This window comes from Nothobranchius furzeri, chromosome 15 (genome assembly GCF_043380555.1).
Source record: "Nothobranchius furzeri strain GRZ-AD chromosome 15, NfurGRZ-RIMD1, whole genome shotgun sequence".
Lineage (NCBI taxonomy): Eukaryota > Metazoa > Chordata > Actinopteri > Cyprinodontiformes > Nothobranchiidae > Nothobranchius > Nothobranchius furzeri.
In genome coordinates, this window is record NC_091755.1 from 26,485,785 (window position 1) to 26,626,504 (window position 140,720).

The following is a 140,720-nucleotide window of genomic DNA, read 5'->3' on the forward strand; positions in this document are numbered from 1 at the left end:
TGCAGTGATGCAAGCATTAAGAAATAAGATAAGATGAGATGAGATGAGACTTTATTAATCCCACAGTGGGGACATTTTTTGCGTTACCACAGCTCAGACAGATAGCAAAGGAATAAAAAAGTGAACAAGAATGCAAAAATAAAGAGTACAAGACACCATATACAACAGTGGTTCCTATGTAGCCACACACAGTAAACTTTATGGATAGGGGGTTGTGAAAAATTATCGAAGTAATAATACCACTCACGTCTGCAGCAGCACGGGGTAGCAGTAGCTCAGGTGGTAGAGCGGGTTGCCTCATGATTAGAGGGTCATGGGTTCGATTCCAGCTCCCGCCAGGGGTATCCTGCTGTTGAGTCCTTGGGCAAGACACTTCACCCAACTTGCCTGCGTTAGAGGTGGTCAGAGGGGCTGACGGCGCCAAATGGCACCCTCGCCTCTGTCAGACCTCCCCAGGGCGGCTGTGGCTACAAGTAGCTTACCATCACTAGCAGTGTGTGAATGTGAGAGTGTGTGAAAGCGTCTTTGGGTGTCTAGAAAAGCGCTATAGTTCAATGTTTTATTATTATTATACATAAAAAATATTAGCTGTTCTGCTACAACAACTTTTAACTGTCCTGACTTGTGCAGAGGGTGATGTGGGTTGTTAATGATGGATGTGAGCTTAGCCAACATCCTCCTCTCACCCACAACCATCACCGACTCCAGAGGGCATCCCATTGCAGAACTAGACTTCTGCACCAGTTTGTCAATCCTGCTCCTGTCCCTTTCTGTACACCCACTCCCCCAACAGGCCACTGCATTGAAAAGGGCAGATGCTACCACCAAATCATAAAAAGTCCTCAACAGCGTCCTGCATACACTGAAGGACCTCAGTCTCCTCAGTGGTTTTTTGTGGTGAAGAGAGAACTAAGCAGATAGGCGAAGCGCTTGATTTACCAGTCGATCTACGTTCCTACCCTCAGCTATGGTCACAAGCTTTGGGTAGTGACCAAGAGAAAGAGATAGCAGATACAAGAGGCCAAAATGAGTTTTCTCTATAGGGTGGCTGTGCTCTCCCTTAGAGATAGGGTGAGAAACTCAGTCATCTTGGAGGGGCTCGGAGTCGAACCACTGCTCCTCCACCTTTAGAGGACCCATTTGAGGTGGCTCCTGCATCTAGTTAGGATGCCTCCTGGATGCCTCCCTGATGAAGTTTTCCAGGCAAGTCCAACTGGGAGGAGACCTAAGAAAGACCCAGGACACACTGGAGGGATATGTCCCTCATTTGGCCAGGGAATGCCTTGGGATTCCCCCAGAGGAGCTGGCCCAAGTGGCTGGAAAGTTGGAAGTCTGGGCCTCTCTGCTTAGGCTACTGCCCCCACGACTCAAGCCTGGATAAGAGGATGGTGATAGATGGTTGGGTAAGGGTTAGGATTGTACCTAAAATGCATGTAGCTAATAGTACGGTCATTTGGAGACATTCTCGCGAAGATCCGTCTGGTGAGATCTGCTCTTATTTGTGTTGGCCCTGTTTTTTCTGTTGCTTTCTTACTTTGCAAAAGACAAAATGGGAAAAGATCTTCATCATTACTGAATAACACTAACTAAAAGGGATAATACGGTTTTCATATGTGGTGTTTTTGCTCCTTTTTACAATAATTTTAAACATTTTACTTTTTTATTGATGAAATTGGTTGTTATTGACCCCATTGGGCTCAAGTCTTGAACTACAGACAGCATGGCTTAATAAGCATTTGGACAGAAACCTCAGAGTTCTGAATGGGAGAATCTTTTGTTTTAGAAAAACACAGAACAAGGTTAAGATATTATTTTTTGAGTTGTGAGTATCTCCATCAATTGTCAGCTGGGTTTCAACACAAAGCATCTGTTTGGCACTGCTTATTATCTGTTGCTTGACTGATTGTTGACTAACTCAGACAGCAGTAGGAGGAGGTAGAGCAGGTTGTCCAGTAGTCAGAAGGTTGCAGGTTCAATCCTGGCTCCCACCAGAGAATGCTGCTGTTGTGTCCTTGGGCAAGACACTTAACCCGCCTTGCCTGCTGGTGGTGGTCGGAGAGGCCTGTGGCGCCAGTGCTCGACAGACCTCCCCAGGGCAGCTATGGCTACATCGTAGCTCATCCCCACCAGCGTGTGAATGGGTGAATCACTGATTGTGTTGTAAAGAACCTTGGGGGGTTGTTGAACCCTGAGAAGGTGCTACACAAATACAGGCCATGAATCCACCATCTTGACTTTTCAAAGAGCTCCTCTGTGCTCAGCGCTCTGTGATCATAGCAGCTGATGTCCATCTTAAAAACTAAGTTCTCAGTTAGATGGCAAATAGACAACTCTCATGAAACCTTGGAGAGATGTTTTCATGTCAGTCAGAAAAATCCCCCTCCTTGTTCTCAGGCTCTGTAATCTCTCCAGTTTGGCTCTCAGCTGCAGACGCAGCTGGAAGATCTCACATCAGTAGTCACACACAGAGAAAAGCTCCTCTTTCTTATTTTTAGTTAGTTACTGTGATTGAAGAGCTGCACCATCTGTTGCAGTAACATACTAGAGTTTGTTAAAGAAAACTGGTCATGACAACTTTTGCACGAGTGCCAAATATTTTACTTGTCGTGTTTTCAGTCAGCCTTTAATTAGGCTTCATCCTCAAAGCTTAAACTCTGCACAGTTGTGTTTATTTTTAGGTGTTTGAAAATGTTTATTGCCTGAATCTTGGGAGAGGTGCTTAAAGTCTTTGTGTTCCTTTATTGAGCGTTTTATTGTAGGGCTGACCTCGGGTCACAGAGTTCCCCTCTGGTGAGAGGAAGTGAGCCACAATTCTGCAAAAGAAAATATGACATGAAAACCCATTTAGCTTCTTTTGGTTTAGCTGCTTCTGCAAGTTCTTTAAACACAGAAGGCTTTATCACGAGCTGTGTTGGTTCGACAGTGAGAATGAAAAGTTGCACATATTTTTTTTTTACCATTAATTAAGGTAATTGTTATGCAACGATAGTCATCTGTGGATTAAAAGATTACTGGAACCAGTGTGCAAAAGCCACTCCACTCTACTGCAGAGGGAGCGCATTGTAATCTTTTGTAAGAAGCTCAAAGTAACTTTATTTTGAAAGAGTATCTAAGGTTGCAGACTGGACGCTAAGCTCAAAAGTCACATGCAAGATGAGAAAACCTGAATGCATGCCGTATTAGTGTTAAGATGTTTCATGCTGTCTGTTAAATTTTGTATTAACATCACAATAAACATCTGACAAAAGAACAAATTTGACTCTTGCATCAAGTCAGTTTATTCCAAACTTACATGCAAACACTTTTTTTTGTGTTTTACGTCATGAAGGTGCAAAGCCAGAGCTCTCCAAGTCCTTTGCTTAGTCTGAAACAATCCCAGAAATATTTCATTTTTCAAGTAAGCATGATCTAAATAAAACATGTGTCAGATAAGAGTATAAATAGAATGTATATAATATAAATGTTTGTTGTGATAGCATTTCAGTGCAAGTATGGGTGTTATTTTAGTAAATAGGTCAATTCATACAAAGAGTTTCAAGCATTTTTCAGTGGAAGTTAGATTATGAGATTCACCACAATAATCTTATGAATGTGTACAAATCTGATAATAAAAATCTACGGATCTTTTTTTCCCTGAGAAATATTCAGTGCAGGTGGTTTCTCTTATATCGATCTGTAAACAATCACGAGGTCCGACATTTCTGGTTTTCACATAAAACTACATAAAAAACAAAACCCAGAAAACAGCTGCAGACGGAGAACTTGCGTATTCATAACAGGAAGTAGTTTCACCACGAGAAAGAAAAACATGCAGAGAAATTACTTTTTCAGCACATCTCAGCAAAATGTTTTGGAAAATTGCAGGAAAATAAGATTTGGTAGATGCTACATATTGTAAAGAGAAATGTTAGATAGCAAAATAAAAAGTATATGTTCTTTAGTGCAACTTTAGCGCTGGAAAGTGTTTAAACTCAACCAACAATCAGTTAGTAACAGAAAATAAAAACATGGCGTGTCTATTTCGTCTGCTTATCGTCACATTAATTCATTTTCTGAAGGCAATTGAGCACAAAAGTCACATACAGTATAGATTATTGGTACATTTGAAGTCAAATGATGACATGCTACCATCTGCTGTTCATCATTCTCATGAAAATAACAGATTTTCAGATGAGAATATCATCGCAGGTTTTCAATCAGCAGGAGACAGACAGGGAACATCCACCAAATGCTGGTATTGTTCAGAATCCATAACACGTTCTGTAAATCCACAGTTTTCATCCTGAAATGGTAAAATATACATTCAAACGTCTAATTCAAGTCCTTTCACTTGTGTCATTCTGAAGACAAGGTTAACATCCAAGCGTGTTTTTTAGTAGTCGCTTGTTTTGCAATTACTTCCTGTTTCATCAGCATTGATCATGTAAACCCTTCATGTCTGTTCTGTGGCAAACAACCAGCCGTCTTACTTCTTGGACCCTTTAGATTCTTTCTGCTTGTCCTTTTCCATATCCTGCCTTTTCTTTTCCCTCTTTTTCTCTGCTTTGGCCTCCTTATACTTCCAAACGGGAGGCTCCAGGTAGCCCTTTTGCCTTTTCTTCTTTTTCTCCTTCTTTGGTGTGGGCTCCCTAGATTTTGTCACTTCAATCTTAGGAATGCAGCCGGAAGGAAAGATGCTGTTCCTGTGAGCCATGCTGCGGGGGATGAAGCTTCTCGCTCCTCCTGACAGTATGCTCTCCCTGCGCTCCGAGTCCTTGCAGCAGGAGGTCAGAGAGACAGAGGTGGCTGATAATGCAGTGGGAGAAGCTGAGGTGACGGAGCCGTTGCTGTGGGACACGCTGCTCTCCTCCAGCTCCCTGGTGCTGTGCTTCTCAAGCAGTTCTGGGATGGCAAACCGGCGTTTGCCCATCTCCGGAGGACTTGTGGGACAAAGTGGGCGGGATCCAGTAGCTACCAGAGGGCTGTGGATGCTTGTGGTTATCCGAACCATATGGTCCATAACTCCATTGTCTTGGGGGTCCTGTGGGAATCTGAAAGTGAGGCTTTCTTTTAAGCGCTGCCTCAGCTTCTGACCGGATGTTCTTGGAGCGGTGGCCTTCTCCACCAGCTGCTTCAGTTCAGGCCACTCAGGTTTATAGCTTTCACAGAACTGCTTGGCAACAGGATGAGCCTGCAGGCGCCGGATTCTGGTCAGAGTTTCAAACCTTCCAGTCCTAAGGACCCAGTCCTTGAGACCCCTGCCTTGGACAAGGTCTACTGCATGCATGTCTGCACCTGCACATTAAAAAAGACGAGAAAAAGTAGTTAAAGTACAGGATGCTTTCAAATCTGATCAGCTTGGTGTAACACCACCACCATGTGGCTGGCTTTGGGGAACAAGAAACTGACGTTTGGCTCAAATCTTTCATTTGATTTGTTGCCATTAGCCATTTTCATGTAACATTAATAGTGAAATAGTTAGAATGTGGATATAAATTGTACCATTCTAAATGTGTCCATCTAATCCCTGCAGGCCTGAGAAGGTTCAGATTAGTTCACAGATCAGGTGTCCTGGCTTACCCTGCATGTCACGTTGACTCAACGGGTTTTTGTTTACGCATCCTTTATAGTGAAATGCACCTTTTCATTTTCATCTCATCAGTAAATAAACTCTGTGCAGAATTATCTCATCAAGTCTGGGTTAAGGTCATAAGGTCGGATATCTAAACTCACCGTGCATCAACAGGGCCGACACACACTCATCTCGGCCCTGCAGGCCTGCCTTGATCAGGGCTGTGAAGCCACGAGGGTCCCGGACCTCCGTGTCCACACCACGATAGTAGTTAAGAAGATAGTTAAGAATCGAAATAAAGCCTGAATTGGAAAAAAATGTTAATAATCTCAAGCTAATTTGATTTTAGGTGGTGCATGCATTTCCTGACCCACCAGCCTGTGCAGCGATCATGAGGGCGGTGTTTCCATCGTTGTCTTGGTGATTTATGTCAATTAGTGGACATCGGTGAAGGAGGTTGACGATGTCCACAAAGCCTTTGGTCACAGCCACCATCAGCCCATTCTAAATCGACACAAGTCAGATATACATTACACTCCAGAAATGCACAACCATAATTCAATTATTCTCACCTTGCCATTGATGTCCAGCTCCATGGCCTCCTCTTTCGTGACGCCTCTCTCCATAATGCTGCTGAGAGCTGTGGGGTCATTCCTCACACAGGCCTCATACAGGGTTTTAGCTGGCTCTGTACACCTCCAGTCACTTTCATATGCAGGAAAAACCGAGTCATCAGAAAATATACTGTCAGAGTCGGAATCGTCCAAGAGGTTGTCTGAGTCCTCCGATGGGCCAGCACCCAGGTGGGGGTCTTCACCTGCAGTTGCCATCAGAACCCCTTCAGTCAGGGATCAAAAATACCAAACTGCTGCACAGTGCCCACATCTTAAAGAGAAAAAAAAACACACATCATGTCTTACTCTTATTTTACCTTCAAGCATGTTGCATTCAATTAGATGTGTGCAACGTTATGATGTAACTACAGTAAAGGTGTTAAAAGCAAATAATAAAGCTCCATTTCAAATTAAAATAAAAAATAAAAAAAATCAAGAAGCTTAAGAGGTTTAACTGTGGCAGAAAAAAATCTTTTTCTTTTTCTTCTGATAAAATTTACAAACATAATCTTTCATTTCATTTTCATTTGAACCCTAACCCTGTAAAAACACACCGTAGTGTTGCTATGAAGGATGCATACTTGTGCACATTTCTCAGGAGAGCATTTTAACCCTCTGGAGGCAGGCGTTGCAGATTTGCAACGTTAAAACCTACCTACCTGGTGACTCCACATATGTATTTCATGAGCATTTTTTAACTCAGAAGTACCCCTGAAGGACTTAGTTGTTCGTCCTTTTATCAAAACTTATTTTGAGCCTGAGTGGGTTAAGACTCACACTTGCTGTGTTAAATAGATCTGTTGACCTGAAGATACTGCATGATGGCTAAAGAGGATGATGAGCTTTACCTCACCTTAGCCCATCCCATCAGAGTGGTTGATCTCAAGTCTCTGATTTACACAATGAACACAGGCAACATTCAAAACACACCTGCTTGTTTTCAGCCGTTTGCAGAACACAGACAGAAAATATACCAAAACATAAGTGTCAGAAGGAAGGATGCAGAATGTTGTGGACCTGAGGAAAGTCAGTGGGCTGAAATAATTTGAATAAAGATGGAAGGATGGAAGGATGGAAATGGGATTTAGAAAGGCAACATTGAGCTGGAAGCAACGGGTGGCCAGTTTACAAGCAGCATCAGTGAAGCAGGGTTGTGTTGGAGATTTGTAAGATGTAAAGGAAAAATCAGCATCAAAAATGAATATGGGGTATTGCTGCAAACAACAACTTTTATGCATTTTGCAAAACTTATTTCCATTGAATCAACATTGCAGCTGAAGAAAATAACACTAAAATGGATTTTGATCAGTTTCACACAAAGTTTCTATTAAAATAGAACTATTTGATGCACCTTTTTGCTTTTCTTTCATATCTGTGTTATCGGTGAGGAGTAAAATCATGAAAATGTTTCCAGTCTCCTTCTGCCACCATGACACTTCCTGCTGAGCAACACCTTGCAATCTGGCCTCTTCCTCTGAATCCTAAACACGAGCTGCTTCTGTGGCATTTTAAATGTCAGGATGAAATATAAGAACCCAAAGTGATGAAACACAACCTGATCTTTATGAAAAACAGAGAAAGTCAAGGTCTCACCCTATAAAATCCAGTTGGATTGGATGGTTTTCTTCTTGTTTTTTCTTGGGTGTCAAACCATCTTCTCATGTCGTCCTCTTCTCTTCCTGCACAGTGTGTTTCAGGTTAAGTTCCCCCAAACTGATTCCAGCTCTATATCCATCCCCCCTCCCTTCATTTTTCTTACTGGCCACTTAGAGGTTGCCTCATCAGCCAGGTCCCAACATAGATTCTGTTGTCCTAAGTAAGGCAGCATGCTCTCACCCTCTCATCCTGATTACTGAAGATTTAAGGATTAAGAGAGACGAACAGGCAGCAGCCAACCTTGCTCCCCTGCTCTCAGCTTGTTGGGTTTTCTGCTCTCATTCACTCGTCTCCTTGGCTCTCTCAGAATCTGCCCATCTGTCATGTGAGAGAAAACCTCTCGACGTCCAGAAAAAAACTAAAAAAGAGAGAAAAGTGTTGTGACTGAATCATTAAGGCTATGGCTTCCAAAACTGTATTGCTGCTGAAGACCCCCTGCCTGAATAATTCCAGAGCTTCTTTGTGAAAAGGAGACAGAGTCAGGGGCCCATGGAAATCCACCGGCTGGGACAACAAACTCACCCTGTTGTTGCTCTTCTAGCCAGAGGGCTACAGTGATAATTGCTCCCATAGCAGGTTTGACTCACACACACACATAGACACACACAGACATGGAAAAGCAGGGACATAAACATTCGAGTCAGTGAAAACAGATGCAGCAGAAAAGAACAAGTGATTTGCAGAAATCAAATCAAGGCAAGTTTTCCAATCGGGTCAGCTTTATAATTCTGAACTGCAGGTTTAGTACAAATGAAGCTACTTCTTTGAGTTGTAATTTATTATAACTTTGCTGTTTTTAAATGTAGGGGAATAAATTATATGAAAATCAGTCGTAACCCTTAGGGTTAAATAGCCTATGTTCTATTTGCGTACAGGAAAATCATGTTAACTCGTTTATTCTTAGCAGCACTGACTTAGTTCCTTTGTGGCAAATGGTCACATAAAAAGATTAACCCTCATTTTGAACTGGAATGAGGTTGAAAGTAGACTGCTTGTGCTTTTAACAGTTATGCAACTGCTGGGCTCTGTTAGGGTGGCGCTGACTGCCTCCTGCTGATCAAACTGGGAAATGCTGCACTTGAACATGAGGTGTTGTGATGCAAAACGCTCACATAGCTCACAAACAACAGAATATAATAGTAAATAGTCAAATCTGAATGTGTAGCATAACAGCTAAATATGAAAGAATCAAATCTAAATGCTAAGCTTACGTCTTATTGCTGGAATCCGAATGTAAGTGTGACCGTTTTAAACAAAAATTTGTTTTAATAATGTTGTAATCTAATCAGATACCCGAGCCACCTCAACTGGCTACTCCCGATGTGGAGGAGCAGCGGGTCTACTCCGAGCCCCTCCTAGATGGCCGAGCTTCCCATCCTGTCTCTAAGGGAGAGCCCAGAAATCCTGTGGAGAAAACTCATATCAGCCGTTTGTATCCGTGATCTTGTTCTTTCGGTCACTACCCAAAGCTTGTGGCCATAGGTGAGGGTAGGAACATAGATCAACCGGTAAATCGAGAGCTTCACTTTCTGTCTCAGCTCTCTCTTCACCACGACAGACCGGTACAACGCCTGCATCACTGCAGATGCAGCACCAAGCCATCTATCGGTCTCCCGCTCCATCCTTTCCTCACTTGTGAACAAGACACTGAGATACTTAAACTCCTCCACTTGAGGCAGGACCTCATTCCTGACCTGGAGAAGGCTTTCTACCATCTCCCGACTCAAGACCACGGTCTCGGATTTAGAGGAGTTGATTCTCATCCCAGTTGCTTCACACTTGGCTGTGAACCGCTCCAGCGTTCTGATGAAGCCAACATCTGCAAAAAGCAAAGACCTGATCCTCTGGCCACCAAAATTACTTCTCATTACCTTACAATTGGTGCCTCATAATTTCCTTAGCTATAATAGTAAATACAAACACATTTAAAGACTCTCTGATCCTTTAAGATGTTTAAAAGTTCAGAAAAACATTAGTGGCTTCATTTTTTTGAATCCCATAGAAAGCTGTGGGTAATTTCTGAACAAAGTCTGAGTGAGAGCAGATCCATGGCACGGCTCTAACCCGACCCATCAATCACGGGGGGATGATCTATGTTTAGACACAAGAGCTTAGCGAAATACAGGAAGAGTGGAAGAGGCACGTCTGAGGGGCAAAGATTGTAACTCGTGGGACCAAAACAAAAATGGAGCTGACAGGAAGTAACACAAAGGAAGAGGAAGTCCGTGTGGCACAGGAGGGTGGAGTGGTGATTGATTGTTTTGGATGTTTTTACTCTTTAGCACAATAATGCCCAATCAGGTGAGGCCAGCAGCCTTTCTGTTTCTGCACCGCTCAGAAGAAAACCACTAAGATCTGATGGATGATTATGAGTGTGAGAACATTTTGTTCTGTTTCCCACCTTGTGATAGCAGTCAGAATTTCCTTTTAGGGTCTGAGTTATTTTTCTCTTTTTACTTTAAATTCCTCACAGGGATGTTCACTCATCGCTGCAAAAGGTTGTCCATCTTCTCCCCAGACACCCTGGTACCCAGCAGAAGTCAGCTGTGGAGCTAAAGAACTTGGAAAGAGGCTCAGGACCAAGCGAGCTAAGTTTAGCCGGCTTAGTGACTGATTGTAAAGACAGACATGTGCTCTGCTAATATTAGACTGTTGGCACTCTCTCCGGGGCCGGCCTTAGCAGCACATTGCTCCGACTCTGTGAGCTATATCATTTTCATCTCCGTGGTTGAAGGCAGATTCCTTCATGCTACCTGTCTGAAAGCATCCAAAGGCCTGCAGAAATCAGGTGAATGACAGGAAGCAGGAAGGAAACAGAGATTAATGTGTTAAAGCTAGAGATTTGGGCTGATGTGTTGAAGGGCGTGACATTAGGAAGTGGAAATTTCTTTTGTTTGTGTTTTCAATCAGGGTGACTGAAAAAGATCTGAATAAATGAAAAAGTTAAACAGACCTTGAACTCCTGAAACAATAAAAAGCAGCTTTATTTTTTTGGTACAGACATCTGGAGGCTTAAAGCCCCAAAACGGTTCGATGTGCAAACCAGGGAGTGAAGCAGATTCCATCCTTTTATAAAGACAATCGACCGATAGGTGTGCTCCACCTGTAACCCTCCATCACCCTGAAACATCACAAGAGCAGTGACCTACTAGTCTCTGACCACTGTTTCAGGCCCAAGAACAAAGTAATAACAGCCTGAATGTAACAGAAACTGGTTTATTTGACTATTTGACAAACTCTATGAATTAAGGCATTAAAGTGCCTCAAACACTAATTCCAGGGATGATGTGAAAATGTAGGCCAATATTGATATCCGATATTAATATTGCTGTTATATCTGATAACCTATAATTATGCCATTAAATTAATTTAAATAGGGATATTAGAAAAAAACGATGTGTTCAGATATTGGACCGATATATAAAAGTCCAATGTCCAAACATTTGCTTTGTTTTGTTTTGTGGTGCGATTCAAAGTGTGACTGCTTGGTGGCAGCAGTTTTTACCACCTTCATTCTGACAAAACAACCAGATCTGTGATACAGTCGCTCTGGATGTCTTTTAAAAGCGTTTGACCCGAGTTTTCCAATTAGGTTCAGTCTGAAACATTACCAATATTGTCAGACATTTAGTATTGCATTATATCATATCCTCTCAGATATATATTATATCACCAGATTCCAGAGGTGTGGACTCGAGTCACATGACTTGAACTGGAGTCAGGCTCGAGTCATTATTTTAATGACCTCTGACTTGAACTGATAAAATTTAGAAAGACTTACAACTTGACTCGGAATTGAACGTCAATGACTTGCGACTTGAATCGACTTGCATCTGTTGACTTGATGATGACTTGAGCATATTTGATATTTTAGCACAAAAGTGGAACGACATGGACAAAAATCATCAATCATTCTTGGTTCTTGTACTGCTAAATGCAGCAGCACTTTGTTTATAATCAGTTTCAGTTTCTGAAACTGGGGGTGGGGGGTGATACAGAAATGGAAACAAGATGGAAAAAAAAGGTTGTTAAACTTGGCCCAGTTTTACTTATTGGACTGATACAGATATGTTAAAAAAGGGCTAACATCGGCCGATACCGACATGCCTTATTGATTCTAATTACAGCAGAAAAATTTCAAGTTGGTAAAATACAGAAGGGATCTGATTTTTTCAAGCGTTTGTGGTAATTTAAATATTTTCCCTAAAACTCATTAGAAATTGCAGTGTCTGCTGACTACTTGCTCTTTTATTAAAAACATGCTTCTATGAAAAACTCAGATTGCTGCCTGAACTATTAATAGTGTGCTCACTTAGCGCCTAAATACCATAGTTAGAATATGAATACTTATTGATATTCCAAACAGAATTCACAAATAGCATTAGCAACTCTTGGATGTAACAATGAGCAAGGCAGCTAACGATTTAACCTGTGACATTTGTGCTGTTGCTCATGTTTTTATGTTTGGTTGGACCTAAACAAATTATGCTATTGTTTTTTAATTTGTTTTTGGAGGGATTTGACCAATTCTTCAGAAAAAAATAATCAAAGGTAAATTAAAACATCAAGAAAATGACAGAGAATCAAAAGATCGCAGAAAAATAAAACTTTTTTTTAACCTTCTAGGCTCTCACACAGAAAACACAGTCACCTTTGGCCCAGAGTCCAACATGACCAAAACAGGACAAAGAGAGCATCTCAGTCTGCATACAGCTCAGCAATGCTTAAAAACTCAACCACATTGCTCAAAAAGTAAAAAAAAAAAAAAAAAGAAGATAATCCTAAAATGTGCTAATCTATTGCACAGATTCACAAAACCATCCAACTAAAGAAAATCCTCAGAGATTACAGCTAAATAAAAGACAAGAACTCTCATGCATGGGCTTCTATAAAAGCCTTATATGAAGCAAACACAAAATAATCATTTTTAAGAGGACAAAAAGAACAGATTTCTGTCTGGGGAAATCGCCCTCAGATGTACGACACATGGGGAAAAGTCTGGGATGTTTTGGATTAGTACTTTAAAAGAATTGGACCAACGAAAGTTTCAAACATGTCTGGATTTAGTTGAATAAAATCAACATTCAGTTTCAAATACCACTTTGATTCTGTCCAGCTGCTTCATGCAGTCACATGAAGCTCCACCACCTTTCACCCCAAATTTTTGTCTTTAAGTTTCACACTGAATCAAATACATAAAATATACTTTACTTGTACTTGCACTACCAACACTTTATAATGGGGATGGTGTGCTGCTGACTTCTACTTGGAATGTTGTGGATTGGTAGTGACCTCCTCAATTCCACCGGTGCGTCTTCCAGTAGGAAGCAGAGTCTGGTGACTTTGGGTTGGGCTTTCCAATCTCTAGTGCCTGAGATGGTCAAAAAGTTCCTCGGTGGCAAGGCTCCGATGGTGGATGAGATCCGCCCAGAGTTCCTTAACCTCTACTGCACACTGGAAGTGTCAGCGGTGCGGACCGGCAGCGGAACGTCACTCATTCAAACAGAATCTATTATGGTCTACGGAGAGTCAAAAACCAGACGCAACGTGACAATTTTCAGATGCGTCCCAGAAGTGGCATATTGCTAGCCTAGTGAACTAGACCAAATTCTTGCTTTGCAAACAATGGTCTAGGCATGCTCCATTGGAACCTCAGCAGGTCCTACCAGGACTCTGGCTAGCCAATCACAGCTCTCTAGAGGGGTTTCAAACACATAAAGAGCTGTGATTGGTCCATAATGGTGGGCCAATCATAGTGCTCTATCTGCTTAGTGAACAAATCACAGAGCTTTATCCGCTTTGTGGGCCAATCAGGGCACTCTACATGCCTGGTGGGTGGGATGATGCAACAGAGTGAAACAAGAGTATGTCACATTCTTTGTCTTGTGGAATGCGGAGATCATTTGAAAGACAACGGTAGAACCCGCCCCACAACCGAGAGCCGTCAATGAAGCATGGCCAGACTAAATAATACATTTATTTAGTCAGGCTTGCCAGGCTAGCACAGTGCGCCATGCTGCTAATAGAGCCGCTTCTGGGATGCGTCAATGTACACAGTTAACATAGGGCTAGACAGGCAGTCACACATGGTTTCAGTGTAAAATCCCCAATACTTTTCAAAATAAAAGTACAGTAGCGATGCAGTTTCATATGTACGAAGCTTACATGTGACCCAATGACTTATTTACTCCCTTGCATCATTCCAGAAGTGCAGTGGTGTGTTTTTCATGGCTTTAATCCTGGTGGTGGAGAGGAACAACATAATGGAGAAGGTGTTCGTCCACATCCCTTGGAAGGTTGGTCTGCATTGCCGGCAGTAAATAGGGCTCTGCTTTTTGCAGACGATGTGGTCCTGTTGGCTTTATTACGTCCCCGGCTCTCTAGGAGAGATGAGGAGGGGAGTAATCAAAGTAGTATGTGGGTGAAATAATAATCAACGTGCTGTCACTTAAAAAACAAAGAATTTTATTACAAAACACGGGATATTTACAAAGAACCTAAAAACAATACTATATACAAAACTGAAGGAGCAATATTCAAAAAGGAGATAACGTAAAGCACCAACCCAGAAGGGGATGGGGATAAACAACCGAGAAAATCTAATTTTATACAAAAAGGGGAGATCCTAAATTCCAAGTCAAAATGCCGGTCCGAAGTTAAATAGCCAAACGGTCTAATTCTAAATCCAACTTTCAAAACAAGTCCAAATACCAAAGTCTACCAAGAAAACAAGCTGTACCAACAGCGAACGAGGAGAAGCGAATAATACAAACTCTGCCGAGTCTATACTACCCTTGGACCTTCTCCAAGACTGAGGGAGGAGAGCAGCTTTTAACAGCTGCTCCCTGATTACTAGCATTACAGACACCTGGTACACGGGAGACAGGCGAGGCAAAGGCCACTGAGGCCATCTTGTGGCTGAAAAGGGACACGGCACGTAACAGCTTCATCAGACCGTGATATTTGGCTCTCACTGGAGCATATTTGACAACAAACAATGAAGTCAAAGGATATTTCCTTCTTTTTGGTTTCATGGCGAATTACAAAACCAAACCGTGACCTTTGAAGTCTCGAGGGATCTTGTGATCGAGTGAGTCAAACGAGGAGCACGGCAGAGAAGCTGCTTCACTGCTGAGACTCTCCCAGTGTGCATTGGAGTGCTGCAATTGTTGCAAGTAAACCGTTCTGCTGCTGTTCCACACCACTGATGCTTCCAGTGTGCAGCCGGGGCCAGGTTTTGGATGTTGTAGGGTTGTGTCTACTGATGCGGCTCAGCAATATTGCGTGGACATCAGTGGCAATTCTACTGGACTGGCAGACTGGGGTGGTGGGCCCCCTATTTATAAAGGGGGTCTGCAGAGTGTGTTCCAACTACAGGGGGATCACACTCCTAAGCCTCCCTGGTAAAGTCTATCAAGGGGTTCTGGAGAGGAGGGTCCATCAGATAGTCAAACCTCAAATTTTGGAGGAAAATTGTGGTTCTCATCCTGGCCGTGGAACATTGGACCAGCTCTATATCCTTAGGGGGGTCCTGGAGGGAGCGTGTGAGTTCGCCCAACCAATCTACATGTGATTTGTGGATTTTGAAAAGGTGTTCGATCACATCCCTAGGGGAGTTCTGTGGGGTGTACTCCAAGAGTATGGGGTACCAGGCCCCTTGACACAAGCTGCTAGGTCCCTGTATGATCGGTGTTAGAGTTTGGTCTGCATCGCCGGCAGTAAGTCGGGCTTGTTTCCGGTGAGAGTTGGAGTACGTCAAAGCTGCCTTTCATCACTGATTCTGTTCATAACTTTTATGGACAGAATTTCTAGGCACAGCCAAGGTGGTGAGGGGATCCGTTTTGGTGGCCTGAGGATCGGGTCTCTGCTTTTTGCAGATGATGTGGTCCTGTTGGCTTCATCAGACTGTGATATTTGGCTCTCACTGGAGCGATTTGCAGCCGAGTGTTAAGCAGCTGGGATGAGAATCAGCTTCTCTAAATCTGAGACCATGGTCTTGAGTTGGAAAAGGGTAGAATGCCTTCTCCAGGTCAGGTATGAGGAGTTTATTCACGAGGAAGGGAAAGACGGAGCATGAGATTGACAGACAGATTGGTGCTGCGTCTGCAGTGATGCAGGCATTGTACCGATCTGTCGTGGTGAAGAGAGAGCTGAGCCGCAAGGCGAAGCTCTTGATTTACCAGTTGATCTTCGTTCCAACCCTCACCTAAGGTCATGAGCTTTGGGTAGTGGCCAAAAGAATGAGAGCACGGATGCAAGTGACCAAAATGAGTTTCTCTGAAGGGTAGCTGGGCTCTCCCTTAGAAATAAGGTGAGAAGTTTGGTCATTTGGGAGGGGCTCGGAGTAGATCTGCTGCTCCTCCACATCAGGAGCCATTCGAGGTGGCTTGGGCATCTAGTTAAAATGTCTCCAGGACACCTCCCTGGTGAGGTTTTCTGGTCACATTCAACCGGGAGAAGACCTAAAGGAAGACCCAGGACACGCTGGAGGGACTATGTCTATCGACTGGCCAGGGAATGCCTTAGGATTCCCCTGGGTTGGCCCAAGTGGTCACTGGGATTTTCATGTAGGCTGAACATGAAAACAGTCTCCTACACCTATCTCCTGCGTTAACTTCTGATAGAACATAGACTGTGAAATTCTAGGATTTGAAAATCCTCACAGATCTATGTCACACTGTCACTTAACATTCATGGACTCACTTATCTTGACTCACAATGGGGAAGGCTGTTGTTAGGTTAGCATCCAGGAAACAGCTGACAACGCCCCAACTAGTAGAAGCTAACCATTAGCATTAGCAACTCCACCACACAGCAGAACCCCTTCAGGCTTATGTTTTTTTGGGAGATAAAACATCAATATTGCAAAGCAAACTGAGTCAGTGATAGAGTCTTGTTGCTGTTAGCAAATCAGAGGTGAGATGTCCACACATCAGGAAATAAGACTCCAAATCCTTCCGTCTGAAGCTCGGCTCTAATGTGCGTCACTTATAGTTCCTGAAGAAGGTGCCGAGTACGACTTACAAGACATTAATTCCTACTATAGACCATTACAAATGTATTGATTAAATAAGTGATCCACAACTTTAAAGTCATGGTTGGATCACAGTCTCTTTCTGCAGTACAAATGCTGCAAACCTTCCAATTCTCTTGAGTGGTCAGATTTCTCTTGTGATCGTTCAGCATTTTGTTGTGAGTGGAATTGGTGACTTTCTCCCAAACAGTTAAGCTTTGTGCACTCTGTGTTCATACCTTATTTGGGGCTGCCCTTCCTGCTCAAGAGTTCACACACTCCATGTGTCAGTGCCTGGGACTCGGGCACAGATGAGAGTCTGGAGAGTGTAGGGTGACATAGTTCAGGAAATAAAAGGAAAAACAGGATGGAAAGATAAAGGACTGATTGAGTCAGTGTGAGTTTGGAAAGGAGGATCAGTTTGTAAAGGGAAGAGAAAAGACAGTAAGAGAGGGAATGATGAATGGTGGTGAAGTTTATTCTTTGTTAACCAATGAAGAATGAGATAGAGGGATTTCAGGGAGGGTGATGTTCTGAGTCACTACTCTTGTTTTCTACAGTTGGAGAAGACAGCAGAAGACCAGCTTCAAAGGAAAAAAATCCTTAAGATGTGGGATGATGAAGAAGAAGAGGAGATGAGAATCTGAAATGAACTCCTGAAACACTTTACCAGCAGCACAAAGGCAACATTCTCCAGACAGCCAAGAAGACGCTCACCTGTCTGGACTGGGAGAAGAACAAGGCAGACTCAAGCCCTCCTCTTCCTGGATCCGTGTTTTCCTATGCATTAAGTTTCAGAGCAGAACGAGGTGAGCTCAGATCGACGCTGCAGTCAGCTGCAAATCTGAGTTTCCTTTCAGAGAGGATGAAGGCTGTGCAGAAGAACCAGGGACACACCGACCAGATGTTGGGAGCCATGGCTGACGTTCTCACTTCCGTGGCAATGCCCAATCAACAGTGGGTAAGCGTTGTGGATCTGTTTGTTTGTTTTCTGTCTGTTTACAGGAAATAATCATTTTACAAACTCCAAAAGGGAGGCTACACATATGGAAGTGTTTTTCTGAGCTTTGCAGAGAAAGGCATGCTTTATCTCCGGCCCCAACACATTCTAACTAACAGCATGTCAAAAACAAACGCTTGGTCAGCCACCCTCCCCGTCAGACCCCTGATGCCAAAAGTGCCCTTTTTCGTCACTTATGTGCGAAAAGGGGTCTTTCCCTTTTCTGATTGCAGATCCCAATGCAGCGTAAAACTGACGCGATGGGATGTCCGCAGCCAGGGCACCAAACAAGCTCATTGTACCTCACCCTGACCGTATCCTCTTGTTATTTAACCTTCCCCTCTCCCTTATGCTAACCTTAACCATCTTGCTAGCTAACATGTTAGTGATGTGTCGGTCGCTCTAAAAGCCGGCTCTATGAAGTGAACGGAGGGAGCCGCCTTGTCATCGGTCGGGTTTGGACCGAGGCAACGCGAGGGGGAGGTTTCAACTACCACGGTGGAGGTTAAAAGTAGAGGATATTTGTAACCTCCCCCTCGCCAGATGGTATGTTCTAACGTTCCCCTTGGGCGGCAAATACAAAAATTCACAGTCAGAATGCATGGGAAACAAACGCTTGATCACAGTGAGACCCCCAAATTCCACTACCTCCGCTCCGCTGCGCTCCGCTCCGACATGAACGCCGGAGCAAAATCGGTCCTGTTGTAGTCAATCAGAGCAATTCCACTACTGCGGCCGTGCTCCGGCAGTGCGGCGCCGTGCGCCGCCCTCTATTCCAGCGTCCGGCAAAAATAGAATCGATCCTATTTTTGCCGGACGCCGGAGCACCTCCGCAGTAAATGGACAGAAATCACAAACGCCCAACAGGAAAAGGAGCAAGCACAACTTCCGTTTTTCACAATAAATCGATAAACAAAAGGCGTTTTTTGTTTCATATACACAGGTTTAACAACTTTTAACAACTATCAATGGCGGCTGAAGTTTAAATGCACAAAAGTAAGCCATAAATACAGTTTCCACTATCAAAGTAGTCACACTTTGTTGATCCAAACACTGCTGATCTGTCAACACAAATGATGGGCAGATTAAACAGTTCATTTCGATGCTTCTCCCACACAACGGGTGTTTGGATCTAACTTCCACGTTTATTGCTCGGACTGTATCGCAAGATCTCGAAAATCCCGTGCATGCTTGTTTGCCCACCTCAGGTCTCCGCACCGGAGCGGAGCCGTTGTAGAGCGGGTAGCAGTAAAAATTGAGTTCGGAAGCGAGCGGCTGCGGAAGGCGGGGGCGGACCGGAGCGGAGCAGAGTGGAGGTAGTGGAATTTGGGGGTTACGTTTTAGGTAGCAAGAGGGTTAAGGTTAGGATGAGGGTAAGGGGAAGGTTATAAATAGTAAAACGTTAAGGTTTAGGTGCGGTTAAATGAGCTGGTTCGGTGCCGCATCAGCGGACATCTCGTTGCGTCAGTTTTACGCTGCATTGGGATCTGCAGTCAGAAAAGGGAAAAACCTCTTTTCGCACATAAGAGACGAAAAAGGGCACTTTTGGCGTCAAGGGTCTGACGCGGAGGATGGCTGACCAAGCGTTTGTTTTTGACGCGCTGGGAGTGAGAACACTGACCCACGTCCTTTTGTACCAAGCCCCCACAATGCGGGACAGAAATTGAGGCCAATGTGGAAGTGAAATAAATTGCAGTTCCACCCTCATCCTCTGGGGGGTAATGTCAGAAGCGAGCAAATCCTCATTGACTCCCATGTTAAAAAAATCAATTTCACAGCAGAAATAAACTTGTTTACAGCCTGGTTCCAAAACATGTTTTTGGTTTAAATGATCTAGTTTACACTTATGACAACTCTGAGGGGGTGAATTTTTTTCTCACTCTTCTGTTTAAGTGTATTAAAAGCCTAAAATTCTGTATAATTAATGAGCATCAGACCCACGTGACCGCAGAGCTAGCTCCGGGGAAAGGCCCCAGCCTGAGCCTCGGTCTCGCCTGAAAACTGTTCCGCCATTTTCAGTCTCTCAACTTAGACCATTAGTTGTGCCGTTTGTGCATTCTTTTTTGGATATTATTTGTGCAATTGTTGGACAAAATGACTTGCTGTGGTATTAATTGCACTACTAGAGTGTCCAAGGAGTCTCCACTTCATTTTTTTCTGTAAGTAAAATTATATTTATGTATTTTAGGCCACTGCCGAGCTGAGCTTAGATTTTAACATGTACTGTTTAACCATGAAATGTAAATGTAATAGGGTAAAACCCAGTGCATTTAACATAATGCTGCACTTTAGAAAATGGGTTGAAATATAACATGTTGGTGGAGCTGGGTTCCGACTATCGGCTTGTGGAGCTCTCTGGAAATCTTTGTTTTCCACCCGGTTCTCCCCTCCCCGCAGCTCGGCGCATCTCTGTCTGATCGCGGCTCCTGTCTGCTGCGCAGGCTGCCAGCTTGTGGAGCTCTCGGATGGGAACCAGTGTTTTCCACCCGGTTCTCCCCAGCGGCAGCTCTGCGCATCTCACATCGCAGCGGCGGTTGTCTGCTGTGCGGCTACCGGCTTGTGGAGGTCTCGGAAACCTCTGTGTTCCACCCGGTTTTACCCAGCGGTCAGCCCGGCGTATCTCTGACTCAGAAGCTCTGGTGTTGTGCACAGTTAACTCCGGTTGTAGTTAGGTTGCTACCTCCGTTAGCTTAGCTCCCACCTCCACATTAGCATTGGGTTAGCTTCAAGTTAGCTTGTAGCTAGTTCGACCGGGTGTCGTCAGTTGATCCCAGCCTTACAGCCCCACCCTCAGCTCCTCCTCTCTTCCCTTTTGTGGAATTGTCTGGGCTTGACGGAACCTGTGACACGGTCAAAATGGCGGTGGTGGCCACCTCCCATTTCTCCTCAAAAACGTGTTATTGGAGCCTATGGAAACCCATTGTCCATGTATTTATATGTCGATGTTTTGTACCAAGCTTATTTTGTTTCCCTGCCATAACTTGAACATACACCTAAAATGGTCAGGACAGACAGGCAGGGAGCAGGATGGATGAGTTTCCAGTCCCTGTTCAGTGCTTGGGAGGAATTTTTAGATGTTTCTGAGAAAGGGGAAGTTGAGTGATGGCGATTAAAACGTCCAACCATCAACAGAGTCATGCAGTTTTAATGCCTCACTCTAACTCTATTACTCATCCTTTATGTATCTCTTATACTCCTATATTTAAACTTTTCAAAGCACTATCTTTTTCCTAATTCCTCAGCTAATCCTATTCCAATATGCAGATTATATGCAGTGAATTTTACTGATTTAGACACATTTAGCCAGGAATATCAGATGTCTGAGGGTCCCAAAATGTCCTAAGCACTTCTCTTTAAAGCCATTTTTCACAACGTTTATCCTGATAAATCAGACAGCGGTCAAATCCCCTGAGATTGATGCCTTGGTTTGCCTCTATTAACCTTCCCTTTGGTGCTGCTGGGCTTTAAATATAGACTGCTCTGTGGCAAAAGCAGAGCCTTGTTTCCATCACATTCTTGCTCAGTGTGTAATGGAGAAACAGATGAAAAAGATGTCGGGAATTGTGGAAAAACAAAAATCAGCCGCTGGTATATTGTTTTGCGGCTGTGTGACCATAAGTGCTCTGTACAATCTTGCAATCCCTTCCTCCTTGAGAGTAGGCCTCCTCTGCTTCTGCTGAGAAAAGCATCTGTGTGTGTGTGTGTAGCTTTCAGAGGGAGGCGAGGTGGACCTCCCATCGAGCGAGGAGGAAAAGGGGCCTTCACAGGGCCGGTGGGAGCAAGACGAGCCAGAGTGGGAGCAACAAGCAACACTAAACCAAGAACGACGTGAAAGAACAGGTGAGACCTGAAGGAGCTGATTGTGACAGCTCGCTTTGTGACCCAAGACCTGAAAAAAATAAAAATCCAAACTCTCACACTCACCAAACCAGTAAAGATTGAGCTCTGATTTGTTGCTCTCAGATTTCTGCATCGTCTCACACACTGAAAGTAAAACACACATTATGAATGTGTTCAAACACAAGTCAGGAAAGTAAACAGTCTGGAGCTACTAGTAACCTTCTGCTTTCAGTTCAGCCCATTTCTGCATGTTGGCCACATGTGTATCAGAACAGGCCTGCTCCATGTCTGGATGTGCTCGTTAGGCTTTAACCTTAGGAAAACATCACCTGAGACTCGGTGCTTTACTTTTATTAAACTCCACCCTCTTCCCTCTATTAGCCTTGATGGCAGTTCGATATAATTTACCATACATAAGCATGGGTGAGAGAGAAAAAAGAATTTTTGTGTACACACACACACACACACACACACACACACACACACACACACACACACACACACACACACACACACACACACACACACACACACACACACACACACACACACACACACACACACACACACACACACACACACACACACACACACACACACACACACAAACAATTCCTTCCAGATGGGGAAAAAAGCATGCTCAACTGGCTCCCTTCTGCCCAATCAGAGTTGGTCAGACGTCTTCTTGTTCTGCTGAGGCAGGCTTGCGTGTGTTGTGATTTTCCTGGAGTGGAATGAAACAAAAGGAGCTTTGTTGCTGGATCTGGGCTTGGGTTCGATGGAGAGTGTGTGTATTTGGGAGGGTTGGTGGTGTGCACCATGTGGCTGGAACATTAGCTGCTCAGAGCAGTGTATGGTGTACAGGAGGGGCGTGAGTGAGGCCAGAGGAAGCTGTCAGTGATGCTTATCTGTAATGGTGGTACTCAGATGGGTCTGTCATTAGGGTTAATGCACCCATAAAGTTGTTTTTAGTCACTGCTTGAAAGTCAAGAAACACTGGGAGTAGTATTATTTGGGGCCACATAAAGCTGGTGATCTTAAAGAAGATTGTTTATTTTAAGTCTGAAATGATCGTTTGCTCAGTTTCCTTGTAGTTTGAGCCAGGGTGGAAAATTATTTTCATTTCATTTAATTTCACTTTATTTATAAAGCCCCTTCCACGGCCTTATCGAACGCCCAAGGTGCTGGACAACACAACAAGCAACAACATGTACAAGTAAAAGAGTATAAAACAGGCATAAAAACATAAAACCTAATAAAAAAGGCCACAATACACATAGGATAATGAAGCCACGCTATGACATCTACTGTTGGAAATCCATGGCATAAAAATGCATCTTTAAAGGAGACTTAAAAACCAGTAAAGAAGGTGACTAGCACGCGGTTAAAGGCAAATCATTCCATAGTCTCAAAGCCATCACAGAGAACACACGATCTCCCCATGACTTTACCTTCTCAGTGGTTTAGTGGTAGAGTGTCTGCCCTGGGACTGAGACATCGGGGTTCAAATCCCAGTCGAGTCATACTCTACCCTCTACTTGTTGGATTGAGGGGTTAAACCACCAAATAGTTCCTGAGCGTGACCACAGCTGCAGCTCACTGCTCCCCACTGGGATGGGTCAAATGCAGAGATTAATTTCACAAGTGTGTGACGACTAATGGGACTTTAACTTGTACTTTGAATATGGAACTACCAACAGTTCCCTATCGGTTGAGTGGAGGGCTCTTGATGGAGCATGACTGTTCAAAATTCTCGCCAAGTAAGAAGGAGCAGTTCCCTGAAGAGCCTTATACACCAGAGTTATAGCACCTTGAATTTAGTCCGAAGCGCATGGGGAGCCAGTTCAGAGTTCCCAGCACAGGAGTAATGTGCACAGGAGTAATGTGCTCCCTGCACGTCGTGCCTGTCAAGAACCTAGCAGCTGAGTTTTGGACTAATTGTAGTTGTTCCATTCAGTGCATTACAATAGTCCAATCTGGATAGGACCAAAGCTTGAGTAACAGACACCAGGTGAACTCTCGATAGCAGATACTTAATTCTAGCCAAGTGGCGTTGGTTAAAAAAGCATGACCGCACACCATAGTTAATAGGTGAAGGTGCCTTTCACAATAGCAGCCAAAGGTCCTAGATCAACATCAGGGCTGACATTATCTGCAGTACCCGGAGAGAAAACTACCTCAGTTTTCATCATTCAGACACAAAAAAGTTAGAGGCCATCCAGGATCTAAGCCGGTATCAGGACCTTGTGGGATCTTTGGTGTGTCCAAATTCAGGGGTTGCATGCTCATGAGAACCTGTCCTCATTGGTCTCAGTAGACCAGATGTTAACAGCAGTGAATTTGGACAGACTAGCCTTAAATAATAGTACCACCCCTACTTCTGTGGATGTCCTCCTGTCACCTAGCAACTGCTACCACACTAAAGCCTGAGGCACACAGAAGACAGCAGCCATGGAAGTGCTGCGCATTTGGGGTCACACAGAAATGTTAAGTTGTTTAGTGGTCCTCAGACCTTTTGAGTACCCTTGCACTGCTGTGTTTCATATCCATCTGTGTGATATCCCGCAGTGCATCTTGGGATTTATGGAGATGAGAACACTACACTGCACCTGTTCTCAAACTCGGGGAAAAGAAGAACACAATTCAAGATCGCATTCTGAGCACTCTGAATTTGGACAGTCTTCGCAGCGACACTGTGACGTCACTGGTCTTAAAATCTGACCTAATGAGCATGCAACATCTGAATTTGGACACAGACCCTCTGTTGCCTGATTCCTGTTCCTTCCTGCAGGCTCATAGGAAACTAATGCCAATCACCATTTAGTTTTTTCTTCTATTAAACACCTTGATTTATACCTGCCTCCACCCTGAGTCTATTCTCAACACTTTATGTTTATAAAAATCATAGGATGTTTCCAGCCTTCAGAAGTTAGATCCTGCTACCTCCTCAATCTAAAAATAAAAGTGTAATTACAACAAATTTTCCATTTCAACAAGACTGAACAACTTTTTTCCGTTTCATCTTTCCATAATTATTTTCACACCAATAAAAGAGTTTTACTCTTTTCTTGTTTGTTTTTTAGAGTTGTGACGCAACTGAACTAAAAGTGAAACAAAATTAGGATTCAACTTGACTTCTTAGTACCAATACATGAGAAAAAACAAACAAACATCTTATTTCTATGAAGTTCTCAGTAAACAAAGGTTTACATAAGGTTTTATGGCCAGAGTCAACATATCTGCACTTTGAGGTAATTTTGTATCTTAAAGGTGTAGGAAACTTGTTTAATCAAAACGTGTGCAGCGGTCTCTGGTTGGAATGAATACCTTGCAAGATGAACTTGGGCAAAAAAGCCCAGAAGCGCTTGGATCAGCGTGCAAAAGTCTGCTGCAGCAGAGCGTGGCACAACACTGCAGGCCTGATATTTGGACATCTTGCCTCAGATTGGATAACAGCAACGCAACTCTACCACTGATTTACAATGAGGATGTTTTCTTTCCACAAATAACACAAACCTGAAGGAGATTTTCAGTGTGGTGGCGTTGCTAATGCTAACAGTTAGCTTCCACTTGTTGGGACGTTCTCTGTTCTTTCCTGGAGGCTAAAACAACAACAGCCTTCCCCATCGTGAGCCAAGATGAGTGAGTCCATGAATGTTAAGTGACAGTGTGACGTAGATCTGTGAAGATTTTCACATCCTAGAGTTTCACCATCTATTTTCTGTCAGAAGCTAATGCAGGAGAAAGGTGGAGGAGACTATTTTCATGTTCAGCCTGCATGAAAAACTCATAGTGACTTTGTCTTAAATCAAAGTTTGGAGGAGAAGATGTCCCACAAATTAGGATGGAATGGTGTTCCCATGTGACCTTAAATGAAGAAAGCTCAACTTGAGACATGTCAGGTCAACACAGAAGAAAGGTATTGCCTCCTAAACAAAACAAAATTAACAATTTATTAAATTTAGCAACACTGAAAACTGCTTCGAAGGTCATGTTGTGAAGTCAGTTTGAATGTAACAAACATGGAGACTGTCTGTGCTGCTGGATGAGATCATCTGACTCTGTTTGTTGAATAAAGTACCTGATTTCCTGATGTCCGTGACCTCTCTGAGTCTTTTTATAGACTTCTTACCGTTTCTTACGGTTGCCTTGGGGGAAAAAAAAAGAGGCAATGAGAACGTATTAAAGAGTGAAAACATGCTGTGCTCCATCAATAACACAGTACAGCTTTATTTTTTTTATGTTTTAGAGCTTTTTAATAATATGTAGCTTATTTACACATCTGGTATTTATGACACCAGTGTACCTTTGGGAACAGTAGTCCCACTCTCCTTGAGCACTTGTTGCTGTTTTAACAACTCAGGGGGAAATCTTTTCATCATCCTTGAAAATGTGCTGTTTGTTCCTAGGAAGGAGAGTATGGCAGGTTACAAAAGCTTTTTTCGTAAAAACAGCTGCCCGCTGATGATAAAAATGATGTTACGTGAGTAAAGAGAGAGAATCACAACAGAAATGACAGTAAACGGACACAGGGGAGCTGCAGAACCGTGCACACAGGTGCACAACTGTAATCAATGTTTCTCACATGCTTTTCAGTGATGCTGTTACATAGAGAAAGCCCTCGTCTTTAACCTTATGATTAATCGATTATCTATTGTGAGCATTTTCGTGTAATTCTTGTGTTCCTGAGAATCAGGTCGGGCTGCGTTGAAGGTGCAGGTCTGCTGAAACCTTCAGAACCCTGACAGGTGACTGCACTTCAGAGCAGGAGGGATTTTCAACCCAAATTGACCTGGAAGAATATTCAATGTCTGATGACATTTGTGCACCAATAAAAATGTAAAACAATGAATATTCTGCACATTTACACTTACAAGATGATTAAGTCTTTCAAGGTTTCTGCACAAAATCCCTTAAAAATCATTGAAAGTCATTAGAAAGCCTATATTTGGTCTGTATGAGAATCTGTGGCAGCTTAGGCTGTGCAGTCCCAGGGTATTGCAAGAGTTTGATTAACATTTTATCCTTTGGGTGGCGTTTTCCATCTAACTAAAGCTCTGCACAGCCAGCAGAGGTCTCCTGCTGTTTCCAGGGCAAGGTTCATCCTCCAGCTGCAGAGAAACAGAAAGATCAGAAGGATTGTTGTGCAGGTACAAGAAGAAAATTTTCAAATTAATGTTGTGAATTTGGCCAGGAGAAAAGAACTCTGCATGAGGAAAGGCAATTGCAATTTAACAAGCAAATTTTTTGAAGTGTGTGTTTATATCTGTTTGTTTGATGGTGTCAGTGAAGCAAAACTCATGCTGCAGAGATGCCGTGTTTAATGAGGGAGGCACTGATGCAGATTCACTTGCATGCACACACATTAACACACACCTGTCTGTCATTTAGTGTTTGCTAGTGATGCAGTTACAGGGACACAAAATAGCTATCGGCAGAGAGGAACAGGACAGGACAATTACTCCATGATTTTTTTTTCTTTGTGGTGAGATCTCAGCCAAAAAAAAAAAAAAAAAAAGCACACAACAGCTTGTCCAAAATGCCAGTTTGCCTTAATTGGTGCTAAACTTAGAAATAACAGAGGGGAAAGAAAAAAGTGGGAAAAGAACAAACAGAGATGAAGCGGGAGAGATGAAGGTGGGAAAATGAAAGTAAGCGTTGTTTGGCGGCGTTTCAGCTGGCGGATGGGGCTGCAGTGAGGCTAACGTCGATAGGGGGTTGGGGAACACACTGCAGATGAGGAACTGCATTTCTGCTCAACTGAGACCCACTGTAGCTCTTTGATTTTACAGATTGTTGCAGTTTAATGTGTGGCAGTTATCACGGTGTGCATCAAGAACCTGACCCTAGCTGGGTAAGTGTGGTAAATGCAATTCAAGAGTGCCACACAGAAAGAAAATCAGGACAATTACATTTATTTACACATGTTTGTTCATTATGTAAAATAACATTTGCATCTTTCTCTAAATGTTAGTTCAGCTGATGTTTTTTGATTTAATAAGCTGCAGACAAGATCAGTTCAGAGTAAATTAATGTCTGCATGGTCTATGTGTGAACATGAATCATCTTCTGTGAGTGTGTGTGTGTGTGTGTGTGTGTGTGTGTGTGTGTGTGTGTGTGTGTGTGTGTGTGTGTGTGTGTGTGTGTGTGATGCAGAGCAAGGGAGGAAGATAAAAGAGGAGAGATGAATGTGCACTAATGCAAGTATCATCTCACATCCCCCTCTCCGCTAGAGGAGGAACAATTTTTCCATATTTCTCTCAACACTGATAGCTTTGCACGTGTCGACGGGGCTAACTTTAGCTTTAATTTATTAAAAGCTTTCATTTCATGTAGTGAAAGAAATGCCATGCTGGTGTGAAATGTCAGGGCTGATGCACAGAAACAGGAATCTCCGTCACAAAAAATCTACTCTCAGTATAAACCTGCATGACAGATGAGGCCTTTTAGGGCCTTGCAGTGATTTGGGTCAAATTCAAACCTTTTTATAAGCTAGCTATAAAGTCAAAGCACTGACATGCATGATAGAAGAATAAAATATTGTAAAAAAATAAATTAAAAAAGCATAATAACATGATGCAATATTTCTTGAAAATGCTTGAAAAATAAAAAAATTACAGAACACAGGAATCTGGATGAAAATGTTACTTAACATATTGCCTAAAACGCTCTTTGGAGTCAACCTAATTCAACATGGCCACCACAGCTTAACAACATCAATAAACAGAAGTAGGTGATAATAAGCAGGATTGTGTGCAGGGTGTGCATTGTGATATCATAAATATAATTATGATCATAAAATCACAAACACGATTCAAACATAAATTATTATATTGTAGATGATATGATATGGCACAGCAAATATTAGCAAAAACAATGAAATGGCTAATTCAGGGAATTTTGCTTTGCTAACATTTAATCTGCTCATGGCTACAGTTTGTATTTTCTCAACTTTGTACTCAACAAGATGATTTTAGTTTAAAATTCTGTCATGAAAGGCAATAAATACTTCCTGCATAAAAAGCCAACCATTCAGTTGGTTTTTAAAATTTAATTCAGTTTGTTTAGTTTTTTCATTAATCAGCATTTATGAAAACATTGTGTAAAAAAATCTAATAATTTTTCTAATTAAAGTCCACTTCACAAGGATTCACAGAATGAAAATCATTTCACTTTAAAATTGTTAAACATGAAATGATCAGCAGAGCTGAAATGTTAATTTTAACTACAACATGAGCAAAAAATGTAAATCTTTTTTACAAAAAATGTACAAGCAGGGGCGGATCTACAAAATTATTGATGGGGTGGCAGAAGAGGGGCAAACATTTTTCTAGGGTGGCAATACACACACACGCACACACACACACATACACACACTCACATATAATATTTCACTGCACTGAGATATTGTACTTTGGTTCTATTGTTCACTCAGAAACACGTTTTCCTTTTCCTTTTCCCAGTATTTACATTTTAATTTGTTCTGGGTCCTCATTTAATAAGCTTAAAGGTCCATCACGAAAATAAAACACATAATAAAATTATATCCTTCCTACAACAGCTGAATGTGGCAGTTTCCATGTTGCTCAGCAAAACTATTTACACATTCATCAAGATCCAAAGATTCTGCCCGTTTTGATTCAATGCTGAGTACAGCCTAGCTTCATAGTCTTTTCTCTGCCAAAGCAGACTGCAAATAGGTCTTTATGAGCCTGAGAGTTGAAAAACTTTGATTTTTCTTGAATTTATAGCTGCCAGCTGGGGTGGCAGCAGGGGTAGCAAGGCTTTCTTTTAGGGTGGCAACTGCCACCCTATGCCACCCTTGTAGATCCGCCCCTGTGTACAAGCCACAGAGTATTTTAAAGGTGTGGGACACTTGTTTAATCAATAAATTTGCATTGGTATCTAGCAGAAATACCCTGGTGGAAAATAAACACTGGTGCACCATTTCCAGGAACTAGAAGTAGGCCGCATCATAGCTGAGCTGGAGTCTTAAGCCGGTTTCACACTGCAAGCATCAGCGGAACGGAACGGCAGCGAAGCGGCACCACTTCAAATAGAGTCCAATTATCATCTATGGAGTGTTTCAAACCAGCCGAGACGCGGCAATTTCCAGGCGTGTCCCAGAAGCGGCATGCCGTGCCGCTAAAGATAGAATCGAGTTCTATTTTTCCAGCGACCTGCTTCTGGGACACGTCAATTTCCACAGTTCACATAGTGCGAGACAGGAAACCACACACGGTTTCAGTGTAAAATTCCCGGTTATATTCAAAATGAAATGCAACGTTGCAATGTTATGTGTGTCGGGTTCTGTGTTGGGACCTAAGCTCTTTAATTTGTATATTAATGATATTTGTGATGTGTCCAAAATATTACAGTTCATTTTGTTTGCTGATGATACAAATATGTTTTGTTCTGGGAATAACTTACAAATTATTTTGGAAAATATGGATTGTGAGATGACTAAACTTAAGAAGTGGTTTATGGACAATAAATTATTTATAAATTGGAATAAAACAAAATTCATGATTTTTGGTAACAGGAAGACAGATGATTTTGTTACATTGTCCATAGATGGTACTTCAGTTGAAAGAGTAAATTAAGTAAGATTTTTAGGGGTCATCTTGGATCATAAACTTAATTGGAAACCCCATATAAAATATATAAAACAAAAACTGTGTAAAAGTGTTGGACTTTTAAATAAAGTAAAAAGTATTTTGGAGTCATCAACACTTCATATATTATATTATTCATTTATTGTTCCATACTTGACTTATTGTATAGAGGTTTGGGGCAACACATATAAAACAAACACTAATCCTTTGTTTTTATTACAGAAGAAAGCTATGAGATTTATATATAAAGTAGATGCTAGGGAACATACCAATAGACTTTTTATTGAATCAAAAATTATGAAATTCAGGGATTTGGTTAATTTGAAAACTTTACTAATTATGTTCAGAGCAAAAAAGAGGTTACTGCCGGTGAAGTTACAGAAGTTTTTTGTTTTGATTTCAAATGATGGAAAAAATAGTGCGTGGAGTTGCGTGTTCTCCCCATGCATGCGTGGGTTTCCTCCGGGTACTCCGGTTTCCCCCACAGATCACAACATGTCCTATAGGTTATAAATTGTAAGTCGCTGTGGATAAAAGCGTCTGCCAAATGAATAAACATAAACATATATTGATAAGTTTTATTGTGATTTTGTTTACAAAGATAAGGAAGTTCTATACTTGGATTGTGTATAAGGCCATTCTGTAAATTGTGTTGTATGAAGTAGAAAGGGGTAGGTCATATAAGACTTCTTCTTTCTCCCCCTTTTTTCACTTAGGAGACAGTTGATTATTGTATTTTGCATGAATGATGAATGAAACTGCTGAGTGAGAAAATAAATTAGCAATTAACAATTAACAAAATGTATAACTTACGTCAGTACGTGTGACCGAACGGCTTTGTTTACCACCAGTTTCTTTCGAGAAGTGCAGCGGTGTGATTCCTCGCGGGGGTTGTGATCTCTCGATGAGGAAGGTGTTGGAAGTCTCGAGGGATTTTAGAATCTCGCGGGTACAGCGAGGCGCAGTGAGGAAGCCGTGCCGCGGCCAAGACTCTCCCTGTGTGAAAAAGACCGCTTTGAAGTTCGCGAGTGAGCCGCTCCGCTGCTCTTCTGTTCCGCTGATGCTTGCAGTGTGAAACTGGCTTTATTTCCTGATATTCCTGACATCTCGCCTCAAATTAGATAATAGCAATGCAACTCTACCACTGACTTGCAACGTTGATGTTTTATCTCCACAAATAACACAAGCCTGGAAGAGTTCTGCTGTGTGGTGGAGTTGCTAATGCTAATGATTAGCTTCTACTAGTTGGAACGTTGTCTGCTGTTTCCTGAATGCCGACAATGTGACGTCGTAGAGTTTCACCGTCTTTTTTCTATCAGAAGCTAATGCAGGCGATAGCTGTAGGAGACTATTTTCATGTTCAGCCTGCATGAAAAACCCAGATTGACCAATTATGATCAGAAATAATAACAGAAAAAAGTTTTTTCAGTGAACCTCATCTTTAACAAAGGTCTTTAAGTAAAAATATTTCCCTAGATGATAAAAAGTGACAAAAATGTAAAATTACAAGTAGATGTGTTATATTTCAGGGCTGTAATTTGAGCTCCACTGTGAATCCCAGTCTGCAGAACCTCAGTACTGCTAGTAATACAAGAACACAAGACCCTGCATTCACTTCATTAATTCTGAATGTAGCTGTAGAGTGTATTTAGCAAATGCTAGTGCTGAGTGACTTTCACAAGCAGCATTCGCTAAATTTGTAATTATTCCCCTTTAGACCATTGTCTTTGTGTCCAACCCTGTTTCTGTCAAATCTTTGACTTTGCAGCCATCTTTAAATCCCAACTTTATGCTTGTTTGGCAGCTTTATCACCGTGGGAATAATGGAAACTTCCAGCCATGCTGTTCGATATCCCTGTGGTGTTTTTCCCCTTCAATTATTGCTACTTAAAGCATCCATTACAAGCAGAGAAACGAACAGGCATGATTGGAGTGTGAGAGTTACACCTGTGTATCTGTAAAAAGGGAAATTGTTGCAAATCGGTGTGCTCACTGCTTCTGGAAATGGAAAAAGCATTTGTCACTGTGGGGGTTCTCTGGGGTAGAACTTTCATCTCTTGCACATTACAGCTGCTTCAGGGTAACGAATAGACTCAAAGAGATGCAAGTCAGCATGCAGTCTGGTGTTTGAATGTGCTTCCTGCTTGTGAAGCAGCTCCGTCCTTCATAAATGACATTCTGACTGCAGCCTGACACCACCCTGAAGAGGTGGATGCTGCAGAAACACCAGTGGTAACCAAAGCTTCTGACAGAGAGCGTGTGCGTGCACGGCAGTAAGAAGATCGTTAGACTGTCCCTGAAGAAGTCGAGTAACTCACCTGCATGTTTGTTGCAGGCTTTAGTTGTCTCAGCTGGATAGTAACATCTGAAAAGCAGCAAAGCAAGACTTGCACTATAATAATAAGCAGAGGTGACACACTGAGGCTTCCATCAGCACCTTTAGGCCCAAGAATGCTGGTTGGGATTTTATAAAACCTTTTTATTTCCTCTCCTGTGTGAGACTAAACATGTTTTAGTTGCATGCATGTCAGATGACTCTAATAGAGATTTTTCACATCTAAATATGGTTTGCCTTTCCTTTTGTTAATGCAGTATTGGCAGCAGCCTACATGTTCTGAGATGTAGAACTCTTCCATATGGTGTGCAAACATGTCCAACGCCAGATAAAAAGTGGACAGCTTGTGTTATATTCTGCAAAAATAACTAGACGATCTTAAAAAACTAGAACTTTTTGTACATTTCTGTAAAGAAAGAAAAAAAAACCCTTAACTGTACAGGTGTAATTCATGAGGAGCAGCTCAAATACACTTCATGTATTCAGTGCTTCTACTTTTCCATGCAAGTTTTGTCAGTTTTTTCATGCATCGTACTGTTTAAACGTTAAAATCATGTAAAAGACTCCTCAAATTTAGTATTCTGTGACTGGGGCACTTTTAAATCCATCTCAGATCTCTAATGAACAAATTTGGATAAGATGTTTAAACCTACCGTCCTTTCACCTGATCGACATTTTTCTGGGAGTCTACACACACACACACACACACACACACACACACACACACACACACACACACACACACACACACACACACACACACACACACACACACACACACACACACATCCATCCCCGGATGTGAAAAAAAATCTGTTTGTCCACCACAGCATTAAAATGTGTGTTTCCACCATAACTAACCCACTACTTGGTGTTTATTTGCATTCTTGTTGTGGGGCTAGAACACAGTTTCGACACACCAAGTTCCACCACAAAAGCTGAATGACGTCATTCTTTATTCTTTCCTATGACATGACATTGACTTTATATTCAACAAAGCAATTGTTTCTCGTAGTTAATTTTAATTTTTTATATTATTTACTTTATGTTTTTTGTTCTTGTTCCACTGCAAACTCGATGCACATGAAGTTAGCTCTTTTATGTTGATCTTAATACACATGCACGGGAACCATCCTAGCACTAGTGCTTTAGTAATACAATTTAGGCTTGGATGGATCCATATTTTTGTCCACAACTGGCTCTTAGAGTCTTTCGGCACATTGGAAACTCTTCAATTGTCTCTTAAATGACCACTCTGAAAATTCATCTAGATCTCATTAATTCAAATTCTTTTTCTTTTTTCAAGCTACAAGGAGATCAGTTAAATTTGAGCTGCTACCTTGTTGATGAAACTATCATAGAGCTTAGATAAACCACTTAAGTCAAGTCAGGTGTTCAGCTGATCTTTAGTGTTTTGTTTGTTAAACTAAACTAATATATAGAAGTTGCAGGATGAATGGCTAGTGTTACACATGCACAGACACCCGGAGTATCAACATTGTGAAATAAGAGACGGCCTGTTTGCTCCATGGAAACAAAGAAAAAAACTTTGCAGGCTCCATGATCATAACTGAGCACAGCAGTCGATGTGAGACCGGAAAATGCATTATAGTCCACGATCTGACCAAAAATCTATCGTTAAACCGTCTTCACACAATGACACACTTGCTGGAAAATAGACCCTTTTACTACCTACGTCATCAAAAGTTGCGCGCGCAGCCTGGCAACGAGAGTGAAGGCTTCCTCATTCACACTCGATACTAAAACAGCGTTTAAAACCCTTTGTTTTGAAGTTCTGAGCACATAAAAATGTCAGGTTGTTGCGTGTATGGATGCCAGAATCGCTTCTCTTCAAGCAGTGGACTGAAACTGTACAAAATTCTGAAGGGAGCACATCCATTTCAACAAAATCGGAGGCGTCTGGCTGCAGGCCATCAAAAGGGTTCATGAAAACGACTGAAAACACGATCCGAAATGCTCGAGTTTGTAGCGCCCATTTTATATCAGGTAAGGTAATTATGTACTAAGATTACACCAGAAAGCTGGTTAACGTGTGTCCTATTAAATAAAGTAAGTTGCGTTTGCTGGTTTGCTTTTAAGCAGTCTATTTACAGGCGAGGTTTTCTGTTTTTCCCATCCTAACACAAAGCTCAACTTTGAATAAAATTGCTGCTGCGTGGCTGCAGCATGACCCAAGTCTGGAACATCAAAATGACAGAATTAAACAAATTTATACGCTTTATTTCATGCTTCAAATTAACATTTCATTCTAATTCATCTGTATTTTCCCACTGCATATTAGTATAAACTGTATTTCTCTAAAATTAACACGATTGTACTCTGAGCACGCTAAAAAAGAAACCTATGCTACACTCACCCTGCCATGTAGGTACAGTTGGCTGTGAAGACGTAGTTCTCTGGTTTGTTTACTATGACCCAAGCCTCGTACATAGCAGTCTTGTGTCCTTGTCTTTGGCTAGGAAGGACTTCTGCCTTCAAGACGCAAAACTTAGAGTCTATGTCGTGATATTTTACTTTCTGTACGTGGCCACAGACAACATAGTTGTATGCATCTAACGATTTGTATGCCCGTAGCTTCTCACGTGTGTACTTACTGGGCCTCTCCACTAAAAATGTATATATATATCGGGCCACTGGATATCTGGCCACGCACCTACATCTTCCACCCATTCCGTAATGCCACAGGGATCCGGGAGTCTGTTGCCATTCGTTAAAGTGACTTTAATAATATAACATTCAAGATTTGCCGGTGATAACCCCGCAGCGTAGCTTGATAAAGCCTGAAACGACGCCATTCTCTGTTGCCAAGCTGCGCGCGCATTCTCGCTGACGTCATATTGTTTACAAACAGTAAAAGGGTCTATACATGACACCTTGAAGCTGCTCTGCAAATAGAGGAAATGCATCACTCGAATGTGTTGGGCTGTTTCTATTTCTGAGTGAGAGAGTGTGTCATTTTATCTTCTGCTGGAGCTGGGTGTTCAAGAACCCCTGGAAGGATTACCAATGCCACAATGAGACCCAAGCATGTAGAAAAGAGGATAAAAGACTAGACAGATGGGGGGGGGGGGGGGGGGCTGACAGGAGAGGAAATGAAGCAGGGGGGTGAGAGGAAACAGCTGAGAGGAAGGGAGAGAGAAACAGAAGACAGGAAGAGACAGAAAGCAGCAGAGTGGGAACCTTACACTGGAATAGCCAGCAACTAAAGCTGTAGACTCCACCCTTCTCACCCCTCCCCTCCCCTCACTCTCTTTCTATCTCTCCCCTGCTATCTCACCCTCTCCTCTCCGAAGCCGTCTCCCAGTCTGTCATTTGACCAGGCAGTTCATAGAGGCAAGAGCTCAGCGCCAAAGAGAAAGCAGAGGAGGGGAAAGAGAGACACAGAGAGGAAAACAGGTCCAAAAGCTTGCCGGGGATCTCTCCATTTTTCTTTCTATCAGCCTGCTGATGAGGAATTATTTTGACTTGCTTCTTTCATGGACTCTGTGCCTTGGATGTGGGCTTTAACGGTCAACTGAGGACGATCCAGCTGACACCTTTTTCTGGAAATTTACACTTTGGGGAGTAAAAATCATAAAAGGGAAAGGAGAGAGAGAGAGAGAGAGAGAGAGAGAGAGAGAGAGAGAGAGAGAGAGAGAGAGAGAGAGAGAGAGAGAGAGAGAGAGAGAGGTGGATTTGGAGGGGGGCGTGAGAGTGACTGTGGCCCATGCCCACCTTTGCTCATGGTTCACAAGCATGAAAGGAGGCCACCATCACCATCGCCACCACCGAGGCTGTGGCTGCCAGCACTTGTTCCGTAAAGTCCTGGTCAAGTGTGGCTGCTGCTATGTCCGAGTCAGAGGTCAGTGTCACACACACACACACACACACACACACACACACACACACACACACACACACACACACACACACACACACACACGCACGCACGCACACGCACACGCACACGCACACACACACTGACTGACAAACTAAAGCAGGAACTCCTGAGTGTGAGCTGACTGCTGAGATGTCTTTAGATGAAGCAACAGATGTTTGTGACTGACAGACCTTGGCAGAGAAACATATTCTTCCTGCAGATGACTGCACAGTGACAGACAGGAGGAGACGTGCATCACACACTCTTCCTTTTGGAGATGGTGTGTGTTTGTGTGAGAAAAGTGACCCACTTCATCATGAGTGCATGTCATCAGGGTATTTGTGGCACGTGCAGGGATGAGCTGGTCTGAAGTATTCTTCCATGCCCCCACTCTCTCTCTCTCACACACACACACACACACACACACACACACACACACACACACACACACACACACACACACACACACACACACACACACACACACACACACACACACACACACACACACACACACACACACACACACACACACCTGACTAGCCCTCATTTTTCTTCTAACAGTTCAGTTTATATAAAACACAAAACTTTGGAAAACTACAGAGAAAAAAAATCACTTGAGTGTTACTCCTGTTCATATTTTTGACTCCATTTTCACGACTAAAAGCAAAGTTGTGTCTAATAACTACAAGTTCTGGTCCCACACTGTTTGTCCCATTCTTACAAGCCCACATCAAAGGCACGTACATCGGTGCGACTCATTGAGGCTTTGCACCTAAAGGAGGGGGCCGCTCATGGAGTTATTGGCTAGCGTTGTTGGATGCATACCTCAGATTCCTTTAGTTTAATCTCTTATGTAATGGATACTCTCCTTTTCCATCATCTGCAGCTCCCCACTGCATCTCCCTGCCATGCTATCACTGCAAATATGCACATGCTCACATCACAACTTATAAACATGTGGGTTCAGTAGAATTAAACATTTCAAGCTATTAAAAGAAATAAACATCTGATAAACACAAGCTTGGGTTTCTTTAAACAGCTGCTAGAAGTGGTTAAAAATACATCTGATCATACTTTACGAGATCCCAATCTAATTGTACAAATATGAGTTCTCTGCTGATAAACAACAAAAAAGAAGCACTCGGAGGGCTCCAGCCTCTGCTATGGCCAATAGTCAACTCTGAATATCCCCAAGTTGACTTTTCTCCGCTTCGTCAGCGCGATCTGCCACAGGAATTATTTGTTTGCAGCAAAAATATCAACAAGTTGTCAAATGTCACAAAAGTGTTTATGCTTCTTCCAAATGAGGCCCAGAGTTTGTGTTTGCAGGCTTGACACTGTTGGTTTAAAATGAGCAGGATTTTAAACAAGGATTGTCCATCAGAAGATCGAAAAGTAAAACCTGTGGGACAGACTGTCAGGACCTGCTCCTGTAGCCTCCTGTGTCTCTAGTGTCTCGTCTCCCTTTTTAATGTTGATTGAACTCACCTGGCTGTCACCTCACCTACCTGTTTTCCTGATTATCCTCATATATTTACACCTTCTGTTTGTGCTGGGCTTGGTCAGATCCTCGTCTTGTCCTCCTGCTGTATCCTCCTACCTACCATTATTCATATTACACAGTTCTTTTGCCCGCCAGTCTGCCTCCTGCCTGCTACCACCTGATAATGGGTCCTAACTACAACTCCACATCATGACACAGACTGTTTGGCTGAAGAGCTGCTTTTTATTTACATTGTTTCTGGTGAGGATTTGGATTTTGCTTCAGAAAAATTCAGCCGAACATCTGAACACTCGTGTATAAAACTAACATTTAAAACTGAACTATTAACTAACATTTTTTGTGTACAGTGCCTTGTTTGGTTGTAATGCCTTGTTGAATGCGCTTTATAAATAAAATTGGATTGGATTGGATAAAAACTGGGCACTGAAATTATGGAGCAACTATTGAGACACTATTACATGTAACTTGTTCCGAGGTTTGTAACATATTTTGTAACTGTAACTCACGTTTTGTGACATGTAAGTTTTGTTTTGTAGCATGTAAGTTACAGTTACAAAACATGTTACAAGTTACAAACCTTGGTACAATTTACATGTAATATTGTCCTAATTTTAGTTCCATATAAATCAAATATAAAATGTCTCAAAGCAAAATGGCAACTTGTAACTCCTGCAGGAGTTCACTTCACTTCACAAACCATCTCAATCTCCAATAAAGTCCTACTGAAAAACAGATTTCAAATGGAAATGCACAAAGATGAGGAGTCCACACTCTTAAACTGGTGCAAAGAATACCTCATTACATATTGTTTTGTTCTAAGGACACAAAGTAATCTTTGTGGAGTTTTATATATATATATATATATATATATATATATATATATATATATATATATATATATATATATGTTACATGTTCATTAACAAATAAAAACCATAGCTTATAAGAAAAGGGCTCAATGGTCACAAGTAGAAAAGTATCAAATTTCAGTCTCACTGAATATTTCTTTGTAAATTCAGAATTTTCAGCAACAACAAAAAAAAAAAAAACCATCTTTAACCCTTTGATGTTCTGATCTAAAACTGTTTGATTTAAAAGTGTGGAACACTCGTTTAATAAATACTTTTGCAGTGGTCTCTAGTAGAAATGAAACGCTGGTGAACCATTTCCAGGAACTGGAAGTGAGCTACATAACAACTGGGCTTCAGACCCAATCCTGATACTCGCACTTCCATCCTTGTGCCCTTCAATTGCGTGATCCCAGCCGGAGGTGCAAGTGCATAGGGTGTCCCGATTCTCAATTGCGAAAGTTGATCACGCTACTTTTGCACCCTTGATACGCACTTGAAGGGTATTACCCGCAATCCACTGCTGCAGGAAAACAGGCTGAAGTGCCTTTTCTGCAAATATGTATACTGAAATGAAAGTAGTTCAGTTTTTGACAATTAATTGATACTCTGAATGTTTTAGACAAAGCAGCAATGAATGTAAATAATTTTAAATAATTGTTTGCTTTTCTTGTTTGAAAGTTGTTAATAAAGTTTTTTTTTAAAAGTAGCACAGCAACCAGTATCCCGGCATGAGTTGTGGTTGATGACGCAATACTCCCTGTCCCAATTGGGCAATTATTTGCACACTTGTGTATCACGCATGCAAAGACTTGCTGCTCACTTGCTCCAAGTGCACTTCATAGAAGACCGTATAGCGCAGTGAGATGATTGGGATTGAGCCTCAGATGGCAGTTTGGAGTCTTATTTCCTGACACTTGGACATCTCCCCATCAGACTAGACAACAGCAACACAAGTCTACCACTGACTTGCAACATTGATGTTTTATTTCCACGAATACCACAAGCCTGGAGGAGTTATGCCGTGTGGTGAAGTTGCTAATGCTAACAGTCAGCTTCTCCAAGCCGAGACGTTCTCTGCTGTTTCCTGGGAGATGATTTTGTTCAAATCTCAACAGAATGGACTTTTTAAAATAACTTACATGACGTTTTGTATCTGAGAACACTTCTGCTGGTACAATGGTCTCAGTGACACATTAAATCACTTGAATTTAAACTCTTTCTATTTTTTTCTCCTTGATTAATTCAGTAATCAGCACCTGATGAACAGGATTTTTCTTTCCACATTTGAAATGACGTCTTTTGCTGCTCTGCTTCTTCTCTGCACCTTCTGTTTAACGTGCGTTTCTATCTCTGCTTTGGGCAAAACACCCAGTCATGGTGAAAGTTTAACTAACATTAAGGGACTCACTGTTCCTTTGCCAAGGTGAAAACTTTGTATGTGTTTGTTTTCAGCGTCCTCTTTGTCTGCCCATCTGTTAGATACAAAAACTATGAAAAAATACCAATTAGCTACATTTTAAGAAAATTAAAAGTAAACAGACAAGTAGAAAATAACACCCACTTTTTTCTAATATTTGTAATTGTAACCTTCATTTTTAGATTCTGTTGTGGTGATCAATACAGGCCCTTAGCACTTGCTATTGTTCCCGTGGGTCAAAGATGTCGCTGCAGAAAATAATCTGGTTTTGTCTTTGGATTTAGTGAAAAAATCTCATCTGAGATTAGCAGGACTTCTATTAGAGCTCTAATAACACCAAACATAATATTTTCTTCTTTTGTTTTTACTTATCTCACAAGTCTTGGTCAGCTGAATCAGAAATTGAAAAAAAACTGTCAATGACATTTTTATATCAGTCACTGATTGAAAGGAACCCGCTCAGTCGACATCACAACACAACACTGCACCATTATTTCATTGTGTGTGCATGTGTGTGTGCGTGTGTGTGCGTGTGTGTGTGTGTGCCATGCCTTCCACACACTGACACCTCTCACACAGTTTTCAGAGAGAGGCTGATGTCATCCAAACTAAATAACATGTTTATGATGATCATCCTTCACTTTGGGACAGAAAAGAGGAATAATCACCTTCCGTCTGCAGTTTTCTACATCCTGCTACACATCTCCATAAGTAGTGGAGTTCTTAGTCCAGGCTAATAACAATGGTTCTGGATGGTGCTAATTAAGAGTTGGTAGGTGTACAGAACAATGTTTGAGGAAATACAAACAGGTGGTGGTGGTGGTGGTGGTGGTGGTGGTGGTGGTGGGGGGGGGGTGTTGCAGGAACATGGTTATTGACTGAGCATTGTGATGGGAGGAGTGGAGAGATGTTGAATTGAAAAACAAAAGCAGGCATCATTCCAGCTCTGCTGAGCACTTTAGGAGACATGGGCTGTTAGAGAGGCCTACTTCCCAGAAATGACTGTTGACGAATCAACAGATCAGAAATCAGCGATACAGTGGATGCTCCTAATTACTACGTTTAAGGTAGCCTCTTTCTATCTCTTGGGTTATTACATTTTTCATTCAAGCTGCAGGTGCCACCTTAACTTATGCTTCCCCTATACATTCTCAACAGTTGACTTTATTAGTTATTTCAGTCAGGTTAAGTTTCAAAATGTTTTTGGACACAGTTTTGATAACATATGTTTTCAAATCATAACTTTTAAAAAACACGTTGAAAATACACGATAGCTTGAGTAACATAAGTGTCAGATTTTCTACAGATACTGGCATATCATTTTTAAATCTTTAAAATACAAGCTATACTATTAATTAAGCTACATGCATTTCAAATAATTTCTCACTTTTTAAGTATTTTTGTAATTTTGATGAATGCGTCACAAGCAATTACTTTCAAATTCCATCTGAGGATTCTGGACATGACTTTCTTTATTCAAACAACTTTTCCACCTTAAATTTCTTCCTTTTCTCAAGATACATTCAGATGGTTTCCAAAAGTTGATTGATTGTTTTTTTAAACTTAACAAATCCTTGACTTGCTCGGTTCCTCAACTGAGACAGTCACCCCATCTCTGAACAGCTAGATGACTTAGCATCAGTCACAGCGGCATTTTCTTCTGTGGATCCAGACCTTTTTTCCATTAATCACTCTTACAATAAGAAAGTGGAACCATTTAGCCTTAAAAAGCAGGTGATGGCTCTGTCCCATCTTGTTTTTACATGTAGGCCTATATGACCCTGTTTTATGTTTGAGTTTGTGTTGTTGGTGAGAAAGGGGGACTGATGTTGAGTCATGCATGCAGTTATAGCAAGGATCCCCCACAGCAATGACACACACACACACACACACACACACACACACACACACACACACACACACACACACACACACACACACACACACACAGACACAGACACAGACACACACACACACACACACACACACACACACACACACACACACACACACACACACACACACTCATGCATGTAAAAGCAAGCATTTTTAATTAAAAGAGCATTAAACTAGATTACAATTGCCTCACATTTTGTTATGTGTGTACCGGTACGCCTGCTTGTGTGTGTGTGTGTGTGTGTGTGTGTGTGTGTGTGTGTGTTTCATTATTGTAAACATGTTTATTTAACCCAGTTTAATCATTGCAATGACACATCTGACCTAAAGGCCACTGGAGCAGACATGCAGCATCTGCATCACAGAGTCTGCCGCACGTTTACACAATTAAAAAAACACAGATTCAATGTAATCTCACAAATATGAGAGCTCCGGCTTGTGAAGCTTAAAATTCAAAAGTGGAACATTTTTGGAATTTTTCTGTCTGCTCACCCCTCACAGATTAGTCGGAGAGAATGATGTGTTACAGACAGAAGGTGCAGCCTTATGCTGAGTATCAGACTGGCTGTTTTCCATCGCATGCTAACCTGCGACCCTGAAATGTATGAATACACTCTGATAACAAGCACAGGTCCCTTTTGACAGAAAGCAGCCTTGCCGGTAGATGCTGGAGATTGTTTCTCTGTCTCAGCTGGAGAGGTTTTGCTGTCATCAGCTTATAAGGGAGACTTCAGACATTATGGAAAAAGCAACAAAAATAGCAGAAATTGAAGATATGTTGGGCAAGTGTTCAGCAGTCTGGGATATTTTTAAACTTTGCACCCCAGCCCACCCCCTCCTCCACCGCATCCTCCCCTCTTTGCTCTCCCACCCAACCCCCCTGCCTCCTCTCCACTGTGCGATCGAGATCTCCTCCATATTGTTTCTCTTTCTCTTTTGCAACAGAGAAAACAGACAAATTGAGATGAATTGAAGACGGGTTTAGCAGAATTTCATTGACCCACTGTTCCCAGTCTCCAGTCTAAACGTTGGCTTGATCTGCCAGCTTGAAATGTGAGATCACTCCTAGGGGCATTCTCATTTTCCTCTTCTTCTTTTTTTTCCTGCAGCACACTTTTTCTCATTCTGCTCAGAACTCAGCCAGTCAGCCAGTTATTAATCATATCTAACCTCCTTCTTCCCTTTTTTCATCACTTCTCCATGTTTTTTCACTGTCCTCTCTTCCTTCCCTCAGCCATCATGCCCTGACTTCTTTCCTGAGTGTCCATCCATGTCAGCTCTTCCATCTCCCACAATCAGTCTTCTTCCTCTGCCTCAGAACTCTGTTTGTAAACGTGCAGAATAGAAGAATGAGGGAACAAATTATGAAACACAGGAGTGCATTCCATACCTTGTTTAGAAAAAATTCTCCAGCGGTGCAGAGGGGGAGAGGAGCCACGTCCCTCTACAATTCTACCCCCACTTTCAGCCCATATGGCTTTTTTATGCAAGCACTCTTCTATGACAGCATGGCGTTTGTTCTTTCTGCTAATTCTTCATTTTATGGTGTTTTACAGACCTTTTAAAAGTTCCATTAGCATCCAAATTCTAATGTTGCTTTAAAGACTTTTATTTTTCTGCTTTGTTTTATTAAATAAGGATACAAGACGGCAACAATTCTACTCTTAAGTGTTAGCATCAGACTAACTACAACTCTAGATCTGTCTGGCTGAGTGTGGAGAGAATTTCTGATTCTGGCTGCTGTCCCCCAGAGAATAGCTGTTAGAGGTCTTGCTGAGAAACTTTCCAAAACACTGCAGCAAAGCAAACAACACGGATTGAGCTAAAATGCACAGAAACTGAGCAGCAAAGGCTCTCTTAGAGGCATAGTTTAGGCTTCTATTCCCCGTAAAGTTAAATTGTGTGGTGTACAAATGATAAATGTCAGCAATGGCCCACATGTTACAAATATCTGTACTATACCTGCAGTCAGTGACCTCAGTTTGGACTATGGGATTTTGGACACAGAACACATGGATACTGCTGCTATCTTAACCTGCAGGTCAAACACTAGAAAGAGTGTTTTTTAGCCCCTATTCGGTTACAGCGTGCGCTTAATTTAACTGGAAAAAAATACTGCTAAATTAAAAAAACACCTATGGAGATGTTTGAATAAAATATTAAATATCTGCATCTTACAAAGTATTATAACAAATAAATAAATAAATAAAACATGCAAAATGTACTCATGCACATCAAAGAGTTAAACATCCCCATGATCTCCAGATTTTGATCCAAGCACCAATATTTTATGAATCTTCTATCATTTATTGCATTATGCTGTTATTTATTAGAAACTGTGGCTGGTTACAAGAGTAGATGTCACTTGCAGCAAAAAAAATTCACAATTGCTTGAGATTTGTGCAGAAATAATTACGCAATTAAAACTTTAAAATAGTGTAGAGGTTTGTAAAATGTTGCATGAGTTGCTGCAAAATTTTGGAGATTGGTGCAGTTTAACCCTTTAACTTACTCACCAAAAAAGAAACAATTAAAATATTCCCCTTTTGTTTTGTTTTTTTATTTGGGGCAATGAGGGCTTTAGTATAATGTAAATTAATAATTGTAATAAAATAATAATTGTAATAATATTATGGTCATGATAATGCAATGAAATAATGTTATGTCTTTTCTTTAAACATCTCCATATTTTTAAGAATTTATTTATTTATTTATTTATTTATTTATTTATGTATTTATTTATTTATTTATAGTTAAGTTCATTTTAATATTTCACTGAGATGTAGGGACTTGAGATTTGATCCACCAAGTGGTTAACCAGGCAGGTAAAGGCCTACGATGCCAGTTATCTGTTTTGATTTCAACTATGCTAAAACTAGCTGTTAGCTTATCAGTCTTTGGGAATAAACCCCTCTGAATTGAGGCGGTGCACAGACCTGTCTACAAACACAGAAACTGTTCATATGGCTAAAATATCCCTTTCATTTTCCTCTTTTATTTAAAAAGAAGGCAAACAAGACAACCCCATTTCTCTGGGGGTATTTACAGGTAGCCCTGAACCTCATTAAATCTTCTATACTACAGAATACTTTGAGTACATATTAGTGCTATGAGTCAAGTCAGAAAACTAACACATTTCCATAGATTTCATGTATTCTTTCAGAAGCCTTTCCCCTGGACTCTGCCTGCCTACAGCAGTGTTTGCAAACCACAAATTGACCTGTTTTGCTCCTCTTTGTCAGCTGATGACACAATGATTGTCACTTATCTCTAGGTACTATTGATTGTTGCCATAGACACGCGTTCTCAGCCTGCAGCTAGCTCATTGCTGCTAACATGCTGGGGTTAAACGCTGCCTTGCTGAATCACTTGATAAGACAAAAACAAACAGTTGCCCTTATTTAAATCCTTAGGTGTTATTTATGCTTATTTGCTGACATTTTCCTGACTTTTTAACTACCTAATAGATGCTGAATACCACCTGGCTCATGTTTTATGTATTTTTCTAACAGTAATACGATTTTCATTCTTGACAAGCTAAACCTCACCCTCAGAAATCTCTGGATGTAAGTATTTTGTCACTTGTGGATAAAAACCTACAATTAGTGTTTTTGCTACAACAGCAGCTTGGTGTTAGATGAGGATGATAGAAGCTTAAGAAAAACACAGTTGTCACACTTTTTCTTCGCTTTGAATGACTGTAATCTTAAATCTGATGAACCTACCAGGTCTCAAAGCTCCTACTTGTGTGAGTGAATGAGAGCAGAGCCTCAGGTTTTCCTGTAACACTTAAAAAGATTATGTGTATTCATGAGACACCCCTCGAACGGCCGTGGGCAGAGGATCCGATCTGAAACAGACAAAAGCTGCAAGAACAGATGGTTTTTGTGAATATGTAATCAGCTTTTAAAAATCTGTCCTGTGTGCACATGTCACTGTTTTACAGATTATCAGAAGACCTGTCGACGCTCCATCAGGTTGCTGCATAACTCCTGCAAATCTGTGCTAATTGTTGTATTATGTGTCACAGCCAAGCGTGGACTTGTTGCTCTGTGTAGCATGATTGGTTGTGCGTGCCCACATGTGTAGGTTGATTTCTTTATGATGGCTAATCTCTTGTGCCGCTGTCCCTCACTCTCTCTTCTACTGGGTTTAGTTGCTATGGCAATAGGAGCGGGGAGAAATGTGGAGCTGTGGAAAGAAATGAGCATATGCGTCTGGAAATACCATCAGGTCTAAGCGAGAGTCGTTAGACCAGCACGTCTGCGGGCCAAAGCGGTGTACCCAATCAGAATGAGGGACTGACTCCTGGTTTAACAGTTGCTTTAAGTCTTTGGAGTTGACAGCTGTGATCGTGTACACAGCCAATGTGAAATACAGCAGGAGACCAGCAGAGCAGAGCAGGGCCGGGGAAGGAGGCTCCAGGTCCCTGCAGCCCAGCAGGGACTACAATTCTGGCTCCAGCTCCCCTCTCAGGCCTCCTCACTGGCACTGCCACATCTGTCAGACAAAATCACAATCTCTTTTAATTTGCTGTGTGTTCTCAGACACCCTGGGCCTAATGACAGCCCTGTTTACCCCTAAACACAAGTGCGAGTCTGTCAGTCCTCCATTTTCCTCCTTGTAATTTCTACGTCATTAGTTCTGAGAATCGACACGTGTGAGCACTTCCTGCTGCTATGGGACAGCTGATAGCGGCAATAGGAGCATGTTGACAGTATTTATGAGCACGTGTAGTGTAGATGTAGCGGTATTTAGGCACTGAGACATCATGCAAATGCTTGGTCATCCCAAGTTTTTGAAAAAAGAAAAAGCTGTTTAAATTATTTGCATGGACTCAGAAGTCTGCGGTCTGAGAATCTAGGGTGGTTTCATTTAATAAAAAATCTAGGTAGAGATTTTGTTAAGAATAAAAAATTCAATTCTTTGGATCGTTTGTATACAGTTAGTATACGAAGGATCTGCTCCGCAGGAAATCATCTATAGTTCTAGTGACGTGCATCGTTTGACGGTCTCTGATACCAGATCCTGGTTTAGATCAGCGGCGCCCACAGGTGGGGTCTAAAGATGCTCTCTGGAATTTAAATAAAGGGGAAAAAATATAATTTTAATGTATTTTTGGACGTAATCATTACAAAAATAAAGTGTAGCTTGATATAGATGAAAGCAGCATAATCAAGACAGAGGACAACCCATACACACGTACACACACACACACACTGGTTTGTGAAAGAAACACCAAGGGTATTTTGTCTGCTCTTTGACTCATATGTAGACTCAGATATGCACTTTTGAATTTATTGGATGGACTAACCATTGAGAGGATTTCTTGTTTGTAAAATCTAAATATAATTTTCATAAAAAACATTTATGCAAGCGTATCATAACTGCTTTAAAGGTGACCGGACCTAATCAATCCTGGGAAATGCAATAAAATGAACTGCAATAAAAAAACAAGCATGATTTTGCTCTTCAGTTTTACAGTTATTTTGTTGGAAATCAGCTTTTAAGAAAATTAGCGTGTGTGTGCGTGCTCTAACAAATGGATCAAAGCTTATAGACTTCAGGAACCTTCGCTGAATGGTTTTTAAAGGAATGTCTGCAGTTTTCAGGCTCAGTCACCACAAACCTGGTTCCAGTCCTTCAGTCTGAAGAAAACCAGTGCCTCTGGTGAGATTGCCTCAGTCTCTTTAGTTTTCTTTCTTTTTAAGAAACAAAATCTAATTCAGATGCAAAGTGAGCGCAGTAACTAAAATCCTCCTCTGAAATGTGAGGAGCATCACGGTGTGATGTAACCACACGACCTTCAATTACAGAAAAGTGTTTCCATTTATCTGTTGACCTCATTTTGATAGTTAGGACTATTTCAGATCATCCACCAGTTAAAGAGTTTCCATCGGCCCTCATTAATAATAAAAAAACGTCTGAATGTCTTTTTCACATTGCTTCATAATTAACAGGATTAACACTGGAGTCATTTTGCTTTTTGATGAGTGACATGGCTTTGATTATGATGAAAAATGCGCCATGGAATCTGCCTGTGAGTGCTGACAGCAGGAAACCGACCCTGACGACTTGTTTGTGCGTCGCCTGATGTGTCTAGCGTCTTCCCTCCTGTGCTCCGGGAATCACAGCAGTGTGTGTGCATGTGTCTGCATGAAGTAGGTCAACAGGAGGACAGGAAACCACTGCTCACTTGTCTGACTTCAGTGTACGACTTTGTGGACACATGCACACTCACATATGGCTCCCACAGCACCGTACTCATGCTTGTGTGTCTTCGGCTCAGTTTGGAGGCTGAAAGGGGGAAAAAACACAGATCATACTGCCAAATGAGGGAGGTTGTATCAAAGGGGAGATTTTTTGAATATTTTCCTCCTGTGTCACTGTTTTGTCTGCTGGTGGGGTTTGTGTGTCAAACTTATGCTGGCCTCAGCAGCTTAGGGGGCAAGCAGAGGAGGGAGCAGCCTCACGGGGGAGAGTTGTGTGTTCTGATCCCAGAGTAGGATCATGAAAACGCAGCAGCACAAAGAGTTACAGAGGAATAAAAGACTTGTGCATGAAGGTGGCAGAAAAGAAAGTTTGTAAATGAAAGTGGAGATAAAAGTCTAATTTAAAGCACGGACCAGCTTGAGGCCAACAGGATGAAACGTAATGAAAAAACAAATGTTCTTTAGGAGCTCCTAGAAAAGCAGTCTGGGGTTAGGGATCAGAATCAAGAGAGGCCACAGACATAGTTGCATTAAACACCTTCTGTTTGTTTTGTTTTGCATTGATGTGTGCAACCCAAGCTGTTGGAGAACCTGGAAGTGTTTACGTTTCACCTGAGTGGGTAAAATATGACACAGTGGCAGAAAATGAACTTCAGTTTCGTCATATAGAGAAGATAAACATGGCCTGTGTTGGTTTTAGTGAAGTCAAGTTGCATCATCCAGGATCTCTGCCTCTAAACCGCTGCATTGTTGACTCTGATCACATTGGAAACTTACCTCCGGCCTCGCTACACCCATCTGGGCAGTGGAAAGTTGAAGTTTGTGTCTATTTTATGGGTGCCTGCATGCTTGTGTTTGTTGGTGGTGTCCAATAAAGCCTGAGTTGCTTGTGGTCCTGAGAGGCCGCCGGCCTGACAAAGAGCTCCGCTCTGGAGGGGCTGTGAACAAGTTTGCTCCATTAGGCAACGCTTTTAGCCTCGAACTGTTGGCTCAGCAGCACTCATTCAGCAGGAGATCGATAAAAGAGAAGCTGGATGAGGCATTTTCTAGTGGGTCCACATTATCCTCCCAAACATCATTACTGTTATTATATGTCCTCAACAGCTTTTTTGTTTTATTAATAATCATATTAGATAACCAAACAATTCAATTCAATTCAATTCAAGTTTATTTATATAGCGCCAAGTCACGACAAGAGTCGTCTCAAGGCACTTCACATAATAAACATTCCAATTCACAGTTCATTAAGCCAATCAGAAATAATGTTTCCTATATAACCACTTTCCATTCATTCTTCAAGAATATTTTTTTGTAAAAGTGTGAATTTTGACTGATCTATCAAGATTTTCAGATATGTACCAGTGCTTGAGCCAGTTTTCGTGCTACAACTACCAACAAATTCCTTCCTTCTATTTTCTTTCACAGGATACGTGGTGAGAAAAATAGTTCTTAAAAACTTTGAAATGCACACATCAATAACTTTTTCTTGAGAACTAATACAATAATATAATAATAATAATAATAATAATAATAATAATATAATAATAATAATAATAATAATAATAATAATAATAATAATAATAATAATAATAATAATAATAATAATAATAATAATAATGATGATGAATCAAATTAAATAAATTGCTTAAGAGCTATTTATTTTTTATTGTCATTACTTGTGACCCATAGCTGTGATAATCTATTAATTATAGAATATCACCTGCTTGGTCTTTAAGATGATTAGGCAGAAGATTCTAAGACTCTTTGTTAATTCAGGGACTGTCATCACTTTGTTTAGGATTCAAGAACCAGTCAGGTTTGCAAACAAATAATAATTTATTTTGCAAACAATTTAAGACTTGACAGATGGTTTAAACTATTACTTACAGTGAGTGCATGCAAACTTAGAGATGGGTGTCTGGAACTGGGTGTGAATATAGTATTTCAGAGTTGGTATCATGAGGAAGCTGAATCCTGGATGGAGGAAATTTGGTTTGCAAGTAAGCTACAAGCTGTTATTTATTAAACTGCATACAGACGCTATCTCACTGTGTTCTACGTACCCAAGTGGAGGCGCCCTTGCGGATCCAAAATGTCACGGGGGTTGGAGACCCCGAGTACAGAAATCCGTAGACCAACTCCTGGTACGACCAGGTCGGTCCAGGATCGCTTCCAGGTAACACAGGTGGACTGGATGGAACCAAGTGTCTCAAAACAACTCTGAAGGAGTGTCACAAAATTAGCTTTGTTCTGCAGGAAAATTATCTTGTTGTCCTCAGCTTTGCAGGTGCAACAGCTTAAGGTTTTGACTATGTCAAAATCCTTCTGGTGAAAGAGACTTGTTCAGACAGCCATTTTGAGCTTCTCTCTCTCTGTCTGACTGACTTACTGAGAATGAGAGTGGAGCTCTTTTTAAGGCCTGGTGTTATCTCAGAAGTTGCCAAGCATCTCAGAACACAGTCTCCGATTCTGAACTCTGAAATGTGCGACAAGGTTACTTATGTGTCATGTCTTTATCTTAGCCTTACTCTGTCTGCAAGTGTGATGACCTAATCCAGTAAACATACTTGGTATCATTGAAACAGATTCATGAAACATTTCATCATTTATAATTATACATGGCAATATGTAGTGATTATTAATTATAAAATCTCAGTTATAAGATCTTTTTTTCTTCAATGATTATTTTGAATTAGAAAACGATTACTTTTAATTATGAAATCTTTTTTTCTTCTGGGAATAAAAGTTTATCTAACAGAGTTCTCTTGTGAAGGATCCTGGAAAAGAATGCTACTGTCATCTTCCATTATCTGATGAAGCTTCAGTTCAGCTGATGAAGTCATCTGATTAAAGAATCTGAGTGCAGACATTCCATCTCCTAGAATATCTATCTATCTATAGAATGTGAACTGGCACTCAGGTTTTTGTACTGTATTTTAAAATGGATTTCTTATTGTATTTTTATAGGATTTATTACGGTATTTTACAGGGATTTTTTAGTGTATTTTAATGGATTTTTTAATGTATTTTAATGGTCATATCTCTGTCCTATTGTGTGGCATTTTATTGATGTACAGCGCTTTGTTTGTCCATTCTGGCCATGTGAAAGCGCTCTATAAATAAAGTTGATTTGATTTGATTTGATCTCCTGTCAGGGTAAACGACAGGTGGCACAGGAGTTAAGCCCTCGCCCCTTAATCGGAAGGTTGCAGGTTCAAGCCCCGCTCAGTCAGTCGCTGTCGTTGTGTCCTTGGGCAAGACACTTAACCCACGTTGCCTGCTGCTGATGGTCGGAGGGACCGGTGGCGCCAGTGATTGGCAGCCTCGACTCTGTCAGTTGCGCCCCAGGGCAGCTGTGGCCATATTGTAGCTCATCACCACCCGTGTGTGAATGTGTGTGAATGGGTGAATGACTGATTGTGTTGTAAAGCGCCTTGAGGGGTTCCAGGACTCTAGAAGGTGCTATATCAAATACAGGCCATTTACCATTTAAAATACAGCAAAATGTGTGTAGCCAGGGTTATTTGCTCTGGCCGTGCATACTGTATGAACTGTGGGATCTCAAAATCAGTCTGTGCTAATCTGTGCTAATTGTTGTATTATGTGTCACAGCCAAGCGTGGACTTGTTGCTCTGTGTAGGATGATTGGTTGTGCGTGCCCACATGTGTAGGTTGATTTCTTTATGAATCAGTAATATTCTCTTGTGCCGCTGTCCCTCACTCTCTCTTCTACTGGGTTTAGTTGCTATGGCAATAGCAATAGTCTGGTGACGTTACAATAATAATAATAATAATAATAAATGTCAAAATGTTTACTTTTTTAGTCAAACACACCATTTATTTAAAAAAAAGTTTGGTTTATTAGTCGTTTTTTTCCCGTTTTGTGCAGCAAAAACAACGTGATGCCAAATTTAAAATGTGTGTTAAACTATTGAACCAAACATTGAAGGTGTGGTACACAGAAAAAAACTTTTTTGAATGATAATTTCTGATTATAATCGGTCCCTCTCACATGAAAATAGTCTCCTACACCTACTGTATCTCCTGCATTAGCTTCTGACAGGAAATAAATGGTGAAACTCTGGGATTTGAAAAATCTGACAGATCTACATCACAGTGTCAATTGACATTCATGGACTCACCCATTTTGACTCATGACGGGGAAGGCTGTTGTTGGTTTAGCATTCAGGAAGCAGCAGAGAACATCTCGACTAGTAGAAGCTAACCGTTAGCATTAGCAACACACAAATACAGAAAAACTCCTCCAGGCTTGTGTTATTTGTGCGGATAAAACATCCACGTTGAAAGTCAGTAGTAGAGTTGCGTTGCTGTCATCCAATCCGAAGCAAGATGTCCAAATATCAGGAAATAAGACTCCAAATCCTGCCATGTCTGTGCTTTCTTGCCCTGAGTATGGCTTGCAAGGCATTCATTCCTGCCAGAGACCACTGCAAATGTGCTGATTAAATGAGTTTCTTACACCTTTAAGGAATTCAGGTTTTAAATTTACATATGCATATTTAAAATGATGGTGATCAAAATCAGGCTGTAAGTTTATATTCATCAGTGCAAATCAAGTTGTCATTAAACATTACACAGTGTTAAGCTGTTTCACAATGGCCCCAATGATAAGATCAGATTTCAGTTGAGTGAACAATGTCAGGAAGAAAGCAGCAGATGCTCTTTTTGGCTCTGGACTTACATACTGCAGCACTTGTGGTTGAGCCTCCAGCCCCAGCAGCCACTGAGCCTTTCAGACAGCGAGTGTGGGCGACAGGCAGAGGCCCAGCAATAACAAATCACCACACATTGGGTCGGCTTAATGCAGCTCGCTCGCAGCTGTTAATTATCACAAGCCCCCCAAAAACAGTCAAACTGCATTAACAAAATCAGCCAGGGTAATCTTTTCTTAGATGGCCCATTATGTAGATGGATATCATGGAGCAGCATCAGCATGCCGCCGGGCGGCTGCGAGGCGGGGGTGGGGGTGGGGGCTTTTCTCAATTTTCTCTGTGGAGGTTGGATAACAATATCAGTGTCATGTATCTTGCGAGGTGGGGGGGGGGGGGGTGGACCAGAGGCGTGTCATTTTTCTGATGGGCACCTCATCATTTCACTGACATTTTCTTCCTACAGCGTGAAAAAAGATGCCTCTGTGACGGTTTGTACAGAAGAGATTAAACTTCACAAGGTCAACAGGAAAACTGACCCACGCTGCATAGAGCACAGTGATAATGCAACGTTGCCATGGTGACAGCTCAAAGGATGGTCATCATAACGCGTGCTCTATAAACGATGTATGGCCTGTGAATCATAAATCTGTGTCCTTGACTTTACATCATTGTGATGCAGAGAACCTCATCAAATGGCTTTCGAGTTGAGATTCCTCCAGATGCTGAATTGGTGTCAGCCTTCATTTTACGGCTGAGGCCTAAAAAGGCCGGTAGTTCTGGGTAAAGAACTCTCAGCTAAGCAAATTATTCTGGGAAATCAAAACGTCTTGGTTTGACCTTTGGAGTGGGAGGATCACCACTCACAATAGTCTCCCTTCCTGGTGACCCTCACAGTGGTGCCACTAGGGTGCAGGGGGCATGTCTAACTCCATATATGTGTCGGTCTCCTCTGGGTCAGACAGTCTTATGCTGTTTGAAAAAGGAATATAAGAGAAGAGAAAACTATTCATTTATTTATTTACACCGGAGGAGCAATGGGGTTTTTGTCACTGCCGTGGAACACTGGACCAGCTCTCTACCATTAGGGGGGTCCTGGAGGGTGTGTGGGAGTTCAATCAACACATGTTGGATTTGGAGAAGGTGTTTGACCACGTCTCTTGGGGGGCCCTGTGGGGGGGTATTTTGGGAGTATGGGGTACTAGGCCTCTGATACGGGCTGTTAGGTTCCTGTATGATGGTCTGCATTGCATTGCTGTAAGTCAAGCTCGTTTCCAGTGAGAGTTGGACTCCGCCATGGCAAGGCTGCCCTTTGTCACTGATTCTGTTTATAAAGTTTGTGGACAGCATTTCTAGACACAGCCAAGATGTTGAGGGGATACGTTTTGGTGGCCTAAGGATTGTCATCATCTGCTCTTTGCAGATGATGTAGTCCTGTTGGCTTCACCGGACCGTGATCTCCAGATTTTGCTGTAGTGGTTCACGGCCAAGTGTGAAGTATTTGAAATGAGAATCGGCTCATCTAAATCTGAGACCATGGCCATGAGTCATAAAAGGGTAGAATGCCTTCTCTGGGTCAGGGACGCAGGTCTTGTTTACAAGTGAGGGAAAGATGGAGCGTAAGATCGTTAGGAGGATTGATGCTTCGTCTGTGGCGATTTGGGCATTAAGACCAAAATAATTAGATCACCGTCACAAGCGACAGAAATTACTTTTCTCTGTAGTGTCTGGGCTCTCCCTCAGAGAGTGGCTTGGAGTAGATCTGCTGCCACATCATGAGGAGCTAGTTGAGGTTGCTCAGGCATCTGGTTAGGATGCCTCCATGGTGAAATTTTCCAGTCACATCCAACCGGGAGAAGACCTATAGGAAGGCCCAGGACACGCTGGAGGGACTTTTCACAGCTGGCCAGGGGACACCTTGGGATTTTCCCAGAGGACCTGACCCGAGTGGCTGGGGAGAGGGAAGTCTGGGCCTCCCTGGCAAGGCTGCTGTCCCTGCAACCCAACCACAGATAAACAATGATAATTTTTTGTCATTATTTGTCCTTAATTGTACCTCCCCCCTTCCTTAAAGTAGACATCCAGAGAACCCAAACCTCCTCTCCTTCTGGTTGGCTCACGCGCCCCCTGACCAAAACTAAATTAATGTATAAATGAAGCCATAAAGTTATTTTCTGGCCCGCGTGCCTTGTGCCTTGACTCACACACAAGTTCGATTCAAATGATAAACAATTATGTGTCATGTAATTTGAAATTTATTTGCCTGTAAAAAATTTAAAGATTACAAATCAGAAGTTGCGCATACGACGTCACCACAGCATCTTTTCTCCCCCAGCGTAGCTGTCACTTTCCACATGATCGGATTTTTAATGGGTTTCTCCACATTTAATGCCACTTTTTTCATACTGGAAAAAAGGACACAAAGCTCACTAAACTCTTCTTGTCCTTGTAAAGTGACTTTTGCCACCCGACAAAAAATAAGTGCTTTCATATAATCTAAATGTGTCTTTAAATTTCATGGATATAGTATCTGCCATCAGAGCTCCTCAGACTCCCATTCATGTTTTTGACTGTAGGGGACTCATGGGCAGGAAATAGATGGGAGTGACTTGGTCTTCCCATGACAAAAAAAATTCCCAACTTCCATAATTTCAGAAGTTTTCCTTCAGCCAACATAAAAAACCCACAATGAAATGCCTGACTGTTTTTTGAAGGTTTTGTTTATGTCGTGCCATCTCGATGTGCTCAGCCTAACCTTATTTGACCAAATACTACTTCATACTGAGCCAGTCTCAGTCTAAGTCCTGCAGAAGGAAACATTGATCAGCTCCCTAAAAGCATGCAAATGATACACATTGTTTTTGAGACAATTCAGGCAAAACACAGAGAAAAAAAAGTTTCTTCTGTTATAAAAAATATGCACTATAAGGTTTCATGCACTGAAAACATTTTAACTGATCGATACAGAGGCTTCTATTGTGTCTTTCACCAAAATAAATTGATAGTATGTATTAACTGCATTCTGCACAAGCCCCGAGGAGGGTTTTAAATCATTTCTTGCCTGCATAATGGGGCAGGTTTTGTTTGCAATTTGGATCTTACTGCTGAGAGCCGTGATAAGATCAGGCTCTGAATGAACTCTGTGTTATCTGTTTATAAACACATGTGCACCAAATTCACAAACTTAATAGAAACATCATGCAAAGAACATTTTCTCCAAAACTTAATGTGAACAGTTTATGTTCAGCTGAAAATTGAGTTAAGTCGCTGCTGCTGCATTTCAGCGGTAAAACGTTGTGTCTGTAAGCAGCAAGAGAGAGAGAAATAACTCTGCTGTAGGTGATTTAGGGTCAGAGGTCTGTGACACAAAGATGGATGGAAAACGTGACAGTACAGATGGCTGATCAGATCTAATTCTGCAGACGGATGCTTTAGGGGAAAAAGAAAATTGCTGTAGTTTAGGGTGGATGAGGAATGGGAATTGAAGACAATGCAGGAAAAACAAACAATCTCTGGCTCTTGCTCAGGATTAAAGCGGATGTCCGGTCTCAGTGAACTCTCAGCTCACTTCTCATGTGCAGCACACAAATGCTCCGAGTATTTTTCATAACATTTAAAATGAAGACTAAAAAATTCTGGTTTAGCTGAACAGAACAGCAGTTTGAAATGTGATGCATCAATCTTTATTAACTGGTTATCAGATTGACCTATTTTCGTTTTTGTCTAGACTCGTACTCAGCAGCAGGCAGTGAAGGCAGCATTTCCACCTCTGTGGCGTCCTTGCCCCCGCAGCCATCGGGCAGCTCGGCCCCAAGTTCACCGGGCTCCAGGCGCTCTGTAAGCACCTTGAAGAAGTGGCTCACAAACCCTGTCCGTAAACTCAGTGCCGGATCCGCTGCCAAAGGAGACCGTCAAGTCCGGAAGCTCGATGGGAAACCTTCATCTCTGCCATCCAACAGCCAGAGCCAAAATCTTAGCAGCTCCCCGAAGTCTAACGAGACTCTCACCATTCTACCCGTCACCCACAGAGAACTGGTGAGAGTCATGACAGGGATGTTTGTTCTGCGCTCTCATAAACTTAATCAAATAACACTTGCACGCTTGCTTCAGGTTCCAAGTTTAGTTTTGCACATTTGATGTGAACCACCTCTTGTGTAAACTTGGAGAGCTAAATTATGCCCATATCATGTCATGGCAGTGCCTTTGTTAAGAACTGGTTTGGAGGTAAACATGCATAATTACTGTCTTACATAAACAGGAATTGCAGCCAACGTCCTGAACAGCCATGGCTTGTTTACGTTAGGTAGCTGAGGAGTAACAGCACAGAGGAAAGTTTGACTTTTGAGGACCACTGCTGGCTCAGCTGGACTCACCTCAATATTTTCTCTTTTTGAATTTCTGTGTGTGGATGCAAACGAATGCTGCAGACAGTAGCTGATTTTATGCTATTTTTGCACGTTTTGCATACTTTCAAAAGTGTTTGTGCTTGCGTTTCAGGAGTCGAGAGACGGCCTAGCAAGTCCTGAAGACCTGTCACCAGCTTCACTACAGCCACACAGTTTAATGACAACCTCGTTGACTGGCTTCACATCACTGCCAAATCCCCAGGTCTGTAGGCACCAAAAAAACCACATCTAATCTAACGGATCTGTTCTCTGTACTTATTTTTATTGTCCAACAGGAAAATAACATAAAGTTAAATCTGTTACCAGCTTAGTCACATGTAACTTATGGAATCGGCTTTTTATTAGTTTGTTTGTTACGAGGAAGTAAGGGAGGTTTCCAAAGCAGTTACCGTAACAACAGTCATCAACCTTTGTGAAAAAAATAACATGACACCTCCCTCTGTTGCACCAAGGCATAATATGCATTCACAAGTCTGTACAATGTAATGTAAATTGTACCATTATAACTTGTAACATCTAACTTACATGCAAATTACATGCTACAAAATTAAAGTTGTTGTTACGTGTGACAAAACGAAAGTTACATGTTACAAAATGAGAATTACGTGTTACAAAACAAAAGTTACGAGTTACTAAACAAAAGTTACATGTTACAAAATGAGAATTATGTGTTACAAAATGAAAGTTACATGTTACAAAACAAAATTTACATGTTCCAAAATGAGAATTATGTGTTACAAAATAAAAGTTACGTGTTACAAAACAAAAGTTACATGTTACAAAATGAGAATTATGTGTTACAAAATAAAAGTTACATGTTACAAAACGAAAGTTACATGTTACAAAATGAGAATTACATGTTACAAAACAAAAATGACATGCTACGAAAACGAAAGTTACGTGTTACAAAATAAAAGTTACGAGTTACTAAACAAAAGTTACGTTACAAAATGAGAATTATGTGTTAGAAAATGAAAGTTACGTGTTACAAAATAAAAGTTATGTGTTACAAAACAAAAGTTACGAGTTACTAAACAAAAGTTACATGTTACAAAATGAGAATTATGTGTTACAAAATGAAAGTTACATGTTACAAAACAAAAGTTACGTGTTACAAAATAAAAGTTACGAGATACTAAACAAAAGTTATATTACAAAATGAGAATTATGTGTTACAAAATGAAAGTTACGTGTTACAAAACAAAAGTTACGAGTTACTAAACAAAAGTTACATGTTACAAAATGAGAATTAAATGTTACAAAATGAAAGTTACATGTCGCAAAACAAAAATTACATGCTACAAAACGAATGTTACGTGTTAAGCCTGGTTTATGCTTCTCCGTCAGCTCCGCAAGGGACAGACACGCACGGATTAACGGAAGCGTTTTGCTCTCATACTTCTCCGTCTCCTGGAGAGTGTTGCAAAGCAATTGCCCGGCAGGACAACAGAGGGTGTAGCGCTGTTCTGTGGTATCCTGTCATGTATGGGTCCAAGATAGTGTGTTTATATTGTGTTTTTTATGTATATAAGAGACTTTTAACACAGACATATTTGTCTCTCATTCTCTCACCTCTTCATGCGCTCCCCTAGCCTAGTGAACTAGACCAAATTCTTGCTTTGCAAAGTTTGGTCTAGGCATGCTCCATTGGAACCTCCACAGCTCCTACCAGGACTCTGGCTAGCCAATCACAGCTCTCTAGAGGGGTTTCAAACACACAAAGAGCTGTGATTGGTCCATAACGGTGGGCCAATCATAGTGCTCTATCTGCTTAGTGAACAAATCACAGAGCTTTATCCACTTTGTGGGCCAATCAGGGCACTCTACATGCCTGGTGGGTGGGATGATGCAACAGAGTGAAACAAGAGTATGTCACATTCATTGTCCAGTGGAATGCAGAGATCATTTGAAAGACAACGGTAGAACCCGCCCCACAACCGAGAGCCATCAATGGAGCGTGGCCAGACTAAATAATACATTTATTTAGTCTGGCTTGCCAGGCTAGCGCTCCCCACCTCTAAACCCATGTTTCCTGTCATTTCCGTCCACAAATAAAATGCTTGCTGCGCATCTTCTCACTCCTCCAGTCACGGGAGAATTAAACGTTCATATTTTTAGAGTTTTTTCACAAGGTATTTTTCAAGCTTCTCCGTGTCTGCCGCTAGTTATCCTCGGCTCTCTTTGCAATGGCGGCGCTGTAAACAACAGCGGCGTCCTGACCAATCACAAGCTTGCGTAATCCGTCTCGTTCGACGGATGTTTAAAAAAGTGGGCTTGACTCCGTACGTACTTGCGTGCCTGCCGGTGCCCTACGCAAGGACGGATAATGGCGTTGCGTGTCTCCGCACGGACACAGACGGAGATGCATAAATCAGGCTTGACAAAACAAAAATGACATGCTACTAAATGAAAGTTACGTGTTAAAAACAAAAATTACATGATACACAACAAATATTACATGTTACAAAACTAAAGTTACGTGATGCAAAACAGAAGTTACATGTTACACAACAAATATTGCATGCTACAAAACAAAATTTACATGTTGCAAAATGTGAGTTAGAGTTACAAAACGTGTTACAACTTACAAACCTTGGAACAAGTTACATGTAATAATGTACCAATCCTAGCTCCATAAAGGTGCTCAGTGTTAAGTCAAAAGAAAGAAAAAAAAGAAATTGTCGAAATCAGAATGTTTGAGTTTTTTTCATCAGTTATTTAGCACACATGTGGCCCAGTAAACTCTCACATATGGATAAAGCAAGTCTGAATGAAAACAAGGTTTCTTCAAAGCAGAGTGTGGCTTGTGGGACCAGAAGGCAACATTTGACAGCAGTCTGCATGATGTATGTCTCACATTTAACATGTTACAATAGAACAAGCCTGGAGATGAATGAAAAATGACAGATGAGATAAAAAAGCATCACATGGACACATGGGTTTCCATTTCTCCATTTAACCTTTGCATTTGCTGGAGGCAGCTCATTGTGTGTTCATGAGGACCCTTTGCTGAGACTGGAAGCTTGCCAGAACCTGAAACCTGCTTGCATGAATGAGCTGCGCCTGAGCCCTTTCAATATGAGACAATGATGCCGAAGCATTAGAGAGTTTCCTGTTTGTGAATCAACACCTGAGCACTTAAAATGTAATTTAACTCTCAACAGCTCATCAAAAGGCATTAGAGCCATTACATCAGGGGGATGAGGTCAGCACTTTGGTGTTTTTACTGCTGCTCTTTGAAGGCAGCATTAAAACTAGACAAAAGAGGAGAAATAAAGCGATGAAATCACAGGTTTTGATTTCATTCACGTATCTGCCTCCAAATATGTTTTATGAAGCATTTTTTATGTGTCCAGTTCTGAATATAACAGCTTTGGGAGGACCTAATCTCCTGAATAAAATGTAGTGCCAAAAGAAAGAAATTCTTAATATTTATTGAGAAACTGTTTTTCCTGAAGTCGTTTTTGGGCCTTTGGGTCAAAGTGACCCAGTGACAAAATATTTCGAAACCCAAACTAGAAAATAAATTGTTAAAGGAACGGAGAGCAGCTGTTGTTATGAGATGTGTTCAAAGCCATCCGGTGGAATTTTTATTAGCAGATATGTCATGCCTCTGTGTTTGCCCTGAGTGGAAACACTGCTTGATTTGTGTGTTTACCTCCATGTTGCATCACCTCTTGGTTTAAGACCAATTTCTCTGAAAGCAAAAAGTTTCCTGTTTAGTTCGATAGAGGATTCTGTTCTACTTAAAATCCTGTAGCCTTGTTATTACACTTTTTCATCAAGTGTTTGATTTTTCAATAGATTGGGCTGAAAACACCTTCGACTTGTTTATTTTTTCAGAGGTGACTATGAGGCCAAAATGCAGAATGTGGCATTATTCTCAGAAAAAAAACCAACCAAACAAAAACAAAAACAAAACAATGTGTAGTATAGTCCTTTTTATTTGCCTTAGAATTTTCCTTCATTCAAGTTGTCATTTTTTGGGAGCATGCAGTCATTTTGTCTCAAACCTTTTAATGCCAGATTCAATGAGCTGGATTTTTATTGATTTTCAGTCTTCTCTGCAACTTTTGATTCTTATTACCATCAAAATTAGGTGGAAACCTTTGGAACAAATTCAAGTTTTGAATGATTTTCAGATTTTAGACTTAGCTTTTTTATTTTATCCTTTTGTTGAAAGTAAGATTGTTAAAGAAGGAGCGGGAGAAAATTGACATACATACTGTATTAAATGATAAATGATCCACACTTGTATAGCACCTTTCAGAGTCAGAGGACTCCAAAGCTCTTTACACTACACTGTATCAGCTACAATGCAGCCACAGCTGTCCTGGGGCGCACTGACAGAGCCAAGACTGCCGAGTACAGGCACCACCTCCGACCACCACCAGTAGGCAATGCGGGTTAGGTGTATTGCCCAAGGACACAACAGCAGAATTCTCTGTCCAGAGTTGGGCTCAAACCTGCAGCCTTCCGCTCTATCACCCCAGCTACTGCTGCCCTGCAACCAACATATCAATTTCACATCCTTCTAAAATTTAAAACAATAATTTCAGTTCTACATTTTCATTTTTTTTTGTACAATCTATCCTAATCAGTTAAATAATTAAGATATTTTAATAATATACTGTATGTATGACATGACATCAGATTGGTCTGAATTCCTTGCATTTGGTTATTTTTCATGCTTAAAAACAAAAAACAAAACTTACAGCAGAGTGAAGCAGGACTTCCCCCCCGTGGGCTTTGCCACAGCACATCTGGAAATTATTTGCCTTTAAGACAGCTGTCTGCTGAGGGAGTCAGAGGGATTAGGTGTATGTCTGTAAGTTTATGTAGGTTTGTGTGTGTGTGTGCGTGTGCATGCGTGTGTATGTTTGAGGTATGGAGTTCCTGCCTGAGTCAGAGAAGGAAGACAACTAACTTTATTATCACCCTCCAATGAAATGTGAAAGGTTGGCAATATTGTTTTTACCTTTGTCTTTGTGTGTGTGCGCGTGCATGTGTGTGTGTATATGTGTGAGCTTAAGCAGAACATCTCACGAACCATCCATCCATTATGCGAACCTCTTCCTCCCCACTAGGGTCATGGGGGGCCGGTGCCAAACCCGAGCGATCTTTGGGTGAGAGTCACCCGTTCGTCATGAACCCCTGAGCAGATTCTGATCTCAAACTAATCGCTGGATGTACTGATTAACTTTGGATTCAACTAAATTCAAGATGGCTACAGCTACATCCACATTAGCAAAGCCAAGTTTAAAGGAGACATATTAGAGTAATGGCTCCATGGTTGATTCATAACATGTTTATAAAGTTGTTTGCACAAAATCCTTCTCACTATAGGGACACTTAGAAACTTTTTCATATTTCTAAATCATCTTCTTGAGCCAGTATGTGCTAAAATTACCCGTTACATCACATATGTCAGACACAAGGCCTGCGGGCCAGATGCGGTCCGCGGAGCATTTTTATGTGGCCCGCGAGATAAATATCAAAAATATATTAAAACTGGCCCGCTGGCCGATTTTACCGCAAAGACTTCAACTCCCATGATGATTTGCGGCGTCAGCGCGGAGCCGACGCGCCCCCTCCTTTGTGTTTTTTCCGGCGCCTGCTGCCGGTGTCTGCGGCTCCGCTGTCTCGGACAAACTAAACACTCCTCTCACTCAGCGCCGAGTTCACTCAGCTGTTTTCTGATGTTGAAGGCCAGAAATGGAGATTTTAACCGCTCAGTAATGTGTTCACGACTGAAAGAGAAAGTTTTCCAACTAACGCCCAGACAGAGCTGATATAACTCCAGTGAGCAGCGACACGCTCAAACCAGCACGACTCTGTGGTTGTGTTTCCTCCCCGACACACAACAACGTGGTCAAGCTGCTCAGACATGTTCAGCAGCACAAACCTTTGTGAGCACGTGTTGTCATCTAATGTTGTCATTATTATGATGAAGATGAACAAAACAACAGGAGTCTCCTCCTCAGCTCAGATCAACCCCATGATGCAGGTATCTGGCTGGAACAGGTGAGCATCACAGTAAACCAGAGGAGCAAACTGAGCTTTAAATATGTTGGTTTTATGCTCTTTTTCTGCTCCAAAACATGAAAGTTAACAGGTGAGATGTTGCATTTTCATTTAAGATAAAATGATATTTTTATTTTGTTGTTGGCCCGTGAGAAAAGATTTAACCTACAGTAAACAGGAAGTGGAAAGGCTGCAGATAGATGAATAGAATCGAAAATCCCTTTATTGTTCCTCAGTGGGGAAGGCTAGATGTCACAGCAGCAATGACACGTATTACTGGAGAAAAAAAGGAGAATAAAAAATAAGAAAAATGAATAAACATGAAAACATAAATCCTGAATAGATTTTAAAAATGCTGATTATACCACAAGTAATGAATACCACTGATGTGTTTTATTTAAAACTGACTTGCTCGTGTGTCATTTGGTTGTTCCACATTCAGTGTTAATGCAGAAATAAGTTTGTTTCCAAATTTAAAGGTTCAAAATTGCATATATGTTGATAAAGAAAATGTGCAAATTTGCCGTCACTTTTTAAAAAAATATTAAGTTTGGCCCTCGACTTCGTCCCAGAGTTTCATTTCGGCCCCGTGTGAGTTTGAGTTTGACACCCCTGCTTTACATGATTAATGGAAAGGACACCCAGTCCCTATCACCCCCTGTAGCCAGAATATGCTTTGCTGCTCTCAGGTTGCTGCTGTCTGATAATTACACCAGCCCTCTATGTGACAACACACCTCTCGTGCACGCGGGGTTCGGGGGCCACAAAGAGGGGGCCCGTAGGCCGCCTATTGAGGACAACTGTTCTAGAAGGTTCTGGTGTGTGGACCTGAGGGCTCGAGTTGGAGCATAAGGCTTTAACAGTTCAGTAATAAAGGGAGGAGCTTGACCATGCAGAGAATTGAAAGTTATAGCTAGGATTCTAAAATGAACTCTAAAGGTAACGGGTAACCAGTGCAGAGACATCAGAACAGGAGTGATGTGAGCTCTTCTGTTTGCTCCATTTAGGAGCCTCGCTGCATAGTTCTGGACCAACTGAAGGCGGTCAAGGGCTTTTTGTTAAAACATGCGAAGAGTGTGTTACAGTAATCTAGACAGGAGGAGATAAAGGCATGGATAACCATTTCAAGTTTATGTTTTGACACCAACCTTTGCAGTGTGGAGATATTTCTTAAGTGATAAAAACAGTTTTGAACCAACATTTTTGAGTGGCTTTCAAGTGTTAAAATTTCTCAAAATAAAATGAATAATGGCGGGTAATGTGCATTCCTTGATGGAAGCCTTAAAATAAAGGAATCATGTCTCAAAGAACCCAAGAACTTCAAAACAAGTTGATGTAATTAACGGACACACTGCATTTAGCGAGAAGCTCTGTGTCACATATCGTGATCTTAGTCTTTGTTGTTTTGTGGACAATGACTACATTTCCCCGATAACCCAGCTCAAGGAAATTATATCAGTTCCAGGAAGTAACAGATAAATGAGATCATGCGTGCAGCACATGAGCCCAATTGATTAGGTTGGGGGTTTCCTGTGTGCATTTCACTTTATTGATCACATTTAAACCACTTTTGCTCACATAGATGCAGTTTAGCAGGATGAACCGTTTAGTTATTCACACATTCAACACTGTTTTGTTGCCTCCTACAACTTTTGAGCTTGCTGCTCGTTTACTCGCCTTCTATCTTCTGTAATGTGTTGCACAGCCTAAGTCGTTAACAGCAGCAATCCGTTCTTTTCATCTTTAATCTCACTTTCGCGTACCCGCCTGCTCTTGCTGGTCACCTTGGCAACCTGCATCATTACCATTGTTCTTTATTTGCCTTTGTTTACTTCATTCCTGGCATGATCCACGTCAATGGCGCTAGGCGGTTGATAAACACTGTCTGTCTGTCTCTGCATCCTCAGGAGACAGAATCCACCAGTATTCTGCCAGATTACAGCATCTTGACAGAGGACACCTCCAGCCAATGCTCGGCTGCGGCCGACACCGAGGAGGAGAGGAGAAGTGCCTTAGAGAAAAGCATGTAGGTATCGGTCACCTTTCAGCATAAATCACGTTCATTCTTACAATGCATGATATTATTGTGTTCGAGTGCAGCTGCCACGTTTTTAACTCAGATTTAATAACAAATCAGCCGGCAGTTGTGAGGGCTGATGATGTCACTTAAAAATAAGTCAGAGAGACAAAAACATGACAGCAGCACATTTTCTGCACATTTACCCCACCTCCCACGCTCATCTGTGTCAGTTTAGATGTCCATGATGAGTTTAGATCAGGGGTGATTTTCACCTAAATGTAACCCAGCCATTTAGTTAGGGTTAGGGTTAGGGTTTAGTTAGGGGGCAGCGCAGACACCCGCTGGCTTACACCACCTGGTGTCAGCATCCCTATTGCCCAGCCCCAGAACTCTCAGTGTGTACATGCAGCTTAAGATCGGGAGTGGGCACCAGCAGCTGAGTCAACACCCCCTCCCCTCTAGGTACCGTTGAGTGTGCTCAGCGCCATGGCCCTACCTGTGCATCAGCATGAATGCCTTAAAAAATAAAACTGGGTGTAGGCTGGCATGGAACTGCAGAGAGGGGAACCATTCCCGCACCCCCTGCACATACCTGCACCCCAAGTTCCTCGCATGCATCAAATCTTCGAATTACATTATTCAAGCTTGGCCATGAAGCATTTGTGTATCTGAACCAAATTCAGTGAACTGCTACACAAGACTAATCCTTCCTTATTTATTTCTTTACAGGTACGTGTTGAAGGAGCTTATAGAGACAGAGAAGTACTACGTGGAGGACCTGGGGCTCATCGTGGAGGTAAACCTCACATTCTGAGAATACACAATCTGCTCTGACATTTATCCAACCAGTATTTCAAAGAGACCTTCCAAATCCTAATCTTCACAATCCCTTCACTTCACTCCACTCCACGCTTTTCTCCACTTCCATCCCTTCGTCTCCATTCCTAAGCAGATTTTATGAATTCTAAGCCTGTGAGGAGTCTTATATTACAGAGCTATCCATCTCCTGGTGCCTTAAATAGCTGCAGATATTTTAGTTTTGGGAAGATTCTCGCACTCTAAAAATGAAGAAAAGCAGAATAATGTCAGAAGTTTGGCTCTTTGTGGCATTTGGGCATTTTCCTTGGTCTAAACAAGCAGAAATCAGCAGATATATCCTTCCCTCTGCAGGGCTACATAGCCACAATGAGCTCCAAAGGCATACCGGAGGACATGAACGGAAAGGACAAGATTGTTTTTGGAAACATTCATCAAATATTCGACTGGCACAAAAAGTGAGTCATTTCTATGTACAGACAGAGAGAAGAGAAAACTGTGGTGATGTGTTTGTGTCCAAGTGGAAGACGAAGGAACAAAAGTTCACAAGGCAAAACGTGAACTTCTGTTTTGTGAGATGATTGTGTGTGTGTGTGTGTGTGTGTGTGTGTGTGTGTGTGTGTGTGTGTGTGTGTGTGTGTGTGTGTGTGTGTGTGTGTGTGTGTGTGTGTGTGTGTGTGCGTGTGTGTGTGTGTGTGTACACGCCTGACTCTGTGTGCATTTTTCTGCAGTTACTTCCTGGGAGAGCTGGAGAAGTGTTTGACCGAGCCCGAAAGGCTGGCTCAGCTCTTTATTAAACACGTGAGTACAGTAGAGTCCAACTGACACATCATATCAACACACAGGCTGGTGGAGTGTGCAGGTCTGGGTCTGCTTCCTCTTGGTGTTTTTGTGTGGCGAAAGAAAAAAAAAAGCCAGGAAAGGAAATGCTGGCAGCTCCTCTCCCAACTTCTAGCTTCGCTCCTTCCACTTCTCTCTTGTTTCTGATGCAACTAGAGGTCAAATCTGGTCAAGCAAACACAAAAAGGTTGATTTTTTAAATCTTTATTTCTAAGAACAAAATGGAATTAACACCACAAAGAGGTCATCCAGAAAGGAGTTGCATTATAATTATTTAATTGTTTAATTGATGCAGACTAGATATGGTTGACTGAAAAATACTTTTTAACCCTAATTTTAAAACATTTTTGAAAGTTTTTTTAAATTGATTATTGTCATTATTATAATCAGTCACTGTGAGTTTTTCATGCAGGCTGAACATGAAAATAATCTGCTACTCCTATTAGCATTAGCGACATCACCACACAGCAGAAGTTTCTTGAGTTATTGAGGAGCTACAACATCCACGTTTCAAGTGGGTGGTAGAGTTGTGTTGCTGTTATCTAATCCAAGGCAAGATGTTCAAATATCAAGAAATAAAACTCCAAAACCTGCCCCCCTGAGAACAATTTACTAGGTATTCGTTCCTACCAGAGTGAACTACACCTTTAACCCACTCAGGCTCAAAATAAGTTTTGATAAAAGGACGAACAACTAAGTCCTTCAGGGGTACTTCTGAGTTAAAAAACGCTCATGAAATACACATGTGGAGTAACCAGGTAGGTAGGATTTAATGTTGCAAATCTGCAACGCCTGCCTCCAGATGGTTAAAGATAATTACACAAAAATCTCTTTTTTCCCCCGAGACATTCATAACAGCTTTTGTTGAAACACATTGAAGCTCAGCCCACCAGATAATTAAATAAAAAAACAGCGAACGAAGAAAGAATCTTGCGTGTGGTGTCAAACTGTGAAAACAAGCTGACTGGGATTATGACCCTATAAGCAGAATCTACGTTAATGAAATCTATGTCACCATGCAACGTGAGCTCTCACACACATGTAAACACGCGTGAACACAGCAGACTTGTCCATGTGTCCTCTGTCTTCTTTTACAGTGTTTATTGTTGTCCAGGCTACACAGTCCTGCAGCCTGTTGCTAGGTGCAGTCTGATATCAACGGGCTGTGATGGCTCTGGTTGCACCGGGGGTGACCTGTGTAAATTATACACAACCTGATGCTCGTTTTCATGTAGAGCCATTAGTCCTCTCAGCACCGCCACATCTGCACTCTCATGCCAATTAGTTACAGAAGAGTAGGTGCTACCAGAGTCAGCTTCAAAGACGCTGCGCTGGGAGACAAATGATTGTTGTTCAGCTTCCTTTCATCCCCTACCAGACATGCACACGCACAGACTGAAAGCTGCTGCTTTTCCTCACTTTCAGGGACATTTCATCTACTTTTTTATCTAAATCAAAGATGTATTCTTCTCACCCCGGGGCTCTTGTTAAAGCCTTTTAACGTATCAGTAACAGTCAAACGACAGGAAAACAGGAACGGGACTATGACATGATAAACACATTTTGTTGATCCAAACAACAAAACGGATACAACAACCCAATAAAGAAATCCAGTCAGACAAACAAAATAGAAAAGAATACTATTTTTTCCATAAAACACACTCTCATTTGCAAAGAGGAGAGAGAAAATGCTTTTTTGCAGAGTGATGTTTGTTTTTCTTGCAGGAGAGGCGTCTTCATATGTATGTAGTGTACTGTCAGAACAAGCCCAAGTCAGAGCACATCGTCTCAGAGTATATTGAGACTTATTTTGAGGTGAGAAGCATCTACTTTTTCTGTCTTACATCCTCAACAATATTTAAATTAATTGTAGTAATTTTTTAAAATATTTTTACGAACCAGCAGTTAATTTTTCATCTTTTTATGCCGTCGTTTATCTTGGATTTTCTATTCAATTCAGTTATTTATAGAGTGCTAAATCCTGACAAGAGTTGCCTCAAGGCACTTCACAACTTAAACATTTCATTTAATGTACAGGCCTTTGAACAAACCATTACAATACTGTCACTTTTTCATTATTTACATAAAAATGTCTTATTTGCAAGCAAAATTGCAGCAGTAGCAGCACGTTCATCTAGAAATTCAGACATTTTGAACTATTTCATTAAATTTGCATGTATGTCATAGCGGCTTTTAGCCTTAGAAGAATTAAATTGGCCATCAGAAGCTGCGTTTATCACCGTGGTCCTGATGCTGTTTGTCCCTCTCTGGGCTGTCAGGAGCTCCGGCTACAACTGGGCCACCGGCTGCAGCTCAATGACCTGCTAATCAAACCCGTCCAGAGGATCATGAAGTACCAGCTTCTGCTCAAGGTGCAAAAACAAAACTCATGCATACTCATGCATACACGTGCACACACAGACCAGAGTCACAGAGCTGTAAACATAGAAGCTCGTGTAAACGTGCACAAACCAGACACACACTGAGGACATTGTCTGGTTTCCAGTAAGCGAGACGTAAAAGAGGCGCATTTCAGAATGAAGCTCCCTTCCTACCAGGGAACTTAATCAACATTATGTAAACATCTTTGAAGGTGATCATTAAATTATGTGTGAAGCTTCACCTACAGTGGTGTGAAAAACTATTTGCCCCCTTCCTGATTTCTTATTCTTTTACATGTTTGTCACACAAAACGTTTCTGGTCATCAAACACATTTAACCATTAGTCAAAGATAACACAAGTAAACACAAAATGCAATTTTGAAATGATGGTTTTTTTAATATTTAGGGAGAGAACAAAATCCAAACCTACATTGCCCTGTGTGAAAAAGTAATTGCCCCCTTTGTTAAAAAATAACCCAAAAATAACCCAACTGTGGTGTTTCATATCTGAGTTCAATTTCTTTAGCCACCCCCAAGCCTGATTACTGCCACACCTGTTTCAGTCAAGAAATCACTTAAATATGAGCTGCCTGACACAGAGAAGTAGACCAAAAGCACCTCAAAAGCTAGACATCATGTCAAGATCCAAAGAAATTCAAGAACAAATGAGAACAAAAATAATTGTGATCTATCAGTCTGGTAAAGGTTATAAAGCCATTTCTAAAGCTTTGGGACTCCAGCGAACCACAGTGAGAGCCATTATCCACAAATAACAACATGGAACAGTGGTGAACCTTCCCAGGAGTGGGCAGCTGACCAAAATTACCCCAAGAGCGCAGAGACAACTCATCCGAGAGGTCACAAAAGACCCCAGGACAACTTCTAAAGAACTGCAGGCCTCACTTGCCTCAATTAAGGTCAGTGTTCACGACTCCACCATAAGAAAGAAACTGGGCAAAAATGGCCTGCATGGCAGATTTCCAAGACGCAAACCACTGTTAAGCAAAAAGAACATAGGGCTCGTCTCAATTTTGCTAAGACTTTTGGGAAAATACCTTGTGGACTGATGAGACAAAAGTTGAACTTTTTGGAAGGCAAATGTACCGTTACATCTGGCGTAGAAGTAACACAGCATTTCAGACAAAGAACATCATACCAACAGTAAAATATGGTGGTGGTAGTGTGATGGTCTGGGGTTGTTTTGCTGCTTCAGGAACTGGAAGGCTTGCTGTGATAGATGGAACCATGAATTCTACTGTCTGCCAAAACATCCTGAAGGAGAATGTCCGGCCATCTGTTCGTCAACCAAAGCTGAAGTGATCTTGGGTGCTGCAGCAGGACAATGACCCAAAACACACCAGCAAATCCACCTCTGAATGGCTGAAGAACAACAAAATGAAGACTTTGGAGTGGCCTAGCCAAAGTCCTGACCTGAATCCTATTGAGATGCTATGGCATGACCTTAAAAAGGCGGTTCATGCTAGAAAATCCTCAAATAAAGCTGAATTCTTACAACAATTCTGCAAAGATGAGTGAGCCAAAATTCCTCCAGAGCGCTGTAAAAGACTCGTAGCAAGTTATCGCAAACGCTTGATTGCAGTTATTGCAGCTAAGGGAGGCCCAACCAGTTATTAGGTTCAGGGGGCAATTACTTTTTCACACAGGGTGATGTAGGTTTGGATTTTGTTCTCTCCCTAAATAATAAAAACCATCATTTCAAAACTGCATTTTGTGTTTACGTGTGTTATCTCTGACTAATGGTTAAATGTGTTTGATGATCAGAAACATTTTGTGTGACAAACATGCAAAAGAATAAGAAATCAGGAAGGGGGCAAATAGTTTTTCACACCACTGTAAACGCAATAGCTCATCTTGCAGCGCTGCAATGAATGGTTCAATGTCAATAAATACTCCACCAGATGCCCTCAGCTTACTTTTGGCAGTAAACCTGGCATGCTCCAGTGACCATGCTGTGTTTATCTCAACAGGACTTTCTAAAATACTACACCAAAGCAGGGATGGACACAGAAGAGCTGGAGGTGGGTGTCCTGATGAAGAAATTGACTTTTAAAAGAGGTTTGCACATTTTAAAGACATGTCATCTTTATATTCTCGTGAACAGAAAGCAGTAGAAGTGATGTGCTTTGTGCCAAAGCGTTGCAATGACATGATGAATGTGGGCAGACTGCAAGGCTTCGAGGTACGTCTCAGGACTCACAGCAGCTCTCCCGCTGGATAAACAAGAACTCTAGCCACTTCCTGTGTTTGTTCTTTTTCTGCACCAGGGGAAGATCACGGCGCAGGGCAAACTGCTGCAGCAGGACACCTTCACTGTCACAGAGCAGGACAGTAGCTTCCTGTCTCGAGCCAAAGACAGACGAATCTTCTTGTTTGAGCAGCTGGTCATCTTCAGTGAGCCCATTGACAGGAAGAAAGGCTTCTCGCTCCCTGGATACATCTTTAAGAACAGCATCAAGGTGGGTGCTTTACGTAAAGAATGTGTTAGACTAAAGAAACTCGCTCCCAAGATACAAGTTACACAACAGATTCACACCTCTTTAATTCCCTCCCAAATTAGCGTGTTACGTAACCCCTGCGTGTACAGTGTTATTTAACAAGCCATTCAGCAGGAGACCAGTTGTGAGCCAGATGTGTTTCATCCCAGGTGAGCTGCCTGGGGGTGGAGCCCAGCATGGATGGAGATGACACACGCTTTGTGCTGACCTCACGAAACCCAGATGGGAGTGTGGTACGCTTCCAGCTGCAGGCCTCTTCTCCAGAGACCTGCAGGGCTTGGGTCTTCGATGTGGTTCAGATTCTGGAAAGTCAGCGTACCTTCCTTAACGGTAAGGCTAGTCTAAACTTCTCTCCTGCGTCAAATTCACTTATTAAAGTTCCTATTTGTTGTTGAATCAGTCTGTAAAACCATAGATTAAGACAATAACCTGATTATTATGTGTGTTATCCCTTTCCTATCTCACAAAACGTTAATTATTCCTAAAGTAAAATTTACCTTGTGAAATGTCAAAATACAGGAGACGTTTTTTCCGTTCCATCTAAATCTACAGCCTCTAAAACCGCTCCAGACCAAGAGACAGCATTCCTGATCCTGTTTGCAATATTTTCAAATGAATTTGTTTTTAATTACGGAGACAGTCATCAAGTCTTTGGTTTGCGTGTATAATTTTAGAAAAAGAGCTGCCATGCTGTTAAATATCATGTTTTTTTAATCTTCAAAACAAGTTTAACAAACATGTCAGAAACAGATGTTTTTTACACTTAGACATGGAGGTGTGAAACTTTGAGTACAGCATCAATTAAATGTAAACAATCCATTCAGAGAAGGTAACTAAAAAAGTAGTTGGCGTCCTGAAACATTAACACAGGATGGAAATTAAGTCATTACATGATGTAACGAGTATTAACTAAAGAAGTGTGTATGTTGCAATGAAATGCTGCAGTCTCTCAACTAATTCATGCCTTCATCTTTACTAAAGCTTAAGAACTTAAATGCATGAATCCATAAAATTCAGCTCAGTTTTTGTTTTATTTTTCAGCCTTACAGTCACCTATTGAGTATCAGCGGAGAGAGAGCAAGTCCAACAGCCTGGGCCGTAGCATGAGGCCCCCCCTGTTTGCGGCGAGCGCCCTGCGGCCCCACTCGTCTGCCTCCATAGACCGACACAAGATGCCCTCCCTCCACTCTCACAACACCTCTCTGCCTGCTCTCTACCTGCCGAGCCAAAACCAGAGCCAAGGACCAAGCGAGTCGTTCTCACTGGCGGATGTAAGTAACTAATTTTTCTTTATACAACACACACACACACACACACACACACACACACACACACACACACACACACACACACACACACACACACACACACACACACACACACACACACACACCTGGCTCACCTGTTCTCACCTGCATCTGCAGACCGCTGCAGTCCAGCCGTGCCCTGCTGACTCCCACACTGTTTCTCCATCACACGTACGTCTGGGCTTCACCGACCAGCCAAACTGTCCAGCTGTGTCAAATGGGCTGTGCAACTCAACCACACAGGGACCACAGGTAGTGTATCCTCCACATCAGCATTTCAGGGTTAAAAACAAGGTATTATGCATGCAACCATACATTATTTATTGTGATTGAATCAAATCCCTAAATGAGCTGAACAATGAGGAAGGATTGAGGTTGGGGAAGATGAGAATTGCTGTAAAGACACTGACACAAGTCACTGACTCGATGCAATTTGCTGGGTTCCTTACAGTACATAGGAAACTTTTTACTGATTGGCTAAATGAACTGACCTGTATTGGAATGTTTAATATGTGAAGTGCCTTGAGACGACTCTTGTCGTGATTTGGCGCTACATAAATAAACTTGAATTGAATTGAACTGAATTGAATTGAATTGAATACTGACAAACAAAACCTCAAACTTGCTTAACAAGATCTACTACTCGAGTAAGTTATACGTGTTTTTAAGGACATGTTTATTGAAGATGCTTACTGACATAAAAGAAAAGTTATTTCTCCCCCATTGGATGAAAATAAACTGTTAAAAAGTAGACATATTAATGAGATCATAGTTTAGGTCAGACATTTTTACTTAGAGATAAAACACGACTCTATCAGAGGATCTCAGAGAGCAGCAGCTCTGTCATTTGGTTTTGGAGGATCGTTATCAACCTGTTTTCTGTCATCACTGGGCTCTTGTCTTCAGAGGGACTCTGCTGTCAGGCAGATATAATTCTCCACTTCTGTCTCTGTGTGCTCTAACAGGAAGTAGACTAAGCCAGATCAGAAAGTCGGAGAGATGCCTATCATACCCAAAAACTTTTCCACACTAGATGATTTGTTATTAGGAAATATACTGTATGCATGGTTTTTGGAATGTTTTCCATTGAATGCATGAAGAAAGCTTGCAAAAAAATAAAAATAAATTAAAATTCAGTAGACTCAGTGAGCTGAAAACAAGTTCCTACTGGGTGGTGAATGTTTTCTGTATGCCCAGCAGAGAGCAGTGGAGAGCTTCCGTAGAAGTTCGGCCTCTGATGCTGGGAGCCAGGCTCCACTGTCAGGCCCCTCAGCTGGACGGCGTCCCAGCAACCTTGCCCAGCTAGCTGAGGATGACCTTTGAACTCTTCCTGGTTTCTGGAGAACAACCTCTACAGCTGTGAAGACATCACTTGTTTGTTTACTGGATCCTCAACTAAGGTTCCATCAGGATTTCTGCAGGATCATGAAGGAACTTGACGTCTGAAGGACTTATAATCCTCAGATATCAAAGGGAAAACGGCTCATTTTATGTTTCTATTTGAGAGAGAGAGAGAGAGACGCCTAAAGGGAGGTGATCACCTTCAGCAAACAGGAACTGCACCCATCAGGATGCTACTGGACTCAGAGTTAGGAAACACTCCTTGCTATGACTTCTGCTTTTTACCCCTTTAGAGAGTTAGCATTTATAACTCTTTGAAAGGAATCCGGGGATTTGTTCAATGATTCCATTCCTATTTGGGGCAGTTACTGGAGTCCCGTGTGTGCCTAAATGTATGAAACAACATGTGGGTGTGTCTGTGTGCATGAAAGCAGGCGAGGGGTGGCGGTCACTCTTCATGCCCCCCCACATTAAACGTCTATCCTTATGCCCCATGATGAAGACAAACAGAGACATGAACGTGTTTATTTTTTTCTCTTTCCTGCTGAAAACTGAGGTTGCTCTTCATGACGACCAGAACAGGAAGAGGCAGAACATTTGATGTAAGCATCACAGGAACTTGATTCACTCAAATTTCATCTAAAAGTGAAAAACTTTCTTTGTTGCCACAGCGCTGAGAGTCCCTGAGCGCTCTGATATTCTGTTTGACTGGGCCCCCCATCTTTGATCTGGACAAGAAGGCCTGAGGGAGCCCCCTGGAGGTTCTCTGTGGGTATGACGTCACCTCATAGCTCTTCAGGCAACTCCTCAGGAGGAAGGGCCTCCTGTGCTGACCCAAAGCAGTGCATCTTCTCAGTCACTAACTGGCTCCACACAGCTTTACACGGCTCTGTAATGACAGGTGGAAGAGTGGAGCTCTGGATTTGAACTGATACGAGTAGTGTTGTTAGTCCTGTCGTCATGTCAAGGCTCTGCACCGATTCTATAACCTCTGTTAGCTTTTACCCTCATCAGTTACATTCTGTACAGTGCTTACCATGGAAGCAGTAGATAAAGAATAAGGCGGGAGTGCCCCGGGTGGTCGTTCCACTGATCTGCATGCTCCCTCTTCCTGAACGGTGCCAAAAAACAGCTGCAGCTCACGAGTGAAATGTTTCACTCCTGTTCTGCAGTCTGGGCTGTCGTTACTCTGACAAAACAATCACAGAATTTTACAGCACAGAAGAGACGCTCTGTCCTGTCAGGTCTGACCGCCAGAGGTCCTCAGAAGAACCAGCTCTAGTTCCTCATACATACAGCTGCACCAAAGATCTCAACAGGCCTCACATTTCAAAGTTCATCTTACACAAAAGGAAATTCAAAAATAAACGTCATAACAGAAACAAAACATGAGTAATCTATGTCCAGACCACAGTCTGATTTAATGTGAGCTCTCATGGGAATCACTGATCGATCAGTTTTGCATGAAACCCAAAGGAATACCTCTACAGAGAACCAAACGCAGGAGAGGGTCTGACTGATCATGAGTTGTATCATCAAATAAAAAGTGTCTTTTTGAAATTCGGCTGAGTTACGTATTTCTGTGTAATGTCCAGAAAAGGGTTGATTTCACTTTGCAAGAGCTTAAATTATAAACTTGAGTCGTTTTTACCTACTAGCTAAATTATAAATCATGTCTACGTGAGTTTTTCTGTACAGCCCCATAAATGTATAAATTTAGTGTTTGTGGTTTCAGGCTCCACTCCGGAGCTTCTTGCTTCAGATTCCCACTGGAGGAAGTTCAAATAGGATTACAAACAAAGAGAAGTAACCCCTGGATGAGCAGACATCTGCTTGGCTGAATAAAGCTTCACTCTGGGCTGTAAAACGGGGCCCGTCGTAAGGCGGCTGTGATATATGGTGGTTCGGGGCAGGAGGGGGTATTAACTTTCACAAGGGTGCAAAATCAAAGGGAGTTCCTGTCACCGTGGAGGGGTCTCGGCAACAGGGGTCCCATTCACAGGGAATTCCTCTCCACTGCCCTCTGTTGCATCTGTTGACTCAATCTTTTCTCTACTGGAGAAAAAGAAAACACCATTAAAACCACATGACTGTGAACTTGATTGCAGCAGGCGAGACAAACAGCCCCATCAATGGGATGAGTGTTTACTTGGAGGTGTGGAGATCTTTCAACAGCCCACCATGCTGGTGGTTATATTCTGAAGGCGATCAAATTATCATTTAAATAAAGTGAGTCAGCACTGAAATTCACACAGTTATCAAATAAAATGGATTTAAAATCATATTTTTATTGATGCAGGAAATAATAAGAACAAAGACAAAGTGTTCATTAAAATGTACATGCTCAAAATCCAAATAAATTGTTTGCGCTGATCATACATAAATTACAAACGTCCTTTAAATTATTGAATGTTTGCTAATCTGCAGGGTCGGTGCATCACATCGCTTCCTAAGAGCAGATAAATCCGCAGATCAAAGAGTTGCGTGTTTACACTTCAAAAGAGATCCTCAGCTTGAGTCAAACAAACAGAGAGATGTTTTTAGGAATAAAAATCTAATTAACACACGCTTTGTTTATTTAAAAAAAAAAGATAAAAACTATTATTTCAAAAGGTAAACATTTTCATTCAACGTGATCTTTGTGTCAAGGTCGTCGGTTTTGTAAAATCTTTTGCGGATAAATTATTTACATTTTGAAGTTTGCTAAAAAATAGATTTTCGCATCAGTCAAAATTTAAATTACCGGTTAGTTTGCAGGTAAAACTTCACTGAAAGCAGCGAAACATCACAAAATAACAGAAAAAGGATTGATGGTAAACAAAACAAATCAGGGGGCTTAATGTGTACCCTGTAGTGCAAATCTATGGCAGTAAGCGTGAATTCCACAGTTTGGTTAATGCAGATTGTTTGATCAGAGGGGCGACCCCACAGAGATCACTCTCTCTTAATGCTGGTGAGCATCGGTTCTGTGCTTGGAGGAGGCTGCCCTGACCGGCCCTTCCTGGTCTGGTGGGTTTTGACGTGTTTGGAGAGGTGGTCGCTCCTCATGAATCTCTTGCCACACTGCTGACATCCGAAGCGCTTCTCCCCGGTGTGTGTGCGGAGGTGCCGCTGCAGCTCATCTGAACGGGTGAAGCTTTTACCACAGAACAGCCAGTTGCAGATGAAGGGCCTCTCTCCGGCGTGCCAGCGCAAATGTGCCTTCAGGTGAGATGTCTTCTTGTACACCTTACCACACTCGGGGATGTGACAGATGTGCAGTCTTTTCTTCCCAAACTCCAACCCACCACCATTCGCCTGGCAGTTGGGGCATTTGCAGCGCCGGCAGCGGCGCGTGGAGCTGAGCAGACCCTTGGATGTGCCCTGGAGGAGGGCAGCTATCTGCGGTTGGTGACCTAAAACAAGCTGCCTGCCGAGAGTGAAGGGATGGTTGGCAGGAGCTGTGTTGGTCTGTGGTAGGCTCCACCACTGCTGTGCCTCCTCCATGTGGCCTCCTGACAGGTGATGCCTGGCAGAGGAGTTCTGCAGAAAGCTTGGGAAGTTTTGTCCCACGCTGTTGTGCTGAGGATAATACGGGCTGCTGGCCTGGGGCTGTGACGACAGCACTTTAACAGGAGACAGTTCGAAGGAATAGGAGGATGCAGGTTCAGCTGGAGGGGTGAGAGGCAGCTCGTGGTGGTGATGGGGGTGATGGTGATGGTGATGATGACCCAGGCCTGACTGCATGTGTCCTGGAAACTGCACCTTGGGCACAGTGAAGGTCATCTGATGCGTGCTTAGGGCCGTGCTGGGCGCCATGTCGTTGCTCCAGAGCTGAAACATCCCAGAGGTGGAGCTAACGGTGCCTTCGTAGGGGAACTGGGCACTGTCTGAGGCCATGGTGCCCCCCACCTGCCAGGCCTGGCTGCAGGTGGTGGCCAGGAAGGAGAGGGCGTTAGGCGCTCCTTCTGGAGAGGAGCTGGGCGTTCGGTCCTGTGTGGGAAACACACACTAGGTTAAGTGCTGCTTCATAAGTTAACGTTTAAAACATTAAGACAAGAATCAAACTTGAATGCAACCAATAATTATTTATTTGACTTTATTTTTCATTGTATTATTATTATTATTATTATTATTATTATTATTATTATTATTAGTCTTGTGTACTTTATCTAATTTTTACACTAAAAGAAAACATTTAGCTTTTTTATCTGAACATTTGCTTCATTTTAGGTGTAAACATTTAGGAAAAGCAGGAAAAACAGGGTGAATCCACAAAGCTGTGGGATTTTTTTATATATCAAACCTGGAGAAAGGTGTGTAAAAAGTTGTCAGTCCTCTGTATCGTCAGCGCAGCCATCTGTCCTCGCGCTCCCTTTGGAAGCACCTGCAGCGCAAACCGCTCCAAGAGGCGACGACGCGCAAATCTAAACTACAATGAAAACTGGAGCTCTTATTCAGGAGTCAGGAATAAAACAGCACTCAAAACAAATCAGAACAAGAGATTCCTCGTTTTTACACGCACACACACAAAAAAGATGGAGAAGAGTCCTTCAGTTTTCCAACCGTCCAAATCTGTCGGAACAGCCGAAAAAAGTCCGAAGTTAGAAGCGGAGAAGCGCGCCTCCGTAAATCCGAGCGATCATCTCAGAGGCTACGGAGCTGCATCTCCTCTTATAGAGAAAAGATCCTCTCAACGGGGTCTCCAGCGTGATGCAGGCAATAGAAGCGAGGATGGGGAGAGGGGGAGGGGAGGAAGGGGGAGTCGTTAGGTGAAGGGGTGGGCTACTCATAATTTCACTCAATTTCAACCAAATGCTGACCCCAAGAAGTGACTCCTCCTCCAATTGTTCTGGGGAAAAAATAAAAGGTTTGATTTGTTTAAAAAAGTTCATTTTCTCATTGAAAATCTCCTTCGACTTCCCTGAAAACCTCCTGTGAACGTTGGTTTAAAATTAGAAGCCTTTAATCACCAGTGATTAAAAATAACATTTCAAAAAGTTTTGTATTTCAGCAAATCCTCCCACCTATGAATAGATTTGGCCCCCGGAACAAAATGCTTAGTCTGTTAAAAGATCTAAGAATTTTACAGCCACTAAGTGGAAAGCGGTACTCGCTGAGGGAGTGTTTGCATACGGTTTTTGCTCCTTTGTGAGGGATTTATAGGGAAAGACGGGAAAATGCAGGAGTTTTTATTTTTGTCGGGCACAAGTGATGCGTGTTTGAGGAAAAAACCTGAGTCTCTAAAAACCAGAGAAGCATCATTTCTCATTTATGTTTAACAAAACAAACAAATTAAACATGTGGAAGTAGTTTCATGTAATTAGTTTAATAAGAATACTTTTTTAAAGTCCAGGATTAGCAGATGTGAGAAGAAAGTCACTGTATTTGTTCCTTTCACAAAGCTAATTGATAAAACTCAATCAAAGCCTCCTGAGCTCTCACTGGTAGGCGACGCGTCAGAAAAAGGCCGCCCTGTGTGACATTCTCACATTTCAGGGTTCAAGTAGAGGCCGCTTCAGATGTGCTCCATTTAATGCAGATTGGGGCTTAATCTCATTCTGTAACTGGGTTCACCATTACAATGTTAAGAGTTTAAATCCAGGCTGGGAACCTGCTTCTCATGTAAATTCCTGCTTTTTCACTTATGTGCTCCTAACTGTTTGACCAGGCTGTGATCCTTAAATAAACTCACCCAGAGGAGAAATGACCCATCCCACCTAAAAGTCAGATGTAGATCTAAACTAAAGCTTCTAAATATAAAATACATTAATTTAAGATTTATATCAGAACTCTGTTTGGTTTGGATTTAAATTTAGACTCAGAGGGTTAGGGTTATATGAGATTAGGGTTAAAACAACAATGAAAGGAATCAAAAAAGCCTGTTTGACTTTATTGGATATTTTTTAATTAAACATTTAGAAGAAAAATAATTAATTTGAAGAATTATTTATTCCTGCAGGAAATTCCACTTAAACACAAACTGATTTGCAGACCAAATATTAAATTATCTCAGATTTTAAACAGAGTAGAAACAGTTTGTAATTAATTCTATTTGTTCAATTAAAACATGTTAATCACACTTGTACTTTCCAAACAATGTTTGTTAGATTTTAGGTTTACATTTAAAAAATGAACCATTTTTACTGTAAGAAAGCCTATAATCTTAAATTAAATTCAAATGACACAGATTAACAAACAGCCTTGAGGAAAACTGGTTTAATTCCAGATTAAAAGAACAAATTTTGAGGCAAAAACACAGCAATAAAGGAGACGTGTGCATGTTGGAGGTAGAAGTGTACCCTGTCTGAGGTTTATTACGGAGCAGAAGTTGTTAATTACCCTGATTCTTATTTCCTGTCCCCTCTACCCCCCTCACGCCACCCCTCCCCCACTGTACTGGCTCCCAGATGAGTGTCTTTGAAGTGCAAAGTACTCTCTCCTCACTTTGAACTGTGAAAACAATGCTCATGTGGTGGTTGCTTACCTTCCCCATGTTACCTCATTTAAATAGACCTGGATAAGGCTTCAGCAGCATTCAAGGGAAAACTAATTTCCAGTGAAAGAGGTCCCTGTGTTCATTAAACAGCTGGTGAGACTGCTAGTAATCAGAGCCGCTCCGTCATGTTGCCGCCGCGCGCTGCTTTGACTGGGTGGCGACCAGCAACTTCAAAACTCACTAAAATCCCAACATCATGGGGCAGATGTTCTCCGGCAACTATTTCTAGTCTGCAAACACACCCAGGAAAACATAAAAGCAACTTATTTCAAAAACTTTTCATGCGTTTCTGTGATTGTACTCTAAAGGTTTTCAAATGGTTTTACAAATGATTTGTGTTGCAGGCCCAATCCTCCTCCTAAACCCTGACTGTAGAATATGCAAGCATGTACTCAAGCTGTTTTTTTAAAATCGTGCCTAGGGGGGCAATTTAAGAGCCTCAGATCACTAAATTGTCCCAGCTGTCTTGACCATCTGCACTTGAAAACGGGCCGCGACAGAGCAGAGCAGAGCCGCCTTTGTGCTGGTGGCCGTGTCAGAGAGCTGCTTTTACAGCACTCGTGTGACAAATGTGTCCTAATGGATGAGGTGGGCAGACAGACAGCCAGCATGCAAAGGCCTGCAGCTAACTGTGGTGCTCCACTCTTTAACCATTCAGCAAGCCTAGACGGGGCAAGATGGTGTGATTACGTCCATCCTCTTGTTTCTGTGGGATGAAGAACAGCAGCAACAGCTGGACTTTATAGAGCTACAACCTGATCCTCCAGGGATTAGCCTGTTCCTCTGTGCAGCTTCTTTACTGACTCAGAGATGTTTGTTATGAGCATAGATGCACGTTTGCAGTAGTTTGCTCACTGTACAGTGCATATGTGATTAATCTCACGCGCTTTCCTCAGAGGCTTGCTGACATCACAAAAATCAAATATCGACACAACACCAAGTTCAAGCTTCCTGTTTGATTCTATCAAGCACCAGAATGATCAGCGACAGTTTACCCATTTTGTGTTTGTGTTTTTTTGCAAAGGTTATAAACAATTACTGTCCTAGAAAACTTTATTTTCTACGGGATTGATGAGCTAATGGCTAGTTAGAACTTGCTGAAGCCAAAGTGTGTTTCTGCCTTCTTAAAGTGATAATTCATATCTTCAGATGAAGGTTTCTCTAGAAAGGTTATGTACAACCAATATCTTGACAGCTCTTCGGATAACCTAGATTTGAAGAAACAGATTGAACGGCCAACTAAAATCAAACTGGCCTGCCAGTTTGTAGTTGCAAGTGGAATATTCTGGCCAGAGGGGGCGATAGGGTGACCTTAAAGGGTCATTTTAGCACACATTGGCTCAAGAAATTGATTTGAAAATATGAAAAAGTAACAAAGTATCCCTTTAAAACAGAATTTGCACAATGGCAGAAGAAATGGCAACAATGCTGCAGCACCGCTTATTTGGTATGTACTGTACTGTTTGATGGTGCTACATGTGTTACTGTGCAGCAATAGTAACAGAAGACCGTTTCCGCAGCCTCGTCATGTCCAGAAATGGTAAATGATAAATGGCCTGGATTTGACATAGCACCTTCTAGAGTCCTGGAATCCCCCAAGGCTCTTTACAACACAATCAGTCATTCACTCATTCACACACACATTCACATGCTGGTGGGGATGTAGCCACAGCTGCTCTGGGTCTCACTGACAGAGGCGAGGCTGCCGAGCACTGGTGCCACCGGTCCCTCCAACCACCACCAGCAGGCCAGGGGGGTTAAGTGTCTTGCCCAATGCCAGCGACAAACTAAGCCAGGCTCGAACCTGCAACCTTCCGACTACGGGATGAGCACTTAACTCCTGTGCCACTGTCATGCCCTACTGGAAGCTACCGGTATCAGCTCGCCAGAGCTGTTGGTTTCCTATTGCATGATCTTGGTGCTTCAGCATGAGTAGAACCAGCAAAAAAAGCTTGAATTCTGTGAACATGTCAGTGCAGTGCACAATGTCATAAGTATGAATGCGTATAAAACAACATTTGTTTAGTAGTTTGAGGAATTGTATCATGATGGCACTTTGGACCCATTCTGACGAGCCGTTAGCTTGTCTATCATGCCATCAAAATAGTCTTTGTTTCTTCTAACGGAGGTCATTTAAAGAGATATGTAGGCTACAATAACAGTTAAATACTGATTGCTTTCAACATTTATAAAAAAAAACTCTACTTCAAATATTCAGAACAGTTCCTTTAAAACAACCCCAGTTTAAAACTGTTTCCATTGGTTCATACAAACACTGATTTTTCATTACAAGGTTACTTTGAAAGAAACATTAAAACTTTCCATCTGGAGTTTACTTCCTGGATGCTGATGATATTTAAGTTTCTGAATAACCATAGAATGCCACATCATTATTACTGTAATGAGAAACTGACAGATGCTTTAAAGGTTTGAGCTGTTTTATGATGGCAGCATTCCCCTTTGAAACTGGTTGTGCACATACTAGCTGTTAGCTCCTCAGTCCTGTTGGATCTAAACTCTATAGAGACTTTTTAAGAAGCTCTTTGCAGTTTTATGTTTTAGAAAAAACCCTCAAAACCCTGAAAGTATCTCTAAATAACCTTAATTTATTAAAAAATTACAACAACAAAGTAGGATTTTCCTGTAAATAATTGATATTGGTCTTCTATAAAATCTTAGACATATTTATTTTGTCTTTTTTTCACACATTTTGTATTTAGCTTCCTGTGAAAACAATGCAACGTCAAATATGTTTAATTTGAATTAAACTGAAGCACAAAACATATAATTCTAGATTTTCCTCATAGCTAGTTGACTCTACAATGATCTCCACCCCCTTTAGTTTGCAGCGTTAGGTGAGCGAGAAGCAGAAAACCATAATAACTCCCTCATCTCATGTCCATTAGCATGTACGAAAAGCCCAAAATCTCCAGTCTTGGGCAGACGCTGGCAGACAGCACATATCTCCGCTTGTCAAAGAAAACTTTTATCAATACCAGAGCACTTGAAGTTTGTTTGCATTTTGTTTTCCAGCACTCTTAACAACTTCAGAAGTCAGATCACAGGAGTATCTGATCAAAGCGCTTCGTGGTTAGTTCTGGAAACACAGGAGTGCTACGCCACGCTTTGATACTCCACATCAATATTTCAATTCAACAATCACTTGACATGCACCCATACTCCCCGAGACGAAAGGGGAGAGTGAGGAGAGGGAGGCTGACAGGGTCTGTGAAGTACAGTAAAAGAAATGGATTGAAGAAATCACCTTTTGAGAAACAGGTTAGATTAACTGAGCCAGGATTACTTTTATTCTGAATATTTTATATGATAATTTCTTTACTGCTTTTGCAACAAAACACTAGAAAATATCTAAAACTTTTTATTTGATTCTAAGTCACATGATTCAACCTCTCTTCTATCGGCCCCGAATCAGGTCAGAGGTGTGAATATTTCATGTTTTATCAACTGAAAATAAAAGGAAAATCTTCTGTGATTAAGATAAATTCAGTCCGTCTGTTAAATGCCTCTCAGATTTAGTCGTGTTTCCACACTTTTAAACAATAACAATATATTTGATCTGATTTAATTTTTTGGGCAGAAAACATTTAAATTGATGACAATAAAAGTCCAAGAAATAGAAACGAAAGGTTGACATATACATTTGTATTCACCCTGAAGAAAGGAAGATAACTGGATAGAGTGTAAACTAGGAGAGAGAATTGAGCAAATCTTTTGTGCAAAGAAAATCAGTGCTCCCTTTGAATTAGATGCCGGGAGGTCAGGCACAGATTTGGTATTCAAAGAACATCCCGGAGAATCCTTTACAAGTAAACGAGAAGGAGTTCGACATCATGAGAGAGTCGGAGGGAAAATACTTTAAACAGAACATCATTAAACAGTCTTGATAAATACATTTCTACAGGAAACGGACAAAGGCTGAAGATCGGATGTCAGCCTCTACTGTTTCTGCAAGATTAACAGGAATAATGTTGTTCAGAAAATAACCTGAGGGGCTCAGGAGCATTGGCATCGGTTCAGTATTAAATCTAAAATAGTGCTGAAAGAGCCAGAAACAGGATCATGTGCAGTCAGAGATGAGGAAAAAAACTGTTCTGTACACTGAATACTAGGAATTGACCTCCTTCATAAGGCTGAAGAGGTCATGACTGGGTGGCAATGTCTTGACCCACGACATGCAGAATCACCACACGGAGAGCAGGAAAGTAAAAAGGTTTTTATTACTAAATAAGGAGAAAGTAAGAGACGGGAACCGACAAGATGCAGGACTGGCAGCAGGACTCCAGGATGAGATTCTAAGGAGGGAGACGGAGTGAATATAAGGCAAAAAACAAATGGGAATTTATCTGGAGACTGGTCTTACTGTTACTTGGTAGTGGTAATTGTACGGGAAGGATTGTCTGGTCCAGGTGAGCTGAGGAGATCCAAGGTAAGGTATTGGTTGTCCAGAGGTGGAGGAGCAGGAATGGATGTTGGTTGGTGGGCGGCTGAGAGCGGGCGGCCAGGGGATGAAGCAGTGCGTCAGGTAGACTGTGATCCGGGCTTGTTCTGGAGCTGATGATGAATTGAGAGGAACCTGGAGGAGAGCAGGAGAGGGCATCAAGGGTTTTACAGGCGACAGGTTAACAAGAACACAAATAAGAGTATCAAGGTCAGGTTGAGGCTGAAGCTACCCAAAACAGAGTAATCATCCGGCGTGGTGAAGTGTCTCACTGCTCCTTAAATCCCCTGGGCCTTGATGAGGAGATCAGCTGCAGCTGGAGCTCTCAGGCACGCCGACCTGTGGAAACAATGCTCAGAGGAACGAGCCAGGTTACAGGCAGTCAGCTCACCACGGACCATGACAGAAGAAGATACAGTCTAATAGAAAAATAAGATTTGATGAGATAAGTTGTCATTACATAGAATAGAAAGAATAGAATAGAAAATCCCTTTACTGTCCTGCAGTGGGAGGTTTCCACATTCACAACAGAAACAAAGAAGATTAAAGTCCCCTAGTCATCACCACACACTGGTGAAAGTCATCTCTGCATTTGACCCATCCCCATGGAGGGTAGCGGTGAGCTGCAGCTGTGGCTGCGCTCGGGAACTATTAACCCCCCAATCCAACCCCTTAAAGCTGAGTGTCAAGCAGGGAGGCCTTGGGTCTCATTTTTAAAGTCTTTGGTATGACCCAACCGGGAATCAAACCCTGACCTCCCAGTCTCAGGGCGGACACTCTACCACTAGGCCACTGAGCTCATTAAAAAAAGAAGGAATAAAAAACACAAATTAAAAGAAATACTTAAAATATTCAATAGAAACACCACTAACGACAGACTTTTCTGCTGCTGTAAGGTCCCATTTTTTGTCCTCAACATTTTAACAGTTCACAAGTTTGCATTTATAGCTGGATGAGTGTGCATGAGGTTCCTTGCAGGCCCCGTGATGGCCTGATTCACAACTTGCCCACGGACCTCTGTGGACAGGCAGCAGCTGTCTGGAACCCTAAACAGGAACAAGCAAAAGGAACAGATCTTACCTTTCAAATCCCAGGTCTTTAAGTGTTGAGTAATGCGTTTTATCCTGGTTTTGGAGCAACATCTGCTGCTACCTAGACTCCTTTTTTATTTGACAGGGTAGGCCTTACTTATCAAATAACACTGAATAACCAAGTGCTTTGCATTTTACAACTGCATGGCTCTGTGGTTAAAGAGCGATAGACATTCTGGTCCTGGGACCAGAACTGCTACTCAGTAAAGTAGCCTTTGGTACATCCTGCCAAAAAAAATAAAATAAATAATAATAATAACGAAAATCATTAACTAGCTTTCAGCTCGTAATTCAGCTAAACTCTGAGACAAAATATGCTTACATGCTTTGTGATCTTTTTTAAATGATTGTTTCTGACTTAAATTGGTTACAGAGTTTTTCATGCAGGTTGAACATAAAAACAATCTCCTACACCCAGGGACGAAATTTTGATTTCAGAAGTGGGGGGGACACAGCAGGCTTGTGCGGATTTGGGGTGGGGGGTGTTATGTAAAGACCCCTTGACACGTCACGTGCCCATCTCAATAATTTTTCCATCCTCTCTCTCTCTCTCTCTCACTCTCTCTCACTCTCTCTCTCTCTCTCTCTCTCTCTCTCTCTCTCTCTCTCTCTCTCTCTCTCTCTCTCTCTCTCTCTCTCTCTCTATATATATATATATATATATATATATATATATCAAAGTTAAAAAATGTACAACTCTATTATTATTTTTATTTATTATCAAAGAAAAATTATAAAAGAAAGCTGTGGATGACAGAAGGTCTGTTAAAGGCATGTAAAAAGAAAATGGTATTATATGAAAAATTCATCAAACATAGGACAAGTGAAAATGAAGACAATTACAAAAAATATAAGAATAAATTAACTACAGCTATTAGGATCAGAAAGAAGCAATATTATGATGAAATTTTAGATAAAAACAGAAACGATACTCGTAGGACGTGGAAAATATTAAATAATATAATTCAAAAAAGGATGACAACTTTGGAATGGCCAAACTACTTTCTAAATAGTTCAAATCATAAAGTAAATGATCTAATAAATATAGTGGAAGAATTTAACAAATTTTTTGTAAGCGTCGGGCCCTCATTAGCAAATGAGATAGCAGTCCCACCTGATGCAGATACATTTAATAATCTGATAAATAGTAATATCAACTCAATGTTTCTACATGAGATAAGTGAGACTGACGTTGTGAATACAGTAAGAAAATTTAAAAACAAAAAATCCACAGATATAAATGAAATTGATATGGGAATTATAAAAGAAGTTATATTCTCTATTGTGAGACCATTGACATACATATATAACCTATCACTACAAAAAGGTCATTTTCCTAAAACTATGAAGATAACAAAAGTGATCCCAACATTTAAAACTGGAAATAAGCATTCTATGGAAAACTATAGGCCAATAGCAATTATTCCACAATTTTCAAAAATACTCGAGAAATTATTTGTGAACCAGCTAGACGTATATATTACTAAAAATAAATTATTAAGTGACAGTCAATATGGATTTAGAAAAAACAGAACCACTACCTATGCGATAATGCAGATGGTAGAAGAAATAGCCCAAGCAAGTGAAAGCGAAGAACTCTCTATTAGCATATTTGTTGATTTAAAGAAGGCTTTTGACACCATTGACCACAGGAGATTATTGAAAAAGATGGAAAATTATGGCCTACGAGGAATAGCGAAGTCCTGGATAGAGAGTTACTTACAAGACAGACAACAGTATGTACAAATTAAAGATATAAAATCTGGATTTAGAGAAATAAGTTGTGGAGTTCCACAAGGTTCAGTAATAGGTCCTATATTATTTACTTTATATATAAATGACATATGTAACGTGGCAGATTTTTTCAAATTTATAATGTTTGCAGATGATACAAATTTAGTTTGTTCAGGTAAAGATATAAAAGAACTTTTAAAGAAGGCCGAAAAAGAGTTAAATATCCTCAAATCTTGGTTTGATGTAAATAAACTATCACTGAATATAAAAAAGACTAAATTTATGATTTTTGGAAATAAGAAGGTAAAAAATGGGGACTTTAAATTAACAATTTCAGATACTGAAAGTGAAAGAGTGTCTGAAATAAAATTTCTTGGTGTTGTGATTGACTCTAACTTATCCTGGAAGCATCATTAAAATTACATAAAAGGAAAAATTGCCAAATCTTTGGGTCTATTATATAAGCTGAAGGACATACTAAACCATAAGGCCTTACGTCTAATATACTGTTCACTAATACAACCATACATGGCATATTGTATAGAAATATGGGGTTCAACTTTTAAAACGTATATACATGAAATAAAAACTATACAAAAGAAATCTATTCGAGTTATGAACAAGAGCAATTATTATGCTCATACTGACCCGTTGTTTTTAAAATCACAGATTATGAAATTAGAAGATCTATATTATTATAAAATAATGCAATTTATGTTTAGAGTAAAATTAACAGCTCTGCCAAAAAATATACTAATGTTCTTTGTAAAGAGGGAAAGTAAATATGATTTAAGAGGTGTATGTATGTTTGTTCTACAAAAAGCCAAAAAGGGCATGAAAAGGAGATGTATCTCTAATGGGAGTAAAATTTTGGAATGAGGCTAAAATAGAATTAAAATTAGCAACTTCTCTTTCAGTTCTTAAAAAACTTATCAGTAAAAATATTTTTGAAGAGTATTAATTTGATGTTGATGGATGGATTTGTGTTTTACTTTTATTTGGGTTGTTGGTTCATTGCGGGAAATTAAAAAAATGTTTTGTAAGTAGGTTAGGCAATTATATAAGCTATTGCTTCTGCCTAAACCTATTCAGTCATGATATACCAAATAGACACCATATAAAAAACAAGGCATATGTTAGTGAGAAATGGTATTTGTATCTAATTGTATGACATGTTAATGTACATTATCTTAAGATAACTGACTGAATAAATTGATCATTCATTCATTCATTCATTCATTCATTCATTATTGAAGTGCAGTTTTGGCTGTTGACAATGGATAGGCCATTGTATTTATTGTTTTGGGTCTTTTTTATTGTTTTTGGTGCAACATTTTCTAACAGGGAGTGAGATTCCTTTTTTATTCAATTTTGTTTGTTATTTTTTATTAATTTAGAAGTTCTGGTTCTGGACATTTCAATGTTAAATGAAGGTTTATTTGTTGCATTTTAAAGGGTGTACTTGCATTATTATGATATATTAACATTATATTAGTGGTTATTTTGGTCTAGATAATGTTGACAATATCGTTTATCATCAACAATTTGTTGGACAAAATATCGTCCAGCAAAATTTGTTACATTCCCAGGCCTACTCAAAAGTATAAAAATTATTTATACATAAACGGTCCCTCCTGAGATCTGGCCGTTTGTTCATTTGCTGTGTTAGAGGACATGCTGAACTAATGTTTTACACATGATCATCACCCTAACATTTGAGTGTATAAAAACATATTAAATATGTTTTTTTCCCTTAAAAGTGTTTAAACAGTTGTTGCATTTCAACACACAAAAAATAAATGGAAAAAATAAGATAAATCTAATGAAAAGTGTACATCTTTGCATTAAGCTTAAAAAAATCTGTTGACGATGATGATACTGTTCATTTTTCAGAGCTTTTTAATGTGAAAATATACATTGCAATAGATAAGTTTACAATAAAGTTAAATGATAAAAGTTTTGAAGTTACACTTCTACTACTACTAGTAATAATAATTATGATGATAATAGTAACAATAAAAAAATAATTATTATAATAATACGAACAAAATGTGTCTGAGGAGTCAGTTATGTGGAGGAGATGAGTTTGTAAAAGTTAGTTTTGAGTATGTTTGTGAAGGAGGAGGTGAGTCTGAGCTTAATGCAGGTCTGTCACATGTTCCAACTTACGTTTTGACTTTGAAAGAAGTCTCTTATATCCACTTTTCGTTTTCTTGACATGCTGCCTCCTGGCTGTGCCTAACTACCAAAGACTCACAAATGAACACTTATTCAAATGTTATGTAATGGAAGCTGAGCTGAGCTCTGATATTACACAGCGTCTAGTTGACGATGTGACTCAGTACCGGTGTTCCCTAGCGGCTCCAAACTAGCAAAACAACGTGAGCACGTTCTGACTGTTTCCAACTTGAGTGACAGCAGCAACAGCCAATAATACGTTAGCAAGTATCAGCAGAGCCAATAGATTAGCTTTTGGGCGGGTCTAATAGTAAACCGGTTTCCGTGTCGGTCCTAGTGCTCAACCAAATCCATTTAATGGAGCGTAACATTGTTTTTGGATGGAAAAAAGTGCAGGGGACCAAAACTGCCTTTTGAAAAAGTGGGGGGGACATGTCCCACCCGTCCCCCCCCAAAATTACGTCCCAGCCTACACCTATCTCCTGCATTAGCTTCTGATAGAAAAAAGACGGTGAAACTCTAGGATTTTAAAATCCTCACAGATCTACGTCACAGTCACAGACTCACCCATTTTGACTTATGACGGGGGAGGTTATTGTTGGTTCAGCATCCAGGAAACAGCACAACACGTCTCAGCTAGTAGAAGCTAATCGTTAGGATTAGCAACTCCACCACACAGCAGCTCCTCCAGGCTTTTGTTATTTGTGAAGAGAAGACACACTGCCGAGCACACAGAGTCAGTGGTACAGTCACTTCGCTGTTATCCAATCAGAGGAGAGATTTCCAAATATCAGGAAATAAGACTAAATCCTGCTGTCTTAATTTCAGCTCTGATATGGCTCACTTCCAGTTCCTGAGACAGGTGCACCAGTGCTTTCTTCCCCAGAGTACGACTTACAAGCCATTCACTACTAGAAATCACTGCAATTGTATTGATCAAACGAGTGTTGCACACCTTTAAAGTCCTTCCATATTTACATACATAACCAATGAATTTAACTCTGATCAGATTAAATCGTCCTTACATCTCTTTGACATCCTGTGTGAATTTCCTGTTGCCGTTTCAAAGTATCCACACTGGCAGCCATTTTTTTTCTTGCGTGTTAAATTTATGGTAATTTATTTCCCCAACACGGCATTTAAAATTAATGATAACTAATTTACCAGGAAAAAATGAATTGTTTATTTATGGGGTTTGCTGTGTAAATTCCCTAAAAAGATGAATTCCCTACAACTGGCTGTCTGTAGGAATGGCACGCAAAATGAATAATACAAAAGCTGAGACAAAAGAAAGGAGAAACAATGGTTTCGTCAGGCAAGAAGCCCGTATGAACATGCTAAGATGAAAAAAAACAACAACACTGATAATTAATGAGGTGTAATGCCTGACAATATCATTTACAGCCATCGAGTTCATTGGAGTAATGCAGCGTTCAGAGACATTTTCCAATTGATCTTTTAGTTTTGTACTGTGACAGTGGGAGATGAGGCCGACACCAGTAGGAAGTAGGCGTAAAATTCCGAATTAAATGTGAAATGAAGATCTCAAATAGCCTAAACCAAACCGAAAACACCACGGATCTCATTATATCAAGATTACCGAGAGAGGCCATAAAAATGCCATCTGGGAAGAGGATCTCCTCTATGTCTGGTAACTTGATTCCATGGTAGAGCTCCAACTAAAATCAGAAATGCAAAGTGGGAGCAGAAATACAAGGGCTACATGTGCAGAGGAGTGCCGCGCAGCCGGAGCAGTAGGTTTATTTGTAAATGTACGCCTGCGATGCCACTATCTGTTAAGCCCCTCAGTCAGCTCCGCAGGCGTAATGTGAGGGGAAGTGTCACCCTGTCATCGCCATGCCAGGGATCAGCCTGCTGTTTGTGCACACCGCGAATCGAGCCAAAGCTTTGAGGAGGAGGGGAGGAAATGACACACAGGCTCTTTCATCTAATCCTTGTGGTGTAATTTGCACCTCAGTAAGTTTAATTGATGACTACTGATCAAATGCTTGCCTTTGAAAATAAAAATCTTGGGGATTGTTATTTCCCCCTTCAAACCTGCAAAAAGAATTCCTAATGCACCTGATGAGAGGATCTCTAACTGATGGACCAGTTTTGGAGAGTTTCAACTTTGGCACAGTTTACAGAACAACTACAACTCTTGTCAATATCTGAGGTGGTTTTTTCCTTTAATGCCCTGTGGTAACTTTTAAATTAACTTCATTTAGAAAATTCAAAGGGAGAAGAGTTTTGTTTTTCACAGCACAGTTGCAGCAGAAGCATTTGCACCTGGATTCTCTTAGTGTGTGTGTGTGTGTGTGTGTGTGTGTGTGTGTGTGTGTGTGTGTGTGTGTGTGTGTGTGTGTGTGTGTGTGTGTGTGTGTGTGTGTGCTCCTTCCTCCAGAGATGCAACCTGAGCATCAGTGTCATTCAGACAAATGGATAGTGACAGGCAAAGCTTATCAATGTCAGCGTCAGACTGCTCTCCGGGACTTTGATTCCGTGCTTTTCCCACCGCTGAACAGAAGGCTGTGCTTTGCAAAACAAACCAACAAACAGGAATCCTGAAGAGTGTGATGAAAGAGTAAACAACACGGCCCGGTAACATGCCCCACAACCACGACACTTCCTAAGTAGGTTACCACCGAAGGTAACCCAATTTAACACACGTGTGTATGTGTGTGTCTAACTGTGCTCAGTACATACTCAGTTAAAGGCCTAGCATTCCTTTAAGGTAGGGGTGGGGAACCTTTTCTTTTATGGGGGCCAAAGAAATTCTTACCCCCAAATTCCACTACCTTCGCTCCGCTCCGCCCCCGCCCTCCGCAGCCGCTCGCTTCCGAACTCAATTTTTACTGGTACCCGCTCTACAACGGCTCCGCTCCGGTGCGGAGACCTGAGGTGCGCAAACAAGCATGCGCGGGATTTTCGAGATCTTGCGATACAGTCCGAGCAATAAACGCGGAAGTTAGATCCAAACACCCGTTGTGTGGGAGAAGCATCGAAATGAACTGTTTAATCTGCCCATCATTTGTGTTGAGAGATCAGCAGTGTTTGGATCAACAAAGTGTGACTACTTTGATAGTGGAAATTGTATTTATGGCTTACTTTTGTGCATTTAAAGTTCAGCTGCCATTGATAGTTGCTAAAAGTTGTTAAACCTGTGCATATGAAACAAAAACGCTTTTTGTTTATTGATTTATTGTGAAATAACAGAAACTGTGCTTGCTCCCTTTCCTGTTGGGCAGTTGTGATTCCTGTCCATTTACTGCGGAGGTGCTCCGGCGTCCGGCAAAAATAGGATTGATTCTATTTTTGCCGGACGCCGGAACAGAGGGCGGCGCACTGTGCCGCAGTGCCGCAGCATGGCCGCAGTAGTGGAATAGCTCTGATTGACTACAACGGGACTGATTTTGCTGCGGAGTTCGTGCCGGAGCGGAGCGGAGGTAGTGGAATTTGGGGGTTAGAAAGTCCTCTGATGGCCACATTAACAAATAAACCACATGATGCAATGGTTATTAAACCTGTTATCAATTTTAGACACTTTGAAAACGTTGAGTTTGTGCAACATTTCAGATTTCTGTTTTCCTCTTAATGTATCACTTTGATGAAAAATGCTCACATCTTTATTTCTCCTGAAAACAAACAAACAAACAAACATGGAATTCAGAATCTACTTTACTCTTTTATTTGTTGTTTCTTGTTATTGTTACAGTTACATAACAGTTTTTATTTGAATTTGCACTCACCATGACCTAAACCTGTCACACTGATGCTCATGTTGTGTTTAGCGACACTGATTATGGCTCACAGGAAACAAAATATTGGTTCATGGATATTTTGACCTTCTGAGTTTCAATAATTTGTTTAAAATTGTGTTGTGGTCCAGATAAAAAGGTTCTGAAGGCTGCCTGTAGCCTAGAGGCTGGAGGTTAAGCAGAACTGAAAGAATTAGGGACATTTGGCACTAAGATTGCTGGCCATCTTGAATGTGGTTACCTCCAAGATTCAGACCCTTCTGTTGTAAATCTATATCATACGTATAGTCATATAGTCTTCTGATATCTGGTGGAGGATCCAGGTGGAAAGGGCCTATTTTATTTCTTTATCACTTTTGTGCTGCTATGTAATTAGCTACATAGTACACAAATAGATTATAGTCTACAGTTGTTATATTAACAGGAGACAATAAATTGTTCATTAAAAAAACTAGAGTTAAATAGAGGTAATTGTACATCTATTTGTTGTTTTATGAGTTTCATTCAAATCTATCAAGCAGCTCATGAGATATTTTGTCAACATCCATACATAGTACCTGTAAATAAAAAGTTTTATGCAATGCCTTTGCAAAGATTGTAGCCCTTGTTTTATCAACTGGAAATGACACTTAGCTATTAAAGGTGTGGGAAACTCCTTTAATCAATACATTTGCAGTGGTCTCTATTAGGAATTAAAGATTAAAGTCCCATCAGTTGTCACACACACTGGTGTGCCGTGACAGTTGTCCTCTGCATTTGTCCCATCCCCCGTGCTAAGCTGCAGGGGAACATTTTGGTGGTTTAACCCCCCAATCTAACCCCTTTAAGCTTGGTTTATGCTTGACGCATTCACTTTCCGCTTGGTGATGCGGCTTGTGGACAGAACGCGCTTCACAACTCGCAGCTTTTATGGCTCGTGCGGCTCGTCTCTGCGGTGAGCCAATGTTCTCCCAAACTGAACGGGGCAGCATGGAGCTCTACGGCATGCATCCAACACTACACCATAGTAGAAGTAGAAATTACTGTATACAACATGGCATTTCAGCATTTTTAAGTGCCCTTGTCTTTTCCGACAGTGCAAGCTATTTCTCTCCAAGAATTATTAACAACACGTTGATCACGGTGATCTCTGAGAGCTGAATCATACAAATGTCTGTATTTACGAACCTCTGCCATACTAGTTCTTGCCGGTCCGCCATGTTTTTCCACGTCCGACCGTCCGCGTGGTTAGAAATTTTCCTAGGTGCACGTTGCGGAAATTTTGGGCCATGCTGAGACGGGGTGGAGGGGCGTGGTTGTTAAAATGACGCAATTTCGCCGCACGGAGGCGTGCGGGCCTCGCGGACGCGTCAAGCATAAACCAACCTTAAAACTGAGTGTCAAGCAGGAAGGATTTGAACCCAGATTTCCCAGTGCTAGGGCAGACACTCATTCCACTAGGCCACTGAGGTGGCGAATGAATGTTTTGCAAACTGTACTAAGGGCATAAAAAGTCCAGAAGCGCTTGGGGCATCACGGACCAGTCTGCTACTGCAGAGAGTGGAGCAACACAGCAGGATTTTCAGTATTATTTCTTGATATTATACCTACAGTAGCCATTTGGAGGCAGTATTTACATAAAAAAAAGCTATTAGGATTGTACATAATGTTGGTTTCACAGACCATACTAATACACTTTTCATGAAGTCTAAAATCTAAAAACTTGAAGATCTAGTTAACCTAAAGTTAATGCTAATTTTGTAAAAAGCAAGACAGAATCAATTACCAATCAATATTCAACAGCTGTTCTTTGATAGAGAGGGGGGATACGATTTGTGGGGATCAAACAATTTCAAGGTGACAACCCTCAAAACTCACTGCATATCCAGAAGAGGTGTTAAGCTTTGGAATGGTTTAGATGACAACTTACAGAGTGCTGCTGGTCTACTACTATTTAAAAGACAATATAAGATGGCTGTTAGTGAGAAATGTGTTGAGAATATGTGATGGAAAAGCTTCTTGGTTTTATTCTGACTGTGTTGTTATATAAAAGAACAGTTCAAAATATAAAATTGAATAACAAAATATGCATGAAAGGTTCATTAACAAAACATTTACTGTCAAAAACTCTAATACTGGAAATAGTGTAATATTGTAATGTGGGGTAGGTGCACATAAGCTTCTTTGCTTCAGCCTACTCCATTTGAGCATTGTTGTTGTAATGTGAAATTTGAAAGAATACAACAAATGTAACTGCTCAATGAATGTGCTAAATAATAAATAAATAAATAAATAAATAAATAAATATTTGGACATCTCACCTTGGATTGGGTAACAGCGACATGACTCTACCACAGATTTGCAACATTGATGTTTTATTTCTACAAAAACATCAACTGAAGGAGTCTTTCCTGTGTGGTGGTGATGCTAAAGCTAACGGTTAGCTTCTACTAGCCGAGACATTCTCTGCTGTTTTCTGGATGATGAACAACAATAGCCAGTCAAAATGGGTGAGTCCATGAATGTTAAGTGACAGTGTGACATTTGTTTGTCAGGTTATTTAAATCCAAGATGTTAACTGCCTATATTCTCTCAGAAACCAATGCAGCAGATAGGTGTAGGAGACTATTGTAATGTTCAGCCAGAATGAAAAACTCAGAGTGACCGATCCTAATCAGAAATAATCATTAAAAATGTTTTTTCAGAGTTCCACATTTTTAAGAGATCACATTTAGCTTAGTATCTGTAAAATTGACCGAATTAAAAATGTTTTTGTGTTTACAAAGTTCAGGCTCGAAAAGTAACTCCGTACTCCAGTTCATGAGATGGTTTTGCTAACGCTACAAACACTTCCAAACTCAGGCAAAAGCTTTATTTGCCACCTCTTGGCTTTTGGCAGTGGCCAGTAAGAACAGGAAGTTCACCACATCCCATCACAACCATGGTAACACGCAGGCTGATCCGTGTCAGGACCTTGGCTCTGTTAAATCAAACGGGCTTGTTGTGAGTGCCCCTCACACGTGTACAAAGCAGTTCATTATCAAGAAAAATTATAGGCAGTCATTCTATTGATGTTGCTTAACTAATTGTAAAGCAGGAGAACCAGAAGCAGATGTTGCATTTCGAAGCAGTTGTGAGCAAGGAGACAAGTTATGATTTATGCGAAAATGTGTGGCTTCAAAGCGTCGAACGCAGCCTCTAAACAAATTGAACAAGTCAAGCGTTATTCACCCAGGACCAGTCGAGAGCCCAACGCATGTAGATCAGAGGCGCGCGGCTGCCGCTTGTAATATCACTCAGTGGAGGAGGGGTCCCACTGGGTCAGGGTGGGGGTGAGGAGGAGGGGAAGGCAGCAGCACACAGAGGCTAACGCTGTGCAGCATTCGTACAGAAAGGAATTAAAGAATGAATGCAGCTGCAGCACCTGTGCAGAAAGCACCACCGCCCCCTTTCTCTCCCTCCTGGAGCATCATCCACTCAGGGGGAGTGGAGAGGGGTGGGCAGCATCTTGAGGCTTGACATCCTTTCTGTGGATGGCACTATTATCTGGGAGGAGAAGGAAGAGCTGGGAGAAGATACGGGGCCGGTGTCAACATACTGATGCAATTTAAGTAAACACGAATAAAGCTGGGTTAGTTGTTGGGAAGTCTGATGGAAGCAGGGAGGCTCATGAATGTTGAAGTGTTTTCTAATGGAAGCAGGTGGTGTGGAAGGTGTGGAAGAATGTCAGATCTTTGAGAAAAATCAGGCCAAACTTCAATATTTTAAGAATAAAAGAATCCAAGGAGTCAGGACGAGAATCAAAGTTTCACATTGGAATTATTTGTTTACACATAAGTAAATGCTATAAATACAGGATGTCACATATGTAGAATCGTGGATAGGAGTGGTGTATAATCCCGAATCTTACACAAGTATTCCTTCTTGTTAATGTTGCCACGCACGTAAGAGAAAACATCGACTGCATGGAGTCCTTTCCTCTCTTAAGTCATTTTTGCCGTCTGTTTTCTTCTATTTGATGCAGCCCAAATTGGGACAGGAGAAACGAATTGCTAAATTTTTAATTAACTTCATAACATCTGCACTTGTGCTTTGAGAGAGCAGCGAGATTTCCTTTTAACCTATTCCAGCACATTTGCACACCAAGGTAAATCTTGATGCTGGCACTCTTACAGAAAGGAAGAGAAAAAAAAATCAAAAATGGAAATGAACTCTCACTTGTGTGTGCAGATCAAAGAGGTAGAATTTCTCACCTTTTTTTTGCCATTGCTTGATCTTCAGAAAAGAAGGGAGGAAAAGGAAGGGAAATCTGGATGGATGAACGAGTTTTAGTTTGACTGTTTCTTCATTTGTTTTAGGAGCGTTAATTTCATCATCTTGTGTGTTTACATTTGGACTTTAACGCTTTTTGCTTTGAGTTCTGCAGGCAAACGTCACCAAGCCTCCTCTTTAAAAACACAAATCTAGTCTGCTTTTGGCTGATCTTTGGAGTTCAAAATGATCTTCACTAATACTTATCTAAGCAGTGAATGTGTGTGTGCAGAGGTCAAGAACCTTGGGGGGTTCTAGGACTCTCAAAGACGCTACATCAATTCCAGGCCATTTATTTGTTAACAAAAATCCACGACAACTGCTTTAAAGTAATCAGATTAGTTTGCTGCCTCATACCTTCTTCTCCAGTAAATCAGGTATTTACAGGAATGTTTATTCAAATGAAACGTTTTGTTACGTTTAGTGTTTTGTTCAAAAATAACATTAAATTCAATAAATAAAACCTTGTTAAAAACTGACATGAGTCACTACTTAATATAATTTGGACTCAGATAGCAACATAAACTTCTAACATGCTCATTTTAAATATATTTTTAAACATTTTCGAAATGCTTTTTTATATTTTTACAATTTTGTATTTTTTGTTTTTGTGAAGCGCCTCGTGATTTTTATCTTGAGAGGCGCTATAGAAATGATATTTTCTTCTTCTTCTTCTTCTTCTTCTTCTTCTTCTAAACTGCATGCAGTTAAAACAAGGATCCCCCACAGCAATGACACACACACACACACACACACACACACACACACACACACACACACACACACACACACACACACAAACAGAGACACTATGACCCACCTTTTGTGTTCTGTGGACTTGCGATAATAAAACTATGACACTATTGACTCTACACGTGTGAGTGTGAAAGTTGCAGTTTAAACGTTGGAGCAGGCGCTTTGTCACCGTCCCTCTGGAGAAAGCTGTAGAGGAAGTGATCACACCTGCAGAAGAAACAAATGTTTATTTTAAAAAAACACAAGAAGGAGTTGTTTTAAGGCAGATTAGACTGAATTGGGATCAATATTATTATATTTAGTCTTCAAGCTTTCCTGTTCGCTCAGTAGATGAAATCAGAGCAGGGAGCAGCTCAACCCCCCGTCCCCCAGTTGTAAGCACCTGCACAGGTAATCCTGACTCATGTGGGCGACATCACAGCACACCAAAGCTCCTTTAACAACCCAGTCTTTGATGCTGCAAACACAATGGTGTGCCTATAGGAAACCCCCTTACTGTGTGTGTGATTGTGTGTGTGTGTGTGTGTGTGTGTGGGGGGGGGGGGGGGGGGGGGGGGGCAAGACGTCTTCAATGGAGGGGAAAAGAAAAAGAGTCTAGTTTTTCACCAGCTCTCCACAAGAGGACACTGTTGCTATGTCAGATCTGCTGGATCATTTCATCAAGTGTGTGTGTGTGTTTGTGAGTGTGTGTCGGTGCAAACATAATACATTGACATACAGTAGTTGAATAAACCACAAACAATGTAATTATTCCAAGTGAAAATTAGCTGCAATTTTATAAAGGGAGCCGATGACTCGTGAAGCAAATCCAATTTACTTTATTTAAGTTGATGGAGGCAGAGAATCTGAGCATGCAAGAGGGTGTAGTGACTTGTAGGAGCGGTGAGAGATAAGAGAGGGCAAGATTACCAATGGCCTCATGAATAAGGACTAAAGTTTTGTAGTGGACCTTGAACTTTACACACGGTGAAGCTGCTGAATAACAGGGGCGATGAGATCAGAGTAAGGTGTTCTGGTGATCAAACCAGCAGCCAAATTTTAAACCAGCTGAAGTTTATGTAGCAGCTTTTGGGGAAGACCAAAGAGAAGTGAGTCACAATACTCCAGGCAGGGGGTAACCAAATCATGGTAATCATGATATAACAAAAACAGTAAGCTCCAACCATATCATCACATTTTTACTACATAGTTTTGGTTAAAAAGATTATTGCCAAACTTTCATGTTGTAACGTAATGATGAAAATACATGATAACATATTGGAAGAATAGTAAAGATATTGGTATAACATATCAGTTTAAACACAAGTTTGAATAACAAACTTGTGACAATATGTGATATTATTTGTCTTTTAATTAACTTTTAGTTTATTTTTAAGGTGCAGCAGTGGCATCATTATGCATCCAAACAGAAAATGCATTTTTAATCAGTTATTCGTTAATTCATTTTCTGAAACTCTTCCTCAAATCAGACAATCGTTCGCACCAAGGGACAGTCTAGAGTCACAACATAACCTAGCATGTTTTGTGCCTGCGGGAGGACACCAGAGAACATGCACACTTTTCATTCATGGATTAACCTGGAATTTGATCCTTGGCTTCCCTTTTTCCCTTGTCCTACCATCATCATTATTATATTATTAATATTATTGGAATAATGTAATGTGTGTATTTATTTGCTGTGTATTATTTCACTTCAATTACTATGTTAAAAGGGATGTATTTTTATATTAAACAATGAGAATAAACTCAATTCATCCAAAAAAAAAATTAGTAAATCATGCAGAAGTTCATTTAGGTCAGTAATTCTACTTAAAATGTGAAACTACTACATGAGATAGACTCATTCTATGCAAAGCCAGATATTTTTAAGCCTGATGATGATAAGTTTATGAGATACATCAAAAGCCGACAGGAGAGATAATCTTCCATTTATCCATAAATGGGATTGGGGGCCACACAAAATCATTTTGAGGCTTCAAATGGCTCCCAGGCCACACCTTGGACATGCCTGTATGGAAAGCTCGGGGGGCATCTAATTAGCCTAAACTAACAGAAATCAGGAACAACTGTGCTTCCAGCTTTACTGTTATCTTTACCGCTGCATGAGAAGTTCCCACAGAGTCTCCACACAGAGATAACTTTGATTGCTGTAAGATAGCGAGACTTGATCTCCTCTCAGAAGATACCCACTTTAGAATAAGTCAAATGTTATTTGAATTACTGCCATTGTTTCCATTTGACGGGGCCTACCTACACACCCACACGTGAGATCAATTTTAGTCCAATCTTCCTGACCTGCATGTTTTTGAACTGTGGGAGGAAAAATGGAAGATCTGGAAAAACACAAACATTTCACAAAGGCTCCAAGATTCAGACAAACACCTTTATCAATTTTTCCTAAAACAAAGGATGCCTCCTGGACGCCTCCTTTGTGAGGTTTTCTGGGCACGTACAACCGGGAGGAACACTACTACCTCACTAGTGTTTGCAAACCTAATTTATTCAGTAACTGATGCTCAAAATAAAAGAGAGAGAAAATAAAAAGAGATTGGCCACCGAGGTGAAGCAGGGGCAGGCTCTTGGCTTTGTCTGTCTGTGGAGTGGAGCCATCAGATAACAGCCAGGACAATAGTGCTCCATTCTAAGGGGGTTCACTTAAATGAGCAGGAAGTGGCGGCGAGCGCCTAGCGGAGGCTTCTGGTAGACTCCCTCGGGTCCGCTCAGCCTTGATGGAGCACGCCATTGCTGAATGGTTGGGAGCGGGGGGAGGAAACAAGAAGTTAGCAGCCACCCAGCTGGAGCCAGGAATACTTTGATTCTGAATGCTTTGGGATGGGAGCAAGTAAAGTTGACAGAGTGGTAAAAAGTAGGGTAGATGAGAAATGTGAAGAAACAAAGAAAATTTGACTTTTTAAAAAGGCTAATGGACTTCTTGTTTTTGAAGATGTTTAAATTATTTGTTTTAAATTGTCCAAAAACAAGAAAAAAGTACATTTGGCTGTATAAAACATTTATTCTGGATTTCTTAGAACTATTGATAAAAAAGTCGCAAATAACTGTCGAAATAATCAGTATAGTCACTGGCTGCAAATGCTATTTAAAAGTTGCATCATTTGGTCCTGCTTCAAGTGGAGGAGTTTAAATCTCTCAGGGTCTTGAAAGATGGAGCACAAGATTGATAGGCGGATTGATGCAGCGTCTGCAATGATGTAGGCATTGTACCAATCTGTCATGGTGAAAAGAGAGCAGAGCGGTCTACGTCCTACCCTCACCAATGGTCCTGAGCTTTGGGTAGAGACCGAAAGAATGAGATCATGGATGCAAGCAGCCAAAATGAGTTTTCTCCACAGGGTGTCTGGGCTCTCCATTAGAAACTGGGTGAGAAGGTTGGTCATCCAGGAGAAGTTCAGAGTAGATCTACTGCTCCTCTACATAGAGAGGAGCCAGTTGAGGTGACTCGGGCATGAGGTTAGGATGCCTTCTGGGCACGTCCAACCAGGAGGAGACCTAAAGGAAGATCCAGGACACGCTGGAGGGACTATGACTCTCAGCTGGCCAGGGAACACCTTGGGATTCCTCCAGAAGAGCTGGCGAGAGGGGTCACTCAGCTCAGGCTGCTGCCCCTCGACATGATCCTGGATAAGTAGACAAAAAGGGATTGATGGCACTTTTTGTCAACACCTTTTATTTGACATCCTGGCAATGGCAGTAATGTCCCTTCCCTCCACCATGCTTCTTTTTGTCAGTAGAGAATGATGATGCTTTTTTTACTGAGGTGAATGAAAATCAGGGACAACCCAGGTAAGGGCGAGTAACCACAGGAAGCAGAAGACCACAATTCAAAAATACACAGCCAATAATGATTTCTTAGAAAGTTGAAAAGATCAAATTTTTAGACATTTCATCTTATTTTTATTCTAAAAAGAAAAAATATATATCTCTAGAAAAATAAAATTACTTAAAATAAGATAAATGTTCTTAAATATGATCCAAATGTCCTTGTTTTGAGTAAAACATCTGCCAATTGGGTAGGCAAAATTTGCTTGACTATAAATCTTAAAACAAGCAAAATAATCTAATTTTAAGTTTATTTGCTAGTTTTACATTTCTAGCAAAGCAAACGTTGCTTATCCCATTTTCTTGTAAAGCTAAATATAAGATAAAATGTCTTAAAATGAGGATTTTATTTTTTTGCTTTCTTAGAAATCAGTTTTTGCAGAGATACACACAGAACTGACAATAATCACAGAAACCTCCTCAGATCTAAAACCGTTTCTAGCTAAATACACTCAGGTGAAACTGTGATGCACAGAATAAGCTGCAACATTACAAGGAGAATATATTCAGATGAGTCCCCACAGAGGTGCAGGGCTGTAGGAGGGAGGTTTAGCATGTGTAGAAGTCATTGTGTGCTGGCTCACCCAAAGTCAAAGCAGTTGATTCAACACACTGGGATGGTGAGCGCAGCAGAGCCTCTGTGAACTCTGCTTGAGGTGAGCTCAGCTGCTCTGGTGACTCTCAAGGAGCCACTCCATCACAGTGCCACGCACACGATGGAAATACTGGAGCTTCCAGTCATCCACTCTCTTTAAACTCGTGTTCGCTTTCTGTGTTCAGCAGAAATTGTGCCTCTATCCAAAAAATCTGCTCCTTACTACGTTTAGCAGCTCTTTCTTCTGTTGTTTAAGCCCTCTTTTATGTCTGATGCACATGCTTAATACCCTCTTGTGAACATCCACCAGGAATGGCAACACAGGGTAATGCTGTTTTGTGTTCTGTGAGTGCTCTACGTCTGAAAGTGAATCTGGTGTTGACAGAAAGTGTCAAGGGGAAGCAGACAATGCAGCAGCGGCTCTTACAATGGGGTTCAAGGCCGTGCCGCAGCTGTGCACTTCAGCTGCACAATGCTCCGGTACGGCCTTAGGAAGTGACACGTCCCAAAACCTCAACTGCCCAGTCAGCTCAAGCACTCCTCAGGTCAAATCTATATGTCTGCATGGTTTAGGCAATTATTCATTCCGTGTTACAAAGTGATGAACAAAGAAACTGCCCATGCATTTATTGTTGTTAAAGTAGAATGAGGCGCAAAAATTAATCAAAGCTTGTCAGGAGTGTACTAATATTCTAAAAACTGATATGCATGATGGACTTTTCTATATTTTCTGTTTTTCAACTTGGAGGAGCATAAAAATTGGTACCTTTATAATGCAGACTTCCTCACACTCCAGCCTGGTTAAGTAGCAGCGTGCTCGTGTGCACCAGCTAATAAAATATGTTATGCTGTTATGTTATCCTCATTGTGGCTGTTTTAATGAGAACATTAACCTTAATTGTGGAAGAATCTAGTGAGGGCACACTCACATTAAAATACTCTGGGAGCTTGTGGATGGAGGCGACTGCTGACGTACGTGACTGCTGATGCAAGGTCCAGATGTTTGATGAATGGTGTAGAGGTCAAGACACACTCATCGGGAATAAACAGGAAATAAGCATCTCAGTCCAAAATGTATTAATGTAAATCTGAGATGTTGCGTTAAAAATAACCTTTAATTCTTAAAGAAACAGAGAATTGTCCAAATTCGTAACTTATATTCTTGCAGAAACATTGAGACAAACCGCAACAAAATTAACTAACTTATGATTTTCATGAAGAGACATATTTCTCAAAGTTCAACAACACAAGGAGAGACACCATAAGACAGAGACGAACAGCAAACGGAAAGGGCCGGGAGACACAAGGAGAGGTTTGGCTTCCAGCAGTCGGCCTCATAGACAAGGTCACTTCCAAAGGCATATTCTATGGAGTGTCGGGACAAGCATCCCATAAAGCAGATAAAGAACAATAGCAGGAACTTTAGACCACAAAGAGACTGGAGACTCTTTCTGGAAGTAAATAACTGAAAGACTCTGTAAGATGGGGAAATACTCTCAGCACGGAGACAGGGTGGATGAATTATCGTCGTAATGTGATTAATGCTAATGCGGTACGGTGAGGCATCCAGCCACACGCGATGAAACTGTGTTTTTATAAGGATTAAAATTCAAGAGTTTATTTTTCTAAAGATATATTTTGTGTCCTCTTGGACATTTTATCTCCTCAGGAACATCAGCAGCTCTAAAAACGGAAACAAAACACGACAGATAAAATTAGCCTTAAAAATTGTGCAAGCAGCTTAGTTCTTGTTTAACCCTCCCACTGTCTTAATGGGTATGACCCCATGAGGAAAGTTGACCATTGAGCAGGGTTGATGGTTTATCCCGTGGGTCCATGTGCCAGGGGTGAGGAGTGAGCACCACCTCACCCCTGGCACGTGGACTTTCAACTTTCCTCGCGGAGTCACCCATAAAGACAGTGGGAGGATTAAAAAAGAGAAATGTGTGAGATCACTGATGTAGCAAAATAAATAATCTGATTGTCAACATTAATGTTAATTTATCTCTGTGGGGTCTTAAGAATATTAATTTAATCTTAACAACAAACAAAGCTTTAATTTTGACAGATTTTTCTTTGGGCTTTGTGTTTTCACACCACAAAACAATCGTTTGATTTTCATTGATTGACTGTTTGTTTGATTGATTAAAGATCTCAGCACAGGATTCAAAACATCCTGAACGTCATCTTTGCAGGACCGTGTTGAAGTCTTTGGGAAATAAAAACACCACGGCCTTCTCAGAAGACCATGATAGGCTCACAATGGTGAGGGTGTACACAAAACCTCCCAAGCGTTTGTTTTTACGGTCCTGGGTGGTGCACTAGGTTTCTTTGCAGGCCTTGCAACGCCGGAATGATGCTAGTCTATATGCTGTCGGAGAGAAAAATCATGATCATCATCACTTTTTTTTTAAATTTAGCGCTTTCAACACCCAGAACGATGATCCCAAACACTGAGCATACATTTAAGAGAAGACTGAAAACAATCATCTAAACTCATTAAAAAAAGAGTAAAATACATTAAAATTATGTCACTAAAATGACAAAACTGTCCATTGTGCAGGAAAGCTAACAAGTAAAAATAAGTCTTCAAATGACCTTTATAAACCTGGATGGAGGGAGCCAACTGAACATTCAGCAGTCAACCATTTTACGTGTTACATTTAGACACAGCCAAGACGCCCAGATCAGCTGAGCAAAAGGACTGATTTGGGACATGCCTGTGCAAAGTGTAGCTAAATGGAAGGGAGTACTGCCTTAAGGAGCTATAAAACAAAGACCAAAGTCTTAAAACTGAAGCCTGGTTTACTCTTCTCCGTCTGGTGGAGACACACAACACCATGATCCATCTACACAAGCTCTCTGTGGCAGACCCACAGAAGGTGACAGAGACAAGCCCGATTTTTAACTGTGTCATAATCTACAGAGCGCAAGCCTGTGGTTGGTCAGCACACCACTTCCTCTAATTTCCTCAACAACACCGCCATTAAAAAAATAAAACCCAAGTGCTGAAGACATCTAGTGGCAGATATAGTGCAGATCAAAGACAACAAGGCACCTCCCATGTATCCTTGGTCAGTCAGCTCAACGTCTGTAGAGTTAAATCTGCATACTGAAATCACCTCTGTTGCTATTCAGTGGAGATTCCGAAAAATGACCAATCAGGTTAACCTATGAGGCTTAGATTATATATCAATATCCCGGATACTTATATGTCAATCTAAGTTCATACATCAACCTGTTTGATCTAATTTTAATCCAAAGATTAATGTTTAATTTAGATAATTAAATGTAATAGCAAAAGTTATTTTTAATCAGAATCTCGGATCTTTGCTTTCAAATAATTATACCTTTTCTGTGTTTCGTTTCAATAATGAGGCAAGTTTAAAAATGAAGAAATTTATTACTAACAATTATGAAGGAATTTATTACTAACAATTTCAAACTTCAAGGTTTGAAACGACAATTATAAAACGGCAATTCAAGGATGATAATTTAATGACAAATTTTAACAGCTTTGATATTAAACTTGTTTTAAAAGCAAACCTGTGGCTGAATGGGAGCTAAATGAAAAATACAGGTTTGGATGAGTGAATGAGGTTATTAGAAGGTTCCTTCCACAGAGAGTTGGAAGCGTTCTGGATGAAATGATGTTTTGCGGCTAACAGTTATAGAGAGAGAAAACAGCATCAAACGCATTCTCGTTTTCTACCTCACCCAAACAGAACCCTCTTTCGGATCCGGAGATCAGGCGGATATGGTTCATCCAAGATGACACTCAGTCTGGTAGGGGAAACACAAATGTCCGATCGTCTGGTCCAGAGTTGTCCTGGGTACACGGTTGTCAAGCGTTTGGCAGATCGTCTTAACTTAACTTCAGATATGGATATGATCTTGCAGACATCGTGGCTCCTTGGGTTAATCTGTGGATTTAAAAGTACTGTTTGACCCAGCTGGGTAAATGTGACCTTTGCCACAAATTAGAGAACCTTCATCACGTTACACGGCTAACAACATAAACATTAGAACATGCTTTGGCGGTTCCTGATCACGTATCTCCTAGGCAACTGGGGCGGGACCAAGGCATCAAGGCGAGGTTCCTTGACATTGTGAAACACCCTATTTCAAAGTGAGTCCTTGACAACAAAGGCTTGATTTTAGCTAACCTACATGAACGAAAGAAACACTCCCTCAGAACTGTTTTTACTTGTGCCTCCATCTTAAAGAAAGCAAATAACGTCACCCCATGCTTTGTTACCGTATTTGCCTGAAAAAGCACAAGTGTCACAAGGTCAATACCCTGAATGCCGCCACTCCATCTTTGTTTTGTATTGAAACTATACCTATACCTCAGTTTGCTTCTCACTGAACCTCAAACATTTTGATGTCATCCAGGACCTCATCATACACTGTAAAACCCAAAAAGTTGATGTAACTCAAAATGTTGGTGAAACTGATTACATAAAAAAATTTAAGTCAGTGAAATTAAAAAATAGTTGAAAAAAAAAACACTTTATTTAGTTGCTTTGGATTAATATTTTTAAGTAAAGTGAATACAGTACATATTTTTAAGTTAAGTACATTTATTTTTCTGGGTGTTCTCCACTTCACATTCTTAGTTTTTGTACTAATTTAAATCAAGTATAAAATACTTGCCACTGTTAACACAGATAAGTTGCATTTACCTAATAAAGCAATGTGGCAGGTGGAAGCTAACACCCACACTGAATGCCTCACACCCCCTTGGTTGCTGGTAATCTGTGAGAGTGGAACACCCAAAGCCAAGTTCAGAGTACTTGGCATGAACCACCAAATCATTACAGTTTTTTTCGATTGCTAAAACTCAAAAATCAAAAATGAGGCACGAATTTCACAACCTCTACTTCAATTCCCAATCGCCTGACTCCATTTATCACTACTTAAGATTGCCTTATCATATTAGCTCTATGATTGTCCTCCTTTACACTCTGATGTCAATTTCACATCACCATGCTGTCAAAACACAACATACAATTTTCCCATTTACACACACTTGTCAAACAAACTCTCAAAGCTTCAATCAACAACACACAAATATTCAAATCTCTAAACTTTCATGTCTGGCGAGCTATTTGCAATCAGGGACTGCAGCATAAAAGTAAGTTTCCACAAGGCTACCCAGGTGTATGAGCGGTTTCAGGACCACCCACGGTTTTCCATTTTATACCTTCCACCTTATTCCCCCTTCCTCAATCCCACTGAGGAGTTTTTCTTAGCCTGGAGGTGGAAGGTGTACGAAAGGAGTCCACAGAGCCAGGTCCCACTGCTTCAAGCCATGGAGGAGGCTTGTAGAGATGTGGCCTTTGAGGCCTGTCAGGGCTTCATGAGGCATTCGAGGCAGTACTTCCAGCGCTGTTTGGACCAGGAGGACATCGCCTGTGATGTTGATGAGGCCCTCTGGCCAGGCAGAGACCAGAGGCATGATGCCCCATGATTATGCTTGAATGGGAGAGGGAGTGGAGGTGGTTACTGTAACTGTAAAAATAAAATGTTTTGTCTCAAAATTTGTGGGGTGGGGTGGCCGGGGGTGAAGGGGGGTGGGGTGGGCGGTAGGGGGGTGGGTGAGGAGGGGTACCTGTAAAAATAAAATGTTTTGTCTCAAAATTTGTGTGATGTCTAATGTTTGTCTCAGAGAAAAGTGGGCACTGTCATACATTCAGTGTGTAATTCATTGTGTTCCATTTAGACAATTGTGTTTTCAGTTTTGCTCTTCAGTGTTCTTTCCATGCTTGGTAGTGTTCACCCAAAGGCTACTTGTGTTTAAGCAATGAATGGTATGTGTGTGTCATGTGAAAATGTGGCTGTGTTTACCAAATGAAAACACGTGTTCCATTTTGGGAACATGTTACAATATGTGATGGCAGGGTTTTGTTGCAAAGGGAAGCCACGGTTTAGCAATTTGTGTGTTATGTTTGGGATTTTGTGTGTGCAGTTTTGAAAGAAACGTACAGTTTTGAAAAACGTGTTTTAGCAATCGAAAAAAAACTGTAACGACAGAGGAACGTCACAGCGTGGTCATTCCCTTCACCAACCTCCTCACTTATCGTGCCAACATGACAAAACAAGTAACACCACATTTAAAACACTGAACAAAGTAATAACTAAGGACAATTTTCCTTTAGGTCCACAAATATTTAAAAAAATATATATGTCTGTTTATCAAACACACTTTAAGGTGTCGTAAAAATAAATAGAATAAAGTAGAAACATAACATTATAAGTCAATCACTTTTTCGTTATGATTACTCATTCCAGTTAAGTTGTATGTTATTAATTTGTTTAGGTTACGTTTACTAAAAAAGGGAATTACTCAGATTAATTATAAAGTTTGAATTCTGTGTACTTAAAACAAGGAAAAAGCAGAACTAACTCAGCACATTTGAGTTCAAAAAACAAATTAAAAATTATGACATCCTCAAAATATTTGATTATTTTCAACTATTTGGGTTTACAGTGAGATTTGGATGGAACCATTAAGCTCCTGCCTTTGTGGAAAACATACCTGGCAGTGGAATTAAATTTAATGTTTCAAAATGTTTGCCCAATGGGAAGAGGTACAATGAAAATAGCAAAGGTACGGAACCCTGTGGAACTCCCCACTTCAGAACCACTCAGGGGGATGAAGATTCACCCAGCATATCACAGAAAGCAGATGAGTAGCATTGTCATGGTTAAACTTGGTCAGTAAAGAGCATTTCATACTACTCTGGTCACACACCTGCCAGAAAAGGTCACATTTCTTGTTGTGGTTCTTGTGCAGAGGGTTGTTGTTTTCAGGCTAACATCAATAATCCTGGTTATATTGTGTAAAGAATGCCACTTTATGGCTTTGTCTGCCACTCTGATGTTTACATTTGCACAGTTTAGACAAATGACTGTTATGAAAGAGCAGAGTGGTTTAATCTAGTTTGGGGTTAACATACTCATATCCTTTTCCATTGAGTGCATTGTTCCTTTAACCACAGATTAATATCTTGTTTAAACAGTCTGCAGACACATCTCTGCTGGTGTGTTGATAAATCCTCTGGAGCTGATCAACACAATGGTCCACACATTCCTGGAATTTAAAGGAAGTCCCTTCTATCATTGCTCCTCCTCTCCATCAGAGACAGAAATTCAAGGAATATGACTCAGGAACAACAACAAGTCTTCGTGTGGATGTATGCTCATTGCATTGAGTTTAAATGATGGGGATTAATCGCCCTCTATCAGTTTCAGTGCTCTGGCAGTGCTTTGCATCAGCAACACATCCTTGGACCCTTCACTTACCCCCCAGGTAACTCCAGGCCCGGTTTTATAGAACAGCACGGGAAGGGTTTAGTACAAATTAGGTCATGTTTTCCCTGCCAGTCTTCAGAATTAGTAGAAATTAAATATAATGTTCAATCAGAGATTAATCTTTTCACTGGTCCCCGAGCACTGTTGAAAAACTATGTCCACAATATTAAAGGAATAATTCAGCTCTTTGAACAATGAGTTATTAGTCCTGAATGGAAAGAAGAGCTAAAGGGTAATAACAATGAGGTCAAGACAGGCCGTCTTTACATATAAATAACTGTTAAGTCATTGTTACTATGTTGTGAATTTAGCACAGGCAATTTACAACTTCTATGGAATCTCCTGCTAAATATCTCCGCTAGTATGATGGTATGATGCAAAACACCACATCTGTTTTTTATGAAAATATTTATACACATTTAAAAAAAATAAAGTAAAATGTTCCTACCTAGGTGACGAGTGCCAAAAATATCAACACATACAAATATAGAGAAAAAAACAATGAACACAATTTCTACTCCAATATTGAATGACAAAGTAAAAAAAAAATATATGGTGATGGCTCTGTTGCTTTTGTCTGAAACTAAATGTAGATATGTATAAAAAAGGTGATTTGTAATTTTTTTCTGAATATCTGGCATCCATTTAGATAAAGTGCAATCACAGCATAAAAAGCCCAGTTTTTCAAAATGTCAGGAGTTGTGTGGATGGAGTTAAATGTAATGGTTTTATCCTTGAAACTTAAAATTGATGCAATATAAAAAAAAAACACCAACTTTTCTTCATATTTTATTCCATAGCCGTGAGACATACTTGTCTTGCCCTAACAAATGCATTCCAACCTGTTATTGCCGGAATGACTTGTGCACAATATTTTGATTTCACAAATGCAGACTCGATCCCCTTCTGTCAGAGGTTTATGCAGGTGTTGTCCTTTGCAACAATAATAAAGTAACAGCATAGCCTTCTGCTCTTCACGTAGCCTTGTTAGATTATTAATTCAGTGTGCCCAAAAGCAGAGCAGAAATGAATTCTCGCTTCCCTTTGCTTCACATCCACCAGCCAAACTCAAGCTTTCTTTTGTTTGGGATTTCCTTCTTCTTCATCTTTGTTAATACTAAGACTACTTGTAGTTTGTTCAGACAGTTAAAGCTCCAAGCTGCACGTTACAGATAATTAGCTGATAAACACACATCCTGCTTTATGTGTTGTATTTGTCCAAAGCGCTTTTGTATTTATTCATCTTTAACAAACAACATCTCACTCATCGAATACAATCTGTGATCAGAGTCTTGGTGCGGTTTGATCCATGAACCAGTTTTCCATGTCTGATTGAGTTTCAATGAGGCCTTGTGGGTCCCAAGCAGACACCCCCCACCCCCTTTATGGCTACACAATTTAAACACCCACCCATTACAGACATCCATCCGTCTCGGAAATGAACTCCTCGCTAACAGACAAGGTTTGATGTTACACCTGAGCTCTGTCAACAAGACTACTTTGATCTCTTTGGGCGTCTACACAATGTTTCAACTGTGCCTCCTCTGGGCTTGTGCCTGCTGCTTGGTTGTGCAGTGTGAAAGTGTGTGTGTGTGTGAAGGGGGGGGGGGGGGGGGCTTTATGGGGGGATCTAAATTAAATCCAGATAACAAAAAATGAAATGTGGATTTTTAAATGTCACATTTTTAATCCGGTTCATCTGGGAAATTAATTCTAAAGATTTGGATGTAATGTATTCTATTTAGACTTTAGTCTTTTCTATTTTTAACATCATCACTTAGATGTAATTTAAACATATAAGCATTAAGTATGTTTCAAATATATATAGTAGTATAAATATTTACATTCAAATATTGAAATGTAAATGTGATGATTTAAGACTAAACAAACCCTTTTATGGTAGGATTGTGTTCCTTATGGTCTCCCTGCACATTTAAAAATGATCATTAAACAATCAGAGTCACAATTTTATCATCTGACAAATTCAACAATGTTAGTTAATCTGTTTACCTTGTTTTCTGATCTTCAACAGTTTAGTTGTAACACTACACAATAAATACATAAACTCACATTGTATTTGGATTTGGTTGAAAACATTCATGCATGGATTTTATTTGAAAAATGTTGGATACAAGTTTTTCATGTTTAAATCACATGTCTAAATTTCATTTTAAATATTCAAAATTAACTTTACATTTTGAGATCATTTTTTAAATACTTAGATTTTACTGTTTATATTAATTCAGATCAGATTTTATATTTTTTCTTTCAACTTTTTATATTTAGAGTTGATTCTATTTTTCAACCTTGTATTTGGGAGTTATGTGTTTTTAAATAGAACTGTTAAAACGAATATAAGCAGATTTTCTAATGGACAATAACGGCTTTAGCAGTAGGACCCAGAGATCCTCTGTAGAGAAAAAAATGAAGTGGTACACCTTTATGATGTCTGAGGGAGGCCCAAGATGTGGGAAAAAATTTGGTCAGCACTGTAAGAAAAAACAAAAAACTGAGCTGGGAGCCTTGTCATTGGCTACGAAGAGTCAGACAGGAAAAGACGATGGCTCCTGAGGTCAGGACAATCTGTCCCGTATTTATTACATCTAAAACAACACCATGACTGATTGAGCCACTGTGCCTGGAGGGATAACCATCACCAGCTGGCTGTGTAAGACAATATGAAGGCTTCTGTGGCAGTTTGTAGAAACATCTACTCAGAGGACCGCTTCAAACAGGCCTACGGCTCAGAGGATGACACCAGAGGAAGTCTGCGGCTCCGGGACAAGCTGGCCGGCACCTGCAGGTGTTCAAAGCAAGCGTGCCTTCACCTGGCGAAGGAGAGGGTTCCTATTTTCAGCTGGCTGCCCAGATACAGACTAAAGAAATGGATTTTAGGAGATACTGTAGCGGGACTTACTGTTGGGATTCTTCATATTCCTCAAGGTTTGTGCACACTACAACCACCACCACAACAACAACAATAATAATAATAAAAATTTCTGAACTTTTTAAACAGTGACAATTTTAAGCACAATTCAGTGACCCTTCCTCCACACTGAAAACTTTGTGTAAAACAAAAAAGAAACATTTCATAGTTTTTTAAAATATAAAGAGTATCCTTTGTAAAATAATAGGAATCATTTATTTTTATCATTCCTGCTGCTGATCGTTAGACTGTAAACTACCTTCTGTTATAACTTAAAGCAGTGGTTCCCAGCCTTTTTTCATAAGGACCCCTTTCCTGTATCCAAGACAAGCCAGGGCCCCTCAACTCACCTGCATGCACACAGTTAAAAGTGAATAATTACAAACTTTTCACAGTTATAGTTCAGAGCAGGGGTGGATTTAGGATTGAAAAAGATCTGGGGCTTGAGCTCAAGTAGTCACTCTAACTCCGCCTATGAGTCTAAGAGGTCTGCCTCTTGCACAGAGCTAGATTTTACCATTGGGTGTGTTATTGTTATATTATAAATGTAATATAATCTTAAAAACCTCACAACCTGAGCACAGACAAAATTATGGAGACCTCCTGTATTCCTTCCTCTTTTCTACTGTGATTGTGTTTATGTCTAGAGTATTTTACTCTCATTTTAATTTTACTCCTTATCATAGAAGCAAACAATTTCAAAGGGTAATTAACTGGTTTCTGATCAGAAAGCCCCTGACTGCCAGTGTTTGAGCCCATTTTTACTGTTTTTTGAAGAGTCACAGAACATTGTGATCTATGGCCACGTAAACACCAAAACTACCAAAAGACAGACTCACTTCTTACATCAGGAAGACTTTGTGTTTCTAGCTATTTTTGTTCTTTCACATTCCATCGTCGAAGTGTGAGCTACAGAAGCTTTTCTGGTAGGCACCTTGCTTTTTTCACAGCAGTGTCCCAAACAGATCTCCTAATTCATGGATTTTCTGCTTCCTGATCATGTGACTTGTGACACACATGGGTGGAGATCAGATTTAGAGCCGGATGTTTACTTTCAAGGTGCAGGAGCTGGACCTGCTAGACCTAACTGCAGCCTTTGACACCGTTGACCATCACCTGCTACTGGAGAGGCTGAGACTGGGTAGGCCTATCAGGAACTGCTCTGGAGTGGTTCTCCTCTTATCTTCCTGAGCGTTCCTTTTCTGTGGCCATCTCCAAGTTTAGGTCCTCCACCCTTACCCATGGTGTCCCACAAGGTTCTGTGCTGGGGCCTCTGCTCTTCCTCCTCTATCTGCGTCCTCTTCAGCACATCCTGAGCTCCTTCAAAGGAATCTCCTACCATCTTTACGCAGATGACATCCAACTGTACATCTCCTTTAAGCCCCATGAGATGTCTAAGCTGCAGCTGTCACACACCTGCTTAGATTCTATCAAAACCTGGATGGCTGGGAGCTTTCTACAGCTGAACAAAGATTAGACTGAGATCCTCATCTGTGCCCCAGACAAGCTGGTTCCCAAAGTAAGAGACTCTCTTGGTCAGCTTGCTTCTGGCGCCAAACCTTCTGTCAGGAATCTTGGCGTGACCTTTGACCCAGCTCTCACCCTGGACTCTCGTGTCAGTTCTCTTGTTCGCTCTTCCTTCTTCCATCTCAGGAACATTGCTAAGCTGAGTCCCATTCTGTCCCACTCTGAACTTGAGATGGTTATTCACACCTTCATCTCCTCGCGCTTAGACTACTGTAACTCTCTTTTCACATGTCTGAGCAGAGCCTCCCTGAACCGTCTACAGGTGGTTCAGAATGCCTGTGCTCGGCTTCTGACCAAGTCCTCCAAACACACCCACACCACCCCGCTTCTCCTCCAGCTTCATTGGTTGCCAGTCAACTTCAGGGTTCATTTCAAGATCCTGGTTCTGGTCTATAGGGCCTTACATGGACAAGCACCGTCTTACATTGGTGATCTTCTTAGTCTCCACACCCCCAGCAGGTCCCTGATGTCCAGTGATCAAAGCCTACTGGTTGTGCAGCACCAGGCTAAAGACCAAAGGTGACAGATCATTTGCTGCTGTGGCCCCCAGACTCTGGAACTCTCTCCCCCTGAGCCTGAGACCAGTGGACTCAGTGGTCTCCTTAAAAAAGCAGCTGAAAACTCGCTTGTTCAAAGTGGCTTTTGTATGACCTCCTTCACCACTCTCTTTATTCTGCTCTCCCGCAGGATCCACTGATTTCCCTCTTCCCTAATCACTCTCTCTTTCTTAACATTTTTTTGATCACAATTGTCTATTTTTTGCTCATTTAAAATATATTTTAACCATTTTCCAAATTATTTTTTGATATTTTTACATTTTTGTTTTTGTGAAGCACCTCCTGAATTTTATCTTGAGAGGCGCTATAGAAATGATATTTTCTTCTTCTACCATTGATGACTTTTGTATTTAATGGCAGTGAATGAGTGAAAAGGTACGGTATGTAAGAAATTAGTGAAACTTTTCCATAGAGAAATTCCCAAAAGAGTCTAATGTTCCAGTCATCATGGAAGGAAGGTTGTACTGAAACATCTTTCATATCCAGCTGCTGTGGGGATTGTCAGTTTTTCTCCTTTCAAAGGAAGGAGGGACGAAACTACTGTTTACCATCAGTGAGAGTGGGGGTTTTGTGTCTCCTAAGAGTTAACACTGCAGAGCCCACAGTTGTAATTTGACGACGGCCGGCAAAAAGCTCCAGAGTTGTTGTATTTTACATGTATTTTACGTAATATTAAATTATTTATTATTTCAGGCATGGCCTTTGCTTTACTCACATCAGTGGCACCAATTTTTGGCCTTTACACCTCCTTCTTCCCAGTAGTCTTGTACATGATTTTCGGCACAGGCCGCCATGTCTCTACAGGTAAGACAGCCAAGCGTTAAATATAAAAATGTATCCAACATTATTTAATCTTCCAGAACACCATTTATGCTCTTAAGGTCATAAGTGTATTCTCTCAGGTACCTTTGCTGTGGTGAGTCTGATGACGGGTTCTGTAGTGGAGCAGCTGGTCCCCACTCCTCTGGAGATGAACTCGAGCTCGCCTGAAGCAGCTGATTTTGAGGCCCAGAGAATTGGAGTGGCCTCGGCGGTAGCACTTCTCTCAGGCGTCGTCATGGTGAGTCAGATGACAAAATAAAGTAAGTGTCTAAAAAGACTAGCTCCAATGTTCATGATGGTTGGTTGTGCTCCAGCTCTGCATGTTTGGTCTTCAGCTGGGCTTCCTCTCCACTTATCTGTCAGAGCCGATCGTTAAAGCTTTCACCAGTGCTGCTGCCTTCCATGTGGCCATCTCACAGCTGCAAAGCATGCTGGGTCTGCGGCTCCCTCGCAGCACTGGGACCTTCTCTCTCTTCAAGGTGATCCGAGTCTTATGTGATGATGATTTTTTCCAAAACTGCTCCCGTTTCAGCAGCGTATGCTCAGTTTACTCAGTGAGAGGTGTGCTCAGACTTTAGCTCTGGTGGTGGAGAACCTGGCTAACACCAACACGGCAGAGCTGTTGATCTCTATGGTCTGTCTGGCGGTTCTGGTCCCAGTCAAAGAGGTCAACACACGTTGTCGGCGCCGCCTACGTACACCGATCCCTGTGGAGATCCTCACGGTCAGTCAGCTGAATTTTTTAAGACAGAAAGATTCATGCTAATAAAAACTAGTCGTAATTTATGGTTGGACTTCTCAGGTGATAATTGCTACTGGTGTGACGTACGCCTCCTCACTCAACTCTTCTTACAATGTTGAGATAGTTGGCCACATCCCAGCTGGGTAATTAAAAAAAACTTTATGTACTAAATTAACAGTTGGACTATTAATGACTAATTTTCTCATCTCTAGGTTCCCGAAGCCACAGCTGCCTGCCTTCCACACATTGCCTGCCATAGCTGGAGACACGATTGCCATCACGTTTGTTGGATATGCTGTGTCTGTCTCACTAGCAATGATTTATGCTGATAAACATGGATATTCTATCCATCCTAACCAGGTAAAACCCATGAATATCTCTAACCTGATCATTAACAGACTTTGTGAACACATTCTATTCAATCTGCGACTGATTTCAGGAGCTGCTTGCCCATGGAATCTCCAACACGGTGTCCTCCTTCTTTACCTGCTTTCCGAGCTCAGCTACTCTGGCCACAACCAACATACTTGAGAGTGCTGGAGGACACACACAGGTAGCGTGCATCACAATTTGAAGAAGTCAACCTTGCCTCCACAATGATAGACATGATGTTTAATAAACACATCTCTAAACACAGATGCTGATTCCATATCAAACTCCTCTAGAATCCAAATCCAATATATTTATAAAGCACTAATAAAACATATTTATTAAAACTAAAACTTTCATCAATTTTCACGTCTAGATTAGAGACAATAGGCTTAGGAAACTGGGTGAATGGTCCCACGTCCAGAAAGTTACCACCTGCGTTTCGAGACCGAATTTGTAAAAACCCAGTTTTGGTTTCATTGATATTCAGAAACTTCACATACATCCAGGACTTCCGTTAGACACTCCAACAGTTTTGCTGGACAGTTTTCCTCATGGCTAAGATTTGGCTATCATCTGCATTGAGGTGAAAAGGCACTTGAAACCGTTGAAAAATAAATCCCAGAAGAAGAAGGCAAAGGGTGAATAAAAGAGGGCCCAAGAATGGACCCCTGAGGAACACCACTCTACAGGGGAGCTGTGGAGAACATCGAATCACCAGTTTTAACACAAAAACTCCTATCAGATGAATAGGATTGAAACTTATTTTGTGTGTTTGCTCATGTCCCTTTTGCAGCTCTCTGGCCTCTTCACCAGTCTGGTTGTCCTGATTGTCCTGCTGCTGATTGGACCCCTCTTTTACTTCTTACCAAAGGTTTACTAGTGTGTGTGTGTGTGTGTGTGTGTGTGTGTGTGTGTGTACAAGTGCAAAAAAATGAGAATACTTTTCACTCATATTTTCTTTTTTCTCTGTCCTTAGGCGGTCTTGGCATGCATAAATGTCACCAGCCTCAGGCAGATGTTCCTGCAATTCCAGGACTTACCTGAACTCTGGAGAATTAGCAAACTGGATTTTGTAAGGCTCTTTTATAGAGTTTAGAAGTAAAGTTGAAAAAAAAAACTGAAAAAAATAAATAAATACAAAATAAATAAATAAAACATGACATATTCAGTTATTTACCTCATCTAGCAAAATTTTTGTAAGCTAATTTGTCTGCTGTCATTTGATGCCTCCTCATTAAAATATATTTGCAATCCATCAGTTATAGTTTAATATAAAAACTGCATTTCTTTGCTGTAAATAATCTTCCAATTAAATTTTTTAACTGCATAGATTAAATCAAGTTTTTAATTTTAATTCTACTCTGATACAAACACCTTTCTGTTTGACTTTCTAAGTCCTAAGCTCATTTCTCTCTGCAGATGGTTTGGGTTGTTACCTGGCTCTCTGTGGTGGTGCTCAATGTGGACCTTGGGCTGGCTATCGGAGTTGTCTTCTCCATGATGACTGTGATCTGTCGCACACAAAGGTACATTATTTATTCCCTCTTGAACTAATTAAAGCAATCCAACAACAGAAAATGTCATGGCAGCAGGGGAAGTCATGTAATTACATCTACAAATGTTCATATAGACTAACATCCCAGTACTGTAGAACTTGTATAAGTGAATTGTAATGTATAGAAATGAAACTGATCAGCAGAACTTATGATTATTTCACAGGGCGGATTGTTCAGTGCTTGGACAAGCGAGCAACACAGAAATATACAGACCTGTAGAGAAACACAGCAAGGTGAGCAACGATATGACTGATATTTCAAATATGTACCATCTGAGGCCTGATTCAGGAAGACGTTTTGAGACCTTCTTGCTTTACCCTAAGTGTATTGAAGTGCCTGGAGTGAGGATCCTAACCTACAACGGACCCATTTACTATGGCAACCGAAGCTTCTTCAGGGATAAAATGAGCAAGCTGCTGGGCCTGACACCGGAGAAGATTCGCAGGCATGAAAAGGCCAGGAAAGCTGTAGAGAAACGGGAGAGAGAAGCCACTGTCAGCACCGTGGTACGATTGAACAGTCACCAGCTGATTTGTGGATTTTATGGGTCGCTGTGCTTTACAAGCTTTTTAATCTTGTTTTATCCAAACATATCCATTTAGGAGAGAGGCATTGCAAACACATTGTTTTCCTCAGAAACTGAAATCTTCAAATCAGGTCGATTATACTGGAAATAAATGTTTTTACACCTTTTCTCAAACTAAACCTAATCAAGATGACATTTTTCTTTACTTTCAGAAGCTTTAGAGAACGATGTGCAGGCAGTGCTGATTGACTGCAGCAGTGTGATTTTTGTTGACATTGCTGGAGCGAGACTCTTCACACAGGTAGGCCAGCTAAATATAATAATAAATAAATAAATAAAGAGGAGATTCCACCTAATCATTTTTGTCCTCTGCCATGTTTTTATGAAAGCTCTTTGCCTCTTGCAGATGTGCACGGATTGCCAGAAAATTGGCATTCACGTATATTTAGCCAACTGCAAGGGTAAGACCCTTTAATCCAGAATATGTGCTTGCTGCTGATTATTTTTGTTATACTACCTTTACAAACTTTTTTCCTGGGAATTTCTTTTTAGAAAATGTGTTAAAGATCCTGACATCAAGCGGCCTGATGAGCAGCATGAACCCTCAACATATTTTTGTGAGCATTCATGATGCCGTTACATATATTCAGCAACATAAGGTTAATATCTTATATTTTGGTTTCAGCAGTTTTCTTTTACATTATTTGCATCATTAACTAATAATACTGTTGTTTGACTCAGGAAAAGCCTTCAGAGAACACCACAACCATTTGGGTCTGAACCTTGATGAGTCATGCTTACCTGAAGCAGGTGTCTTGGACAAAAAAACTAAAAAAAAGATTTTATGGCAAAGATCATGTCGATCATCTGAATGGGAGCCGTGCAGCACTTGGTTGATGCTGTGAACCAGTGTTTTAAAGTAGCCAGCTGTAGCACATTTTATTCTACTAATGGTTAGCTGTTGTTTTTGTAGATTGCACCGAGTTACTGCACTACACACACATTTAGTCAAACCTGAGGAACAGAAATGTTTTATACAGTTTCAGCTTTACAATATTTATTTAGCTTGTGTTTCTTGGTTGGCTCCAACTATAAAGTGCACTGAACAGTTTACTTAGAACTTGTGGAAGCGGAGCTTAAATATGCTGCTGTTTACATTGGATGAATTTTCATAATGACTTTACTTATTTGTATTTAAACTTGACAAACACATTTTTTCCACAGAAACCGTGTCATCCAGAAACTTTTAAGTAAAATAAAGTTTTTTTCCCTGAAAAAAGCTGGATTTGTTTTAATTCTGCAGAGTAAATAGAATTCATATATCCAGCTATCTTTTGTTTTGGTGGAATTAATATTTAGAGTTTAGGGTGTTCCTGTGGAATGTGAAGCACGTACTTTCCCCAGATTTCGAAGAAGGAGAACAGAAGTCTTTGTGCAAATGGGGATGCTGCGGATTTGTTGCTAGACTGATGAAGGATGAAGAATACAGAATCTGATTCAACTGACAAAGACAAAAAAAAAAGACACAAACGTGGCAAGAGGATCCACATGAAAGGTTTTGGTTTGTTTAATGTAAAGAAATAAGCTTCAGTGCAAATATGTCAGCATAAAAAAGTCAAGTTAGGCATTAAACATCTTATTTTACTTCAGTGCTGCCCTCTGCTGTACGACGGCTGTGTGTTCCCTACTCATCTCCTTCCTCATACCCTGACCTGATAAAATTATATTTACGAAGAGTTCAAAACCATGATTTTAAAAGAAGACAATAAATAAATAAATAAACTCATTATGTCCTTGCTTATTTAATTTCTGGTGCATATTTCTGGCAGGACCCTAGACATTACATCCTTTGGGGTTTTCTCTTTAAAGCTCAAGGAGTGTTTCATTAATTGGCAGGAAGTAGTCCACTTCAACTAGAACATGGTAGACAATCTGGCCAAATGTTTGCTGAGCTGTAATCTACAGTCAGGCCAAAGCATGCAGAGAAATTAAAGAAGAAATGGTGTGTGTGTGTGTGTGTGTCTACAACGACAGTGCAAACTGTGCAACAGAGGTGAACTGTCTTACCCATTTATAAACAGATAAGCATGGCTATAGTAGATACTTGCGGTTCATAAATGTGCCTGTTTTACTTGTAAGGAAAAAAAAATCATACAATAATATAAACCAAACAATTATGTGAAGTACTGTGGAAAAATTATGTAAAATTGTTGTGGATTTTGATTATTTTTTACATTGCCATTAAAATATAATAAATACTCTAATAAAAAATTGATAAAAATGATTACTTATGATCAAGTTTCAAATGCAAAGACACAGCAGAATTAAAAACAGATGTAACATCAGTGTCTGCATGTTTAGTCTGATCTTTTATTTCCATCTTGTGGTGAAACGATGCAATAGCAACAATCTGTCTGCCATCAGTCAACTTTCGTGGAAGTTGAAAGGAGCTTTCACACTCACAGCAAATCCAACAAGTCTTTTTTAACCACTTAAGGCAACAGTCTGCTAAACACAAACATAAACAGGAGTCAACCAGAAAATCACACAATTGTTAAACCTAACGCAAACGGGTATGCTATACAGTACAGGCCAAATGTTTGGACACACCTTCTCATTCAATGGGTTTTCTTTATTTTCATGACCATTTACAAAGGGGCCAACATGTGCTAAACACCTCTGGGCATGGCAGTTGCTTCAATGCATTTAGGGGTGTGGTCCTGATCAAGACAATCTCCTGAACTCCAAAATGAATGTCAGAATGGGAAAGAAAGGTGATTTAAGCTATTTTGAGCATGGCATGGTTCTGAGTATTTCACTATCTGCTCAGTTACTGGGATTTTCACGTATAACCATTTATTTTTTATTTATTTATTTTCCGTGCCCTGTCTGGCTGTGAAGCAAACAGAATTGATGTCTGAATGCTCTCAAGTGGAGCATCAAAGCTTCTACTTTAATTTCACGCTTGATACTTAAAACTTTATTGTTATTGTTTTTTGAATGCTTTATAATTCCAACCAGACACTGAGACAGAGGTGAAAGATAGAGGAAGAGACAAAAGGAGATGGTGGGGTGTGGGGGTGGGGGCGGGGGGTGTTTCCAAAAAAATAAACAATCAATGATGAACAAGAGTCTGCTTCTAGACCTGCAGTAAGAGAAGAGAAAAACAACACAAAACAATACAAGAGCAAGCTATCACTGTGTCAACCTGATGAGGAAATATAAAATCAACATTGTTTTACTGAACAATCACGATAATAAATCACAGTGCATTAAGTGCCAACCACAGCCTTAAGACGTGTTGAATGTGCCTAGTCCATACTTATGAGAGCACCTGTGTGTGTACACGCGCTTGTATATGTAAGGTTTCTTTAAGGGAGCTCTTTAAGGGAGCATCCAATAGGGAGTGTGAGGGGCCACAGATCTGCCTCCAAAGATGCATAGAAGATGGAGGGAGCTCCAAGTCCCAGAGATCCAGGAGCTGCCCCAGAACGCATGGACCTCAGGGAGACCGTAATCAGAAAAGCCCCAGTCCCCTCTCGAGATGAGCAGAGGATTGCTCCGGGGGACCACAACCCGCAGTCGGCAGAGTCCTGGGAGATCTCAGCGGCAAGCCCACAGGCCCGCCCGCAGCCTCCCACCCCAAGCCGCATACCATTTCTAGGGTTTACAAAGAATGGTGTGAAAAGGGAAAAACATCCAGTATGCGGCAGTCCTGTAGGCGAAAATGCCTTGTTGATGCTATAGGTCAGAGGAGAATGGGCCGACTGATTCAAGCTGATAGAGGCGGATTTAGCAATTTGGGGGCCCAAGGTGAACACAGACATGAGGCCCTTTACACTAAATTTTCGACAATCTTACCTTTAAATGGATTTGCAAGACTCCCCCTCTTCTGACATGAGCTACTTTCCCGTTTTATTAGTCCTCCTCTTTTTTCCTATATTTCCCTCCCTTTGAGCGCTTTCAATATTTGCTCTGCTTTCTTTTTCCTGTCAGTGCTCCTGTGCTTTTGCCTTAGTTTTTATTTTCTATTTTCCATTTTGGTCTATGTTTTCCTCCTTTTAAACATTTTCCATTGTTTTTCCTTTCTGCTTCCTTTTGATGTTTACATCGAAAAACAACGTCACTTTCAGAAGTGAAGATAAAAGCTTTTATGAAGCATGCTGCTTCTTTATCTTATTGGAGCCACTAGGATAACTCCATTTCATGCTTAATGTTCTGACTACCGCTTCGAGTTTGTTACAAACTATCCCGCCTCTCTTCTTATTATTATTTGTGGTCTTAAGGCACTTGGCAAACAACAATTTGGTGCATTACCGCCACCAACTGGATTGGAGTGGAATGACTACCAATCACTTCCTTTGGAATTTTAATGATATATTGAATGGTTCAGGAATTATGGTAATGAGAAGTGTGCAAGTCCAATCCCTCTGCGGCGACAGAGAATATTGTGGCATTAACAGAGGTCAGCCTCTTTAGTGGTTATAACTCTTCTCATTTTTCTAATACCTCAAAGTAAATCCAAACATGATTGTTGAATTCTTAACTCACTTCGTGAAATGACTGCATTTATTTCTTTGTCCTACAAGACTATACCATTTTACTTGTTATATATTATTTTGATAATTTACATAACATGACAATAGACAATAAAAATCTTTCAGAAAACTGTAAAGCATCAGAAGTAAATAGTAAATTCACACAGTGTAAAAGATAACACAATGACGAAGAGTGTCCAAAAAATAAGAAAAGCTCGACTTAAGCTTCTTTAACAGGCACATGGCAGGACCTTTGACAAAATAGTTTAAATATCTTGTTGGAAACACAATAACTACTTCAAAAGTATAACCACACCAACCTGAGTAACAACAGTGCAAAAAAAGTTTTAATTTACCTGAGAAAATTAGCAGTTGTCAGTCTCATTAATAAAGTCCAGTTTTTTATTGACTGGTCATGCACTTGAACCTGTTCTTAAAATAGTAGATTTCATTATGAAGATTTTTATCCACTCCAATAGACGAGTATCTGAAATGGTCATAGGCCTTTTGGGATTCCGTTTTGCTCCAGGGTAGGATGATCTTTGATGCGTGATTTATGACAATGTCACTACAGGAGCCAATGTGAAGAGTGCCCAGACCATCAACGAAAAACTCTGCAACAACAAAAAGATTCTAATTTAGCTCCCATTCTATTCCCATTCTGGATGAACTCATGTTCCTCTATGATAACAATGGAAAAGGCCCAACACTCACCCAGGTGGGCTGCCCGTGACAGACGGGGGTCAAAGCCAACCTGCCGCACCTTGTCTGTCCGTCCCATGAAGAAGTTGATAACAGCATCCACTACCACACAATCCGGATATCCCTCGATGACGTGGTGATGTCCAATTCTCATGTGTAAACAGTCACCGTCTGGTCCCCCTTCCTCCACTGAAATTGTGTGGCGATAAGTGGCGGTGTAACCTGTAACCTCCCTCACGGCACCACCAACCTGAAGAGATGGCAATACAAGTGATTGGAGGATCTCTTGAACATGTGTGGAGAAACCCAATGAAACTGCTGTCTAAATTAGAAATTTCCACAGTTAATTGGAACAAGTTATACAAATTTACATAAAATGTGATAAGAAACGTAAAGAAACTAGTGCCTGAAGATACTGAAGTCAAAGAGCGTGCAATACAGAAAGCCAGGGATAAAGATAGTTTCAGAGGATTGTGCGTGTGTTTTAACCAGGATCATTTTTCAGACATGCACAGGTGGATAAGAGAAGTGCGCCTGGTCGATGGGTTGTAGAACCCCAAGAAGGTGCTATAAAAATACAGGCCATTTACCATAATTGACAAACATTTCAAAAAGAATGGATCGACTTTAGTTTATAGTGCTTCAGGTCAGTCTGTCAAGAACAGATGAATAGCATTACTAAAGTAAAAGATTTTATGTGTCACCCTCAATATTATGGGATAGAGCAACGGTGGTGTGGAGACGTAAAATAATTTCAGCTACAGTAAAGAGACGATGTACTCAAGCACAGCTAGAATCTTGAAGAGACATTCCTTGGCCAGCAGATAAACCAAGTCCCTCCAGCATTTCCTCTCTTTATCCCAGTAAACAACGTCAGATCCTCAAACATTTGTTGGGTTGGGACCAGACAGATGAGAGGGGATTCTATGCAAATTTCCATGTTTGTGGTGAAACTAATGGAGACTTTTTGAAATGTCTTGCTTTAGGAAAGTATTTATTAAATCAAACACTAACAGAAAGCAGAGTGATTGTTTTTATTAATGCTTGGAGCGTTCTGAGAGGCAGTAGAGCCCCATATGACAATGCAAAATATCAGACTTTCATAATAAAGCCCTATGAGCTACACTGCCTTCAAATCTGATCTAGAGACAGGGAGGGTGCAAAATGAGTAAAACTCGATACCTCAGCATCCTTCATGGACAATATTATTCCTAAATAACACGATAGTGTAGATTATCCCCCAGGACAAGATGATCTTTAGTTTATCTGATAACCACTGTACATTTTTTGTTTCCTTGAAGAAGTTTCGCCTTTAATCTGAGAACTTTCTTCAGTTCTAAAACTTGGGCTGGGAGGCTTTTCAGTTGTGGTCAGAAACAAACACACCGAGAAAGCAATAGAGGTCACTAATGAGGCCATTGCTTTTAGTAATGAGGCATCAAAAGGGCCGATTCTACATTATTATTGCCACTTTTAAACTCCAAACACTAAATAATGTGGCAGAAATCACGGGGCTTTGATGTATCACAGGTCACCATAAAAAAATGGCGCTCCGTTCGGGCATTGAACACATAATTTTACATCCTGCAGCCACTCTCCCAGTCCTCTGACTATTAAATCACACCATACTACAACATACAATGTTGAGGACTGTGAATGCTTTTGTCACTGATCAGTGGTGTCACTCATTTCTGAAGCAGTGACATGCTGCATACGCTGACGTCTTAGCAAAGTCCTGATTGGGCTGAATTTCTATGTAGACACAAAAGCTGAGAACTGAGCCATTATTTCCAGGTCTGTTTTCACCCTTCCAGAAATATTCAGGGACTTCTGCAGTGGAAACACGGCTATTCTCCTGCTATTCAAATCCCTCTTTGTGTCTTTGTTGACCATAATCTTAACAGGTGTCCAACAAAGCAAATGCATGCATTGTTTTGGTCACATGTCTCAAGGTGTGAGTTTCCACTGAACTGCTGGAGCAACAGGTCAAGGCTGCACTGTAGGTGTTTGAAAGAAGAAACCTGAAAACTGAAGATGAGGTGGCCTCATGTTTCACCTTTCCAAGAGCCTTTTCCAAACCTCATTTACAACTCATTCTGAAAATATAGACAATAGACATAGCAAGCATGCAACTGCATAGGTCTCATGTTACACTGATTCATTTTCATACATTATCTCATGTCAACAAAGTATTTTTTATTTTTTATTTATTTATTTATCTCAAACCATCGAAAACATGAAATTGCATATGCACTCCCCCATATTCCTGGTGCATACAAAAAAAATTTTTTATTTATTTTTTTTTAAAATGAGGAATATGATAAACATATGCTGTTGAATGAAACAATACAAAACATACAATAACATAAAACCATTTGAGAGGGAACTGGAAGAAGCAAAAGCTTATCTAGTCCAGCCCCAATTCAGTTAATAAATCACATTTGCTCACATTAACAAATTTGAAAGAAAAAAAAATTTTCTTTATGCAGGTCGTTCTATCTTCACCTTGCTAGATGCTACATAAAAAGACAGTTACAAAACAATTGTTCACATGAATCTACAGAAAAAGAAAACAAAACCAATAAACAACAAAAACAAAATATTCCATTTGAAGCCAATTACCATTTTTATCACTTGCTATTTATGTATGAGTCAATTATAAGTTGTTTATACAACATTTTAAATGATCTAATGTTTTTACATAATTTTAAAGTCACATCAAGTTTGTTCCACAGTTTGATACCACATACAGATACACACATACTTTTCATAGTTGTTCGGTATAATGGAAAAATGAAGTTTTTAACGCCTCTCAATTCATAACCCTCTTCATGAGTTTTAAACAACCTTTGCAAATTACACGGCAGTACACCCATCATGGCCCTATACGGTACAAGGACAGTTTTAAATTGAATTAAGTCAAAAAATTTGAGTAATCTTAAATTGTAGAATAATGGAGTTGTATGATCTCTATATCCAGAATTTATAATTATCCTTACCACTCTTTTTTGGAGAACACAAATCTTTAATAAATTAGATTTATAAGTATTGCCCCATACTTCGACACAATATGATAAGTATGGTAGAATCATAGTACAATAAAGTGTGTGTAGTGCTTTCTGTGGTAGAGAATATCTTGTTTTATTTATTATTCCAATGCTTCTGGCTAATTTAGAACACACATATTGTATGTATGGCTTCCAACAGAGCTTATGATCAATCAATATCCCCAAAAACTTAATTTCATACACTCTTTCAATGGCTATTTCATTAACAGTCAAATAGATTTCTTTACTACTTCTTTTATTTCCAAATAACATAAACTTTGTTTTGCTGACATTTAACGACAGTTTGTTTTTATCAAACCAATTCTTAAGCTCACTCAATTCATTCTGGACCTTTAGTATAAGTTGCTGTATATCTTCTGCTGAACACAAAATATTTGTATCATCAGCAAACATAATAAATTTAAATAATTTTGAAGTTGTGTAAATATCATTTATATATAACAGAAATAACTTTGGGCCAAGTACCGACCATTGCGGAACTCCACAGTGAACTTCGAGACAGCTAGACTTGTGATAGCCCAACTGCACATACTGAGCTCTGTTACTCAAATAACTTTTTAGCCAATTGAGAGCTGTCTCCCTTATACCATACTTCTCCATTTTTGATAAAAGTATTTTGTGATCGACTGTATCAAAGGCTTTCTTCAAATCATTAAAAATTCCCAGAACATATTTTTTCTGATCAAGCGATGTGGATATGTCTTCAACCAATTCCATTAGAGCTTGTGCAGTAGATCTACCTGATCTGAAGCCATACTGACTGTCTAATAAAATGCCATTTTTTTCTACAAATTTTTCCAGCTTATCATTGTAAATCTTTTCCAATATCTTTGAAAACTGAGGTAACAAGGAGACCGGTCTGTAGTTTGTAAATTGATGCCTATTGCCAGACTTGTAAAGAGGAACCACCTTAGCCACCTTAATTTTATTCGGGAATATTCCTGTTTTAAATGATAAATTACATATATACGTGAGTGGTTCGACAATACAATCAATAGTTTGTTTAACTAAAAACATATCTATGTCATCTCCATCTAATGAAAATTTTGTTTTACATGCTCTGACAATTTTAAGAATATCCTTTTGAGTCACTTCTTCAAGTAATAATGAATCCGCCACACCGTCTCCGTCACCATAACCATTGGATTCAGAGTCCACATTACTATTTATTTTGTCAGCCAACTTTGGACCAACCCCAACAAAAAATTCATTGAAGTGTTCTACTGTCAACTGTCTATCATAAATATCTCTGTTATTACTGACAAAATAATCTGGATGGTTTAGACCGTCACAACGCTTCTTGATTATTGTATTTAACACGTTCCATATTCCTTTGATGTTACTTTTATTCCTTTCAATCAAATTACTGTAATAATTCCTTTTACACATCCTCATTATAGTAATTAATTTATTTTTATATGTTTTATATTTTTGCTCCGCTTCTTTAGTTCTGTGTGATATAAATAGCTTATATAATGTGTTCTTTTTTTTACAAGCATTTTGGATCCCCTTTGTCATCCACGGCTTCTCTGAATATCGATTTCTACAACTATGTCTTATCATCGGACAATGCTTATCATATATACTTTTGTAAATATCCAGAAATAAGTTATACGCAATATTCACATCATGTTCACTATATATATTACTCCAGTTAACACTACGTAGTTCCGTTTTTAAATTTTGTAAATCTTCTTCCTTTCTTCTCCTTTTATACATTAAAGTTTTAGCTGGTTTTACTTTCTTTGGATGGCAGTCGTGGATAGCAAATACAGGGAGATGATCTGTTAGGTCTGTTATCAATAGTCCACTATGTATAATACTTTCTACATTATTAGTAAATATATTATCAATAAGAGTGGCACTATCAGCAGTTATTCTACTTGGTTTCGCAATGAGGGGAACCATGCTCATACTGTACATTAACTCAAGAAATTCATCAGTTTTCTTATGTGCTGTAGCTTTCAGTAGATCTATATTAAAGTCTCCACACACATATGTTATCTTACTTTTGTTTAACATTAAAATACTTTCCATTGTAACAATAAATGTGTCAATGTCACTTCCTGGTTTCCTGTATACACAATGAATCACTATGTTTTTTGTTTGCTTAATACTCACTTCAATGGATATACATTCCATAACTTCATCAATAACCATAGACAAGTTTTCAGTAAATTTATATGAAAGGGACTGATCAATGAAAAACGCAACCCCTCCACCCTTTCCATTCCTATTGATACAATGGAAATTGTAACCTTGCAAGAAAAAATCCTCACCGTGCTCTGAATCTATCCATGTTTCTGATATTGCAATGATGTTAAACGGCCTCACAAAATTATCAATATAATCTTTAATATTCTGAAAATGAGCATAAAGACTTCTGCTATTAAAATGAATAAAGTAAACAACAGGTGTTCTTGTTTACCAGGTTTATTATGCACGTGCAACACATACACATTTGAAAATATTTTGAATGTGTGCAATGTCTCCTTTATGTCCTTTAATGATGCAGGTTTGTGTCTCAGAAAATGTAAATATTGTTTTAGACCAATGAAACGGATATTTTAAACAGAAATGCAAGGCTTCTTAAAAAGTATGCTCGCTTTCATGCCTTCTAGAGATGCAAGAAAATATCGATATGGCAATATATCGTGATTTTATCTGCAATATTATATTTATATTCAAAAGCTATGTATCTACTATTTTGAAGAATTTACATGAAAACATTTGTGTATTTTCTTTTCTTATGCGCAATTCAAACACCTTCCGCTAGTTGGCAGCAGTGTGCAGTGGGTTTTGTTTCCACCACTGCAATGTAAATCGCTATGGTTCAGACACCATAACAGCAATACCATAACAGTATCGCAATATATCTTGATACATTGCATCATCTCCTCTGTATGATGATACATATCGTATAGCAAAAATGTCACCGATACACATCCCTAAATTGCCTTCAATAGTTGTTGCGGACTCCTTTGCATATTATTGCATTAATATGCATCTTGGCATGGCGGTTATCAGCATGTGGCGCTTATGAGGTGGAATGAAAACCCAGCATTGCAGGCAACAAAGAAATGCCGCTTACGAGGCTGAGGTCAGGCCGTCTCGATACACTCATTAAAACATTCGCAGAGACTTCAAAAGAAAAAAAAAACTTTTCTACAATTTTATTGTAGTAAAGCAAATTATTGGAGTATAATGTGCTCAAAACTAATCAAACAGATAATTATCACAGCAATCAAAGCTGGGGGTCAACAAAACCATGGCAACCCACTCACCCACTCTCCCTCTCCCATGTCACCTGAGAAGGTGCAGCAGATTAAATTAAATCCCCACCAAATGATCTATGCCGTCGTCGTCTTCCTCTGCTTATCCGGGTCTGGGTCGCGGGGGCAGCATCCCAACTAGGGAGCTCCAGACAGTCCTCTCCCTGGCCTTCTCCACCAGCTCCTCCGGCAGGACCCCAAGGCGTTCCCGGACCAGATTGGAGATGTAGCCTCTCCAACATGTCCTGGGTCGACCCGGGGGCCTCCTGCCGGCAGGACATGCCCGAAACACCTCCCCAGGGAGGCGTCCAGGAGGCATCCTGACCAGATGCCCAAACCACCTCAACTGGCTCCTTTTGATCCGGAGGAGCAGCGGTTCTACTCCGAGTCCCTTCCGAATGTCCGAGCTCCTCACCCTATCTCTAAGGCTGAGCCCAGCCACCCTAAAGAGGAAACTCATTTTGGCCACTTGTATCCGCAATCTCGTTCTTTCGGTCATTACCCAAAGCTCATGACCATAGGTGAGGATTGGGACGTAGATTGACCGGTAAATCGAGAGCCTGGCTTTCTGGCTCAGCTCCCTCTTCACCACGACAGATCGGCTCAGCGTCCGCATCACTGCAGATGCTGAATCAATCTGCCTGTCGATCTCCTGATCCCTCCTACCCTCACTCGTGAACAAGACCCCAAGATACTTAAACTCCTCCACTTGAGGTAGGACCTCTCCCCCGACCCGGAGTTGGCAAGCTACCCTTTTCCGGTCGAGAACCATGGTCTCAGATTTGGAGGTGCTGATCCTCATCCCAGCAATTTCACACTCGGCCGTGAACCTACCCAGCAAGAGCTGAAGGTCAGAGCTGGAAGAAGCTAGGAGGACCACATCATGCGCAAAAAGCAGAGACGAGATTCTCTTGCCACCAAACTCTACATATTCCACACCATGGCTGCGCCTAGAAATTCTGTCCATAAAGGTAATGAACAGAACAGGTGACAAAGGGCAGCCCTGGCGGAGTCCAACCCTCATCGGCAACAGGTCTGACTTACTACCGGCTATGCGGACCAAACTCACGCTCCTCTGGTCAAGGGACTGAATGGCCCTTAACAGAAAGCCACCCACCCCATACTCCTGGAGCGTCCCCCACAGGGTGCCCCTGGGGACACGGTCATAAGCCTTCTCCAAATCCACAAAACACATGTGGATTGGTTGGGCAAACTCCCATGACCCCTCCATCACCCTTGCAAGGGTAAAGAGCTGTCCACAGTTCCACGGCCAGGACGAAAACCACATTGCTCCTCCTCAATTTGAGATTCAACTATCGATCGGACCCTCCTCTCCAGTACCTTGGAGTAGACCTTTCCAGGGAGGCTGAGGAGTGTGATCCCCCTATAGTTGGAACACACCCTCAGGTCACCCTTCTGGGGACCACAACCCCGGTCTGCCACTCCACAGGAACTGCCCCCGATGCCCACTCAATGTTGCAGAGACGAGTCAACCATGACAGTCCTACAAAATCCATAGCCTTGAGATACCCAGGTTGAACCTCATCTGCCCCCGTGGCTCCGCCGCTGTGTAGTTGTTTGACTACCTCAGCAAATTCTTCCTTCAAGATTGGACAGTCCATCCCCAGGTCTCCCGGCTCTGGTTCCTCCTTGGGATGTGCATAAGTGGTATTGAGGAGCTCCTCAAAGTATTCCTTCCACCGTCCGACTATAGCCTCAGTTGACGTCAGCAGCTCCCCATCCCCACTGTAAACAGTGTGAGCGAGTTGCTGCCTTCCTCTCCTGAGGCGCCGGACAGTTTGCCAGAATCTCTTTGGAGCCGATCGATAGTCTTTCTCCATGGCCTCACCAAATTCCTCTCACGCCCGAGATTTTGCCTCAGCAACTGCCGCTGCTGCACCCTGCTTGGCTATCCGGTACCTGTCTGCTGCCTCCGGAGACCCACAGATCGGCCACGCCCTGTAGACCTCCTTCTTCAGCCTGACCGCTCGCCGAACCTCTGGTGTCCACCAGCGGGTACGGGGGTTGCCACCACGACTGGCACCGGCCACCTTGCGACCACAGCTAGCAACAGCTGCCTCAGCAATCGCAGAGTGGAACAAGGCCCACTCGGAATCAATGTCCCCCACTGCTCTCGGGACGAGGTCAAAGCTCTGCTGGAGGTGGGATTTGAAGATCGTCTTAACAGGTTCTTCTGCCAGGCGTTCCCAGCAGACCCTCACTATGCGTTTGGGTCTGCCAGGTCTATGCGGCATCTTCCCCTGCCAACTGATCCAACTCACCAAGTGGTGATCGGTTGACAGCTCCGCTCTTCTCTTCACTCGGGTGTCCAAAACATACGGCCGCATGTCAGATGATACGACTACAAAGTCTATCATCGACCTGCGACCTAGGCTGCCCTGATACCAAGTGTACTGATGGGCATCCTTATGTTCGAACATGGTGTTTGTTATGGCCAAACTGCGGCTTGCACAGAAGTCCAATAATGAAACACCACTCAAGTTCAGATCAGGCGGGCCGTTCCTCCCAATCACACCCTTCCAGGTCATGCTGTCATTGCCCACATGAGCATTGAAGTCCCCCAGCAGGACAATGGAGTCCCCTGATGGAGCACTATCTAGCACTTGTCCCAGGGACTCCAAAAAGGGTGGGTACTCTGAACTGATATTTGGCCCATAAGCACAAACAACAGTCAGGACCCGCTCCCCGACCCGAAAGTGCAAGGAAGCTACCCTCTCGTCCCCCGGGGTAAACCCCAACACACAGGCAGAGAGTCTTAGGGCTAACAAAAAGCCAACCTCAGCCCTTCGTCTCTCACCTGGAGCAACTCCAGCAAAGGAGAGTGTCCAACCCCTCTCAAGGACTTGGGTTCCAGAGCCAATACTATGTGTCGAGGTGAGTCCGACTATATCTAGCCGGTACCGCTCAACCTCTGCCACAAGCTCCTGCTCCTTCCCCGCCAGCGAGGTGACGTTCCATGTCCCAAAAACCAGTTTTCTTGTCCGGGGATCGGACCGCCAAGACTCCCGCCTTGGTCTGCCACCCAATCCACATTGCACCAGACCCTTCATGTTCCTCCTGCGGGTGGTGGGTCCACAGTTGTATCCGGTACGGGCTGGGCCCGACCAGGCCCCATGGGCGAAAGCCCGGCCACCAGGCACTCGCTCACAGACCCCAACCCCAGGCCTGGCTCCAGGGTGGGACCCCGGTAACCCTCCGGGCCGGGTACTCCGACTCTTTGACTTTACCTCCATGAAAGATCCTTTGAACCGTTCTTTGTCTCAACCTTCACCTAAGACCGATTTGTCATGGGAGATCCTACCAGGGGCACAAAGTGCCCCAGACAACATGGCTCCTAGGATCTTCAGGGCACTCAAACTCCTCCACCATGATAAGGTGACGGTTCAAGGAGGAGATGATCTACGCTTTACAAAAATATACCCAAACACAATAGTTATACACTTATGACTGACACGTTACATTTATATGTCTCCTACACCCATGCTACTTTGATAGGAGCCTTCAGGTGATCTGCATTGTTGGGTCTGGTGTCTTTCATTTTCTTCTTGGCAGTACCCCATAGATTCTCTGCAGGGTTTAGGTCAGGGCAGTTTACTGGCCAGTCAAGCACAGGAACACTATGGTCAATGTCCTGCTGGAAAATGAAATCAGCCTCTCCATAAGGCTCGTCAGCAGAAGAAAGCATGAAGAGCTCCAACATGTCCTGTCAGATGTCTGCATTGACTGTGGACCAACAACAGCAGATGACACGCCACCACTGATCAGTAGTTTGTCAAGACTGGTCAGTGCATTCTGGATGTTTCGTTAATTAGCCGTTTAGGGTGTGGTAGTGTGAGTTTTTCCAGTATTTAACTTTTTCACAACATTCAAATTTTCTGAGACATTGAATTTTGAGTTTTCTATGAGCCAAAACCATCAAAACTCAATAAAGGCTTGTAATATGTGTAATTGGCACAATATAATCAGTTTGTTTTAGTTATTTAGTTCAGTTTTTCCTCCGCTCCATTTACTCCCGTTTCCAGCATTATCTGCTAAAACTTTCCTTCTTTGGTAATCAAAGTTCCACTGTTTAAAAACATCCTCGTTCATTCACATTTTGACAGATCCTCCAGTTGTTTACCTCATTTGCCCCTATTGTTTAACCTGCTTTTCCAGTCATTTTTCCAGTTTTTAAGCCACCATCATTCATTTCATCACTCATTTTCCAGTTTTCCTGACAAATACTTGTTCATTAGAGTTCCAGGTTTCACTAAACTTCTTTCTATTAACGTTGTCAACCTCCTGCTCATTTTTCTTGCACCTAGGGTCCAACAATAACCATGCACATCAGTAAAAGAACGTATATATAAACTACCACTTTCTGAAGTTACTGACATCATTTATTGAACCTTTTCACAATTTTCTAAATTCTTTAGATAAACCAGTATTTGTGTCTGCAGGGGTTCATGTTGTGTTTTTTTAAAGGAAGTGAACAACTACAGCACATTATCAGGAAAACATCATCAGTTTTCTGACTGGGGCTGCATGGTGATATAGATGGTAGCATTGCTGCCTCGTAGCAAAAATGTTGCAAGTTCAAATCCTGGATGTAATCTTTCTGCACAGAGTTTGCATGCTCGCCCTCATACATGCATGGGTCACCATGATACTTCAGCTTCATCCCACAAGCCAAAAAAATGCACGTTTCAGTTAAGTGGCGACTCTAAATGTTACTTGGTGTGAGTGAGTGAGTGAGTGAGTGAGTGAGTGAGTGAGTGAGTGAGTGAGTGAGTGTTTTTGCATGGCCCTGTGATGGACTAGTGACCTGTTTAGGCTGTACTCAGATAGGCACCATCTCCTCTGACTGGAAAAAGAGGTATGAAAGATTCTAGCCTCAAAGTGTCACACTCTATAAGAAGCTAGTTACGCCAAAACACCTGCAAAGGGTTCCTGAGCCTTTAAATGGTCTCTCAGTCTAAGTTAAATTACAGAAATAAATAGACTTTTGCACCATATTCTAATTTTTCAAGTTTCACCTGCACATCAGAAAAAAAAAAAAAAAAAAGCGGCATCTCACCAAATCCAGAGTGGTTTTCTCCAGGATTTCCACCATCTTTTCCAGTTTGGTATTTGAAGTAAAGATAAAATCATCATCAACCCAGAGCACATACTTTGTAGTCACCTGAGACACTGCCAAGTTTCTTCCAGCAAACCAACCCTGTGTAAAAAAAAAAATAGAAATCAATACAATTTACCAACAGTGAGTTTCACAATGCTAGAGGAAGCATCTTTACCTTTCCAAATGGCATGATGTAATGTTCAATGTGAGGGCCGGTCACTGGCTGCGGGTGTTCATTATCATCTGCTACCACTATGGTGACGTTGGGATAAAACTGCCTAATGCTGTCAATGAGATCTTTGAGTTTGTCGTAGCGTAAGAAGGTCTTGGTGGCAATAGTAACCAGAGAACTAATGTTGTATTCTGAGTGGAAAAGGAGTAAATAAAAAATATTAACACATTCTGCATCGAGTACAACAGTCAATAATGCTCTGTAAGTCCTCACTAACCTCTTTCATATCCAGAACTGTAAAGTTTTGGGCTGATTCTGTGTGCAACCTTGATGGTGAAAAAGGATTCATGATGCTCAGTTGCAAACAGAACTGTTAAAGAAATCAAAAATAACAAAAAAGGAAAGTTTCAGAGGAGATGAACATGTATGTTTATCCGCGTGTGAGGCATGGCTTAGCGTAACATTCCCCATAAAGTCCGGACCACACAGTGCGTTTTTCGGCCGTCCTAGACAAATCTCTTGCCGTTAACAGAATTGTGGCAAAAAGGGTGAACGTGAGGGTGATTTGGGGTCTGTGGCCATCCAGTGTGACTGGCTCGGTGACAGCTTACGACCTCATGACCAAAGTCAGCCTGCAACAGTCTTCAAGCATTGCTTGAAAACCCACAACTCCCATCTGCAATCGACCAATGAAAATACTCCTAGGGATTGACTCGAACAACTAATGACGTGAGTACAATGTGAGAGTAGAATTAGCAACAGTGGACAATCCTTTTTGGAGTTTGGTTCAGAGCCTAACAAAATACTGTAAGTGTTAATGGCAATGTTTTTTTCTCTTTTCAGCATTATTGTTAAGTTAGCTGACTGCTTTTAGTGATGTAGGCTTTTCAGGAGGGTGTGCTTGTGACGTTAGAGCGTCTTGTTGGAGCGAGACGTCGTGCGCTGAAATCTTGGACAATGTGCCATCTTTCTGGAGTCCTCACAGTGTGACTTGAGCAGTGCTAAGCGAAAGTTGAAAAACCCACAGTGTGATTCGGGCTTAAAACACAGGCTCGCTGATGGTGAGGTGGGGCGACGGGACCGTTCTGCTCCATGAAAGAACGTCCGGCCACACACATTTGCCCCTGCTCAGCAGTGGCAACTCCAGAAATTTTTTTCCGCAGAAGGAGCTAGTCTTTTTGTTGAGGGTGCTATGAAGGAAGTGGTCATGCGTACCTATTGTTCTCTAAAACATCTTCAACACTAGCAGATACACATGTGTTTACAAAACCTCAACAACACCTGAAACAATCATTAATATACATCATAAACACATGAACAATCACTGATTTTTCCATGAAATCATAAACACATACAGCCACACAGAAACCCATCTATAGTGTTGCAAGGTTAGCTAACATTAGTGTTAGCATTTCCAGCTGCAAAACCCTCAACTGCTGCAGCGGTTGAGGGTTGACTCTCTTCATCCAGATCCGTAGGTTTTTGTGGGTCTGAGATCACTTCCAAAGATTCATTCGTTTCTGACTGAACCCGTGGAAATTTGGGCAACAAAATCCGATCCATTTTACCACTAGCTCTACCTTTCACTCGTTCGCAGGTGGAACATGAGGTCAAAGGTTAACATCAATTTCCTGTTTTGGTTTAAGTTTGTACTATCTACATTAGAGCCCTGCACTGAAGCCCTAGGCCCTCGGGTCGGCCTGGCCCGAGGGCCGGACTTCGGGCTAACGACTGTGTAATTACCTCGGACATGGGCCGGGCGGGGCGCATTTATTTTTAATCGAATTCATAAAAAAATTGAAACACTTAAACGCAGCAGTAGAGCCCTGCGCGGGACTTTTTTCTTCATCCCGCTCCTGCCCGCTCCCGCTGAATTTCTGACAATTACCGCCCGCAACTGCAACGTGCATGTCTATTCCCGTTCGCAACCGCAAAACTCAGAGAAATTATTACCTCACAATAAAAGAGATGTATTGAGTTTGCGTCCTCTCTGGTCCTGGAGAAAACATGTCATTTTATAGGCTATACCAGGGGTCGGCAACCCGCGGCTCTTCCATCCATCTGATACGGCTCTCTGTGCTTGTAAAATAATGAATGGATATTTATATAAAATGCTTTATATTTTACTGAATTAATTTTATATCTGTAAGTCAATTCTATGTAAAGATTGTCTGCGTAAACCTGAACAGGCCCAACCCGGTCTTACTGTGGGACCGGGTTGACGGCTCACGCTTGTGCGTAATCATATGCGCTCATGAGCTGAAGAGGAGATGAGATTTTGGGCTTCTCCTCAGACGGCTCCTGGATGCGTTGCCACATTGGAGACAGGAACAAGCCCTATTCAGCCAAAGTTTCATAATCAGGGAACATTTTGTAAGTGACAAGTCTCTCTGAGAGACAGGGTTTGGAAAGCACTCGCTTCAGTGGGAGGAATCTTCCCGCATGCGCCCTGGTTCTGCGATGCGCTCCAAGCCAATCTCCACAACTTCAGCTCGCTGTGCACATATGCGCTGACAGTGAGCTGCGCTGAGCAACGTCCAGCTCAGATGTTCAGATGGGAATCTTTTCTTGGGTGATTTAGCTACATCTGCAATGTGCATAACGAATAAAATGTCAGTTCGTCTGCATGCATCTTGGTAATTCATTCTAGTCTTTCTCCATCAAAATAAATGGTCAAATATGGGAACTATCCGGTCAACACAACACAAGTCCTGCTTTTGACTGTTTTGTTTTCTTGTGAAAATTGTTGGAGAGAGAAAATTTAACTTGATTAACACCAGAGCCTGTGCCGTTATCTCCGTGACTGTAAATGAGGGAAAAACAAATTGATCGGATCCTGCACGTCTTTTAACACATTAGTCAGGATTGACGCACTTTGTTTTCATTTAGTTGGTTAAAAAAAAGTCAGGCTCGGGTCGGGCCAGAGAATCCTGAAAACTTTTTCGGACCGGGTCGGGCTGGGGCTCAATCCCCTCGGGCCGGACACGGGCTCAGATTTTAGGCCCGTGCAGGGCTCTAATCTATATGATAATTTACTGATTATTTTTGTTTTGTATGTTAAATATTATCACATCCACACGTTAAATCAAAATTAAATTGTTAAAATAAAAAAAATCTAATATTTACTTGGGGGTGCTATGGGGGTGCACTGACTAATCCAGGGGTAGCTTTAGCCCCCCCCCCCCCCCGGCGCCGCCAATGCTGTTCAGGGAAACTCTGTGAGGGAGTTGATCGGCAAGCAACCCCCCCACCAACCCAACTCGTATAATCTCTATCAATAAATGTCTGATCGCATCCCCCCCATGCTTTGACAGAATATTATCTTGTCCCGAGCCCAGGCAAGGCTGTCGGCTGCCCTCATTATGTATCTCAGGAATGCTGTAAAACCATACTTTAGTCTGCAGTGAAGCATTCAGTCAAGGTCAATCTTATCACAGGTTCTACTAGTTGGGGAGTGGCTGGTCTATATATGCCTCAAACTGTACAACTAGGCTGAGCCCACAGGGAAATATAGATATCTAGTAGCAGTTTGATCTGTTGAGCAGCAGGTCAAGCACGTAGTCAAGTACATTTCAGTCCTTATTTCTCATTGAAACATGCCCTAGACACAAAACAAATT

The 140,720-nt window shown here is 41.2% G+C and overlaps 5 protein-coding genes across 9 annotated transcripts in view; 2 read left to right on the top strand and 3 right to left on the bottom strand.

Annotated features, from left to right (window-relative positions):
- Window positions 1–3,059: 3,059 nt before the first annotated feature.
- Window positions 3,060–8,469, bottom strand: ankrd33aa (ankyrin repeat domain 33Aa). The gene is made up of 6 exons (XM_015967876.3): window positions 8,344–8,469; window positions 7,759–8,179; window positions 6,124–6,436; window positions 5,926–6,055; window positions 5,713–5,853; window positions 3,060–5,274 (listed from the first exon to the last, which is right to left on the bottom strand). Exons 3-6 carry the CDS (start codon window positions 6,379–6,381, stop codon window positions 4,466–4,468), a joined length of 1,338 nt encoding a protein of 445 aa, XP_015823362.1. The 5' UTR covers window positions 6,382–6,436; window positions 7,759–8,179; window positions 8,344–8,469; the 3' UTR covers window positions 3,060–4,465.
- A 9,031-nt stretch (window positions 8,470–17,500) lies between these two features.
- arhgef25a (Rho guanine nucleotide exchange factor (GEF) 25a) lies at window positions 17,501–74,915 on the top strand. 3 transcript variants are annotated; one of them, XM_070544619.1, is made up of 17 exons: window positions 17,501–17,795; window positions 21,542–21,674; window positions 56,785–57,092; window positions 57,555–57,665; window positions 65,395–65,513; window positions 66,237–66,303; window positions 66,678–66,781; window positions 67,055–67,124; window positions 68,889–68,978; window positions 69,443–69,535; window positions 71,534–71,584; window positions 71,668–71,745; window positions 71,831–72,022; window positions 72,211–72,391; window positions 73,103–73,332; window positions 73,486–73,620; window positions 74,566–74,915. In XM_070544619.1, exons 1-17 carry the CDS (start codon window positions 17,700–17,702, stop codon window positions 74,689–74,691), a joined length of 2,184 nt encoding a protein of 727 aa, XP_070400720.1. In that variant the 5' UTR covers window positions 17,501–17,699; the 3' UTR covers window positions 74,692–74,915. The 3 variants fall into 3 exon arrangements, with proteins under 3 accessions (XP_070400720.1, XP_015823356.1, XP_054601885.1); XM_015967870.3 differs by having other exon boundaries at window positions 17,564–17,795; window positions 74,569–74,915; XM_054745910.2 differs by lacking the exons at window positions 17,501–17,795; window positions 21,542–21,674 and adding an exon at window positions 36,158–36,486.
- A 2,619-nt stretch (window positions 74,916–77,534) lies between these two features.
- Window positions 77,535–79,135, bottom strand: sp5l (Sp5 transcription factor-like). The gene is made up of 2 exons (XM_015967875.3): window positions 78,995–79,135; window positions 77,535–78,681 (listed from the first exon to the last, which is right to left on the bottom strand). The coding sequence occupies exons 1-2, from the start codon at window positions 79,046–79,048 to the stop codon at window positions 77,644–77,646; spliced, it is 1,092 nt and encodes a 363-aa protein (XP_015823361.1). The 5' UTR covers window positions 79,049–79,135; the 3' UTR covers window positions 77,535–77,643.
- A 34,496-nt stretch (window positions 79,136–113,631) lies between these two features.
- On the top strand, window positions 113,632–122,395 carry slc26a10 (solute carrier family 26 member 10). Of its 3 annotated transcripts, none has more exons than XM_015967871.3 (18): window positions 113,632–114,145; window positions 116,906–117,016; window positions 117,115–117,272; window positions 117,349–117,513; window positions 117,606–117,758; window positions 117,837–117,919; window positions 117,989–118,136; window positions 118,216–118,329; window positions 118,942–119,019; window positions 119,125–119,220; window positions 119,568–119,674; window positions 119,868–119,937; window positions 120,028–120,210; window positions 120,307–120,361; window positions 120,443–120,531; window positions 120,637–120,691; window positions 120,783–120,889; window positions 120,972–122,395. In XM_015967871.3, exons 1-18 carry the CDS (start codon window positions 113,881–113,883, stop codon window positions 121,008–121,010), a joined length of 2,076 nt encoding a protein of 691 aa, XP_015823357.3. In that variant the 5' UTR covers window positions 113,632–113,880; the 3' UTR covers window positions 121,011–122,395. The 3 variants fall into 3 exon arrangements, with proteins under 3 accessions (XP_015823357.3, XP_070400721.1, XP_015823359.3); XM_070544620.1 differs by having other exon boundaries at window positions 120,783–120,847; XM_015967873.3 differs by having other exon boundaries at window positions 117,370–117,513.
- Window positions 122,396–122,578: 183 nt separating this feature from the next.
- Window positions 122,579–140,720, bottom strand: part of b4galnt1a (beta-1,4-N-acetyl-galactosaminyl transferase 1a) — a 66,714-nt gene continuing 48,572 nt past the window's right edge. The window contains exons 7-11 of the mRNA XM_054745908.2: window positions 137,379–137,471; window positions 137,105–137,292; window positions 136,888–137,028; window positions 125,483–125,720; window positions 122,579–125,382 (exon numbers count right to left, since the gene is read on the bottom strand). Coding sequence (XP_054601883.1) covers window positions 125,171–125,382; window positions 125,483–125,720; window positions 136,888–137,028; window positions 137,105–137,292; window positions 137,379–137,471 — 872 coding nt within the window. The 3' untranslated portion in view covers window positions 122,579–125,170. The remainder of the gene's footprint in view (window positions 125,383–125,482; window positions 125,721–136,887; window positions 137,029–137,104; window positions 137,293–137,378; window positions 137,472–140,720) is intronic.

Bases quoted from the DNA above. Each gene is read 5' to 3' on its own strand.
- ankrd33aa (XM_015967876.3), bottom strand. From the start codon at position 6,381: ATGGCAACTGCAGGTGAAGACCCCCACCTGGGTGCTGGCCCATCGGAG. The intron at 6,056-6,123 runs GTGAGAATAATT...GTGTCGATTTAG, and splicing joins AGCTGGACATCAATGGCAAG to AATGGGCTGATGGTGGCTGT. The intron at 5,275-5,712 runs GTGAGTTTAGAT...TTTAATGTGCAG, and splicing joins GTCGGCCCTGTTGATGCACG to GTGCAGACATGCATGCAGTA.
- arhgef25a (XM_070544619.1), top strand. From the start codon at position 17,700: ATGAAGGCTGTGCAGAAGAACCAGGGACACACCGACCAGATGTTGGGA. The intron at 17,796-21,541 runs GTAAGCGTTGTG...GTGTGTGTGTAG, and splicing joins CAATGCCCAATCAACAGTGG to CTTTCAGAGGGAGGCGAGGT. The intron at 21,675-56,784 runs GTGAGACCTGAA...GTTTTTGTCTAG, and splicing joins AGAACGACGTGAAAGAACAG to ACTCGTACTCAGCAGCAGGC.
- sp5l (XM_015967875.3), bottom strand. From the start codon at position 79,048: ATGGCTGCGCTGACGATACAGAGGACTGACAACTTTTTACACACCTTT. The intron at 78,682-78,994 runs GTTTGATATATA...TTTCCCACACAG, and splicing joins TTTTACACACCTTTCTCCAG to GACCGAACGCCCAGCTCCTC.
- slc26a10 (XM_015967871.3), top strand. From the start codon at position 113,881: ATGAAGGCTTCTGTGGCAGTTTGTAGAAACATCTACTCAGAGGACCGC. The intron at 120,211-120,306 runs GTACGATTGAAC...ATATCCATTTAG, and splicing joins AAGCCACTGTCAGCACCGTG to GAGAGAGGCATTGCAAACAC. The intron at 120,890-120,971 runs GTTAATATCTTA...TGTTTGACTCAG, and splicing joins CATATATTCAGCAACATAAG to GAAAAGCCTTCAGAGAACAC.